Genomic DNA, 144,179 nt, shown 5'->3' with positions numbered 1-144,179 from the left:
ACATGAAACCCTCTGGAGAACAACTTCATCAATTAGATTACAGTGCTTATGTACAGTTCCTTTTGGTCTTAGTTTTACATAATTCACTCTTTTTTCCAGAATTACTTAGGTCAGGACAGTATTCCCATACTGCTTTCAGTGAGGTTGTTTCTGATATTTGCAATCAATTTAGATTATTCTGTCACATTCCACATTCCATTCATTGTATGGCTACACCGCAGTTTATTATCTGTTCATTACTTTAAAAGACATTGCGGCTACTTTCAGTTGCTATAAATATGTGTGCATAGGCTATTGTGTGGACAAAAGTTTTCATCTGATTTTGGTAAATATCTAGGAATGTGATTTCTAAAACATGTGGTAAGACTATGTTTAGCATTATAAGAAACTGCCAAACTGTCTTTCACAGTGGTAGTGCCATTTAGCATTCTCATGAGCAACAAATGGGAGTTCCTGTTGCTCCACATACTAGACAGAAATTGGCAGCCAGACACGGTGGCTCATGCCTGTAATCCCAACACTTTGGGAGGCCGAGGCACATGGATCACCTGAGGTCAGGAGTTCAAGACCAGCCTGGCCAACATAGTGAAACCCCGTCTCTACTAAAAATGCAAAAAATTAGCTGGGCATGGTGGTGGACACCTGTAATCCCAGCTACTCAGGAGGCTAAGGCAGGAGAATCACTTGAACCTGGGAGACGGAGGTTGCAATGAGCCAAGATCGCACCATTGCACTCCAGCCTGGGCAACAAGAGCAAGACTCCATCTGAAAAAAAAAAAAAAAAAAAAGAATTAGCATTGTCAGGTTTTTATTTTTTGATGTTTTCTTCTAGTCTGGTGTGGTTCTTAGCCATTTGTCATTGCTGTTTTTATTGCAACATTTCACTGCATTGCATTTCAATTTTGTAATAAGGGGTCATGTGACTTCTAGGTATTAGAGTAAATTGCCTCTAAGAATTGTCAATTATTTAGTTAAGAAAATACACAAATAAACTCCCATAGAATACAAATAAGGTTTTTTTTTTTCACTTCTGTTAATTCTGGTATCAAATACATGAAATCGAAATAGGAAGTTTATCAAAAAAGGCCTTAGAGATTAAAAAGCACTAAACATAGAAATGTTTCTGAAATTACTAGCAAATATAATAAGAGGAAAAAATATTTTAAAGACCCTGCAATCTTTTTTTTTTCAAATTACACAAATATTTTTATTTATTTATTTATTTATTTATTTTCTGAGATAGAGTCTCACTCTTGTCACCCAGGCTGGAGTGCAGTGGTGCAATCTTGGCTCACTGCAACCTTGTTCTCCCGGGTTCAAGCAATTCTCCTGCCTTAGCCTCCCAGGTAGCTAGGATTACAGGTGCCCACTACCATGGCTGGCTAATTTTTGTATTTTTAGTAGAGATGGGGTTTCAACACGTTCCCCAGGCTGGTCTCAAATTCCTGACCTCAGGTGATCTGCCCGCCTTGGCCTCCCAAAGTGCTGGGATTACAGGCATGAGCCACCATGTCTGGCCAGTATCTTTGTTTTAATAAAGATATAATTTTGATGGAATTTTAGATTGGTAAAAGATAACTTTGCCCACCCATTTTGAACTGTCATTATAAAACTGTCCCACAGCTGACAAACACAACACAGGCTTTAACTGCACTGGTCCACTTACGTGCGGATTTTCTTCTGCCTCTGCTATTCTTGAAACAGCAAGACCAACCCTTCCTCCTTTTCCTCCTCCTCAGCCTACTCAACCCAAAGATGATTTATGATGATTTACTTCCATTTAATGAATAGTAAATATATTTTCTCTTTCTTATGATTTCCTTAATAACATTTTCATTTTTCTAGCATATTTTATTGCAAGAATGCAATATAAAATTTATATAAAATACAAAGTATGTGTTAACAAACTGTTTATTTTATTGGTAAGACTGGTCAACAGTAAGCTATTAGTAGTTAAGTTTTGAAGGAGTCAAAATTTATATGTGGATTTTTCTTTTTTTTTTTTTCCTTTAAAAGAGTGAATTTTATGTTATTTTTATGTTACGTCAGTTATATCTCAATGAAGTTTTTTTATTATTATTATACTTTAAGTTCTGGGGTACATGTGCATAACGTGCAGGTTTGTTACATATGTATATTTGTGCCATGTTGGTGTGCTGCACCCATCAACTCGTCAGCACCCATCAACTCGTCATTTACATCAGGTATAACTCCCAATGCAATCCCTCCCCCCTCCCCCCTCCCCATGATAGGCCCCGGTGTGTGATGTTCTCCTTCCTGAGTCCAAGTGATCTCATTGTTCAGTTCCCACCTATGAGTGAGAACATGCGGTGTTTGGTTTTCTGTTCTTGCGATAGTTTGCTGAGAATGATGGTTTCCAGCTGCATCCATGTCCTGACAAAGGACACAAGCTCATCCTTTTTTATGGCTGCATAGTATTCCATGGTGTATATGTGCCACATTTTCTTAATCCAGTCTGTCACTGATGGACATTTGGGTTGATTCCAAGTCTTTGCTATTGTGAATAGTGCCGCAATAAGATTTTTCAATGTGTAGGGTGTTGGTGGCTCTAACCCGCATGTTGTTTAAAGATCAACTATATATCATATTAAATGGTGTCATTTTAAATGAGCTGAAGTGTTTGTTAATTGTTATCTGGGTGACTCTGATAAACCCCAATTCATTAATTATCTTTATAATAATTCGGTTATGTGTCTATTGAAGAAAGAACTGAAATTTTTTTTTTTTTTTTTTTTTTTGAGACAGAGTCTTGCTCTGTGGCCTAGGCTGGAGTGCAGTGGTACGATCTTGGCTCACTACAACCTCCACCTGCTAGGTTCAAGTGATTCTCCTGCCTCAGTCTCCCAAGTAGCTGAGACTACAGGCATATGCCACCACGCCCAGCTAGTTTTTTGTATTTTTAGTAGAAACAGGGTTTCACCATGTTAGCCAGGATGGTCTCGATCTCCTGACCTCATGATCCGCCCACTTCTGCCTCCCAAAGTGATGGGATTACAGGCGTGAGCCACCACACCCGGCCTGTGAATTTTCTTTTTAAGAAATGTTTCCTTCTATCTTTGCAGCCATGTTATAATATATTAGTATGTGAACAAGCATCTACAGCTGCCAACTTCATACCATTCCTTCACAAGATCCCTTTTAGTTTACCATAGGCAGTAACCTCAGAAACAATTAGGGAAGTATGTTTCTTTGAGCTGGATAATTAAATGCCAAGAAAACTCACCATTCAACATCAACATACAAATATATAATTCACTCAACATCTTGTTGTTTGAAGGAGCCAGTGTTCATACATAAGATGGAGTGAATTCCTAACAACATTTGGCATGAGCTGTGGACTTGGTCTCACCATAATAGCATTACATTCATGGTCAGAATGACAGCTAAATGGATTGACAGAGTTTGTCTGTAATGGGCCAGATTCATGACTAGAGCATAATGAATCAGAATGTTATAACCTCTGGTCACATACACACTGGCCTGTTGCTCCTTACAGGCTATATCAGGGGATATGGAGTAAATTTCTGTTGTCAGATCTAATGGTGAAAGATTCTGGGTTCTAACTTACTGGGAAAGCAAAGTAGAATTTCCATTCCAATAATCTGGATCAAAACATTTCCTGATTGCTGTGGTCAGGAATTTATTCTATCACTTAATTAAGCCCAAAGCATTGCAAATCATGTCAGTAAGCAAAAGAGAGACTGCCTCCTCAACCTTGAAGCCAGTTCTTGAGACAAGTATCTTATAAAGTTAGTCAACTTCTAGGATATACATTAAAGGAGGTTTTCTCTAGGGCTTTTTTTTTTTTTTAATTGGTTAAACAAGGATTAAAGCAAATGGCAAACAAAGACACAGTTAAGAGTTACAAGAGAAATTAAAATGCAAGCTCAAATTCACACAAAGGAATGAGAAGCAGAATTCTCACCACAGAAGTTCCCCAACACAATGAAATAAAAATCTGAAATCTGGGAAAAGGATTAACAATGTAATTCATATTATTTGAACTTTTTCTTCAGCTTTGAAAGTTAATTGTAAGTTTTCTGAGTTAAGGGCTCTTGAATAGTGAAAAGAACTAATATTCATTGACTTGTTTTTCCACTTTTTAGTATATTCATTTCATTTACATCAATATATGCAAGCTTTAGCAAAGCCCAAAGTGACTGAAAATAGAGCTACAATTAAATGGCCTTTGTTGATGGCTATGCATCACACTTCTGTGTATCCAAAATCAACATTTGTTCAAGGTATTAAATTATCCTTGTCATCCACTATGTTTTACAAAGTTCCACAGGGAGAATCATAACTAAGCTAATGTTTGCAAGGATTTGTAGGTGTCTACTGTTAATATGCATGGAGTAAATAGTTTTACTGCCCTGCACTCTTCATTTTCTCCTTGGAGTTTTGAAGACATGATGATATGCCTCAAGAGAGTAGCTGTTTCCTGATGACATGTATTTATTAAGGAAATGCACATAAACTTCACGGGGAGGTAGGCAGCACATTTTTAAGGATTTGAACGGATTTGAACACATTCCATAATGATTGCTTTCTGAAGCAGACAGCAATGTGTACTCTGTATTTTAAAACACTGAAACTAACATTTGAATATGTTAAGGTCAATTTGCAACAGTTTCACTAGGAAGAGATCATTCAAGAGGCATGACAAAAAAATGGCTACACAGTTGAAAAGTGAACATGAGGGTTTTAGCATCCTGCAAGTTGCTCTGTAACACACATTCTGGAAAAATACTGTAGCTAAGTAGAGAGAGAGAGGAGGGGAGAGAGAGTGAGTTAAAACCACTTAGTAATTAGATTTCAGGTTATGATAGGAAGACGGCTATATATGTGTGAAAACTGCAAATATGTTTTCAGTTTTCAAATATGATTTGAAAATATGATTTCAGCTTTGATCAGTAAATCCAGGGCATTTTAAAGCTATTTAGAGCAATTAATAGTTGATGGCATTGGGGGACAATTTTACAACTAATGACATAAAATATACAAAGTATTTATTAAGCCTTTCTATCTACTAGAATTTACTTGTTAACTCAATTTTGTAGTAATTAAAACATCATAAGCATCTCAAAATTGTTTCAAAGTTTTCAAAGCTGTGCATTCCACTCCAAAGCCCATAATACCATTGTAGGTGTTCTGTCCAGAAGGGAAAATTAATATGGAGGAATAAAACATAGGGAGGAGATACTTTTGCATATCATTTTAATTTAACTATGTTCATATAATGCTTGTATATGTGCCAACAAATAGTAAGTTTGAGATCTATAGAACCCTTCAGTCTTATGGAACCCTTCAGTCTTATGATGGAACATATCATCCCATTTTTTAAGGAAAAAGAGCTACTTTCTGGCTAATTACTTACATTAGCCCATCAGAAGATGAAAGTATCTATACAGTTTTTATTCAATTATTTTATCTGCCATTGGGCAATGTTTTTCAAGAAATATTTCAAAATTTTACTTGGAAAATATCACTTGTTTTAGGAAAAAACAAAGTATGAATAAATATTTAAATATGAAAATTGTAATTTTCATTGTATGTCTAAAAAGCAGAAACAACTGATAAGGCCCCAGTTATAGCCTTTGTGTAAGACCTTTTCCCTTTCTTCACTATGACTTGGGAAAGTAGAGACAAATCTGTCTAGTTCAGTAGTGTTCCTAAGAAATGGAGTGATGGCTGTTCTTTTACGTTGCCCTGTAAATCAGAGGTTTCACTTACGTACTGGCCATAGAACTGGTGTGTACATAACAACCATTAACTAGGCCACATTCACTCAAAGAAAACATGTTTTTAATTTGGTATTTTGCAGTATATATGGTCCCAAAGAATACATACAATAATTGACTTTCCACATCAGTGATTCTAGATTCATGAAAACACACATGCATAGAGACATAAAGAAAAGAAATAACAGTAAAGCTCCATCTTTAAGCCAAGTGAAACATGTTGGCTTCTTGCAGTCTAAACTTTTCTGACATTGCTTTAAAAGAATCCAGATTCCAATATAATTGTATGTGCAAAAGTTAGAAAGCATACACTAACAATTCACTGCAGCACTAAAGATGCATTCTCTTTTATAAAAGGTCACTATATATTTGTTTTCTGAAGGACAACTTTTTCATCTCACAAGGAAAAGGAGGTAATGTGCTGTATCCCAAGCACTTACCACAGTGACTGGAAAACAGGGAATGGATAAGCTTTTGTTGAATGAATAAATACATGACTAAGATGTCTATGTGATGTCAATGCATTTTTACCTCCCGTTAGCAATTTTAGCATGGGCTTTGTGGCGTTATTTAATAGGCCACATTTAAAGTCATAATATATTGAGTTTTTGAATTGTTATTGATGCTACTTAATGTTCAAAATGGCAAAGGAAAGTACATGTGAAATAGAGTTTCTCAATCTGAAAATCACAGTTCCATTATTTTTTTTTCTTTTAACTCATCTGTATTTGTTACAACTTTAAGCAGAATGTGACTCAAGCACTACATTTTCATCCACAAGACTGGGTCTGAGTTATTTTTGAACAGCTTTATGATATGCTTAGGTAGGCTTATAACTTTGCTCTTCCAAACAATACCTTTCTTTGGAAAACAAGCCCTGTGGAGAGTTCCTTCCATCAAGTTGCTTCAGTTTAACCTATCTCTAGAGGACTAGTACATGCAGAATTGGCAACTACAGGGGATAAAAAGTTCAAAAAGTAGATCCTACAAGATGTAACAAATACTTTTCTAAACATCAAGGTATAGCTCAGGAACACTTCGATAACAAGATTTGGTCTACTTAGGAATCCGGCTTGATAGCCAAACACTTTAGACCACAAAGTTAACATCATGTTACATACATCTTACAACGCACGTTACCCCAATCTGTTAAAATAAACCAATGTGAAACTAAAAGAGCATTACTAGCTCTGCTTTAGTGCCTAAGGCATCACAGCATCACTTAGAAGTAGACAGAAATCTTATCTTCCCCTTAAAATAGTTGTTGTCATGCCATACAGACTTTTTAATATTAACAAAAATAAAGGAAAACATCCTTGAAAATATATTATCAGAGGAATTATAGGGTGTTGAACAGGTAAGTAATCCCTCAGCCGGAGGTTAATCTACTTCTTCCATGTGTGTTGTGTCGTCATCTCATTCGAGGGGCGGCATTTCTTCAGTTACAGCTGCACTGGTGTCATCAGCAGTAGGTCATCTTCACCAATACCCAGACCAAGTTTGATCATCCCATAGATCCTGTTAGCATGTGTCTGATGATCTTCCAGACCGAAGCCAGAAGACAGGAGCATAGTTTCATAAAGCAAGATGACCAGATCCTTCACAGACTTGTCATTCTTAATCAGACTCTGCCTTTTGCCTTAAGGTCTCAATAATGGAATGGTCAGGGTTTATCTCCAGGTGTTTCTCTGCTGCCATGTAACCCATTGTTGAGTTGTCTCTTAGGGCTTGAGTTTTCATGATTCTCTCCATGTTTGCTGTCCAGCCATATGTGCTTGTGACAATACAGCATGGAGACAACACCAATCAGTTTGACACAACCACCTTTTCAACTTTTTTCTCCAATATGTCTTTCATGATTTTTCAGAGGTTCTCAAACTTTGTTTTTTTTCCTCTTCCTGTTTCTTTTTCTTTTCTTCATCTTTGGCATCCTGGTGCTGCTGTATTGTGGACCCTGTGCAGTCTCTTAGCCAAGATGCCTGAGGAAACCCAGACCCAAGACCAACCGATGGAGGAGGAGGTAGTTGAGATGTTCGCCTTTCAGGCAGAAATTGCCCAGTTGATGTCACTGATCATCAATACTTTCTACTCAAACAAAGAGATCTTTCTGAGATAGTTCATTTCAAATTCATCAGATGCATTGGACAAACTCTGGTATGAAAGCTTGACGGATCCCAGTAAATTAGACTCTGGGAAAGAGCTGCATATTAACCCTGTACCAAACAAACAAGATCGAACTCTCACTATTGTGGATACTGGAATTGGAATGACCAAGGCTGACTTGATCAATAACCTTGGTACTGTCACCAAGTCTGGGACCAAAGCGTTCATGGAAACTTTGCAGGCTGGTGCAGATATCTCTATGATTGTCCAGTTCTGTGTTGGTTTTTATTTTGCTTATTTGGTTGCTGAGAAAGTAACTGTGATCACCAAACATAATGATGATGAACAGTATGCCTGGGAGTCCTCAGCAGTGTGAATGATCATTCACAGTGAGGACAGACAAGGGTGAACCTATGGGTTGTGGAACAAAGGTTATCCTACACCAGAAGGAAGACCAAACTGAGTACTTGGAGGAATGAAGAATAAAGGAGATTGTGAAGAAACATTCTCAGTTTAGTGGATATCCCATTACTCTTTTTGTGGAGAAGGAATGTGATAAAGAAGTCAGCGATGATGAGGCTGAAGAAAAGGAACACAAAGAAGAAGAAATAGAAAAAGAAGAGAAAGAGTCTGAAGACAAACCTGAAATTGAAGATGGTTCTGATGAGGAAGAAGAAGAAAAGAAGGATGGTGACAAGAAGAAGAAGAGGAAGATTAAGGAAAAGTACATGGATCAAGAACTCAACAAAACAAAGACCATCTGGACCAGAAATCCCAATGATATTACTAATGAGGAGTACGGAGAATTCTACAAGAGCTTGACCAATGACTGGGAAGATCACTTGACAGTGAAGCGTCTTTCAGTTGAAGGACAGTTGGAATTCAGAGTCCTTCTATTTGTCCCACAACGTGCTCCTTTTGGCCTGTTTGAAAACAGAAAGAAAAAGAACAACATCAAATTGTATGTTTTCATCATGGATAACTGTGAGGAGCTAATCCCTGAATATCTGAACTTCATTAGAAGGGTGGTAGACTTGGAGGATCTCCCTCCAAATATTTCCCATGAGATGTTGCAACAAAGCAAAATTTTGAAAGTTATCAGGAAGAATTTGGTCAAAAAAATGCTTATAACTCTTTGCTGAACTGGCAGAAGATAAAGAGAACTACAAGAAGTTCTATGAGCAGTTCTCTAAAAACATAAAGCTTGGAATACATGAAGACTCTCAAAATCAGAAGAAGCTTTCAGAGCTGTTAAGTTACTACACATCTGCCTCTGGTGATGAGATGGGTTCTCTCAAGGACTGCTGCACCAGAATGAAGGAAAACCAGAAACATATCTATTATATCACAGGTGAGACCAAGGACCAGGTAGCTAACTCAGCCTTTGTGGAAAGTCTTCCGAAACATAGCTTAGAAGTGATCTATGTGATCGAGTCCATTGGTGAATACTGTGTCCAACAGCTGAAGGAATTTGAGGGGAAGACTTTAGTGTCAGTCACCAAAGAGGGCTTGGAAGTTCCATTATTTTAAACATTTTTCTTTTTTATGAAGCTAATATTCTAGAGGAAGAAGAGAGGTAAATGCTATATAGTAAATAAATAGGTAAATGTTAAATATAGCTTTGAATAGTCTTCAATGAACAGAAAGGGGGAAATTTTAGTATGGAATAAGAGGGATCTGGCTAAAGGGAGAGCTGCTGAGACCCCTGGAAGAGTCAGCCGTGGCACTGCCTGGGGTGGCTGCTTTGGGTGGAGAGGGCTTCAGGGAGAACAGTCAGTAGGAAGGACCTGCTGGGGTGGCTGTGGTGTGGATACCAAGGGGTCAAGTGCTGCTGTCAAGTCAGAGATGCGGCAGATCTAGTCGAGCTGGTGAACAACGGTAAGGAGTTTCATTGCACATAATTCAAAGAGCAGAGAGATGAACTTAGTTCCTTTGGAGACAGCACTCTTTATGAGCCTGGTGAATAAAGAGGCTGCTATAGAAGAGGTATATTATTCCTGGTATTAGGATTAAAGATAATTTTTATTTTTTCCATTGTATTGAGTTCTGTATTTTATAAATATTCTTATAATAATATGTTACATTTTAGTAAAAAGAAAATTCCTAAAAAATGAGTCCCCATAAATAAAAAATAGAACAGAATAGCTAATGATGTAGGAGGAAAACTAGATGAAAATGATAGCCAGGAAAACAGAGAATTTTAGTATGAAAAAAGTCAGTCGACTGTCAAATACCACCGAGAAGTCAAATAAAATAAACATACAACATTGTCCATCAGCCTTGAAAATGTGTTGAGAGTGGCCTGCACCTATTGTATTAGTCTGCTTAGGGCTGCCGTAAGAAAATACTGCAGACTAGGTGCCTTAAACAACAGAAATGTATTTCCTTACAGCTCTGGAAGTTGGAAGTCTGAGGTCGGGGTAGGGTTGGTTTCTTCTGAAGCCTCTCCCCTTGGCTTGCAGACAGCTGTCTTCTTGCTGGGGACTCACAGGACATTTTCTCTGTGCTGGTGTATTCGTAATATCTGTGTTTCTGCATCTCCTCTTCTTACAAGGACATTAGTCAGATTGAACTAGGGTCCACCCTAATAGCCTCATTTTAACTTAATGTTCTCCTTCCAGACCCTATCTCCATAAACAGTCACACTTTGAGATACTGGGGGTTAGGGAGTTCAGCATATGAATTTTATGGGAGCACAATTCAGTCCATAACAGCACATAATTGATTCCAGTTATTCACAGATTCTGTACTGATGAATTTGCCTACTTGCGAAACTTTATTTGTAACCCCAAAACTAATACCCACTGTGCTTTAGGAACCATTTGCAGATGTGTACACCAGGAAAAATGGGACCTGTCCATGCTTGTGCTACCATCTGAGTCAAACAAGACGATGCTCTGCTTTCATATTCGAGCTCGCAGACTCTAAACAAGTGCCCTTTTGAAAGTCTGTGCAGAGCCATGCTATCGCATTTTTGTGCTTCCTGTAGGTAATTTTACTGTTTGAAATGGTAGTGCTGAGGTGTTACCCCATGTTTCTAAGCACAAGAAGGTTGTGATGGGCTTTATGGAGAACATTCATGTACTATATAAGCTTCATTCAAACATGAGTTATACTGCTATGGGCCATGAGTTCAAAGTTAATGAATAAACAATGTATACTGGTGTATGTATTTTTTTTGGAGACAGGGTCTCACTCTGTCACCCAGGCTAGAATGCAGCGGTATGATCGCAGCTCACTGCAGCCTTGAAACTCCTGGGCTCAAGTAATCCTCCTGCCTCAGCCTCCTAAGTAGCTGGGACTATAGGTGCACACCACCTCACACCATGCTAATTTTTTCATGTTAATTTTTTGTAGAGACAGGGTCTGACTATGTTGCCCAGGTGTAAATTATGCATCTTTAACAGAAACACACAAAACCCCAAGATTACATATTGATCAGTTGGTATAATGTGAGCAGAGCCTTGCAGGAAACTAACTCACCCTCTATCTTCCTAGGAGCAGTGATTCAGTATTCACTAATTCCTCATCTGTGGTGACTTTATAGTGCCAAGATTGTGTCACTGTACTCCAGCCTGGATGGCAATAGCAAAATTCTGTCCAGAAAAAAATAAAATAAAAAATTAGGTGGGCATGGTGGTGCAAGCCTGTAATCCCAGCTACTCGAGAGGCTGAGGCAGGAGAATCATTTGAACTTGAGAGGTGGAGGTTGCAATGGGCCAAGATTGCACCACTGCACTCCAGCCTGGGCAACAAGAGAGAAACACAGTCTCAAAAAAAAAAAAAAAAGAGAACCTTTTATAAGGGTACAATCCTTGCCTTCAAACCCTGTACACTTCACTGCTCTTAGAGGGTTTTTGCATGAGCGGCTAACTGAATGTAAGCCTTTCTTCAAAGCACTAAAAATGAAGGTGAGAACATTAAACTGATATATTTCACACATAAGCTAAAAAGTTAGCACTAAACAACTTTCCTATCTCTGTTTCTTTTTGTTTACCCTTATCAGTTTATCAGATGCCTACTAGCTGGCTGCTTTTATTTAAATGTGTCTCTGTTTATGTCAGGTTTTCCTCAATTAAATTATAAGTTTCTTCAGGATAAGATCCATGTGTCGGGTTTTATCTCCATTCCTCATGGAGCCTAGCACAACAACTCATCCTTGGAAAATGTGGACCCCATGAAAAGCAGATGTTGAATTCCCTGAAGTTGAAAAGGCCCCCATCAAGCCCACAAGCCTGCACTCCCCAACTATTTATAGTAAAAAGATGGTGAGCATCGAATGGGCTTTCTCATCATGCAGAAGTGTCTGTGAGGTCAGTGAATTTAGAGGTTACAAGTGGGCCAGGATGAAGAAGGCAGAAAGGGACAGAGCAAAGGAAGGTGATGCCAGGATGATGCCAAGTGAATAAGGATTTGATACATCCATGAACCCCTGACTCAGGAGGAGGGAGGAGAGTGTGGCCTGAAATTGAAAGCCTGTACAAAGCTGGAGGGACAATGTGGTGGAAAGACCAAGGGATTAAGAGAATGGAGGAGATAGAGGAATGGAGGAGGTTAGCCAGTAAATTCACAAATGACCCAGACACAGCAGAATGGACCTACTCATTCTTTTAGAATTAGACACAATCCAGTTAGAAATATACTTACAGGCTATACTAATAATGAGGAAAGTTCATACCACAGAATCCTAGAATCCTATGGATAAGAGGGACTTTAGACATAGAGCCCACCATAGTTCACAGATGAAAAGATAGAGTATACAGAAGTTGCTTCAATTCCATTTCATCAAAATACATTTAATGCTTAATAAATTACAAAAATAATATTATACATGGAAGGGACAAAATATTAAAAGATCTTTCCTCAGAGCTTATCATCTCATGAGTATTATAAGTGTACCAATCAAGGCAAATACAATAGGTGCTTCAGTTGTGGTGCAAACAAATTGTTAGGCCTCACAGAATAGAAAAACATAACTTTGGACTCAAGGGGCCCAGAAAATCCACAGAAGAGAGATCTGAGCTAGGTTTAAATGCAAGAGTATTTTATACAGGATGAGTTGGAAGGGATACTCTCTCTCCCTCTTAGCAGATTTCACAGAATAATCTGATTTTTGCCACTCAAGAATTTTCTCAGGTCTTGCTGCTTAACCACAGATATTTATCTATTAGGGTACCAGTAGAATTGGCTTTCATAAGTTTATTCTGACAGAGCAACTAGGAGAAAATGTCTATATTGAAGGCACAGCAAGGATGGGGTAGATTGGCACATCCAGCAGAGACTGACTCACAGGTAGTGAAGGGCATCAGGACAAAGAGTGACGTCAGCATAGACGCTTAGATGAGTGAAGAAGCAGATATATAGGGGGGAAGTGATGAGTTTAATTTGCCCATACGGGATGTATGTACTGAGATATATATCAGGCTGGGTGCAGTGGCTCATGCCTGTAATCCTAGCACTTTGGGAGGCTGAGGCGGGCTGATCACCTGACGTCAGGAGTTCAAGACTAGCCTGGCCAACATGGTGAAACCCCTTGTCTACTAAAAATACAAAAAATTAGCTAGGCATGGTGGTGGGTGCCTGTAATCCCAGCTACTCCGGAGGCTGAGGCAGGAGAATCATTTGAACCTGGGAGGTGGAGGTTGCAGTGAGCCGAGATTGCACCATTGCACTCCAGCCTAGGCAACAGGAGCTAAACTCCAACACTCTCTCTCTCTGTCTCTCTCTCTCTCTCTCTGTCTCTCTCTCTCACACACACACACAAAGATATATCTCCTCATTAATGACTACTATATACTTATTATTTTAATTCTTCTTTTGTTTCTCAATGATCCAAACACCTTTTAGTCAACATTTGATTTGCACTTACTAAGCTCTGCAGGAATATCTTGATTTCAGAATATCTTCAACCTGAACACTTTTCTTCATGTGTTGCACCAACAAATTGGCCAAAAATCTTAAAAAACCTAAAATGTTTAAATCTCTATCATGTCTCTAAGAAAAAAAAAAATGTTGTTTTTCTGTTACTTTTCTTCATTATCCTAAAGAGAAAAAGGACACATGATTATAGTAGAATCATAACTTCAAGCTTAACGAAATTCTAAACACACTGACTGAACTTAGAGGATTTTTGGTTTTCCCTAAATGGAAAACACTTCTGAATAATAACACTCCTGTTTCAATTGGGAATGTGAGAGATAGTCTTCTACATGGCTTTTAATCCTTCTTGGAATCTGCAACAACAAAAAAAATTAATCAACTAAATTCCTCACTTTTATAGTATTTTATTTATAGAATACTATAAAAAAGCAGCATTCTATTACAAGCTGTCTTCTAGTTCACTTTAGTGTCTAAGTAAACAAAAGTCTTGTCAAAAGATCATTTTAATTCAGTGCTATTGCAGTGCAGAATTAACTTCCAGCAGACGTAGTTAACATAGGATTCAAAGGAGATAAAACATTTCCACTTAGAAGGCTTTGTATTTTCCAACAGAAGCAGCGTGGGACTAGAAGTCAACTGTAACCTGATAAATTTGCCAAATATAAACACACAGAATATGAGGGGGTGATGTATTACTGAAAATACAACTTAATGTGTTAAAAATGTGGATTGGTATCAAACCTGAAAATAGAACTTTGAGTCTTTTTATTTACTTCCTCTCAATTTAAAATATTTTATTAATGATTTAAAAATCATAGAAAATGAATCTTTTTGTAGTATTAACTACTTCTAAGTATATTTCATTTCTTGAAACTTATCTCATTTGATAATTGAAGCACTTATAGTCCAGATTCTTTTGCTTGTTATTTTTCCTTTTTTCTTTCTTTTCCTGGATTTTTTTTTTCTCAAGCTTCCAATTTATAAATTATAAGTAGTTTCTAAAGATTTAGACCCCAAGTATCTGCTCCTACCTTATTCCTTTTCATATTCTTAGTATTAAATACAGAAGAGCAGTTTTTAACTTCATGACTCATTTCCATTTTTTGACACAGAAACCTATACTGTGAGTCTTTTTTTTTTTTTTGAGACAAGAGTCTTGCTCTGTCGCCCAGGCTGGATTGCAGTGGCGCAATCTTGGCTCACTGTAACCTCCCCCCACCGGGTTCAAGCAATTTTCCTGCCTCAGCCTCCCAAGTAGCTGGGACTACAGGCGCCCACCACCATGCCCAGCTAATTTTTGTATTTTTAGTAGAGATGAGGTTTCACCATATTGGTCAGGTTGGTCTCGAACTTTTGACCTCAGGTAATCTGCCTGCCTCAGCCTCCTGAAGTGCTGGGATTACAGGCGTGAGCCACCACGCCCACCACTTCTCAACTTCTCACATTTTATATCACCAGAAGGAAAAAGATTTCACCACTGTTCTTTCCTAATTACTTCCATTGCCCAGCCCTTTGCATGGACTTTCAACATGGATATTTTACTACTCTAAACTACCTTGAATATTTCTGCTAAATTGTCTTCTTAAAATGCTGATTTCATGATAGCACAACTAAATTGAAAACTTTTAAAAGACTCTTCAGTAGCTAGCCTATAGAACTGATAGCTGTCAAAAGCCACAGCTTGATCTGTGTCCCTTAAGGTTGTATCATACAGTCTTGTCAAAGGCCAGCACCCCACCTCCTAGCCAAAAAGCGGTCCCCTGATCTTTCCATCCACATAGACTCTACCAGTTTTTCAGAAAGTCCTGTTTTTCTGTGGTATCTTTTCCAACATCACCAATCCCTCTGTGCATTTGTAGTAGAGTTGGCTGACTTGCTACTTATGCCTAGGGACACTGGTTGTACTTAGTTTATATGTGCCTCTCTTGACTTTTCAATTTAAGTATACATATTGCACATGCAGGAATTGTGAAGAAATATTTTGTGTACCCCATAATGAAACCAGGGTCATGCACACAGTGGGTATTTAACAAATATTTACTCAATACAATTAATTGAGATCAACACATATTTACAAAGTTTCTATTATAGTCTACTTACATGAACATAAAGAAAAATAATTCCAAGTCCTTGCTCTTAGGGTTTTATAATCCATTGCAAAACAACTTCATGGAGAAAAATATAAAAGTAAAAAATCTGGTCATGGTTCTATGGAGTTTTGGTTATCTGAAATCCACTTGGAGTATGCAAATTTCTCTCTGTAATGATTAGAAAATTATATAATAAGTTAAATTGATTATCTGTTGTATATAGATCATTGGCCTTCTTATGTCCCCTTAGCGCTCGCAATTTCAATTCATTCCAATGGTGAGCACCTGTGACCCTCTGCCTGAAGGATTTTTTTTTTTTTTTTTGAGAATGAGTCTTACTCTGTTGCCCAGGCTGGAGTGCAGTGGTGTGATCTTGGCTCACTGCAACCTCCACCTCTTGGGTTCAAGTGATTTTCATGCCTCAGCTTCCCGAGTAGCTGGGACTGCAGGCACATGCCACCACACCTGGCTAGATTTTGTATTTTTCATAAAGACAGAGTTTCACCATGTTGGCCAGGCTGGTCTCGAACTCCTGGCCTCGGTTGATCTACCCACCTCGGCCTCCCAAAGTGCTGGGATTACAGGTGTGAGCCACTGCTCCCAGCCTGTCTGAAGGGTTTCTTAGGCCCCAGAATATTAGGGCAGTAGTGTGCACTCCAGAAAGGTCAGGAAGTTAACTTTCCCGGAAGCCAACCTCTACCAGTGAGCATCAGGAGTCAGTGTTTAAATATCCCCCAGTTTTGGCTTCCTGGGAGGAACGACTGCTCTTAAAGATCCCAGCAGGATGGAACCCCAGTTGTCCTCAGTATCACCTCCTTCCAAATCCTTCCTTCTTCTCTCGCCTACTTTCTCACTCTGCTTCCAGTTGAGGAGGTCACTTCCCATAGAACCTACGAACATCCAAAAGCTCATCTTAGGTTGTGCTTCTAGGGAAACCCCACCAGAGACATTGTGTACATCACAGAGTGGTGCCAATTTGATAGAACAGGCAGTCAGAGACGGTATTTCATATGAGTGCCTTCATGTTTTCTGAACCAGGCCCTTATCCAAAAACTACAGTATATTTTTTTTTGTTCTGAGGGTAAATTGAAATGTACAAAAACTTGGTCTCTGGGGTGAGAATAGCATTTGCTGAAATCCTGGTTCTACCTTGTACTTTAGGTAACTTTGCTAAACTCCTTTAAGATCAAGTATCCTAATAGGTAGAAGAGGAATAATGATGATCTCTACCATATAGGATTGCAATGAGGATTAAATAAAAATATGCATATGAAGGCTAGGTGTGGTGGCTCAAGACTGTAATCCCAGTACTTTGGGAGGCCAAGGCAGTTGGATCACCTGAGGTTGGGAGTTCAAGACCAGCCTGACCAACATGGAGAAACCCCATCTCTACTAAAAATACAAAAATTAGCCAGGCCTGGTGGCACATGCCTGTAATCCCAGCTACTAAGGAGGCTGAGGCTGGAGAATTGCTTGAACCCAGTAGGCGGAGGTTTCGGTGAGCCAAGATCATGCCATTGCACTCCAGCCTGAGCAACAAGAGTGAAACTCTGTCCCCCCTCCAAAAAAATGCATATGAATAATTCAGCATGGTGCTGGGCACAGGAACAATAAAAGTTAATTGCTAGATTTATCAAAGAATTTAAAGCATCCTGAAGCACCTTTCATCTTGAAAGCATAGAATGCTTCAGAATGCACTGATTTTTATACTAAGAAGTTCAACTTTAGATTGATGCTTAGAACATAAATTGTTGGAAGCCCATATATAGTCAGGGCTTCAAAAACTTGTCTGTGACCAATTATTTGAAGGTGATGGTTGAATCTGATGGTAGCAGAGTCCTGGGGGCTGAATGTGGGTTTCACATATATAATCCTGAGAAATTTCTGAAAGTCCTACAATGAATCATTGTTAAGAGTCCCAATTTAGTAAAATAATTCCGTGAGTGTATAGCACAGAATAAATATTTAGACAATCACTCATTGGCACTTTGAGATTCAAATACTTTATATTAAAATTGAGGTTACAAAATGTTTAAGGAAATATTAGAGATTGTTTACTTCAGGTAAATATTTTCCACAGAGACATAAATTGGCTGGAGATTTGTCATGGAAAAACAGATTCCATTTCTTTTTCTCTTAGTGATATGAACTTTTATTCCTTTTTCTGTTATTACCTCTGGGTGGGTACAGGGCTCATGATTTATGTGAGAAGCTATTGGAATATCACAGAAGAAATTGTTGGAAAATATTTTAGTCCGAAAATTGTAACAACAATCCTAAACAAAAAAGACTTTAGTATAATTGAGAGATTTTTCTTTTGCTTTCATTAGATAGTTTAATGAAATACTTCATTGGTTTCATGGAAATCAAGGTCTCCCACATCTTCTATGTAATCTTTCTTCCAACATTGACTATTTCATCGTTTTCCTTAAATTTTTAGTTCATGCTATCAAAATACTTCCTTTCTTCTCTAAGTTCATTTTGTAATTCAGATTGTGCTGCAAATGCTATCGCTTTCAAAAGCATCTCTAGGCCGGGCACGGTGGCTCACACCTGTAATCCCACGACTTTGGGAGGCAGAGGTGGGCAGATCACCTGAGGTCAGGAGTTCAAGACCAGTCTGGCCAACATGGTGAAACTCAGTCTCTACTGAAAATACAAAAATTAACTGGGCATGATAGTACAAACCTGTAATCCCAGCTACTCAGGAGGCTGAGGCAGGAGAATTGCTTGAACCTGTGAGACAGAGGTTGTGGTGAGCCAAAATCACGCCCCTGAACTCCAGCCTAGGTGACTGAGTGAGAATGTTTTAAAAAAAAAAAAAAGAAAAAGAAAAATGCATCTCTATATTAATAAATATTTTTAATGTTTACTTTTCTCCCAGTATATAGTGAAAATAAAATAAGTGTTGGAATAGAGAATTAAATAGGCACAGAAACAAAGATATGGTTAAACTATTTCTTACATAGTCAAATATTTGGGGGGTCAAGACATTTTAAGATATTCCCTAACTATAAATAAATAAAACATATATGTTACAAATACATGCTGGGGACAAAGAAGTACAGACCCAAGGAGGAAAACATGGCACCGGCAACTTCACTGGGCGCCGTCCTCTGTCACTGGTATAATTTTTCTGGTTTCTCTATGTGTCTGCCTATTTCCATTGCTTTCCATGACCTGTTTCTTACAGCTGAGGCTCTCTCATCTATTGACTTTGCAGTCAAAAGATTTGGGTACCAACAATAAGAAAAGTTAAGTGTTTTAGGTGATGGATATCCCAATTACCCTGATTTGATCATTGCATATTGTATGCATGTATATGTCACAGACCCCTGAGATATTTACAACTATCATGTATCAATTAACAAATTTTTAAAAATTAAATGGAAAAAAGACAGATTCATACCAAGGCTCCGGCACTTAATTATTTTTGTGACCTTCACGTGCTAATTAAACTCATAGAGCCCCAGCACATAACTCTGTTAAAAATGAAGCTAGCAATCTACTCACAACGTTCTGGTGAGAAGTAAATATGACATAACAGAGCCCAACATGACACCTGGGAGAAACTCAATAAATATTAGACTCATTTTCCCCCTTACCACTGTACAGCATGATGTGGCAATACAACCTTTTATTATATTCTCCCTGAAGATAGCTGTTTTGTAATTTTATGTTTCCCTAATAGTAACTAAGAGACATTTGAGACTAAATACATCCACTTCCTGTTCCTGATCCTATGGCCCATCTTCATCCTATCACCCTTGTTTTTGGAAAGGAACAAGTCCAACAGTAGGTTTTTCAGGATTACACAAACGTATAGTAAAATCATATGAATATGTGGGAAAATAGACTTTGGGCTTGGAGTCAAAAATTCAAGAACAAGATCATGCATTTTCTTAGTCTTCTTGTCTTTAAATGGAAATAATGCTTTTCCTATCTTCCTCCAAAAGTATTTTAGTATCAAATGAAATCCTTTGATAGGAACATATTTTAATGTATCTCAAACAATGTATACACATAAGTTTATGCAATTTACGTTCAAAGCAAACCACCCAAGTTAGCCAATGACGCTTTCAGACTAGGGCAATCGTGAAAATGTGCAGAATACAGGGGCTCCCACTCCACTAGATCACACAAATTTCTGACCCGAAGGCCCTAACATGGAACAAAGTAAGCAAGAAGCAAAAAGCCAGGGAATTATTTCAAACAAACGGACGAGTGTTAATGGAACTGAGAGTGGAGATTCAACTTCAGCAGTGAAAATATGAAAAAAAAAAGATGAATTTTGTGGCCACTGGAATCTCCTTTAGGTGCTCCTTAGCAGGCAGGGACCAACAATATCTCAAAGACATGTAAGCTGAAAGCAATACATATTAAAATCCAAAGTGATTTGTTTGCACTGACTCATTAAATCCATCATCAGCTAGCTGACTACTCAAAAACTCCACTCACAACTTCTCATCTTTGTCATGGAAAGCATGCTAGCTATTAGTAGGTGTGGCTGCAGCAGGCACTCAGTAGTACAGACAGTGCTGGTAGTGTTGACATCTTGATAGGATGGAAGTTTTCTGTTGATTCTCAGCCATGTCTTTATTTTTATAGCAGCCATCTGGATGCCAACAGCGCTAAAACACTGCAAATCCTTTTCTTTTCATCCTTGGCATTAAGGAGAGAAAATACAATATATGCACACCACACAGATCCTTTCCTTTGAGTAGCTCTGCTATGCAGGCATGGTAAGAAATACCTACAGAGAGGTACCAGAAGTGAAAAATCATCCTCTATGAGAATTTTTATTCCAAGCTAGACTGCCAGACAGCCAGGTCTAATGTGCTTGGACAGTGCCAGAACTGGCAAGTCAGAGAGAATGGAGCTTTGCTGAGGCATAGAGTGTGAGGGGGGAATAATTTTTCATCTGTGGAGGGTCAGAAGGCAGCCTAAGTGCACAGCAGTACTGCCAGTTATATAGTTCAAAATGTTCTTTAATGCTTCCACTCTTTTTCTGTTATCAAGGAAAATAGGATATGGGGGAGGGGGTAGCAGCTGGCAATTAGAGAGAGGAAGGAGAGGCTGGATATTTGCTTTGAAAGTGATGACTTTTTAGATGAAGAAAATGTCATCTTTTTGGTACATATTCAATTTCTTTTACCCAGCCTTAATAAATTAATAAAGATATGCCATCTTTTCTAAGTTTCTTCTGCAATCAGGAATAAAATATTATAAATTCATTATTATCCCAATAAAATTTAAAAATTGGAAGTAACATACAAACCTGAATGATAGAAAAACTATTTGATATGTGTATGTGTATGTGTGCTTTTGAGACAGAATCTTGCTCTGTTGCCCACGCTGGAGTGCAGTGGCACGATCTCAGCTCACTGCAAGCTCCGCCTCCCAGATTCATGCTATTCTCCTGACTCAGCCTCCCCAGAAGCTGGGACTACAGGCTCCCACCACCATGCTCTGCTCATTTTTTTATATCTGGGTTTCACTGTGTAGCCAGGATGGTCTCAATCTTCTGACCTCGTGATCTGCCCACCTCGACCTCCCAAAGTGCTGGGATTACAGGCGTAAGCCACTGCGCCTGGCCGCTATTTTATGTATTTTAACACAAGAGAATGCCTTTACAAAGCAATGTATTTTCCTATATTGAGTTCTTTCAAAATTAAATTTATGGACCAGTCATACATTCCAAAAGTGAAAGGTCACCGTGATGTCTAAGTGTATCATATGACTTCAGGAATTCAGACACAGCAATTCTTCCTCCTGATGCATTAATTGTACAATTGGAAAGGGTAAGTATTAAATATCAAAAATCAGTATATTTATCTGAATTTTTGAATATATTTTGAATTATTTGCTGGCAATTATAGTTTCAAGTAGAAAAGCATAGAAATGTTTGTTAAAGATTTTGGAACACAAAACCAAGACAACTTTTTATATTTACCAAAAGGGACAGCAGTTTGGTATATGTCAGCTTCCTGGCGCCAATTGGTCTAAGTGGAAAACACACACACACATGCACACACACACACACACACACTGCCTGGAAAGAAAGCAGTGGTCCTGGTCCTGCTGTGAGCTGAACTTTCTGCAAATCAACTCAGTTTCCTTTCCTGGCAATTTACTATCTTCATACCTAGTCTACCTACCTCAAACAATAGATCTGAAAAGAAGTTAGAAACGTATATAGAAGTGGACTGAAAAATAAAAAAAGTTCTACTAGAGAACATCTACAGAAGGTTCTATTACGATTATCTGGTTTAATGACTCATAGGAATCATGCTCACTGTGGCTTCATGGCAGAGCTGTAACATTTTTCCTGGTCCTGAGTCCACTTTGACTTGGATGCTCTGCAGTCTGGGTTTTTCTGGCTGAGATGTTCTGACTCTAGGTGAAGTGAGATGTGAATTTGGATATTTTTTTGTGGTTTTCCACGAAAAGAATTGACCTTTTCAAAACATCAGCCCAATTCTTTAAAAAGTGGATGCTGGTTTTTCTATTATGGGATTCAATCACTTTCCCAGGCAATGAAATAATTGTAGCAGGCATTTTATCAGGAGATGGAGCCAGCTTTCTTGATTTTCTTAAACAAGTGACAAATGGTTTTCTAAAAGGTCAGATCACTTTGTGAGACAGTCGAAGAAATAAGAACAAACCTAGGCCACTTCGGGTTGATGAGAGGCCTGATAATTTTTGAAGCACAGATAAAAAGAAAAATAAACCACTTCAACAAAATGGAGCAACATGGACAGCGAGCAATATCTCTGTATCACATAGGCTAACAAGCTGAGGTGATGGAATATTCTAGAAGCCTCGCCAGGAGTTGTATGGTAGACTGAAGGAGATTTAGACATAATTATGATATCATCCAGACCATCTTCTTCCCTTGTTCAGGTTCATGGTATTCTTCTTGGAGTCCATTCCCCACTTAAAAAATCACTATTGGAAAGATATGAGATGAGTGACAAGGAAAGATATGAGATGAGTGACTGTAAGTATGCAGGACAGCCTATACAGCAGGCAGGAGAGTGGGGGCTCTGACATAAGAACTAAATGCATCTTTCGTGTGTGGAAGGAGTGCTGTGTATGACTGGGGACCCCCACCCCCCGACCCACACCAGGGACCTGAGACAATAGAGCACAGAAGAATAGTAGCATTCTCCTGTTTAGGGCCTGCTTTGTTCGTTAGAAGGAGAAAGAATAATTGATTCTAACAAGTATCTCAGGCTTTCAAAACATGCTCTTTTAGAATTTGTTTAATCAGTTTCATAGGTTTTTGAAAATCATACAGAGCAAATAAAATAATTCTGCCTACCATTCTCTCAGCTTTCCACGTGGGTTTTTGCTATGAGTTGTTACCCTACAACAAAATCTTTAGGATTTTGCTAAACAGACACATTATTCCACTACCAATGTAATTAATAATAGTTTGAAACACATTCTTATGATACCATTATTGTTATTAATTCCCTAATAGACTGATCACTTTAGAGTAGGTGATTTTTTTTATTGTTATCTATATTGTTCTTTTTGTGCCCAACACCTAGCAATGTACCTGCTATGGCAATAGAAACTAAATCAATGTTTATTGATAAATGAATAAACCCTTAACTATGTGTAAGACAATATAACAGGTGCCCTTATAGAGGAGGTGCTCTTATATCTTTATATTCAGTATCTTTATCTAGGAAATGAGAATGTTTGGACCTATTATAGCTACTACACAGAGTTGATCTAAAAATCAAACTCTAAATCTAAAGGGAAGTTCGTTGAAAAATTAAAAGAGTTCTAAAATAAAATATGTCACTCTCCAGCAACTTTGTGACAATATTATGAACTGTAGTGATGTCCCCCAAAACCTCACTGCCTGTGTCGATGTTGATTCCCATGGATGCTGGTCCTTTCCTAGATGGCACTATGTTAAGAAGTGCTATTCTCAGTTCAGTTCTCATCTCTATCTACAGCAGTGTATTCTAAAGAGCAAGCCTACAACCAAGCTACTTGCTCATGTAATCATCTGGGAGTGGAAGATGGTCTACAAAGATAAATTTACAAATCAAATAGTGGTTATGAAACGTGCTGCCACAGGAAGACTCTTAGGAAATGCAAAAATAAGATAGGTTAAGGAACATCAAAACAAGTAAGGGCATTGTATGAAAACATAAGAAAAAGGAGTAACATGCTATGAGTTTTGAATAGAAAGAAAGGTAAGTAAATAACTGTTTGGCAAGAGTAGAAGAAAACTGAATGACATTTTATTTTTCACAAAAGTAATTTACTTAATCATTTAACAACAGCCTAATGCATACCAAATACTGGTCCTGGCTCAAAGGAAACAGTGGCAAGCGTGATAGTCTTAATTTTATTGAAGACGAAAATCTATTGAGGTAGTCAAGAAACTAAAATTAAACAAAAGCATTTTCCCCCACAGGTTACACTCAAAATCCTGTTAACCTTTATCTCCTGTGCTGGCTGAGGACGGGAAGAAAGAAAAAAGGGAACAGTCTGGAATGAATGAGAAACACAAAGAATGACTAGGCCAAAAAGGGAGAGATTGGCAAAACATAAGGATAAATGGCAGAGAAAGTCAAGAGTTGTAACTCATGAGTAAATCCATGTAGGGGGACTAGAGAGGAGAACTTCTCCAGCTCTCATTCTCAGACCTCCTGAAAGCAGCCATTAGTGTTATTTTAGTCTTGTTTTTGATACCAAACCCTGACCCATGCCCAAGTTCATGACCTTCAAGGAGCAGTAGTTCACTAGTATCCACTGGAGATGAGAATGGCTTGCAGAGCTGTAATTAGAATAAAATGTGTAGAGATTTTTACATGGGTCATCCCCAAAGTGACTTTTTCTCCAGACACAACCAGGTAAGTGTTTTTCTGATGCCTACTTTTTCATTATAATGATGCCTCAGGGACTCTAGGAAGGGAAGAAAAATTTAATCTGACTGTGAGTAAGAGTGCTGCTAAAAGAGCTTAACGTTCTTTAGCACTTTTTTCCCCCTCAAAAAGGAAACAATGGACTTAAGTGGTTTTTTAAAAAATGTGCTGACATCTATCAGGTTTTCAGATAAACTGATAGGAAGGCTACATCTCCTAGGCCTTGCCCACTGGGCTTAGAGAGGAAATTCTCCCCAATCTGGGTTCCCTCCTCTAAGCTGGATTCAGTTCAAGGTGGTAACCTCCCCCAGGTCTCCTCCAAGTGGGTGCACACAGATGAGAGGTGCTGGACTCACCATGTTCCCCTACTCCAGGAACTCCCTTGAAGGCCTGATCTCATGGGTCCAGCCGAGCTGAACACTACACAGTTATTTCTGGCCAAGAATCATTGGCTCTAACCCAGAAAGAAAATATTTCCTGATTCTTTTTTATTTTCAAACTAATGTCAAAAGAACTTAGAATCCAACAAAGGTTTTCCAGTATCTTTCACTTGTTCAATGTACAGGACAACAGCTTGAAGGAAAGGAGGGTTCCTGTTCTCACTTCAACAATTGGTGTGTCACACCTCAGAAAAGGGGGCTAAGCAGAGCTGTCTCAGGCACTGTGAAATTATATGAATAATCAAAACATTTTCTTTGAGTGGCCATGCAATGACATTTTTGTGGAAAGTCAGACTAGTGGGGAAATCTACTCAAGAATCTAGACTCTTTCAGCTACCACTTGCTTAAAAGAGGAAGGAACGCTGAGCACAGTGGCTCACACCTGTAATCCCAGCACTTTGGGAGGCCAAGGTGGGTAGATCACCTGAGATCAGGAGTTCGAGACCAGCCTGGCATATGGTGAAACTCCATCTCTACCAAAAATACAAAAATTAGCCAGGCATGGTGGTGTGCACCTGTAACCCTAGCTATTCAGGAGGCTGAAGCAGGGGAATTGTTTGAACCCAGTAGGCAGAGGTTGCAGTGAGCTGAGATCATGCCACCAAACTCCAGCCTGGGCGACAGAGCAAGACTCTGACTCAAAAAACAAAACAAAACAAAACTGCCAAGACCAGCTTGGTTGGGGAGACTCTAACCCAGTGGCGCTAGAGGAATTAAAGACACACACACAGAAATGTAGAGGTGTGAAGTGGGAAATCAGGGGTCTCACAGCCTTCAGAGTGGAGAGCCCTGAACAGAGATTTACCCGCATATTTATTAACAGCAAACCAGTCATTAGCATTGTTTCCATAGATATTAAATTAACTAAAAGTATCCTTTATGGGAAACGAAGGAATGGGCCAAATTTAAAGGCATAGTTTGGGCTAGTTAACTGCAGCAGGAGCATGTCCTTAAGGCACAGATTGCTCATGCTATTGTTTGTGGCTTAACAATGCCTTTAAGCAGTTTTCTGCCCTGGGCAGGCCAGGTGTTCCTTGCCCTCATTCCCGTAAACCCACAATCTTCCAGCATGGGCATTAGGGCCATTGTGAACATGTTATAGTGCTGCAGAGATTTTGCTCATGACCAGTTTTGGGGCCAGTTTATGACCAGAGTTTGGGGTCCTGCTCCCAACACAAAACAAAAAACAAACACACAAAAAACTGAATGAATAGCCACATATATGGGCTGTTTCCATTCAGCAATAACAACATGGTATTAAATGACTTGTTCCTGATTCTCTGATTAGATTAGATCTTATTAGAAGGGATTTATGTTAATCACCTCTTCACCAGCAATACTTAGAACTGTTCCTGGTGCCATCAACATTCAATAAATATTTGCTAAAACTAAATAAAATCTTGATGGTCATTCCCAAAGAAAAACTATTCTAAAAGTAAATAGCTTTTAGCATACATAGTATGATGTTAAAAAACTTCAAGGGGCCAGGCATGGTGACTCACACCTGTAATCCTAGCACTTTGGGAGGCTGAGGTGGACAGATTGCCTAAGCTTAGGAGTTGGAGACCAGCCTGGGCAACACAGTGAAACCCCACCTCTACTAAAATACAAAAAATTAGCCAGCGTAGTTGCGTGCACCTGTAGTCCCAGCTACTTGGGAGGCTGACGCAGTAAAATTGCTTGAACCTGGGAGGCAGAGGTTGTAATGGGCCAGTGAGCCGAGATAGCACCACTGCCCTCCAGTCTGTGTGACAGAGTGAGATTCTGTTTCCAAAAAAAAAAAAAGAGAAAAATTCAAGGATGACATCTTTTACTGTTAACAAATATACATTTTTATTATTTTAAAGTAATGTAGTTTTACACCTATATTTCATGATGTTTCTTTTTTGTAGTGATGAGATTTGATTTTAATAAGGAAAAGAAGTTTACCATGTGTTCTGCCCGGCCCATGTGATTCAGATTAAATGTTACAATAAACAGTGTTAGTAATCAATGTTCCAGAAGCATTATAACACATTTATCATCCTAATTTAATGGAAGGTGAACAGATATTTGAGCACATGTACTATATAAAGAATTATACCAGGAATTGGTGGGGCGCAGTGGCTCACACCTGTAATCCCAGCACTTTTGGAGGCCAAGGTGAGTGGACCACTAGTTCAGGAGATGGAGACCACCCTGGCTAATATGGTGAAACCATGTCTCTACTAAAATACAAAGAAATTAGCCAAGCGTGGTAGCAGGTGCCTGTAGTCCCAGCTACTCAGGAGGCTAAGCAGGAGAATGGCATGAACCTGAGAGGTGGAGCTTGCAGTGAGTTGAGATGGCACCACTGCACTCCAGCCTGGGCAACAGAGCGAGACTCCATCTCAAAAAAAAAAAAAGAAAGAATTGCATTAGGAATTTGTGCATTTTCTTATTTGTTACACAATGTTTAAAACTATATATTCTGGTTTTCACTTCCCAGTTTTAGGAATTCCTAGCTGTGTGAACTTGGTCAAATTACTCTATGCTCTATAAAATTGCAAATAATAGTAACTATTTCTATTTCAAGGTATTGATTGAAAGAAATGAGTTAATTTATATAAAATCTTAAAATAACACCTGGAATACAGTAATACCTGAATAAATATTAGCTATTTTAAGTCATATTATTGTGTTACATAACATATATTCAAGTTTACTAATATTTTTTAATAAAAGACATTATAAAATAGATTAAATATTTCATATCATATTATTTTTCCAGCACTTTTCAGAGTGATTGCACATGTTTATCATTCTGTTTCAACAAGATACATGTGAAAAAAGCAGGACAAGGTGAGTATCATATTCTGATGATAAAACAGTCTTAGAGAAAATAAGTAACTTGAAAAAAATTACATGATGCTGGGGGCGTGCCCAAGATGGCCAAATAGGAACAGCTCCAGCCTCCAGCTCCCAGCATGAGTGACACAGAAGACAGGTGATTTCTGCATTTTCAACTGAGGTACTGGGTTCATCTCACTGGGGAATGCCAGACAATCAGTGCTGGTCAGCTGGTGAGCCCGACCAGTGAGAGCTGAAGCAGGGTAAGGCATCACCTCACCTGGGAAGCACAAGGGGGAAGGGAATTCCTTTTCCTAGCCAAGGGAAACTGAGACACACAACACCTGGAAAATCAGGTAACTCCCACCCCAATACTGCACTTTACCAAGGGTCTTAGCAAATGGCACACCAGGAGATTATATCCCACACCTGGCCCAGAGGGTCCCACACCCATGGAGCCTACCTCATTGCTAGCACAGCAGTCTGAGATCTAACTGCAAGGCGGCAGCAAGGCTGGGGGAGGGGTGCCCGCCATTGCTGAGGCTTAAGTAGGTAAACAAAAACACCAGGAAGCTCTAATTGGGTGGAACCCACCGCAGCTCAAAGAGGCCGGCCTGCCTCTGTAGACTCCTTCTCTGGGGACAGGACATAGCTAAACAAAAAGCAGCAGAAACCTTGGCAGAGGTAAATGTCCCTGTCGAATAGCTTTGAAGAGAGCAGTGGGTCTCCCAGCACGGAGGTTGAGATCTGAGAACAGAAAGATTGCCTGCTCAAGTGGGTCTCTGACCCCTGAGCAGCCTAACTGGGAGACATCCACTAGGTGCAGACTGACACCTCACACCTCACATGGTGGGGTACACCCCTGAGACAAAGCTTCCAGAACAAGAATCAGACAGCAGCACTCGCTGTTCAGCAATATTCTATCTTCTGCAGCCTCCGCTGCTGATACCCAGGCAAACAGGGTCTGAAGTGGACCTCAAGCAAACTCCAACAAACCTGCAGCTGAGGGTCCTGACTGTTAGAAGGAAAACTAACAAACAGAAAGGACACCCACACCAAAACCCCATCAGTACATCACCACCATCAAAAACCAAAGGCAGAGGAAACCACAAAGATGGGGAAAAATAGTGCAGAAAAGCTGGAAATTCAAAAAATCAGAATGCACCTCCCCCTCCAAAGGAACGCAGCTCATCGCCAGCAACGGAACAAGGATGGATGGAGAATGACTTTGACAAGTTGAGAGAAGAAGGTTTCAGTCAGTCAAACTTCTCAGAGCTAAAGGAGGAAATACGTGACCAGCACAAAGAAATTAAAAACCTTGAAAAAAGAATGGATGAATGGATAAGTAGAATAATCAATGCAGAGAAGACCTTAAAAGAACTGTTAGAGATGAAAAACATAACACGAGAAATACATGACAAACGCACAAGCTTCAATAACCAACTCAATCAACTGGAAGAAAGAGTATCAGTGATTGAAGATCAAATGAATGAAATGAAGGGAGAATTGTGGAGAAAAAAGAGTAAAAAGAAATGAACAAAGCCTCCAAGAAGTATGCGATTATGTGAAAAGACCAAATCTACATCTGATTGGTGTGCCTGAAAGTGATGGGGAGAATGGAACCAAGTTGGAAAACACTCTGCAGGATATCATCCAAGAGAACTTCCCCAACCTAGTAAGGCAGGCCAACATCCAAATTCAGGAAATACAGAGAATGCCACAAAGATACTCCTTGAGAAGAGCAACACCAAGACACATAATTGTCAGATTCACCAAAGTTGAAATGAAGGAAAAAAATGTTAAGGGCAGCCAGAGAGAAAGGTCGGGTTACCCACAAAGGGAAGCCCATCAGACTAGCAGCAGATCTCTCGGCAGAAACTCTACAAGCCAGAAGAGAGTGGGGTCCAATATTCAACATTCTTAAAGAAAAGAATTTTCAACCCAGAATTTCATATCCAGCCAAACTAAGCTTCATCAGTGAAGGAGAAATAAAATCCTTTACAGACAAGCAAATTCTTGGAGATTTTGTCACTACCAGGTCTGCCCTACAAGAGATCCTGAAAGAAGCACTAAACGTGGAAAGGAACAACCCATACCAGCCATTGCAAAAATATGCCCAATTGTAAAGTCCATTGATGCTAGGAAGAAACTGCATCAACTAGTGAGCAAAATAACCAGCTAATATCATAATGACAGGATCAAGTTCACACACAACAATATTAACCTTAAATGTAAATGGACTAAATGGTCCAATTAAAAGACACAGACTGGCAAATTGGATAAAGAGTCAAGACCCATAAGTTTGCTGTATTTGGGAGACCCATCTCACATGCAGAGACACACATAGGCTCAAAATAAAGGGATGGAGGAAGATCTACCAAGCAAATGGAAAACAAAAAAAAAAGCAGGGGTTGCAATCCTAATCTCTGATAAAGCAGACTTTAAAGCATCAAAGATCAAAAGAGACAAAGAAAGCCTTTACATAATGGTAAAGGAATCAATTCATCAAGAAGAGCTAACTAGGCCGGGCGCAGTGGCTCAAGCCTGTAATCCCAGCACTTTGGGAGGCCGAGACGGGTGGATCACGAAGTCAGGAGATCGAGACCATCCTGGCTAACACGGTGAAACCCCGTCTCTACTAAAAAATACAAAAAAAAAAAAAAAAACCTAGCCGGGCGAGGTGGCGGGTGCCTGTAGTCCCAGCTACTCGGGAGGCTGAGGCAGGAGAATGGCGTGAACCCGGGAGGCGGAGCTTGCAGTGAGCCGAGATCTGGCCATTGCACTCCAGCCTGGGTGACACAGCAAGACTCCGTCTCAAAAAAAAAAAAAAAAAAAAAAAAAAAAGAAAAGCTAACTATCCGAAATATATATGCACCCAATACAGGAGCACCCAGAGTCATAAAGCAAGTCCTTAGAGACTTACAAAGAGACTTAGACTCCCATACAATAATAATGGGAGACTTCAACACCCCACTGTCAACATTAGACAGATCAACGAGACAGAATGTTAACAAGGATATCCAGGAAATGAACTCAACTCTCCACCAAGCAGACCTACTAGATATCTACAGAACTCTCCACCCCAAATCAACAGAATATACATTCTTCTCAGTACCACATTGCACTTATTCAAAAATTGACCACATAGTTGGAAGTAAAGCACTCCTCAGCAAATGTAAAAGAACAGAAATTATAACAAACTGTCTCTCAGACCACAGTGCGATCAAACTAGAACTGAGGACTAAGAAACTCAATCAAAACCGCTCAACTACATGGAAACTGAACAACCTGCTCCTGAATGACTACTGGGTACATAACGAAATGAAGGCAGAACAAAGATGTTCTCTGAAACCAATGAGAACAAAGATACAATATACCAGAATCTCTGGGACACATTTAAAGCAGTGTGTAGAGGGAAATTTATAGCACTAAATGCCCACAAGAGAAAGCTGGAAAGATCTAAAATTGACACCCTAACATCACAATTAAAAGAACTAGAGAAGCAAGAGCAAACACATTCAAAAGCTAGCAGAAGGCAACAAATAACTAAGATCAGACCTCCCTAACTCATTTTACGAGGCCAACATCATCCTGATACCAAAGCCTGACAGAGACACACACACAAAAAAGAGAATTTTATACTGATATCCCTGATGAACATCGATGCAAAAATTCTCAATAAAATACTGGCAAACTGAATCCAGCAGCACATCAAAAAGCTTATCCACCATGATCAAGTGGACTTCATCCCTAGGATGCAAGGCTGGTTCAACATATGCAAATCAATAAATGCAATCCAGCATGTAAACAGAACCAAAGACAAAAACCACATGATTATCTCAATAGATGCAGAAAAGGCCTTTGACAAAATTCCACAGCCCTTCATGCTAAAAACTCTCAATAAATTCGGTATTAATGGAATGTATCTCAAAATAATAAGAGCTATTTATGACAAACCCACAGCCAATATCATACTGAATGGGCGAAAACTGGAAGTATTCCCTTTGAAAACTGGCACAAGACAGGGATGCCCTCTCTCATCAATCTTATTCAACATAGTGTTGGAAATTCTGGCCAGGGCAATCAAGCAAGAGAAAGAAATAGAGTATTCAGTTAGGAAAAGAAGAAGTCAAATTGACCTTGTTTGCAGATGACATGACTGTATATTTAGAAAACCCCATTGTCTTAGCCCAAAATCTCCTTAAGCTGATAAGTAACTTCAGCAAAATCTCAGGATACAAAATCATTGTGCAAAAATTACAAGCATTCTTATACACCAGTAACAGACAAACAGAGAACCAAATCATGAATGAACTCCCATTCACAATAGCTTCAAAGAGAATAAAATACCTAGGAATCCAACTTGCAAGGGATGTAAAGGAGCTCTTCAAGGAGAACTACAAACCACTGCTCAGTGAAATAAAAGAGGACACAAACAAATGGAAGAACATACCATGCTCATGGATAGGAAGAATCAATATAGTGAAAATGGCCATACTGCCCAAGGTAATTTATAGATTCAATGCCATCCCCATTAAACTAACAATGGCTTTCTTCACAGAATTGGAAAATACTGCTTTAAAGTTCATATGGAACCAAAAAAGACCCTGCATTGCCAAGACAATCCTAAGCTAAAGGAACAAAGCTGGAGGTATCACGCTACCTGACTTCAAACTATACTACAAGGCTACAGTAACCAAAACAGCATGGTACTGGTACCAAAACAGAGATATAGACCAATGGGCAAGAACAGAACCCTCAGAAATAATACCACACATCTACAGCCATCTGATCTTTGACAAACCTGACAAAAACAAGAAATGGGGAAAGGATTCCCTGTTTAATAAATGGTGCTGGGAAAATTGCCTAGCCATAAGTAGAAAGCTGAAACTGGATCCTTTCCTTATTCTTTATACGAAAATTAATTCAAGATGGATTAGAGACTTAAATGTTAGACCTAAAACCATAAAAACCCTAGAAGAAAACCTAGGTAATACCATTCAGGACATAGGCATGGACAAGGACTTCATGTCTAAAACACCAAGAGCAATGGCAACAAAAGCCAACATTGACAAATGGGATCTAATTAAAGAGCTTCTGCATGTCCTTTGTAGGGACATGGGTGCAGCTGGAAACCATCATTCTCAGCAAACTTTCGCAAGAACAGAAAACCAAATACCGCATGTTCTCACTCATAGGTGGGAACTGAACAATGAGATCACCTGGACACAGGAAGGGGAGCATTACACGCCGGGTCCTATTGTGGGGATGGGGAAGTGGGAAGGTATAGCATTAGGAGATATATCTAATGTAAATGACGAGTTAATGGGTGCAGCACACCAACTTGCACATGTATGCATATGTAACAAACCTGCACATTGTGCACATGTACCCTAGAACTTAAAGTATAATAATAAAAAAAAAAAATTACGTGATTCTGGCACAGACCTGGCCTCTGAGTTTTCTTGCTCCCAGGGGGTGTATATTTCACATCCTGCTTGGCTACTTCCTCCAGGTAATACAGTAGAAAGAGAATGGGCCTGCCCTGCAATGGTGACTGCATCGCTCCTCATCATGGGACTCTAGTTAAGTCACAGCAGTTATGTCAACCGCTCCATTTTCATTTCTACTATGGGGATAATCCTAAGTTAAAGAGCGCCACAACCTCGTTCCTAGACTTTGAACCTGACTCTATCACTAAGAGCCTCACACAGCAAATGGAAACCTCCACATGAGAGACAACTATCTTCCCCTGGTTCTCCCCTCTGCCATTTCTTACATCTTTCCTAAAAGTGACATTGCTCCCAAAAAATCTCTAGGTCTGTGTCCTGGTGGTTGATACAGTTCTAGAAGAGAGGTTCAAAACTGTATTATAGGTGTGCAGCAGAATTGTACTAAACTTTGTAGACACTCTATGCCTATTATGATATAAGAGGATATCCGTTTTCAAGACAGCCATTTTTCACAATTGACACATATTGAATTTTATACTAATGGAGATATATTTCTTTTCTTTAGACTGGAAAGAGAAAGTAAATGGCTGCAAATTTCAACACAGGTAATTCTAATGAGGATACTTATTTAAACAGATGAATAATGAATTAAAATTATAAGAATGAAGGAAAATAAAGTCCTATAGGTACAGATGAGTGCAGTCTGCGGATCAAGAGAGGCACACTTTTTCGAGCTTCTGTGACTTCAAAAACATGTGCTTTATTCAATTCTGATTTACTAACAAGCGTTGCAAATAGGTCTTCATCTTCTGGTTCAAAAGTTAATGGTAAAACGCACACTTACTTTTGCAGCAACCTAAAAGATATGTTCCCAATATCTATAAGTATATATTTTGATCATAAAACAAAAGACAGATTTCAAAATGTACTGTGTAAAGTAAATCTGTGAAGATGCCAATGAAGACATGAAATTTCCATCCTAAAAACAGCTATTCGGCTGGGCACAGTGGCTCATGCCTGTAATCCCAGCCCTTTGGGAGCCCAAGGTGGGTGGATTGCTTGAGGTCAGGAATTCAAGATTAGCCTGACCAACATGGTGAAATCCCATCTCTATAAAAAAAATAAAATAAAATGAAATAAAATTAGCCGGATGTGGTGGCAGGCACCTGTAATCCCAGCTAAGAGGGTAAGGCAGGAGAATCACTTGAACCCAGGAGGCAGACTTTGGAATGAGCAAGATTGTGCCATTGCACTCCAGCCTGGGTGACAGAGCAAGACTCCATCTCAAAAACAAACAAACAAAACACCACCACCACCAACAAAAAATTATTCATATAAACTTCACACCCTTATGACATCTAATAAACCTAAGTGGTGAGTGAGCCTAGAGTGATATCAAATAAAATGCTTCAGAAACACACATTTACCACGTGTGAATGTATGTAATTATTTAAAAATATACTGGTGGATGCATTTGAATGGCCCCAAGTAGGACTGCACCTAGAAGCCCAGGGACACTCTAGGCTGTCTGCCGGGCACAAATCTTTAGCGCCCAGCCTGGGCTCAGGCACCAGGTACCATGAAGCACCAGTACTTAAGAGATTATGGAATATGAGACCCACAATGTTAAAAAAAAAAAAAAAATGGAACTTTTGTGATAATATTGAGGATCATTTTATTGACCTTTCTAGGAAAAAAAAAAAAAGAGAGAATATGACTAATAAGAACATGAAGGAGGTTAAGAAATCTCCAAAACAGTTGTCTGCTTACATAAATAGAACAGTTGGAGAAGCTGTGAAAAGCCCAGATAAACTCTGTAAAGTGATCTATGAGAGAAAGAAAGTTTATCACCCCTTTCCAAATTCATGTTACAGAAAAGCAAGAGTCCCATAGAAGTGGGGGCTGTGACATTGCAAATGAAGAAAATGAAATGGCTTGTGCAGGCCTCCTGCCTGAAAAACGATGTCATAATGGTTGAACATATTTGATTAACTCCATTTTTCTAAGTTTTCTCTGGACCTTGAAAAATGGCCCAAGTTTTGTTCAGAAGAAATTTGAGACGGAATGTAGCCTTAATTTTCTGTAGAAATAGACATATAAAGGAACGTGTAGCTTATTTGTTAAGGATGGAAGATCTTGGCATTGTGGTAGATTGCCTTCCTGTGCCTACCAATAGTTTACAGAAGAAAAACAATGTATCTCACTTTGCTGCTGTGTAGACTTGTTGCCTCTAGTAAAGTTAATACTTACAAGCAAATTTGAAGAATATTGTATTAGTCAGGGCTCTCTAGAGGGACAGAACTAATGGAATAAATACATATATAAAGCGGAGTTTATTATTACCTCACACGATCACAAGGTCCCACAATAGGCCATCTGCAGGCTGAGGAGCAAGGGGAGCCAGTCCAAGTTCCAACACTGAAGAACTTGGAGTTCAATGTTCGAGGGCAGGAAGCATCCAGCATGGGAGAAAAATGTAGACTGGGAGGCTAAGCCAGCCTTTGTTTTCACATTTTTCTGTCTGCTTATATTCTAGCCGTGCTGGCAGCTGATTCAATTGTGCCCACCCAGATTAAGGGTGAATCTGCCTTTCCCAGCCCACTGACTCAAATGTTAATCTCCTTTGGCAACACACACACCCTCTCCTCACAGACACACACACCCAGGATGAATACTTTGTGTCATTCAATCCAATCAATTTGACACTCAGTATTAATGATCACAAGTCCACCCCTTGTCAACTTGAACACATACACATCTCCTGAGATCATACATAATCTTCAAATAAAGACAACAATAAGGTCATAATTACACCTAACATAACACAACTATCCTTCATACAACCAAAACGTACCAATCCCCAACCCTAATACTATTACATAAAGTTAACAATAATTAAATGCTGATGTGAAGTCAGTAAATCTTATGTCACATGATAAAGGAGAAAGGAAACAAAATGAAGATATTTTCTTAGTACAAGTGTATACATTCACAAACACGTTTTTAACAAAAGAAGGAGGAAATACTCATGATAAGTATTGTCCTTATTTCTGCAGCTAGTCACGTGATCACAGCTGGTATTGATGACTACCTTCTTCTATTACCCATTCTGTATTCCCTTTGCCCTCAGCAAGCATCTCAGCAGATCGTGGATTTTTTCCTTGTGGAGTGACACAAACCTTCATTCCTGAAGGGTCTGGGTCATTTGTATTCCTGTCTGGATTGGGCTGTTGTAGTTTCCCATTGACCTTAATCACAGGGTATACTATGAGATGCCCTAATGGATCTCCTGTATCCCATGCATACTCTTCCTGACCTCCGTTGTGGAGTAGTAAACTGATTTCATCTGGATAGTCCAGATCAATCACCCCAGCCAACACTCTAACTCCTTTTTTTTTTTTTGAGACAGAGTCACAGAGTCTCGCTCTGTTGCCCAGCCTGGAGTGTAGTGGCATGATCTCGGCTCACCACAACCTCTGCCTCCCAGGTTCACGCCATTCTCTGGCCTCAGCCTCCTGAGTAGCTGGGACTACAGGCGCCTGCCAGCACACCTGGCTAATTTTTTGTATTTTTAGTAGAGACAGGGTTTCACTGTGTTAGCCAGGATGGTCTCAATCTCCTGACCTTGTGATCCACCCACCTTGGCATCCCAAAGTGCTGAGATCACAGGCATGAATCATCATGCCAGGCCTGTAACTCCCTTCTTAGCCTGTTGACTTAAAGGTAGGAGGAGCTCAAAGTGTTCAGGTGGCAATCTTAACTTCCAGCTTAATGGGATCGTTGTTGTGTCTCCTGGTAGCAGCGTAACCTAGAAGCACCTTCCTCCCTCTGGAACTAAGACCTCTAGGCTAGCAGAACGTAATGTTGCAGGAACAGGAAACAAAAATTTTGCTAGTGGATCACTAGGAGTGATGGTGATTGGTGCCGCTTCCTCTTCCACCCCTTGATTTCTGAACCCATGAATCCTAGCTATGGGAGAAACAGTACCATATATTGGACACTGATTCAGAGCATACACAGCCTTCTGGAGAAGTTTGCCCAGCCCTGCAAAGTACTGTCACCTAGTTGGAGATGTAATTGTGACTTAAAAAGGCCATTCCACCATTCTATTAATCTAGCTGTTTCAGGATGATGGGGAGCATGGTTAGATCAGTGAGTTCCATTAGCATGAGCCCACTGCCACACTTCTCTATCCATAAAGTGAGTGCTTTGGTCAGAGGCAATGCTGTGTGGAATACTGTGATGATGGATAAGGCATTCTATGAGTCCACAGATGATAGTCTTGACAGAAGCATTGCATGCAGGATAGGCAAATCCATATCGGGAGTAAGTGTCTATTCCAATGATGATAAACCTCTGCCCATTCCATGATGGAAGAGGTCCAGTATAATCAACCTGCCACCAGGTAGCTGGCCGATCACCCGAGGAAAGGCTCAGTGTTGGTCTCTGCTGCTGGCAAATTGGTCACTCAGCAGTGGCCATAGCCAGGTCAGCCCTGGTAAATGGAAGTCTATGTTGCTGAGCCTATGCATCCCCTCCTTCCCTGCCATCATGGCCACATTGTTCATGGGCCCATTGGGTGATGACAGGGGTGGATGAGGAAAGAGGCTGAGTGGTGTCCACAGAACCAGTCATCCTATCCAATTGATTAAAATCCTCCTCTGCTGAAGTCATGCGCTGGCGAGTACTCACATGTGATACAGATATCTTTACAGTTTTTGACCACTCAGAGAGGTTCATCCACATATCTCTTCCCCAAATTTCTTTGTCATCAATTTTCCAATCATACTTCTTCCAAGTCCCTGACCATCCATCCAAATCATTGGCTACAACCCATGAATCAGTATATAATCGCACATCTGGCCATTTTTCCTTCCATGCAAAGTGCACAACCAGGTGCACTCTTCAAAGTTCTGCCCACTGGGGAGATTTCCCTTCACTGCTGTCCTTCAGGGATGTATGTCCTATAAAGTGGCTGTAGTCCTGTAGCTGTATACTTTTGGGTGGTGCCTGCATGTTGTGCAGAACCATTCTTGAACCAGGCCCTGATCTTCTCTTCCTCTATCAACTGATCATAGTGAACTTTGTATGAGGCCATCAGGCTGGGAGAGAGAAGGCAGGGTGACAGGAGTGGAGACCATGGCCATTTGAGCCCCTTCATGAAACTTACTTCTGCCTTCAGGACCTGCTCAAGCCCAATCACATATATACCACTTCCATTTGATGATGAAACGCTGCTGTGCATGATCCATTTTGTAGCTAGATGGGTCAGAAAGCACCCAGTTCAGGTTGCATGGTGACTTAATGACCCACAGTGAAATGTTGAGTTTTCCCTAAAGCCCAGTAACAGGCCAAGAGCTGTCTCTCAAAAGGAGAGAAGTTATCTGCAGAAGATAGCAGGGCCTTGCTCCAAATCGTAGAGGCCTCTATGGTGATTCACCTATGGGGGCCTGCCAAAGGCTCCAAACAGCATCCCTATCTGCCACTCACCTCAAGCACCATTGGATCTGCTGGGTCATACGGCCCAAGTGGCAGAACTGTTTGCACAGCAGCCTGGACCTGTTGCAGAGCCTTCTGTTGTGGACCCCACACAAAACTAGCAGCCTTTCGGGTCACTCAATAAATGGACTTGAGTAACACACCCAAGTGAGGAATGTATTGCATCCAAAATTCAAATAGGCCCACTAGACATTGTGCCTCTTTCTTCATTGTAGGATGGGTCAAATGCAGCAACTTAGCTTTCACCTTAGAAGGAATATCTCTACAGGCCCCACACCACTGAACCCCTAGAAATTTTACTGAGGTGGAAGTTCCCTGAATTTTAGTCAGATTTATTTCCCATACTCTGGCATGCAAATGTCTCACCAATAAGTCCAGTGTGTTTGCTACTTCTTGCTCACTGGATGAATCAGCATAATGTCATCAATGTAATGGGCCAGTGTGAAATCTTGTGGAAGCAAAAGGTGACCAAAGTCTCTCTGAATAAGATTATGACACAAAGCGGGAGAGTTGATATACTCCTGAGGTAGGAGAGTAAAGGTATATTGCTGGCCTTACCAGCTGTAGGCAAATTGCTTCTGGTGGACCTTATGGACAAGAATGGAGAAAAAGGTATTTGCCAAGTCAGTGGCTGCATACCAGGTACCAGGAGATGTGTTAATTATCTCAAGCAATGAAACCACATCTGGTACAGCAGCTGAAATTGACATCACCACTTGGTTAAGCTTATGATAATCCACTGTTATTCTTCAAAGTCCATCTGTCTTCTGCATGGGCCAAATGGGAGAGCTGAATGGAGATATGGCGAGAATCCCTACCCCTGCATTTTTCAAGTCCCTGATGGTGGCACTAATCTCTGCAATCCCTCCAGGGATTTGACACTGTTTTTGATTTACTATTTTTCTAGGTAGAGTGAGCTCTAATGGCTTCCATTTGGCCTTTCTTACCATAATAACCCTCACCCTATGCCGGGTCTGTCCCACAGACCCTGGTCGAGCAATGGATGAAAGTAATCAGACACAAGTATGCAGTGTAAGAGCAGCTAGGGGACTGCCCAGCACTCAGGGCCAAAGAAAGAGCAGTCTTGGCTGGACCCGCTGGCTCATGCCTGTAATCCCAGCATTTTGGGGAGGCCGAGGCAGGTGGATCACTAGGTCAGGAGACCGAGACCATCCTGGCTAATATGGTGAAACCCCGTCTCTACTGAAAATACAAAAAAATTAGCCAGGCGTGGCGGTGGGCGCCTGTAGTCCCAGCTACTTGGGAGGCTGAGGCAGGAGAATGGTGTGAACCCGGGAGGTGGAGCTTGCAGTGAGCCAAGATCATGTCACTCCACTCCAGCCTGGGGGTCAGAGCGAGACTCTGTCCCAAAGCCTGGAGCCAACACAATCTGTGAGTAATTAACATTATTGTTCCCCCATTCAGGGAGCAGTCTCTCAGTGGATGATCAAAGGTTAGTTCCTGGTTAACGTAGGTAAATAAGCCTGTTTATGATGAATTCCCCTATACTTCCTTGTACCTATTCCTCACCCTCTGCCTCAGGGTAAGAGAATAGCTGCTTTTAACTTATTCTCCCCCGAAGCTATGCAGAGCCTTCCAACCTTTCAGAAGGCCTGCTCCCTTCCCTATAACTTCTCCCACCACTCTGATGATCTACAGCCCTAACAATCAGGGAGCCATTGTGGGTGTTCTGCCAGCTGCTAAGTTTGTCTGCTAAATTTGTATTCTGGCACTGGGGAAATGACCACAGGATGAGTCTGGGGACCCACTGGACCCACTGTAAGTTGGACCTGTGCTAAAACTCCATTAATTACCTGACCTCCACAAGCCCCTATGTTAACTGGAGGACCACACTGACATTTTTGGGTCCACTGGAATTAATGTCAGCTCAGAGTCAATGTCCAGTAGACCCCACAGACATTTTGGTGAAAGGTCAGAGGTCTCCTTGGGGAAGGATGGGAGAAAGATTCACTGCATAAATTGTTGGTAGTGTAGTGGGTGCTTCCTCAAGGGGACCTGGCCTCCCCTTCATTCAAGGAGTTCTGGGTCTGTAAACAGGCTGAAGTCTAGAAATTGATTGAGGGGCTATGATTCTCTGTTTTTGTAATTCAAATTAGTATTTTGTCCATTCAACCTAGAAGTTTTCTGCTTGTATAAATTAAGTAGGAATGCAGTAGGCTTCCTGTCCATTTCACTACTAGGAACACTGTGATTAATTAGCTAATGCCAAAGCTCTACACGAGTCAGACTATTCTGATTGTTGCTTTGCCTCTGCTGTCCTTTATGGTAGCTATGCCCACCTTACCTTTGACTGTTGAGTGCTGCCACTTGGCCCCTGACACCTCGGGATCCAATTACTCCCACTGTACTTAATTTATGTAGTTGAGTGACTGTGGTTCCCACTGTTAGATCTGACATACAGAGAAAAGCAATTACTGGACTCTTTGAAGAGGCAGATGCTGCCCTCACAAATCTATTTTGCAGGGCAATGGTCATGGATATATCTTCTGGACCCTCCCATCTGAGATAAGTAGGTCTAAAGTTACTAATCTACCCCACCATCCCAATCTCCCTAAGACTTTGGGATCCCTTCCTCTACATTAAACTAAGGGAGATAAGGCATATCCAACTTGCTCATAGTGGGCCATCTTTTAATCCATATTTTAGCTAACCAAAAATAAACTATTAGAATATTTTTTAACTCCCTGAGCTGCAATATTAAATGCAGAGTCCTTACTTAGTGGGCCCAAATCAATACATTCAGGCTGATCCAACTCTATGTTCCTTCCACCATTATTCCACACCCTTAATATGCATTCCCATGCTTGTTCTTTAGATTTCTGTTTATATAAATTAGAAAACTCAAGCAGTTCTTTTTGAGTGTAGAGCACCTCCTCATGGGTCACACTCTCAACCTTACCTCTACAGATCCACCAGGACTTTAGTCTAGTTATAGGTCTAGACACAAACATGGGTGTTGAGAGTGGCTCCTGAGAAGAATCTATTATCTTGCCTGGCAAATGCCTCAGGGGAGGCCATCACCGTTGCCTCAGGCAGCACAGGGTTTATCTCCTAAGACAAGTGGAAAGGCCGATAGCGGCATGGGTCAGGTAGGTGATGTTGCCACTACTGGGGATGGGGAAGCTGTTTCTTCTGGCAAGAAGGTTTCATCAGAGTTTACAAACTCAGTCTCCCCAGCTTCATCAGGGTCCTCCCACACGTTCTCATTCTAAGTTGCAGGGTCCCACTGTATTCCAATCAATGCCCTCACTTTAACAGTAGACACCTGGTGAGGATGGGCATGCACCTTTCATTGCAGGTTAGCCACTTGCATGATAAGAGCTTGTGTCTGTTTTTGCACAATTTCAACTCTTTCTCTACAGGAGATAAGACTCTCACTCAGGGCAATCTTACCAGATTTGAGCCTTAGTATCTGCTTCTGAAGTCAGGAGATAGAATCCCTGAGTTCATCATTTTATTTCATCACTTTGTCCACTGAACTTAGGAGCAACCAAGCAGATTCATTATGTTCCTTGGTTCTCCACACGTGGCCAAAACTCTCCCAAAGTGCTGGGATTACAGGTGTGAGCCACCATACCCAGCCTGTAGGTGCTTATTTATTACAGTTACATTGACAGATTGCTTATCTACTGAGGAGCATTTTGTTTTTCAAAACATCACCAAACTATATGATTTACAAAAAAAACAAAAAAAGTCTCATCTGAGAACTATGAACTGTGAAAGAAATCAAAACCATTTTTTTTCTTTTAAAAAGCCACGTAATGAAACCCCAACAATGTACTTCACATCAAAGTGGGAAAATATCCAAAAGGAACAGCTTCGACTTCCATGAGGTGAAAGGGCACCATGAAGATTGTTTGCCCTTGCTGCATTTGGGAGTTACATGGTTATTTAGTAACATTGTTTAAGAACTACTGGATTTAATGCAATCCTGCATAAAAACATAATTTATTCTATGTGAAAAAATAAGACAGGGCTTATTACTAGAACCACCAAAACCAAACATCATGAACTTTTTTTTTCTTTCTTTTTTTTTTTGGAGACAGAGTCTCGCTCTGTAATCCAGGCTGGAGTGCAGTGGCACAATCTCGGCTCACTGCAACTTCCACCTCCCGGGTTCAAGCAATTCTTCTACCTCAGCCTCTCAAGCAGCTGTGAATACAGGTGTGTGCCACCCCATCTGACTAATTTTTGTATTTTTACTAGAGACAGATGTCACCATATTGGCCAGGCAGGTCTTGAACTCCTCACCTCGTGATTCACCTGCCTTGGCCTCCCAAAGTGCTGGGATTAGATACATGAGCCACCGTGCCCAGCCAACATTTTTAGGATTGTGTTTAATTTTTTTTAAATTATGTATTTAACTATTTTTTAAAATAAAACACAGTCTTAAAATGTTTGGCTGAGCACAGTGGCTTGCGCCTGTAATCCCGGAGGCCAAGGCAAGCGGATCACAAAGTCAGGAGATCAAGACCATCCTGGCTAACACAGTGAAACCCTCTCTCTACTAAAACTACAAAAAAAAATTAGCCGGGCATGATGGCGGGTGCCTGTAGTCCCAGCCACTCAGGAGGCTGAGGCGGGAGAATGGTGTGACCCTGGGAGGCTGAGCTTGCAGTGAGTTGAGATCGCCCCACTGCACTCCAGCCTGAGTGACAGAGTGAGATTCCATCTCAAAAAATAGTAAGAAAATTTAAAAAAGTGTGCAGCTATTTTCTTATGTTGAAAAGACTGAAAGTCTAAAGCAACAGAAATCAGTATTAAAATTTTTTTGTTCACACTGAAAAAATAAAAATATAAATTTATATATAAGCATTTAAAAATGTAATACAAAAAATTAATGAGATTTTATTAAATAAATACATTCCATCAAAAAGTACCATACATGTAAGCACCTATTTATAGAATCATAGTGTTTTTCACTGCAACCTAAGGATGGTGCTTAGTTTGAAGATATAATATTTATATGTATTGATGTGAGATACCATATATTCACATTTAAAGAATGCATTTGAAAATAAGCTGTAACTAAGTAAGTGCTTGCTTATGCAGCCATGTTTATTTTGTATTGTTTCACCTGTTCATTTTACTGAGGAGGTGAAATCAAATTTTATGGAGAAGTTTTAATCAAATTGGCCATTCAATCATCCAGACTTTTCACTTAGGCAAAAAATAACCAAGAGGACTTTTCAAATATTCAACAATATTTAGTATCCACAGCATGAATTTCAACATCCTTTACATTTTGTTTCTCAGAAAATATAGTCTTTATTGTCCCAGAGTTCCTCTTCTTATAAAACATGTAAGCAATATATTTTTAAAGAATTAGCCATCAATCATATATTATAGAATAAAAATAAGAAATTAACCTTTCCTGAACAAAAATAAAATTGATTATAAAACATAGAAAGATGATGATACTGAATTCATTTATTTGTCATATGGGTGGATATGTATATATTTTGTTATATCTGTAAATATCTTATTAAATATCCTATTTTTTGTTTCTACATTCAAGCCTTCCTTATTGTTTTTAATAGAGCATTAGCTCCTCTGAACTTCAGTAAAACATGTGACAAAGTTAGAACCTGCAGAGAAATATGACACAGGTGTGAAGAAAATTCCTTTGTATTAATTCATGAATTAATATGAGTCTCTGATGTTGCGGGCACCTCTAGATTTTTTCCTCCTTATTTCTTTTGATTGGTATCATTTGACATTACTGTACTTCAGTATGTTAGTCTTTTATGTGACATCGGAATTTATCATAGCTTTGGACATGTTGGATACTGATACTTTCTTCTTTTATGGAAATAGATGATCAAACACAGAATTCTTATAAATTATTTCTAAAAGCAGAAAGGAATAGTAAAATAAATATTGAAGGACAAGTGGACTCAAAGATTGAATTCATTTGTTATTTCTAAAAACAAAGCATTAAATATTCATGTCGCATTTGTTCTGACAGTTCAAGTTCTTGAGTGGAATACAGAGATCATTTATTTCAGTGCTGACTTAATGCAGGATTAGTTTATTTTAGTAATATGTTATTGTTAGAATTAAACCCAGGATTCAGGCTTTCCAAGTTTGATTTGACCTTTTACTTTTCATTTCTATGTGTGGCCCTTTGGTCTCAGGCTTTGGTAGATTAAAGTTGACCACAGATTCTTTCCCATCACTGTTCCCATCAAGAGGCAGGGGCTATTTCTGATGTTCGCCTGTTACAGCTTTGACCAATTGTGTGTGGAAGAAGTGCCACCATGACTGTTCCAGGTCTGGGCTGTAAGAAGACTGACCCTTTCTACCTTTGAGTTTCAGGGCCCTGAGAATCTTGTAAATGTTGGCCCCTTTTGTCCCTCTTGCAAGGCCCTGGGACTACCTAAAGGGACTCAGCAAAATCCAGGCTTCCAGATGCCTCTGTTAAGGCATCAGCATGCACCTGAAGCTCTCATTACCCCTCCACACCAGTCCAGCTACTAGCTGACTACCACTTAGTGAACTGAGGTGATACCACCCAGAATGGAAGAATCACCCAGGGGAGATCTGCCTGAATTCCTGACACACATTGAGATGAAATGAAATGGTGGTCATTTGTAACCTCTTGTTTTGAGGTAGTTAGGCAGAACAAAATGGCCAAGGGAATGGTCAGTGTCACCAAGGTGGCCAACAATATTAACGGTATTAATTAGTTTTTGAACAACAATAAAGCTAAAATTTAAATTCTGAGTTTCTAGTTCTATATACAGTTGGTCCTCTGTATCTGCAGGTTGTACCTCTGTGGATTCAACCAACTGTGGATCAAAAATATTTTTTAAAATTGTGTCTGACAGATTTTTTTATTATTATTTTCTAAATAATACAATGGAACAACTGTGCATTTACATGGCATTAACATTGCATTAGGCATTATAAGTAACCTAGAAGTGATTTAAAGTAACAGGAGAATGTGCATAGGTTATATGTAAATACAATGCTATTTGATATCAGGGACTTGAGCAACTGCAAATGTTGGTATCTTAGGAGGGTCCTGGAACCAGTCCCTCATGGATACCAACGGACAACTGTATATACCTTCAAAATGTTCTAATGACCCTGAAACCAACCCAATGAAAATTTAAGCACATTGATTAAAAACATAACTTATTCTAAATCAGTGACTTCTGTACTAACCATTTATGTTATTGGCTTAATTTTCAACCTTCACCCGTAGTGTAGGTCAGAGCAATGTATATTTAATAACCTGTGCACTTATGAACTAAGGTATTTTAAACAGCATTTTGAGTAAAGGAACCTAAATTAAGAAGATAATATGTTACTTTTGAATGTGGTGGTTCACATCATAAGACAAGATGTAGTGGCAGCAGGTGAAGAGTGTGTTTCATAGCCCTGGCCTCCTAGGTCACTCAGTTGCCTTTTATTACTTCATCTCTTTTTTTTTTTTTTTTTGAGACGGAGTCTTGCTCTGTCATCCAGGCTAGAGTGCCTTGGCGCTTTCTCAGCTCACTGCAAGCTCCATCTCTGGGGTTCATGCCATTCTCCCACCTCAGGCTCCTGAGTAACTGGGACTACAGGTGCCCACCACCACACTCGGCTAATTTTGTTTTCGTATTTTTAGTAGAGACGGGGTTTCACTATGTTAGCCAGGATGGTCTCAATCTCCTGACTTTGTGATCTGCCCGCCTCGGCCTCCCAAAGTGCTGGGATTACAGGCATGAGCCACTGTGCTCGGCCTACTTCCTCATCTCTTTATTGTCTTGGAGCCTTCTGCCTGGACCCCTCATTCTTCTCCATGGCAAACCCTTCTCATGCACCTTCATGACTTGCTTAAGGTTACTCACTCAGTGTCATTTCCCTCTTGACCGTTCAATAACAAGATGCTTAATTACTTCCTTCTTTATAACTCCACAGACCCAGGGGCAAGGAAAATGAATCTCTAGATGTGCATCTTCATGTAGAGTCAGCCCACTGTAGGCCTGGTGACCAGTGACTGTGCTTCATACAGTTCAATGCAGAGGTTGCAGAGGTGCAGCCTTCTTCAAAATCTTGTGGTTTTATTGTCACAACACAGGACCTTTTAGGGGACAGGGAAAGAGGAGGTTTCTCACTGACTCAGCCTATGTGTCAGGGGGCAGGAAGGGCTGGTTCCTATGTGTGCAGGAGGGAAAGGGTAACCAGGCATAAGGAGGCAATGGCCCAAACACCATTCTTAACCTATAAGTCATAAGACAAAGGCAGGAAGCAGAGAAGAAGTGAGCAATTCAGTTTCTTTATAGACACTACTCCTCTATTCATCTGTATAAAGCATTATTATCTGAGATAAAGCTATTTTGATAGATAAAATCATGTTCACAATGCAGAAAGCAGTGAGCATCTGAGACTCATAGAATTCTAGACACTGAGAAATTGTATTATTCAAACTCTTAATATGGTGTACCTGAGGCAATACAGACCTGGATAACATCCTCTGTGTAACCAAGGACACGTCCAGTGAGTGCCTGAGACAGGAGGACATCTCTTTGTCTAAGCTCTCCTGGCAACGTTCTTTCAACCACATCATAGATGAAAAAGAAACTGTAGAGGGAAGAGAAATTTGAAATTGAAGATATTTTCCCATCTTCCAATGGTTTCTAGTTTCTTCCTACTTTCTTTCTGACCCGAAATTTTTTCATTGAAAAGCACATCACGTTTAGGCCTTTGAATTTGGAAACACACACATATACCCCAGGCACGAACTTTGGATTTACAAATGTTGGGACACATTAACTACGTATTTAAAGGGATTTTGTTGTTGTTGATTTGCTAAGAATAATGTGGGATTTGTTCTGGCTTGCCAAGTATTTCATATAAATAGTTTGCTTAATGAAAAGAGGCCTGAGAAAAGGAGATTATGATTAAAATTCTTCAAATTGTAGCCCAGAGGGACAAATACTATTATGGGCTAGGTGATTTGAAGAAATAATTTGTTTTAAAAATCCACTCTGCTAATTAAGTTTCCAATGCATGCACAAAGACTTGGCTTAATTAATAATTCCATGTACATATATGCAATAGAATGAACAGTTTCCTTAGCACCTGAACTATGAGTCATTTTTGCCCAAAGCAAGTGAGGATGGTGAGCTACTGCACAGGATCATGGAGACTTGATTGGGGGTGGGGCGTGAAGAGTCTGGCATTATATTAAAAGGACATTTTATCTACTGAAGTAGCTATCTGTCAGCGAATGCTATTTAAGCACATTCTTTTAAATAGGAAAAACAATTCCTGAGTTTTGTGTTGCTCAATTTATTGAATTAAGATTATTAAAAGTGGATATTAAATATAATATTTATCTCAAAGTCACTCCTGTGTACTATGCCAGATACTTAGGCAGCATTTAAATTCTTTGAGTCCACTAGAATTACATTTGCCCTCTTATTATTTCAACAAAAGAAGCTATTTTCATTTGTGAATATATAATTCAGTTATAAATATTTAAGGCATATGTTTATCATCTTCCATTTTCTTTTTTTCTTTCTTTCTTATTTTTTTTTTTGAGACGGAGTCTCCCTCTGTCGCTCAGGCTGGAGTGCAGTGGCGCGATCTCGACTCACTGCAAGCTCCGCCTCCCAGGCTCAGGCCATTCTCCCACCTCAGGCTCCCAGGTAGCTGGGACTACAGATGCCCGCCACCGACGCCCGGCTAATTTTTTGTATTTTTCGTAGAGACAGGGTTTCACCGTGTTACCAGGATGGTCTCAATCTCCTGACCTAGTGATTCGCCCACCTCGGCCTCCCAAAGTGCTGGGATTACAGGCCTGAGCCACCGCGCCTGGCCCCAGTGTGCACTTTCATCTTCTCAAAAGCCATGTGTATAAAGTGACTTCAACAGTTCCAGGTTGTCCTTCTTCCAAAGACACATTTAAACAACATATTGCTGCTAATTTTAGGATTTTGCAGTGGGCACATAACTATGAACAAGCATGATGTTTTGCAAATCATTAGGTATCAAGGTACAGTGGATTTTGCAGCACAGAGAGAGCTTCAAGTAATAAACTTCACAATCCTAATATTTCCAGAATTTGATGTCATTTACTAAACGAAGCATATAAAAACATTTCTATAAACATAGCAAAATGAAGCCCCAATAATGAGGGCGTAGAGCAGGAAGAGCACGTTGAAATATGACTTTTGCATTTGTATGTATGACTGAAATAAGAGGTGGCAAGATGCTTATTCTCAACTTTACCAACTACACACATTGTTCTGTGAGGCAGTCTTGCTAGTCAGGATTTCCTTAAGGAATCTGAGGAGATCAACCGCAATTTTAATGAAAGAGGGCGCTAAACCAAGCACTGTCAACATATTATCATTATGAAAGGATCCAATAAGATTGCTGATATTAAAAATTGACTCTCTATATTTTCATATTTTAAATGTGGTGTTAAACTAAATACTAAATAGGATAAAACCAATAGCCAAGGAGATTATGACAAAAGACTTTCTCAATCCACATGAACTTCTCGTTTTGATTACATCTTTTACTCAGTACTATGTTTAAGGAATTTGGCTGTAACAAAATAAGTGTCTGTTTTGAAATCTGATGATGAATTTCTCCTGTGGATGCATTGGTTTGTAGAGGTCAAAACTGAATGATCACACTATGGCAAAGATTTCTCTAACACTCTACTCAATGGTTTACAACAGCAGCCCCCAATCTTTTTGGCATCAGGGACTGATTTTATGGAAGACAATTTCTCCATCCAGGAGTTGGAGGGTGTGATTTCAGGATGATTCAAGAACATTACATTTATTGTGCACTTTATTTCTATTATTATTACATTGTAATAATATATAATTAAATAATTATACAACTCATCGTATTTTAGAATTAGTGGGAGTCCTGAGCTTGTTTTCCAGTAACTAGATGGTCCCATCTGAGGGTGATGGGAGACAGTGACAGATCATCAGGCATTAGATTCTAAGGAGCATGCAACCTAGATCCTAGATCCCTCACACACACAGTTCACAATAAGATTGGTGCTTTTATGATAATTCAACGCCACTGCTGATCTGACAGGAGGTGGAGCTTAGACAGTAATATGAGTGATGGGAAGTGGCTGTAAATAACAGATGAAGCGTTGCTCCATGGCCTGCTGCTCACCTCCTGCTGTGCCACCTGGTTCCTAACAAACCACAGACTGGTACCGGTCCCTGGCCTTTACAACAAATAATATTCTTAACAGCAGACATATGGATGTTCACTGTATTCCAGGAACTTTTTATAGTGTTTTACTTGAACTCACTTAATTCTCATCACAAGTCCATATAGAAGGCATGATTATTATTCCCATTTTACAGATGAGGGAATTGATGCACAAAGAGATTAAAGAGGCTGCCCGTGGCCACATAGGCAGAAAGTAGCAGAACAACTATATGTACCAGGTAGCTGGGTCCCAGAACTCGATATATTCTAGTGTCTCCCTGGAGATCTCTACAAATTAGTCAACCAATAGGTGACAAGTTTCTAATACTGACTGTAATAATCACTTAGGCAAGACACCCAGTTATCATAATTATCTGTCCTCTTATAATATTTCTTTTCCATTTCTCATGCTTCTTTTCTGCCATGCTGAAGACCCCAATCAATTTTTCGTATGGCTGTCTCTGTGCCAAGAACATCCTTTCTCAATAATCTCCTGGGAAGTTTTCATGGTGCATAATTTACTACATAATTAAAAGAAAATGGTGTGCTTTGACACCTACTTGTAAAGTGCCTCAATTTGGAAATGAAAACACAGCTTTTTAGGCTCAAATATAAAGACTTTATTTTCTAAACTGAATAGGTTCACAGTTTATTTTTACATTAAGGAATATTATAGATTATAAAAATATAATAAATGTAGCTCTATATTTACATATATTTATATTTTTATTTTCCTATTTTAAAACATTTTCCTTTATATTTAGATATAAAAACATGATCATGAATTAACTTATTAACACTTCTATTCATATTGTTGCATGTCAATACAGCAACAATTGTTTTTCTGTGTAGCAATGGTGTACATTTGCTGAAACAAAAATTAAGACTCCCATCTTGACTAATGGCAAAAAGAAAAAAGGAAGAAATTCATAAGCTAAAGATGAATTTAACCAGTTTAACCCATTCATCAGTTCTTAGTGTGTTCTATGTTAACACATTTTGAGAAGTGGCAAGCTTCTCTCTGAAATCTATATAGTTACGTGTGTGTGTGTATATATATACACACACATATATATGTTTATTATTCCCAATGGTAGTGGAGGCTGGGATGTTGTAGTGAATGCAAGCATCAGAAAGTATATTTCATTAAAAATACCTTTCTTGAAAGGCCACTATTTATTGGGATTAACAAACTCTTTTTTGAAGATTGCAGAATCCCATAGGATTAACTTGCCTTTAATCACTGATATGGTCTGGCTCTCATCTTGAATTATAATCTGAATTGTAATCCCCATTAATTGGGGAAATGACCTCATGGGAGGTGATAGGATCATGGGGGCAATTTCCCCATGCTGTTCTTGTGATAGAGAGTGAATACTCACAAGATCTGATGGTTTTATAAGAGACTTTCCCCCCTTCACTCTGCACTTCTCTCTCCTGCTGGCTTGTGAAGAAGGACATGTTTGCTTCCCCTTCTACCATGGTTGTAAGTTTCCTGGGGCCTCCCCAGCCCTATGGAACTGTGAGCCAATTAAACCTCTTTTCTTTATAAATTACCCAGTCTCAGGTATGTCTTTATAGCAGTGTGAAAATAAACGAATACAATCACATCTCAGTATTTTATGAGGCTGACAAATTCATTGAATCCAAATTTGGATTCACTGGGAAAAGTAGAAGAAAGGAGAGGGGGAGAAGAAGGACAAAATGCAAAGACTAGGGGATAAGCACTAACAAAAGCCTGACAGAACCTGATCTCTCCCTTTTAATCTTAGGAATTCTAGAAAAGAATTTTACAATGGACTTAAATCCATGCTCCTTTCTGATATGCATAACAATCTCAAATACACAGGATTTTGTGAAATTTTCCCCTGCATGCAAAGGGAGGGAAGGGGAGAGAAGGCATACTCCTCTGCAGTCTAATTCTCACTAGCCCTTTAGACTTTGCATAACTTTGCATTTTAGACACTGTTTTATAAAAATAATAATTTGAAGAGAATTTATAAATGTGTAAACTGGAGGTGACAGTTTTTCTAATTAAAATAAACTAAAAAATAGTAAAGAGAAATATAAACTGGCAGGATCAGGTGATGACGACAGGCACTGGGAAACATCTGGAAAATGTATGGGGGTAATCACAGGCCCACTCTTTCTGGGGACTGAGCTTGACTCCTGCTACTCACATTTACAGCCTTGAAGCAATACAAGTTCAACATCTGCTTATGCATTCCAAAATGGTGCATGCAGCTAAGAACAGTGATTGTGACATTGATTACTTTAGAAACTGCACGGTACATTCCTGCAAATACTTTTTTTTTTTTTTTGAGATGGAGTTTCACTCTTGTTGACTAGGCTGGAGTGCAATAGCATGATCTCAACTCACTGCAGTCTCTGCCTCCTGGGTTCAAGCGATTCTCCTCCTCAGCCTACTGAGTAGCTGGGATTACAGGCATGTGCTATCATGCCCAGTTAATTTGTGTGTGTGTCTGTGTTTTTACTACAGACAGGGTTTCTGCACGTTGGTCAGGCTGGTCTCGAACTCCCAAACTCAGGTGATCTGCCCCCTTGGCCTCCCTAAGTGCTGGGATTATAGGTGTGAAGCACCGTGCCCGGACCATTCCTGCAAATACTTACATATTCTCCATGCCCAAATGGAACTACTGTTGGAGGAAGTCCTACATGGCAACCTCCAACTCCATTTGAAAATTTCCATTAATTGTTAGGCCCCAAGTACCAATCTGATTACATGTAGAACCCCATCTACTGAAAGATGAAATAAAACGAATATCACTGTCAAAAACTGTCCTTATCTTAATGCTTTAGTGGTTATTAAAAAAAACTCTAGATAGATAACAACTGAATTTAGTCTTTAGGAGTTTAGTAAGATACATACACTGTTCAACTTAGTGATCTATCTGCTATTTTTATAAAGCATTCAGTGACTAAATGTGATTGGTTTAAGTAAAAAAAAAAAAAAAAAAACACTTAGGGCAGAGAGATAAAGCCATTACAGTGAAACTGCCTATTGTTCCTTCTAGCTGTTAAAGTGTGATCAGTAACTGACTCATAGGTAAAATGTTTGAGAGATTTCATTTTGCTCATCTGGCCTTGCCTGATATCAGAGGTGCTCACTGATTGTTTTTAGATCGGGCAAGAGTTAGCTAGCCAAACCTCTCTACTGAATACTCATGCTGGAAATTTTAATTCTGTATTCCTATGACTTGGAAAGGAAACAACTGCTCTAGGAGTTGTTATTGTAGAAAACAAATTCAGTCTAAAATGACTGAATACTCATTTTTATTCTTGACTAAGTCTTGGAAGGTAGTGATTCCTTAGGATTTTTTTCCTTCAAACATTTAATTTTAGTTTGAATTTGGCCCCAATTCTGAATAACAAATATGTAGCTTTAAACTGAGTTACTTAATTTCAAGTAACAATCATCTTCATGCTATTTTATTTTCTCATACAACCTGCTGAAATTCTATATCTTTACTTAATGGGTTAGTATAATTTAACTAATTTAACTAATCCGTGTTAACAAATTAATCCCAACATCTCATTGACTTAATAAACAATATATCTTATCCATTCACCCCTAAACATGTTGCAGGTCCGAGGATTCTCCAGGGAAGCTCTCTGCTGAGTACTGACTCAAGAATTGAGTCTGTTTCCATCTTCAGGCTTCACATTATCAGCATAATCACTCAGGCAGAAGATGAAAGAGAGAAAGAAAACTCATGCTTCAACTTTGAAAGAGAGCTCATCCCTCTGTCTAATTGGCCAGAATTAATCACATGGTCCCAAAATAACTGGAAGGGAGGATGGGAAAGAAAGCCTTTCTATCTGACCAGGACAATGAAATGAGATTTAAACAATCAACAAAAATCCTCAACAAAAACCTAGTTTGTCAAACACAGCAACATGAGAAAAGATAGTACAGTATTCCAAGCAGCGCTTATTCAGGGAATGAAAGACTAGTTCAAAATTCAAAAATTAATATAATGCATCTTATCAACATAATGAAGGAGGAAAAACATGTGAGCCTCCACATAGATACAGAAAAAATATTTGAAAAAGTTTAGCATCTATCCATGATAAAAACTATTAAAAACCTGGAAATAGAAGAATACTTCTTCAAGAACAAAATCTACAAAAGAAATTATCGCTAACAACATACTTAATGGTGGAAGACTGAATTCTTTCTCCCTAAGATTAAGAAGACAAAGCTGTCCACTCTTCCTGCTCCCATTAACCACATATTGAAGGTCTTAGCCAGTGCAATAAAAAACTGATGAAATGAATATAGAATAAATAAAATTAAAACTTAATTTTCAGATGACATAATTATGTAGAACATTTTTAAAAATCTATAAACAAGCTAAGAGAACTATCATATAAACTTACCAGGTCATATGAAAAAGGGTCAATATGCAAATCCAAATCTGGTAGCAATGAAAAATTGAAAATAAAAATCTTTAAATTACAAAAAAATGCTAGGAGGTATAAATCTAACAAAATATGTTCAAATTATATGTGCTGAAAACCATAAAAACCCCAATGAAAGAAATCAATACAGATTAAAAATCTAAAAAGGAGAGATATACCATGCTCACAGTTGGAAGAATTCAAACTCAAATTTGCTGAGATATCAATTGTCTCTAAATTGATTTACAGATTCAACACAGTTCCAATTAAAATCTCAGCAGGATTTGTTGTAGAAATCAACAAACTATGTGTAAAATTTATGTAGAAAGGCAAATAGTCAAAAAAAAAAAATTATAACAAAGTTAGAGGATTTGTTCCACCAAATGGCAAGACTTATTACAAAAGTACATCAATCAAGACAGCATGGTATTAGGGTAAGAGTGGACATATAAATAAATGGAATATAATAGAGCAGGGATGAGCAAATCAAAGCTCCTGGGGCCAATTTCAGCCTAGCAACACAGCTGCACTTATTCAATTATGCATTGTCTATGGCTGCTTTTGTGCTAAAGATAATTAAGTAATTACAACAAATATTATATGGTCCACAAAGCCTAAAATATTTATTTTCTGGTCTTTCACACACACACAAAAAGCTGCTGCCCTGGAATAGAATGTACAGAAAAACACTCACACATCTATGGTCAATTGACTTTTGACAAGGGTGAAAGACTATTAAATGGAGAAAGTACAATCTTTTCAACAAACAGTGCTAGAACAATTGAAAATTCATATGCAAAACAAGCAAATACTTTAACTGATGGATTGCATTTTGTGTGTGTGTGTGTGTGTGTGTGTGTTTTTAAATTTATTTATTATTATTATACTTTAAGTTCTAGGGTACATGTGCATAAGGTGCAGGTTTGTTACATATGTATACATGTGACATGTTGGTGTGCTGCACCCATCAACTCGTCATTTACATCAGGTATAACTCCCAATGCAATCCCTCCCCCCGCCCCCCTCCCCATGATAGGCCCCGGTGTGTGATGTTCCCCTTCCTGAGTCCAAGTGATCTTATTGTTCAGTTCCCACCTATGAGTGAGAACATGCGGTGTTTGGTTTTCTGTTCTTGTGATAGTTTGCTAAGAATGATGGCTTCCAGCTGCATCCATGTCCCTACAAAGGACACAAACTCATCCTTTTTGATGGCTGCATAGTATTCCATGGTGTATATGTGCCACATTTTCTTAATCCAATCTGTCACTGATGGACATTTGGGTTGATTCCAAGTCTTTGCTGTTGTGAATAGTGCTGCAATAAACATACTTGTGCATGTGTCTTTATAGCAGCATAATTTATAATCCTTTGGGTATATACCCAGTAATGGCATGGCTGGGTCATATGGTACATCTAGTTCTAGATCCTTGAGGAATCGCCATACTGTTTTCCATAATGGTTGAACTAGTTTACAATCCCACCAACAGTGTAAAAGTGTTCCTATTTCTCCACATCCTTTCCAGCACCTGTTGTTTCCTGACTTTTTAATGATCGCCACTCTAACTGGTATGAGATGGAATCTCATTGTGGTTTTGATTTGCATTTCTCTGATGGCCAGTGATGATGAGCATTTTTTCATGTGTCTGTTGGCTGTATGAATGTCTTCTTTTGAGAAATGTCTGTTCATATCCTTTGCCCACTTTTGGATGGGGCTGTTTGTTTTTTTCTTGTAAATTTGTTTGAGTTCTTTGTAGGTTCTGGATATTAGCCCTTTGTCAGATGAGTAGATTGCAAAAATTTTCTCCCATTCTGTAGGTTGCCTGTTCACTCTGATGGTAGTTTCTTTTGCTGTGCAGAAGCTCTTTAGTTTAATTAGATCCCATTTGTCAATTTTGGCTTTTGCTGCCGTTGCTTTTGGTGTTTTAGACATGAAGTCTTTGCCCATGCCTATGTCCTGAATGGTACTACCTAGGTTTTCCTCTAGGATTTTTATGGTATTAGGTCTAACATTTAAGTCTCTAATCCATCTTGAATTAATTTTCGTATAAGGAGTAAGGAAAGGATCCAGTTTCAGCTTTCTACTTATGGCTAGCCAATTTCCCAGCACCATTTATTAAATAGGGAATCCTTTCCCCATTTCTTGTTTTTGTCAGGTTTGTCAAAGATCAGATGGCTGTAGATGTGTGGTATTATTTCTGAGGACTCTGTTCTGTTCCATTGGTCTATATCTCTGTTTTGGTACCAGTACCATGCTGTTTTGGTTACTGTAGCCTTGTAGTATAGTTTGAAGTCAGGTAGCGTGATGCCTCCAGCTTTGTTCTTTTGACTTAGGATTGTCTTGGAGATGCAGGCTCTTTTTTGGTTCCATATGAACTTTAAAGCAGTTTTTTCCAATTCTGTGAAGAAACTCATTGGTAGCTTGATGGGGATGGCATTGAATCTATAAATTACCTTGGGCAGTATGGCCATTTTCACTATATTGATTCTTCCTATCCATGAGCATGGTATGTTCTTCCATTTGTTTGTGTCCTCTTTTATTTCACTGAGCAGTGATTTGTAGTTCTCGTTGAAGAGGTCCTTTACATCCCTTGTAAGTTGGATTCCTAGGTATTTTATTCTCTTTGAAGCAATTGTGAATGGAAGTTCATTCATGATTTGGCTCTCTGTTTGTCTGTTACTGGTGTATAAGAATGCTTGTGATTTTTGCACATTAATTTTGTATCCTGAGACTTTGCTGAAGTTGCTTATCAGCTTAAGGAGATTTTGGGCTGAGACAATGGGGTTTTCTAAATATACAATCATGACATCTGCAAACAGGGACAATTTGACTTCTTCTTCTCCTAACTGAATACCCTTGATTTCTTTCTCTTGCCTAATTGCCCTAGCCAGAACTTCCAACACTATGTTGAATAGGAGTGGTGAGAGAGGGCATCCCTGTCTTGTGCCAGTTTGCAAAGAGAATTTTTCCAGTTTGTGCCCATTCAGGATGATATTGGCTGTGGGTTTGTCATAAATAGCTCTTATTATTTTGAGGTACGTTCCATCAATACCGAATTTATTGAGCGTTTTTAGCATGAAGGGCTGTTGAATTTTGTCAAAAGCCTTTTCTGCATCTATTGAGATAATCATGTGGTTCTTGTCTTTGGTTCTGTTTATATGCTGGATTATGTTTATTGATTTGCGAATGTTGAACCAGCCTTGCATCCCAGGGATGAAGCCCACTTGATCATGGTGGATAAGCTTTTTGATGTGTTGCTGAATCCGGTTTGCCAGTATTTTATTGAGGATTTTTGCATGGATGTTCATCAGGGATATTGGTCTAAAATTCTCTTTTTTTGTTGTGTCTCTGCCAGGCTTTGGTATCAGGATGATGTTGGCCTCATAAAATGAGTTAGGGAGGATTCCCTCTTTTCCTATTGATTGGAATAGTTTCAGAAGGAATGGTACCAACTCCTCCTTGTACCTCTGGTAGAATTCAGCTGTGAATCCATCTGGTCCTGGACTTTTTTTGGTTGGTAGGGTATTAATTATTGCCTCAATTTCAGAGCCTGCTATTGGTCTATTCAGGGATTCAACTTCTTCCTGGTTTAGTCTTGGAAGAGTGTAAGTGTCCAGGAAATTATCCATTTCTTCTAGATTTTCCAGTTTATTTGCGTAGAGGTGTTTATAGTATTCTCTGATGGTACTTTGTATTTCTGTGGGGTTGGTGGTGATATCCCCTTTATCATTTTTAATTGCGTCGATTTGATTCTTCTCTCTTTTCTTCTTTATTAGTCTTGCTAGTGGTCTGTCAATTTTGTTGATCTTTTCAAAAAACCAACTCCTGGATTCATTGATTTTTTGCAGAGTTTTTTGTGTCTCTATCTCCTTCAGTTCTGCTCTGATCTTAGTTATTTCCTGCCTTCTGCTAGCTTTCGAATGTGTTTGCTCTTGCTTCTCTAGTTCTTTTAATTGCGATGTTAGAGTGTCAATTTTAGATCTTTCCTGCTTTCTCTTGTGGGCATTTAGTGCTATAAATTTCCCTCTGCACACTGCTTTAAATGTGTCCCAGAGATTCTGGTATGTTGTATCTTTGTTCTCATCGGTTTCAAAGAACATCTTTATTTCTGCCTTCATTTCGTTATGTACCCAGTAGTCATTCAGGAGCAGGTTGTTCAGTTTCCATGTAGTTGAGTGGTTTTGATTGAGTTTCTTAGTCCTGAGTTCTAGTTTGATTGCACTGTGGTCTGAGAGACAGTTTGTTATAATTTCTGTTCTTGTACATTTGCTGAGGAGTGCTTTACTTCCAATTACATGGTCGATTTTGGAGTAAGTACGATGTGGTGCTGAGAAGACTGTATATTCTGTTGATTTGGGGTGGAGAGTTCTATAGATGTCTATTAGGTCTGCTTGCTGCAGAGATGAGTTCAATTCCTGGATATCCTTGTTAACTTTCTGTCTCGTTGATCTGTCTAACGTTGACAGTGGAGTGTTGAAGTCTCCCATTATTATTGTATGGGAGTCTAAGTCTCTTTGTAAGTCTCTAAGGATTTGCTTGATGAATCTGGGTGCTCCTGTATTGGGTGCATATATATTTAGGATAGTTAGCTCTTCCTGTTGAATTGATCCCTTTACCATTATGTAATGGCCTTCTTTGTCTCTTTTGATCTTTGATGGTTTAAAGTCTGTTTTATCAGAGACTAGTATTGCAACCCCTGCTTTTTTTTTGTTCTCCATTTGCTTGGTAAATCTTCCTCCATCCCTTTATTTTGAGCCTATGTATGTCTCTGCGTGTGAGATGGGTCTCCTGAATACAGCAGACTGATGGGTCTTGACTCTTTATCCAGTTTGCCAGTCTGTGTCTTTTAATTGGAGCATTTAGTCCATTTACATTTAAGGTTAATATTGTTATGTGTGAACTTGATCCTGCCATTATGATATTAACTGGTTATTTTGCTCGTTAGTTGATGCAGTTTCTTCCTAGCCTCGATGGTCTTTACATTTTGGCATGTTTTTGCAATGGCTGGTACCGGTTGTTCCTTTCCATGTTTAGTGCTTCCTTCAGGGTCTCTTGTAAGGCAGGCCTAGTGGTGACAAAATCTCTAAGCATTTGCTTATCTGTAAAGGATTTTATTTCTCCTTCACTTATGAAACTTAGTTTGGCTGGATATGAAATTCTGGGTTTAAAATTCTTTTCTTTAAGAATGTTGAATATTGGCCCCCCACTCTCTTCTGGCTTGTAGAGTTTCTGCCGAGAGATCTGCTGTTAGTCTGATGGGCTTCCCTTTGTGGGTAACCCGACCTTTCTCTCTGGCTGCCCTTAAGATTTTTTCCTTCATTTCAACTTTGGTGAATCTGGCAATTATGTGTCTTGGAGTTGCTCTTCTCGAGGAGTATCTTTGTGGCATTCTCTGTATTTCCTGGATTTGAATGTTGGCCTGCCCTACTAGGTTGGGGAAGTTCTCCTGGATGATATCCTGAAGAGTGTTTTACAACTTAGTTCCATTTTCCCCCTCACTTTCAGGCACCCCAATCAGACGTAGATTTGGTCTTTTTACATAATCCCATACTTCTTGCAGGCTTTGTTCATTTCTTTTTCTTCTTTTTTCTTTTGGTTTCTCTTCTCGCTTCATTTCATTCATTTGATCCTCAATCGCAGATACTCTTTCTTCCAGTTGATCAAGTCGGTTACTGAAGCTTGTGCATTTGTCACGTATTTCTCGTGTCATGGTTTTCATCTCTTTCATTTCGTTTATGACCTTCTCTGCATTAATTACTCTAGCCATCAATTCTTCCACTTTTTTTTCAAGATTTTTAGTTTCTTTGCGCTGGGTACGTAATTCCTCCTTTAGCTCTGAGAAGTTTGATGGACTGAAGCCTTCTTCTCTCATCTCGTCAAAGTCTCTCATTCTCCGTCCAGCTTTGATCCGTTGCTGGCGATGAGCTGCGTTCCTTTGCCGGGGGAGATGTGCTCTTATTTTTGGAATTTCCAGCTTTTCTGCCCTGCTTTTTCCCCATCTTTGTGGTTTTATCTGCCTCTGGTCTTTGATGATGGTGATGTACTGATGGGGTTTTGGTGTAGGTGTCCTTCCTGTTTGATAGTTTTCCTTCTAGCAGTCAGGACCCTCAGCTGTAGGTCTGTTGGAGATTGCTTGAGGTCCGCTCCAGACCCTGTTTGCCTGGGTATCAGCAGCAGAGGCTGCAGAAGATAGAATATTTCTGAACAGCGAGTGTACCTGTCTGATTCTTGCTTTGGAAGCTTCCTCTCAGGGGTGTACTCCACCCTGTGAGGTGTGGGGTGTCAGACTGCCCCTAGTGGGGGATGTCTCCCAGTTAGGCTACTCAGGGGTCAGGGACCCACTTGAGCAGGGAGTCTGTCCCTTCTCAGATCTCAACCTCCGTGTTGGGAGATTCACTGCTCTCTTCAAAGCTGTCAGACAGAGTCTTTTGCGTCTGCAGAGGTTTCGGCTGCGTTTGTTATTGCCCTGTCCCCAGAGGTGGAGTCTACAGAGACAGGCAGGTTTCCTTGAGCTGCTGTGAGCTCCACCCACTTCGAGCTTCCCAGGAGCTTTGTTTACCTACTTAAGCCTCAGCAATGGCGGGCGCCCCTCCCCCAGCCTCGCTGCTGCCTTGCCAGTAGATCACAGACTGCTGTGCTAGCAATGAGGGAGGCTCCGTGGGTGTTGGACCCTCCCGGCCAGGTGTGGGATATGATCTCCTGGTGTGCCTGTTTGCTTAAAGCGCAGTATTGGGGTGGGAGTTACCCGGTTTTCCAGATGTTGTGTGTCTCAGTTCCCCTGGCTAGGAAAAGGGATTCCCTTCCCCCTTGCGCTTCCCAGGTGAGGCGATGCCTCGCCCTGCTTCAGCTCTCGCTGGTCGGGCTGCAGCAGCTGACCAGCACCGATCGTCCGGCACTCCCCAGTGAGATGAACCCAGTACCTCAGTTGAAAATGCAGAAATCACCGGTCTTCTGTGTCGCTCGCGCTGGGAGTTGGAGACTGGAGCTGTTCCTATTCTGCCATCTTGCTCCGCCCGGATTGCATTTTTAAAATAAAAAAAAATTCAAAGTGAATCATAGATTTAAATGGAAAATCTAAAATTATAAAACAATTAAAAAGGATAAATTGAAAAAAAGGTAGTGCCAAATACCAGTTAGGATTTGGAGACATTGGAAACATACATTTCTGGTAAAAATGCAAAATGGTACAGCAACTTCAGAAAATAATTGGGAAGTTCTCAGAAAGCTAAACATATAATTATTCTTTGACCCAGAAACCTTACTCCTAGGTAGTATTCCAACTAAAATAAACACTTATGTTAACACAAATACCAGTATGCAAATGTTTAAAGTGGCTTTATTCAGAATCAACAAAAACTGGAAACCACTCAGTCACACCTCAGCTGCTGAGTGGATAAGCTGTCATACATCCACACAATGGAATTCAGCAATGGAATGAATAAACTACTGAAACAAGCCACAACATGGATGAATCTTGAAGTGATTAATGTAAGTGAAGTATGTCAGATTCAAAAGACCACATATTATATAATTCAGTTTTGAAATATGCAAAACCATAAGTATAGAGATAAGATTAGTGGTTGCCAGGGGAAAGTTGACTTTCAAGCAGCATGGGGGATTTTTTTGTTGATAAACTATTATTTATCTTCATTTTTTGATGATCACATGACTGTATGCATTTGTCCAAACTCAAAGAACTAAGTCCTAAAGAGGAAGAATTTTTATCTGTAGATTTTAACTTAATGAAAAACTAAAAATTTACTATCAAGTAATATGGGACATAAATTACTTATAGCAGCAGTCCCCAAACTTTTTGGCACCAGGGACTGGTTTCATGGAAGACAATTTTTCCATTCAGGGGTGGGGGATGGTTTCAGGATGATTCCAGCATATTACATTTATTGTGTACTTTATTTCTATTATCATTACATTGTAATATATAATTAAATAATTACACAACTCACCATAATGTGGAATTAGTGGAAGCCCTAAGCTTGTTTTCCTGCAACTAGATGGTCCAATCTGAGGGTGATAAGAGATGCTAACAGAACATCAGGCATTAGATTCTCATAAGGGGTATGTAACCTAGATCCCTCACATATGCAGTTCACAATAGGGTTCACATTCCTATGAGAATCTAATGCGGCCACTGATGTGACAGGAGGCAGAGCTCAGGTGGTAATATAAGCAATGGGGAGTGGCTGTAAACACAGATGAAGCTTTGCTCGCTTGCCCCTGACTCACCTCCTTCTGTACAGCCCTGTTCCTAACAGGCCCTTACAAGTCCAGGGTTGGGGACCCCTGCCTTAGAGTATTACTGGATAATGGCTTGATCTTGGAGAAAGAAAACTTGGGTGAGATACCAGTTCTATTAATTCTGAGTAATATCAACTTGGGCAAATTACTTACCTTACTGTGCCTTAATTTTGTTGCTTCTCAATCAATGGGAATAGTAATTATACCTATATCATAGGGTGGGAGAAACAAAGCAGGTAATGCATGAAAACTACTTGAGGCAGCATCTAGCAAGTAGTACATATCATACTAACGTGTAGAAATAGCAGCATGCCAGCATATGTTCAGTACAGATTCTTACTCACTGTGATTGTCTCTTGCCTTATTTCGACTGATTCATGTTTAGTTTAAATACCTAACATTTGTCAAGAACCAGAGGGAGTCAAGTACACAGCTCTTGCAGAGTTTATGATCTCACTGAAAAGATGAGTTAGACATGTGAAAATATTTAATTAACCAAGACCTCATCTGGTTGCAACGTATGCTGCCATGATATTACACAGAGGCACTGCATGCAGTCTTAGGGTACAGAAATGCAGGGGACCAAGGTCTGTGGAGGCATCTGTTCTCAAGGTTATCACAACCTAGTTGTAGAGATAAATATGAACACAGATCTCAAATCACTAACATATTTAAAAATGAAAGTGCAATAAGTTACGTAAAATTTATCCCATTTCAGCAGGTGTCAGATACAAAAGAAGTTCCTCTTCAAAGGTTTAGCTTGTTCAGCATCCTTGCTCTTTGTTTCCTGCTTCAAAGGCCAAACTATCCTTATCCTTTATGCCTCCCTGTCTCGGTTTCAGTAAACAACCTTCCCACCAGTCCTTATCTACAGAGCCCACATCTGCTACTCATTCTGTAAATTACCCCTCCTGACACAATGGCCCTTCCCACTGAAACTGGCCTTTCTGCCAGTGTAACCACACTCCTGCCCCCTTCAAGTTAGCCACTCAGGTTCAGCTTAGATTGTGAAGTCCAACTTCAGTCAATGCAGACTGGACACAGTAGCAGGGACAAGCTGCCTTAGGAATAAAAACCTTTCCCCATCTTTGTTCAGTGTGCTCTCATGGTGACCAGACTCACGAGCAGCATCCTTCTGCAGAAGCAAATTTGACTTGCTGAGAAAACTCTTCGCCAGAGTGCTGATTCCTCTTTGGGGAACCAAGCATTTATTTCTAACAGCAGGTGTAGCTAAAAGAAAAATTAAGTACAATGTAAGCCCAAATTGTTTATTTAGAAGGATTTTGAGGGGATGGACAGAGATAAGCAAAAAAGGCATTTCTTTAAAAGAGAGTATATATATTTAAGTGTCAAAAGGTAATTGTGGTCAAAGACAACTTAATATGTTGGAGAAATTCTTCTAGACCAGTTGAATCTTGAATTAAGAGAAATAGACATTTATGGATAATTTAGAAGTTAATGAGGACAAAATTGTAAACAATATGTAGTAGAAGGGAGTTTATTAATCCAAAAGAACACTAGGAAATACAGTATTGCTATGTCTATGCTATCATTTGGGTGAAAGCTATTTTACCCACATTCTTTTTTTTTTTTTCTTCATTGTTTAGAAAACAAAAGGGTTTGAAAGAAATTTGAGAAGACACTCTGTCCTCCCTCCTTCCTCTAAGAGTGTGGAGGCATCTGTTTTAAAACAGTGCCAGGGTCCTTGTGTTGATTAGCACCAAGTCTTATTCAGTAGGTTCTCATATACTTTCCTGCAAGCAATTCATTATTTCTTCCCATTCATGCAGCTTCCTCTGGCTCACCAAGCAGAGGTCAGACATGAGTGGCTTTCACACTGTCTGATATTTGGGTCACCTCCCACACTGTCTCAGAGCAGCATCGTCCAGTGGGCAGAACACCGATTGGAATCTGGATCATTCCAAACAGTGTCCTTAGTCCACAGTTCGGAGAATTCTAACACCAAACACACTGGCTCTGTGTGTTGGGGTGTGGGAACACACTGCTATGGCAGATTCTATGTAAATATTTGACAACAAATCATGCATGGACGTATATGTGAGAAGAGCAGTCAATTGTCTACTGAGAGGAAAAACAGTATTTGGCTTATACAGCAGCTAAAGAAACGTGTCTGTGATTACAAAAACATTTGTTCTCTCAGAGGAACAGGTTGTTTTTATTGTTCTTATGATTATTTTAGTTTTTGATTTCACTCTCCACCCCCACTTAGCACCCACAATGAAAGTATAGAAAATTGGGTAAACAATTTCACCTCACTTGGCCTCTTGAATGTAACTGAAGAATAGGTTGGACTGTGGTTGTGTTTCTTCCTAGCTACAGATTGTCCAAGTCCAAAGACTTGAGGGCCAGGAGTTCACCCAGAGAGCAGCTGAAAGAGCCCAGCTCATAGTAGCTGCTCAGCACATGTTCACTTCTTTTTCCCAAGGTGGCCCCTCAAATTCCAGTCCAGCCTTACAAATGGATGATCCTGCAAAGGAATAATTAGAGGGAGGAGGAAAACATTGACAAGAAACATAACTAACTCCAAAAAACAAAGAGTTAAAATATGAAAGGGTCACTACACCCACCCCCCAATACCAAGTTGGTTTAGAAAGAGAAGCAAAGAAAAAATACAGAAGTTCATTGTACTAAAGCTAGGAAAATAAATGTGAACTAGAAAATCAGCCTCTGGGGTCCCCGATGACTAGAGCAAACATGACTGTTCACATCTCCTTTTGCACCCCTGTTATCTGAACCCTGGAACAGTCACTGTGCCTTTGACCAAAACGGTCCCCCATGCTGGGAAGCCTAAAGCCCAGAATTCATGATTGCACAAAAGTATCAGATGTTGTAACCTTGGCTTATTGTTTATGCACATAATTAGATATACCTATTTCTGTTTTGAACACTGCTGATGTGTTTTCAGTTAAATGGCCCAACAAGCACATTATAAGTAAAGAGAAATAAAAACTCGAATTTTCCACAGATTCTAGCAATATACTATTATGCATTAACTTCCTCTGAGGTGCACTTTATGCAAATGAAAACACCACAGCCCTAACTGCTGCTGGGTTTACCAAAACATAAGTTAAAATCTCAGAACAAAGTTATTTACTTAGCACAGAGCCAAATGACCAGTCTGAAGTTTTTAGGGAGATAACCTTTAACCTAACTCCTGGGGGAAAAACAAAACAATGCAATAAGATTTAAGTCTTTTATGAAAACAAAAGTAACTCTTGCTGTAAAAGATCCATCCCAGCTTGCAGTGAGCTGAGATTGCACCCCTGCACTCCAGCCTGGGTGACAGGATGAGCCTCTGACTCAAAAAAAAAAAAAAAAAAAAAAAAAAAAAAAAAAAAAAAAAAAAAAATTCCACCCCTCCGCCTCTTTTAAGGAACAACCAAAACCCCCAAAACACAAAACCTCAAGTTATCTCTGAAAACACAATTAAAAGCACGAAATTCCAACTCAACTACAAAAGAAAAAAAATAAATTATTGATTCTGCCATGCTGTTAATCTATCCTAAATGCTGACTGCTATCAACTGACAGTGTTATAAACGGAGAATAAGTCAGAAAACAAAGCAAACAATGAAAATTGCCCATGAAATAGGGGTTTTAAATTCTCAAAGGGCTCATATTTTCCACAAATAATTAAAGGGGGAGATTGTGGGAAGATGAATTGTATTGAAAAGAAAGTACACCTCTAAATAAGAAAATATTTTTTTAAATTGAGTTGGTTGCTCATCTCTAAACCTACAGATTGTCACTATGTGTGTCTGTGGCATGTGTACTTTTATGGCTTTTGGGTTCAAGAAAACAATGACTTTGCACCAATAAAAAATACATAACATTTATATATATATATAACTATATGTGCTATATATACCATATGTAATAAATATAATCTAACACATTGGTGGAGAAAAAACATGATTTTATTTCTATAGGGATGAGAGAAATCTGAAAAAGAGAAAATCTATTTGTGTGAATGCATTAAATTATAGAGCAAACTTAAATGGTAAAATAATATGACATTGAATCATTTAAAAAAGTTATTAGAAGAGTGTCAATGCAGGAATGCACTATTAATAAATTTGTTTATTTGGATCTCAGCTATGTTCGTTTATTATCAAATGCTACTGCTTTTCTGAAAAAAAAAAAATTGAATATTTTTTCTTGCTCTGTTGCCAAGGCTGAGATGCCATGGAACAATCCTGGCTCACTGCAACCTCCGCCTCCTGGTTCAAGCAATTTTCCTGTCTCAGCCTCCTGAGTAGCTGGGATTACAGGTGCGCACCACCACGCTCAGCTAATGTTTGTATTTTTAGTAGAGATCGTGTTTAGTCATGTTGGTCAGGCTGGTCTTGAACTCCTGACCTCAGGTGATCCACCCACCTTGGCTTCCCAAAGTCCTGAGATTACAGGTGTGAACCACCCTGTCCAGCTGGAAATTTTTTAAATAATTTTTTATAGTCAGCATAAAAGTGTGTATGTGTTTGTGCGTGTACATATATAGGAATAACAAACCTATTTTAAAGTCAAGTTCTTATCAGAGTCTCTCATGGAAAGAAACCATCACTCTGTCAGCCAAGAGAGAGGCCAGAGAAGAGAGGAGCTGCCGGGGAGAGGACTGGCCATAACCCAAGGCTCCTGCACCATCATTAGGATGAGGAATTCTGGGCTTTCATAGTGAATATGGGAGCTGTATGAAGAAGAAGAGCAGGGCATTGGTTTTGTTTGGCTTTGACATGTGCCATGTGGCCTCCCACAACCATCCCTTCTAACATGGAGGGGAAACAGGAACAGGCTGTGGATGTGGGCACACAGCCAGGAGAAAGGCAGTGCCGCCTCTGCCCACCCAGGTGGGACACTTGCCAGGTGATATTTTTCATTGCCTGAGGATGTGAACACAAATGACAAACTCCTTTCAATGCGCCGTGGTTCTGATCCAAAATTGCTATGCTTTTTCAGTTGTTAGGGGAGTAAACATGCACTGCTTTGCACACAATGGTTTTACTCCTTTGATTTCTTCGTTTCTCCTTTTAAAAAAGTGCTAATAATCCCAGTATTTTCTCACCAGTATTCTATTACCCTGTTGCAGCCAAATTTTATGGTTGCAGAAAGCATTAGAAAACTAGGCCAAGAAACACTCTGAATTTGATTTAATATGAAATTGTACATTGCATTTCCAACTATTTCCATCATAGTAATTGACTTATTTCTGCTTTTATGCTGCATATAAAAGGTTTCCATTTTTTCAAAAAAGCAGGAGTATTTGATAATAAATTGATAATAAGTGAACATAGCTCAGATCCAAAACACAAAATCATTAGTAGCGCATTTCTGCATTAGCACCCTTTTAATAACATTTTTAAAACATTCAATGTTATATTATTTTACCCTTTAAATTTGCTCTAGTATTTAATGCATTCACACAAATGGATTGACTCTATTTTAGATTTTTCTCATCCTCTAAAAATAAAACTATGTTTTATCTCCACCAATATATTATATTTAGTATAGTGATATATAATATATAAAATTATATAACATGAATTATATAAATATCACAAACAAAAATTGCTGTTAAATATTTTTACTTAGATGACTATTTCAAAATAAGCCATTGCCAGATATCCTTTGTTTTCTCTTCACTCAGTTATTATTAAAATGAAATCTATTGATCGGCCACTCTCTCTATACGTATATTTAAACCACCTTGTTTACAAAATCTTTTTGGAAACTGTGCTCACCACATGACAAAACACTTATTCAGATTTTAGATGGTAACAGATCATAATGAAATCTATAGACCGCTAGCAAGACAAATAAAGAAGAAAAGAGAGAAGAATCAAATAGATGCAATAAAAAATGATAAAGGGGATATCACCACCCATGCCACAGAAATACAAACTACCAGCAGAGAATACTATAAACACCTCTATGCAAATAAACTAGAAAACCTGGAAGAAATGGATAAACTTCTGGACACCTACACTCTCCCAAGACTAAACCAGGAAGAAGTTGAATCCCTGAATAGACAAATAGCAGGTTCTGAAATTGAGGCAATAATTAATAGCCTATCAACCAAAAAAAGTCCAGGACCAGATGGATTCACGGTCAAATTCTACCAGAGGTGCAAGGAGGAACTGGTACCATTCCTTCTGAAACTATTCCAATCAACAGAAAAGAAGGAATCCTCCCTAACTCATTTTATGAGGCCAACATCATCCTGATACCAAAGCCTGGCAGAGACACAACAAAAAAAGAGAATTTTAGACCAATATCTCTGATGAACATCGATGCAAAAATTCTCAATAAAATACTGGCAAACCGAATCCAGCAGGACATCAAAAAGCTTATCCACCATGATCAAGTGGACTTCATCCTTGAGATGCAAGGCTGGTTCAACATACACAAATCAATAAATGTAACCCAGCATATAAACAGAACCAAAGACAAAAACCACATGATTATCTCAATAGATGCAGGAAAGGCCTTTGACAAAATTCCACAGCCCTTCATGCTAACAACTCTCAATAAATTTGGTAGTGATGGAACGTATCTCAAAATAATAAGAGCTATTTATGACAAACCCACAGCCAATATCATACTGAATGGGCTAAAACTGGAAGCATTCCCTTTGAAAACAGGTACAAGACAGGGATGCCCTCTCTCACCACTCCTATTCAATATAGTGGTGGGAGTTCTGGCTAGGGCAATCAGGCAAGAGAAAGAAATAAAGGGTATTCAATTAGGAAAAGAAGTCAAATTGTCCTTGTTTACAGATGACATGATTGTCTATTTAGAAAACCCCATCATCTCAGCCCAAAATCTCCTTAAGCTGATAAGCAACTTCAGCAAAGTCTCAGGATACAAAATCAATGTGCAAAAATCACAAGCATTCTTATACACAAAAACCAGACAAACAGAGAGCCAAATCATGACTGAACTCCCATTCACAATTGTTTCAAAGAGAATAAAATACCTAGGAATCCACCTTACAAGGGATATAAAGGACCTCTTCAAGGAGAACTACAAACCACTGCTCAGTGAAATAAAAGAGGACACAAACAAATGGAAGAGCATACCATGCTCATGGATAGGAAGAATCAATATAGTGAAAATGGCCATACTGCCCAAGGTAATTTATAGATTCAATGCCATCCCCATCAAGCTACCAATGAGTTTCTTCACAGAATTGGAAAAAACTGCTTTAAAGTTCATATGGAACCAAAAAAGACCCCGCATTGCCAAGACAATTCTAAGCCAAAAGTACAAAACTGGAGAAATCACGCTACCTGACTTCAAACTATACCACAAGGCTACAGTAACCAGAACAGCATGGTACTGGTACCAAAACAGAGATACAGACCAATGGAACAGAACAGAGTCCTCAGAAATAATACCACACATCTATAACCATCTGATCTTTGACAAACCTGACAAAAGCAAGAAATGGGGAAAGGATTCCCTACTTAATAAATGGTGCTGGGAAAATTGGCTAGCCATAAGTAGAAAGCTGAAACTGGATCCTTTCCTTATTCTTTATACGAAAATTAATTCAAGATGGATTAGAGACTTAAATGTTAGACCTAAAACCATAAAAACACTAGAAGAAAACCTAGGTAATACCATTCAGGACATAGGCATGGACAAGGACTTCATGTCTAAAACACCAAAACCAATGGCAACAAAAGCAAACATTGACAAATGGGATCTAATTAAACTAAAGAGCTTCTGCACAGCAAAAGAAACTACCATCAGAGTGAACAGGCAACCTACAGAATGGGAGAAAAATTTTGCAATCTACTCATCTGACAAAGGGCTAATATCCAGAACCTATAAAGAACTCAAACAAATGTACAAGAAAAAAAGAAACAACCCCAAAAAGTGGGCAAAGGATATGAACAGACACTTCTCAAAAGAAGACATTCGTACAGCCAACAGGCACAGGAAAAAATGCTCGTCATCACTGGCCATCAGAGAAATGCAAATCAATACCACAATGAGATACCATCTCACACCAGTTAGAATGGCAATCATTAAAAAGTCAGGAAACAACAGGTGCTGCAGAGGATGTGGAGAAATAGGAACACTTTTACACTGTTGGTGGGACTGTAAACTAGTTCAATCATTGTGGAAGACAGTGTGGTGATTCCTCAAGGATGTAGAACTAGAAATACCATTTGACCCAGCCATCACATCACTAGGGATATACCCAAAGGATTATCAATCTATGCTGCTGTAGACACATGCACACGTATGTTTATTGTGGCACTATTCACAATAGCAAAGACTTGGAATCAACCCAAATGTCCATCAGTGACAGACTGGATTAAGAAAATGTGGCACATATACACCATGGAATACTATGCAGCCATAAAGAAGGATGAGTTCGTGTCCTTTGTAGGGACATGGATGCAGCTGGAAACCATCATTCTCAGCAAACTATTGCAAGAACAGAAAACCAAACATCGAATGTTCTCACTCATAGGTGGGAACTGAACAATGAGATCACTTGGACACAGGAAGAGGAACATCACACACTGGGGCCTATTGTGGGGAGGGGGTAGGGGGGAGGGTTAGCATTAGGAGATATATCTAATGTAAATGACAAGTTAATGGGTGCAGTACACCAACATGGCACATGTATACATATGTAACAAACCTGCATGTTGTGCACATGTACCCTAGAACTTAAGGTATAATAAAAAATGAAAATAAAAAAAATAAAGAACTGAGAAAATTTAAAAAAATAAAAAAGAAAGAAAACCTAGAATAGCATTTCACAAACTGTTCCTGTGTCCTATGATCAAACAAGTATAAAAACAGTGCATACACTTTCCCTTATTGGAGAAGTGAAAATGTATATTTGAAACCTTAAGGTTCTAGAATGTTCTGCAGTTAAAAAAAAAACTGTCCAACTTTGTCTAACCCAGTATTTTCCAACTTTTTACTTCTCACCAAACAGGTTATTATCATGCCATTGAGGACATATGTTCTGAAATAATCTGTAAGGCAATGTAAAACTAGAACGTGCTCCTTCTTAAACCTAACTTGCATGTTTTTGTAACACTAATCTTTTTAAAATAGGTTTAATTTGTTACTGCTGTTGAACAAACCAAAATTCTTTAGACTGCTCTTCAAGGCCAACACATCATTTTCTTTCTAAATGTATCCCTCCATTTCCTAGAAAGACCATTTTACAGTGTATCCCAAATGCATAATGATGTTTTGCTCTCCATATTATTAATTATATATTTTTTCTCACTTCTGAATGGCATTCACTCAGCAGTACATTGTCAAGCCTCAACTCTCATCACAACTTATTTTTTAAAGCTGCCTTCCACCACTCTAGTAGCTTCAGGCTGCACAATATAGAATCCATACTACAATTCTTAATACTTAAATTTATTTTCTTAGGACTTTGTCTTTCCTTCCCCTCCTCCCTCCTTTCCTTCCTTTCTTATTTCTTCTTTTCTTTCTTTCCTTCCTCTTTTTTTGAATTTGTGTTTATCCTACCTGTCCAAATTGATTTTATCCTTCTTGAAAAAAAATCATATTTCTTATTTAAGAAAGATCAGTGTCATAAAAACATGCAAGTTAGGTTTAAAAAAACATTTTCTAGATTTTCATTGCCTTATGTATGTATATTATCTAGAGTAGCAACATTTTGAATTATATAAAATATATTTTCTTTCTTCATGGAATTTACAATCATGTAAGTATATGAATTGCACAAAAATGTCATTTGTATGAGGCTGCTCTTACATTGCTATAAAAAATGCCTGAGCTGGGCAATTTTTAAAAACAGAGGTTTGATTGCCTTATGATTCCGCAAGCTGTACAGGAAGCATGGTGGCATCTGCTTCTAGGGAGGCCTAAGGAAGCTTCAAATTATGGCAGAAACTGAAGAGGGTGCAGGCATCTCACATGGCAAGAGCAGGAGCAAGAGTAAGTGGGGGAAGTACCACACCCTTAACCAGATTTTGCAAGAACTCACTATTGTGAGGACATCACTAAGGGGATGGTGCTAAACTGTTCATGAGAAATCTGCCTCCATGATCTAATTACCTTCCACCAGGCCCCACCTGCAACACTGAGGATTACCATTCAACATGAGATTTGGTGAGAACACTGATCCAAACCATATTATTCTGCCCTGGCTCCTCTCAAATCTCATTTCCTTCTTACATTGCAAAATATAATCATGACTTCCCAATAATCCCTCAAAATCTTAACTCTTTCCTGCATTAACTCAAAAGTCCAAAAAGTCTCATCTGAGACAAATCAAGTTCCTTTTACCTATGAACCTGTAAAATAAAAAACGAGTTATTTACAAGATAAATGGGGTTAAAGGCATTAGGTAAATCATTCCCATTCCAAAAGGGAGAAATCAGTCAAAAGAAAGGACTACAGGCCCCACACAAGTCCAAAATCCATCAGGGCAGCCATTAAATCTTAAATCTCCAAAATAATTTCTTTTGACTCCATGTCCCACATCCAGGACACGCTGGTATGAGGAGTGGGCTCCCTAGGCCTTGGACAGCTCTGCCCTTGTGGCTTTGCAGGTTTCAGTCACAACAGCTGCTCTCATGGGCTGATGTTGAGTGCCTGAGGCTTTTCCAGGTGCATGGTACAAGCTGTTGGTGGATCTACCATCCTGGGTTCTGGAGGTTGGTGGTCCTTTTCTTACAGCTCCACTAAGCCATGCTCCAGTGGGGACTCTGTGTGGAGGCTTCAATCCCACATTTCCCCTCCACACTCCCTTAGTAGAGGAGGTTCTCTGTAAGGGCTTTGTCCCTGCAGCAGGATTCTCCCTGAACACCCAGGCTTTTCCATATATCCTCTGAAATCTAGACAGAGACTCCCATGAGTAAACTTTTGCATTCTGTGCACTCTCAGGCTTAGCATCACATGGAAAGCACCATGGCTTATGATTTGCACCATCTGAAGCAGTGGCACAAGATACACCTGGGCCCCTTTGAACTACATCTGGAGCTTCAGTGGCCAGGATGTAGGAAGCAGTATCCTGAGGCTATGTGGGGCAGCCAGGCCCTGGGCCTGGCTCCCACAATCATTCTTCCCTCCTAGATCTCCAGGCCTGTGACAGGAGGGGTTGCCATGAAGATATCCAAAATGCCTTTATGGCCTTTTTTCCATTGTCTTTGTTATTAGCACTTGGACTCCTCTTAGTAATGCAAATACCTCTAACAAGTAGTTGCTCCATGAAGAGCCTGTTTGAATTCCTCTCCCAAAAAGGCTTTTTATTTCTCTGCCACATGGCTAGGCTGTAAAGGTTTTAAACCTTTACACTCTAGTTCCTTTTTAAATATAAGTTCTAACTTATTTCTTTGCTCTTGTATCTGAGCATAGGTTGTTAGAAGCAGCCATGCCACATTTTGAACACTTTGATGCTTAGAAATTTCTTCCAGCAGATACTCTAAATAATCACTCTTGAGTTCAAACTTCCATAGGTCCTTAGGGAATGAACACAATGCAGCTGAGCTCTTTGCTAAGACATAATATGTGACCTTTCCCCTAGTTCCCAGTTCCTCATTTTGATCTGAGACCTCCTCAGCCTAGACTTCACTGTCCATATCATTATCAGCATTTTGGTCACAACCATTTAATCAGTATTTAAAGTCTCTAAGAAGTTCTGAACTTTCCCTCATCTTCTTGTCTTCTTCTGAGCCCTCGAAGCTCTTCTAACCTCTTCCTGTTATCCAGTTCCAAAACTGCTTCCATATTTTCAGGTATATTTATAGCAAGGCCCCAATTCTCAGTACCAATTTTCTGTGTTAGGCCATTCTTGCACTGCTATAAAGAAATACCTGAGACTGGGTAATTTAAAAGAAAAGAGGTTTCCCTGGCACACAATTTTGCAGGTTGTACAGGAAGCATGACAGAATCTGCTTGTGGGGAACCTGCAGGAAGATTCCAATCATGGCAGAAGGCAAAGGAGGAGCAATCATCTTACACGGTGAGAGCAGGAGTAAGAGTGAGAGGGGAGGTGCCCTACACTTTCAACACCAGATCTCTCGAGCACTCACTATTGCAAAGACAGCACCAAAGACAGTACTATTGCAAAGACAGCACTCACTATTGCAAAAACCGTTTGTGAGAAATTCACCCTTATGATCCAATCACTTTCCACCAGGCCCCACCTCCAACATTGAGGATTACGATTTAATATGGTGGGAACACAGATCTAAACCATATCACCATTTCTTCAATAAAAAAGAAATAATAATTGAGAAGCCTTTATTATTGGAATGTATGGATACGTAATATAATAATAACATGAAATTCCAGGTAAATAGTGGATACTTAGTAAATAGCTGTTGAATGAATGAATGAAAAAAAAAATCTGTTTGATTCTACTTTATCTCCTTTTTTTCAGAGTCTTACTCTGTCACCCAGGCTGGAGTGCAGTGGCACGGTCTCAGCTCACTGCCAGCTCCATCTCCCGGGTTCACTCCATTCTCCTGCCTCAGCCTCCCAAGTAGCTAGGACTATAGGCGCCCACCACCATGCCTGGCTAATTTTTTGTATTTTTAGTAGAGATGGGGTTTCACTGTGTTAACCAGGATGGTCTCGATCTCTTGACCTCATGATCCACCTGCCTTGACCTCCCAAAATGCTGGGATTATAGGCATGAACCACCTCGCCCAGTCTATCTCCTTTTTATTTTTCATACTTTACCCCCATTTTAGTTTATAAGTTATTTTTTATGGAAAGAGAGGAAATGAAGAACCTGTGTTTACAAGATATACAAAACTATTGAAATCTAAATACTCATGGAATTATAAGTATCTAATGAAATCCTTTCACTCATGCAGGTGTGTGTTTGCATTCTTTTATAATTTAAGTTTGTTTATTTGATTTTGTTTTTAACAAAAATCCAAGCTGTCTTTATATTGATAAGACTGGTAACTTTGCTGGACCTTTTCATAATATTTTCAAAGCCATACTAATATGAAAACTATACATGTGTGTGCATGCCTGTATTCTTTATAAGTCTTGGTATTTATTTATATTCTTCAGTTAAAATGTTAGCTTAATTTCTTTTCATGGGGTATATTTTTGTGTGCTTGGTTCTCAGTGAGACATTTAGTTATAATTGCAGACTCCATAGTAACTTTGTGAAATATTTATTTAAAAAAAGATTTTTAAAAAATCATTCATTCAAGTGATTATTGACATACAATTTTTTATCTATCACTCAATAGCCTTACAATTTTCAGCTTCAAAAAAACTGGCCCAAGATTGAGGACTATGGTAAAACCAGGTGAGCCCATCAGATATATCTATCAGATATGTGGTGACCTATTATAAAAGAATGCTTGTCATTTCCTGCCTAGCATATCAATTTACTGCAATGTTATTTTCATAGAAAATGCTATTTAACAGGTCTAACAGAGAAGTTTTCTCTATTTTCTGAGTTAACTTGCTGGCCTCTGTCACCAAATTATCTAAAATAATGTATTTTTAATTGTCAAAAGCATGAGTGTATGCATGTGTATTTGTATGTGTAGAGAGAGAGAAAGAAAACTGCATTGTTTAGTGCATTTATGTGAAATACGTGTCTGAAAGAATGGACGAGACACCACCACCATCAGTACCACTCCACAACTATAAAAAGAGAAGCACTAATCAAAAGATATTTTATTAAAACATGCCTTTGGTTTTTCTTGGAAGAGTAGATTTCATCAGGTTTCAGAGCAGGAATATATTCAGTCTTTCATAGCACAATATTGAGGGTCCAATTATTCCACCAACTCATGGATAAATATTCTATTAATATAAAAATATTCCATTGTTATTATGGGTCAAGGGGAAGGGGGCATAAAATCTAAAGACAGAGGTAAAGTTCCCATTAAAGGTAGAGATGGAATCTTAAAATATTAATATTCCCACTAGTTGCTGGAGATTCCTTTCTGATTTTCCTCTGTATTTCTCTTAATGTTTCCATTCACACCAAGACAAAAATGAGGATGTGATTTGGAATAAAAAGTGATCTTGTATGAATCCAGACTCGCACAATGGCTGGGACCACATTGGCTCCCTGAGGAACAAAGGTAGGTGAGCCTGTAGCTCCTCCTTACTACTGTCCTTAGGAACATGGCATTAATAGGACTGCAGGGTCCTGGTATATTTGTGAGTGAGTACATGGGCGCATCTTTACAGAAATCTCCCACGTTATCTCTCAGACACAGATAAACTTGTAAGCCACCTACCAGGCATTGAAAACTGTTCCAGCCCCAAAATATCACCCCTATCAGCCTACCAGTCAGTCAGAAATTCTCTAGAGTTGAGTCACCCCTTATCTAGGCCACATGCCTGTTAAATACCAATAGTTTTAATTAGGGTAGAAGTAACGTATTAACCCATTAGTAAATCTTAGCTGTTTTGTAGCCAACAGGACATTCAAGGAAAGGGACAGATGGCAGAATGCATGATTCCAGATTGATGCAGACCATGGGTATTGAGTAAAATGTGAAAATGATGGCAGGGCACAGTGGACAATGCAATTGAATGTGAATGAACATCTTGCCATTTTGAAGGATTCCAAGATAAGGATTTATCCTTGAGAGGCAAGACTTGCAATAACTACAGTGCCACATCTACTGTGATAAGAGCTATAAGTCAGACATTAAAACATGAGTAAAATCTAATGTATTTCTTTATAAAGGTATCATCAACTAAGCTGAGAAAATCACAATAAAAGTACACAAATAATAAAAGCATAGCAATCGATATAAAGAGTCAGTAAATATTTGTCTAAATGAAAAAGCATCCCTGTAGAAGTACTAGTAATGGAACACAGAATTTCAAAGAAAGATGAAAATGTATACCTAGCTGTACTTGTCACTAAAGACTTTAGAAAAATTAGGCAGTTGTTTTTTGTTTTTGAGACGGAGTCTCGCTTTGTCACCCAGGCTGGAGTGCAGTGGCGCAATCTCAGCTCACTGCAAGCTCTGCCTCCTGGGTTCATGCCATTCTCCTGCCTCAGCCTCCCGAGCAGCTGTGACTACAGGTCACAGCTAATTTTTTGTATTTTTAGTAGAGATGGGGTTTCACCATATTAGCCACAATGGTCTTGCTCTCCTGACATGGGGATCTGCCCACGTTGGCCTCCCAAAGTGTTGGGATTACAGGCGTGAGCCACTGTGCCCAGCCAAAATTAGGCAGTTTTAAAGGTTGGGTAACAAAATCTCCTTAAGCTGATAAGCAACTTTAGCAAAGTCTCAGCATACAAAATCAATATGCAAAAATCACAAGCATTCTTATACACCAATAACAGACAAACAGAGAGCCAAATCATGAGTGAACTCCCATTCACAAAGAGAATAAAATACCTAGGAATCCAACTTACAAGGGATGTGAAGGACCTCTTCAAGGATAACTACAAACCACTGCTCAATAAAATAAAAGAGGACACAAACAAATGGAAGAACATTCCATGCCCATGGATAGGAAGAATCAATATTGTGAAAATGGCCATACTGCCCAAGGTAATTTATAGATTCAATGCCATTCCCATCAAGCTACCAATGACCTTCTTCACAGTATTGGAAAAAACTACTTTAAAGTTCATATAGAACAAAAAAAGAGCCCACATTGCCAAGTTAATCCTAAGCAAAAAGAAAAAAGCTGGAGGCATCACGACTTCAAACTATACTACAAGGCTGCAGTAACCAAAACAGCTTGGTACTGGTACCAAAACAGAGATATAGACCAATGGAACAGAACAGAGCCCTCAGAAGTAATACCACACATCTAAAACTATCTGATCTTTGACAAACCTGATGAAAACAAGAAACGGGGAAAGGATTCCCTATTTAATAAATGGTGCTGAGAAAACTGGCTAGCCATATGTGGAAAGCTGAAACTTGATCCCTTCCTTACACCTTATACAAATATTAATTCAAGATGGAATAAAGATTTAAATGTTAGACCTAAAACCATAAAAAACCTAGAAGAAAACCTAGGCAATACCATTCAAGACATAGGTATGGGCAAGGACTTCATGTCTAAAACACCAAAAGCAATGGCAACAAAAGCCAAAATTGGTAAATGGGATCTAATTAAACTAAAGAGTTTCTGCACAGCAAAAGAAACTGCCATCAGAGTGAACAGGCAACCTACAGAATGGGAAAAAATTTTGCAATCTACTTATCTGACAAAGGATTAATATCCAGAATCTACAAAGAACTCAAACAAATTTACAAGAAAAATAAAACCACCCCATCAAAAAGTGGGTGAAGGATATGAACAGATGCTTCTCAAAAGAAGACGTTTATGCAGCCAACAGACACATGAAAAAATGCTCACCATCACTGGCCATCAGAGAAATGCAAATCAAAACCACAATGAGATACCATCTCACATCAGTTAGAATGGCAATCATTAAAAAGTCAGGAAACAACAGGTGCTGGAGAGGATGTGGAGAAATAGGAACACTTTTACACTGTTGGTGGGACTGTAAACTAGTTCAACCATTGTGGAATACAGTGTAGCATCTCCTCAAGGATCTAGAACTAGAAATACTATTTGACCCACCATCCCATTACTGGGTATATACCCAAAGGATTATCAATCATGCTGCTATAAAGACATGTGCACACGTATGTTTATTGCAGCACTATTCACAATAACAAAGACTTGGAACCAACCCAAATGTCCATCAATGATAGAATGGATTAAGAAAATGTAGCACATATACACCACAGAATGCTATGCAGCCATAAAAAAGGATGAGTTCATGTCCTTTGTAGGGACAAGGATGAAGCTGGAAACCATCATTCTCAGCAAACAATTGCAAGGACAAAAAACCAAACACTGCATGTTCTTGCTCATAGGTGGGAATTGAACAATGAGAACACTTGGACACAGGAAGGGGAACATCACACACCGAGGCCTGTCATGGAATGGGGGGAGGGGGATGGGACAGGATTAGGAGATATACCTAATGTAAATGATGAGTTAATAGGTGCAGCACACCAACATGGCACATGTATACATATGTAACAAACCTGCACATTGTGCACATGTACCCTAGAACTTAAAGTGTAATAAAAAAATAAAATAAAAAGATAAAATAAAGGCTGGGTAAAGATGTTAGCAGGTTGATATAAAAGGAAGGAAGAAATGGAGAGCATGTCTGGTACACAAAGCAGCATTAACTATGGCAAAGGGTTGGGAAAGTTGAACAAATATTTAGGAACCTGATTATAGTTCACTTCAGTTACAGCACAAGAATCACATAGGAGAAACAGTGGAGATAAAGGAAAAATGAATAGCCCTGTTTTAAGGGAGAACACTGAAAACAATTAAATGTTGGACTAAGATGCATGTATTTAATGACAGAAATGCACTGAAGATTTTATTGGAATTTTAAAAACAGAAAATGACATCATTATTACCTAAATTTAAAAATATCAATCCTATGAAATGGAAGTCACACGCAAGATTAATGACAGGAAGAGACACCAGGGTCCATCAGATGTCCAGGATGGATATTCAGGACATGTAGCAGAGAATCTTTAGAAAAGTGACTAGTTTGTGAGGGCATAAAGGATGAAAAAGGGTCAGAACAATTTTTGAGTTTCAATTCTACAAAGTTGTCATGTAGGGTAGTTTGCAGAACGGGTAAAAAGGGCAAAAGAGAAGACAATATAGTGTTTGTTCTCATTTGGTTCACAATGGACACATAAAGGAAAATGTTCTCCAGATATCCAGTGAAAGATTTTGGCAGGCAGTGGAAAATGTAGCTTTTGTATTCAGGAGGTCATCAGGTATAAAGGACAATTTCTGTGTGGGATTTACAGCGAAGTCAACAAGGCTTGACTAAGAAGCAGAATGGAGGATCTGGTAAGCTGGGGAACATGAGGAGTTAGCATGATCTCCAAGTTTACATGACATTTCTAGGAACAGGAGAAGAGATGAGAGACTTGAGGAATTATTCAAGTATGAGAAATAGCAAAATGCTCAAGTAGATAAGGGAGAAAATCACAGAGAAGAAATGTCTGAAGAACTCTATTAAGTGGAATCATTTAAAAATGACTAGGGTAATTCCTTGCTGACAAGCTCATTTTCTAGAAATGATGTCATATGATGCAACAACCTTTACTTCTAGCTTCTCATCTATAAATAACCTTGAGAATCTTAAAAAGTGAAAATAAAGTTTATCTTCCAGCTTAAAGGAAAACATCTGTGTTCATGTGAGGCAGACTCTTGCTTTGACCGTTAGTACATGGAATATATGTGTTCTAAACACACGTGCCATAAACAGGTGTGGCTTCATCAGGGTTCTCTTTCTTTCTTTTTTTAACAGTGTAAAGAGGGCTGGGGGGTGGAGCAAGATGGCCAAATAGGAACAGCTCCAGTCTCCAACTCCCAGCGCGAGCGACACAGAAGACTGGTGATTTCTGCATTTTCAACTGAGGTACTGGGTTCATCTCACTGGGGAGCGCCGGACAATCGGTGCTGGTCAGCTGCTGCAGCCCGACCAGCAAGAGCTGAAGCAGGGTGAGGCATCGCCTCACCTGGGAAGCACAAGGGGGAAGGGAATCCCTTTTCCTAGCCAGGGGAACTGAGACACACAACACCTGGAAAATCGGGTAACTCCCACGCCAATACTGCGCTTTAAGCAAACAGGCACACCAGGAGATCTTATCCCACACCTGGCCGGGAGGGTCCCACGCCCACGGAGCCTCCCTCATTGCTAACACAGCAGTCTGCAATATCGCAGCAAGGCAGCAACGAGGCTGGGGGAGGGGCGCCCGCCATTGCTGAGGCTTAAGTAGGTAAATAAAGCTGCTGGGAAGCTCGAACTGGGTGGAGCTTACAGCAGCTGAAGGAAACCTGCTTCTCTCTGTAGACTCCACCTCTGGGGACAGGGCACAGTAAAAATAACAAAAACAGCAGAAACCTCTGCAGACGCAAAAGACTCTGTCTGACAGCTTTGAAGAGAGCAGTGGATCTCCCAACACGGAGGTTGAGATCTGAGAAGGGACAGACTCCCTGCTCAAATGGGTCGCTGACCCCTGAGTAGCCTAACTGGGAGACATCCCCCACTAGGGGCAGTCTGACACCCCACACCTCACAGGGTGGAGTACACCCCTGAGAGGAAGCTTCCAAAGCAAGAATCAGACAGGTACACTCGCTGTTCAGAAATATTCTATCTTCTGCAGCCTCTGCTTCTGATACCCAGGCAAACAGCGTCTGGAGCGGACCTCAAGCAATCTCCAACAGACCTACAGCTGAGGGTCCTGACTGCTAGAAGGAAAACTATCAAACAGGAAGGACACCTACACCAAAACCCCATCAGTACATCACCATCATCAAAGACCAGAGGCAGATAAAACCACAAAGATGGGGAAAAAGCAGGGCAGAAAAGCTGGAAAATCCAAAAATAAGAGCGCATCTCCCCCGGCAAAGGAGCGCAGCTCATCACCAGCAACGGATCAAAGATGGACGGAGAATGACTTTGATGAGATGAGAGAAGAAGGCTTCAGTCCATCAAACTTCTCAGAGCTAAAGGAGGAATTACGTACCCAGCGCAAAGAAACTAAAAATCTTGAAAAAAAAGTGGAAGAATTGATGGCTAGAGTAATTAATGCAGAGAAGGTCATAAACGAAATGAAAGAGATGAAAACCATGACACGAGAAATACGTGACAAATGCACAAGCTTCAGTAACCGACTCGATCAACTGGAAGAAAGAGTATCAGCGATTGAGGATCAAATGAATGAAATGAAGCGAGAAGAGAAACCAAAAGAAAAAAGAAAAAGAAATGAAAAAAGCCTGCAAGAAGTATGGGATTATGTAAAAAGACCAAATCTACGTCTGATTGGGGTGCCTGAAAGTGAGGGCGAAGATGGAACCAAGTTGGAAAACACTCTTCAGGATATCATCCAGTAGAACTTCCCCAACCTAGTAGGGCAGGCCAACATTCAAATCCAGGAAATACAGAGAACGCCACAAAGATACTCCTCGAGAAGAGCAACTCCAAGACACATAATTGTCAGATTCACCAAAGTTGAAATGAAGGAAAAAAATCTTAAGGGCAGCCAGAGAGAAAGGTCGGGTTACCCACAAAGGGAAGCCCATCAGACTAACAGCAGATCTCTCGGCAGAAACTCTACAAGCCAGAAGAGAGTGGGGGCCAATATTCAACATTCTTAAAGAAAAGAATTTTCAACCCAGAATTTCATATCCAGCCAAACTAAGCTTCATCAGTGAAGGAGAAATAAAATCCTTTACAGATAAGCAAATGCTTAGAGATTTTGTCACCACTAGGCCTGCCTTACAAGAGACCCTGAAGGAAGCACTAAACATGGAAAGGAACAACCGGTACCAGTCATTGCAAAAACATGCCAAAATGTAAAGACCATCGAGGCTAGGAAGAAACTGCATCAACTAACGAGCAAAATAACCAGTTAATATCATAATGGCAGGATCAAGTTCTATCATAACAATATTAACCTTAAATGTAAATGGACTAAATGCTCCAATTGAAAGACATAGACTGGCAAACTGGATAAAGAGTCAAGACCCATCAGTCTGCTGTATTCAGGAGACCCATCTCACACGCAGAGACATACATAGGCTCAAAATAAAGGGATGGAGGAAGATTTACCAAGCAAATGGAGAACAAAAAAAAGCAGGGGTTGCAATACTAGTCTCTGATAAAACAGACTTTAAACCATCAAAGATCAAAAGAGACAAAGAAGGCCATTACATAATGGTAAAGGGATCAATTCAACAGGAAGAGCTAACTATCCTAAATATATATGCACCCAATTCAGGAGCACCCAGATTCATCAAGCAAGTCCTTAGAGACTTACAAAGAGACTTAGACTCCCATACAATAATAATGGGAGACTTCAACACTCCACTGTCAACGTTAGACAGATCAACGAGACAGAAAGTTAACAAGGATATCCAGGAATTGAACTCATCTCTGCAGCAAGCAGACCTAATAGACATCTATAGAACTCTCCACCCCAAATCAACAGAATATACAGTCTTCTCAGCACCACATCGTACTTACTCCAAAATCGACCACGTAATTGGAAGTAAAGCACTCCTCAGCAAATGTACAAGAACAGAAATTATAACAAACTGTCTCTCAGACCACAGTGCAATCAAACTAGAACTCAGGACTAAGAAACTCAATCAAAACCGCTCAACTACACGGAAACTGAACAACCTGCTCCTGAATGACTACTGGGTACATAACGAAATGAAGGCAGTAATAAAGATGTTCTTTGAAAACAATGAGAACAAAGATACAACATACCAGAATCTCTGGGACACATTTAAAGCAGTGTGTAGAGGGAAATTTATAGCACTAAATGCCCACAAGAGAAAGCAGGAAAGATCTAAAATTGACACTCTAACATCGCAATTAAAAGAACTAGAGAAGCAAGAGCAAACACATTCGAAAGCTAACAGAAGGCAAGAAATAACTAAGATCAGAGCAGAACTGAAGGAGATAGAGACACAAAAAACCCTCCAAAAAATCAATGAATCCAGGAGTTGGTTTTTTGAAAAGATCAACAAAATTGACAGACCACTAGCAAGACTAATAAAGAAGAAAAGAGAGAAGAATCAAATCGATGCAATTATAAATGATAAAGGGGATATCACCACCAACCCCACAGAAATACAAAGTACCATCAGAGAATACTATAAACACCTCTACGCAAATAAACTGGAAAATCTAGAAGAAATGGATAATTTCCTGGACACTTACACTCTTCCAAGACTAAACCAGGAAGAAGTTGAATCCCTGAATAGACCAATAGCAGGCTCTGAAATTGAGGCAATAATTAATACCCTACCAACCAAAAAAAGTCCAGGACCAGATGGATTCACAGCTGAATTCTACCAGAGGTACAAGGAGGAGTTGGTACCATTCCTTCTGAAACTATTCCAATCAATAGGAAAAGAGGGAATCCTCCCTAACTCATTTTATGAGGCCAACATCATCCTGATACCAAAGCCTGGCAGAGACACAACAAAAAAAGAGAATTTTAGACCAATATCCCTGATGAACATCCATGCAAAAATCCTCAATAAAATACTGGCAAACCGGATTCAGCAACACATCAAAAAGCTTATCCACCATGATCAAGTGGGCTTCCTCCCTGGGATGCAAGGCTGGTTCAACATTCGCAAATCAATAAACATAATCCAGCATATAAACAGAACCAAAGACAAGAACCACATGATTATCTCAATAGATGCAGAAAAGGCTTTTGACAAAATTCAACAGCCCTTCATGCTAAAAACGCTCAATAAATTCGGTATTGATGGAACGTACCTCAAAATAATAAGAGCTATTTATGACAAACCCACAGCCAATATCATACTGAATGGGCAAAAACTGGAAAAATTCCCTTTGAAAACTGGCACAAGAGAGGGATGCCCTCTCTCACCACTCCTATTCAACATAGTGTTGGAAGTTCTGGCTAGGGCAATTAGGCAAGAGAAAGAAATCAAGGGTATTCAGTTAGGAAAAGACGAAGTCAAATTGTCCCTGTTTGCAGATGACATGATTGTATATTTAGAAAACCCCATTGTCTCAGCCCAAAATCTCCTTAAGCTGATAAGCAACTTCAGCAGTCTCAGGATACAAAATTAATGTGCAAAAATCACAAGCATTCTTATACACCAGTAACAGACAAACAGAGAGCCAAATCAGGAATGAACTTCCATTCACAATTGCTTCAAAGAGAATAAAATACCTAGGAATCCAACTTACAAGGGATGTAAAGGACCTCTTCAACGAGAACTACAAACCACTGCTCAGTGAAATAAAAGAGGACACAAACAAATGGAAGAACATACCATGCTCATGGATAGGAAGAATCAATATAGTGAAAATGGCCATACTGCCCAAGGTAATTTATAGATTCAATGCCATCCCCATCAAGCTACCAATGAGTTTCTTCACAGAATTGGAAAAAACTGCTTTAAAGTTCATATGGAACCAAAAAAGAGCCCGCATCTCCAAGACAATCCTAAGTCAAAAGAACAAAGCTGGAGGCATCACGCTACCTGACTTCAAACTATACTACAAGGCTACAGTAACCAAAACAGCATGGTATTGGTACCAAAACAGAGATATAGACCAATGGAACAGAACAGAGTCCTCAGAAATAATACCACACATCTACAGCCATCTGATCTTTGACAAACCTGACAAAAACAAGAAATGGGGAAAGGATTCCCTATTTAATAAATGGTGCTGGGAAAATTGGCTAGCCATAAGTAGAAAGCTGAAACTGGATCCTTTCTTTACTCCTTATACGAAAATTAATTCAAGATGGATTAGAGACTTAAATGTTAGACCTAATACCATAAAAATCCTAGAGGAAAACCTAGGTAGTACCATTCAGGACATAGGCATGGGCAAAGACTTCATGTCTAAAACACCAAAAGCAACGGCAGCAAAAGCCAAAATTGACAAATGGGATCTAATTAAACTAAAGAGCTTCTGCACAGCAAAAGAAACTACCATCAGAGTGCACAGGCAACCTACAGAATGGGAGAAAATTTTTGCAATCTACTCATCTGACAAAGGGCTAATATCCAGAACCTACAAAGAACTCAAACAAATTTACAAGAAAAAAACAAACAGCCCCATCCAAAAGTGGGCAAAGGATATGAACAGACATTTCTCAAAAGCAAACTATCACAAGAACAGAAAACCAAACACCGCATGTTCTCACTCATAGATGGGAACTGAACAATGAGATCACTTGGACTCAGGAAGGGGAACATCACATACAGGGGCCTATCATGGGGAGGGGGGAAGAGGGAGGGATTGCATTGGGAGTTATACCTGATGTAAATGACGAGTTGATGGGTGCAGCACAGCAACATGGCACAAGTATACATATGTAACAAACCTGCACGTTATGCACATGTACCATAGAACTTAAAGTATAATAATAATAAATTAAAAAAAAAAAAAGAAGACATTCATACAGCCAACAGACACATGAAAAAATGCTCATCATCACTGGCCATGAGAGAAATGCAAATCAAAACCACAATGAGATACCATCTCACACCAGTTAGAATGGCGATCATTAAAAAGTCAGGAAACAACAGGTGCTGGAGAGGATGTGGAGAAATAGGAACACTTTTACACTGTTGGTGGGATTGTAAACTAGTTCAACCATTATGGAAAACAGTATGGCGATTCCTCAAGGATCTAGAACTAGATATACCATATGACCCAGCCATCCCATTACTGGGTATATACCCAAAAGATTATAAATTATGCTGCTATAAAGACACATGCACACGTATGTTTATTGCAGCACTATTCTCAATAGCAAAGACTTGGAATCAACCCAAATGTCCATCAGTGACAGACTTGATTAAGAAAATGTGGCACATATACACCATGGAATACTATGTAGCCATAAAAAAGGATGAGTTTGTGTCCTTTGTAGGGACATGGATGCAGCTGGAAACCATCATTCTCAGCAAACTATCACAAGAACAGAAAACCAAACACCGCATGTTCTCACTCATAGGTGGGAACTGAACAATGAGATCACTTGGACTCAGGAAGGGGAACATCACACACCGGGGCCTATCATGGGGAGGGGGGAGGGGGGAGGGATTGCATTGGGAGTTATACCTGATGTAAATGACGAGTTGATGGGTGCTGACGAGTTGAGGGTGCAGCACACCAACATGGCACAAGTATACATATGTAACAAACCTGCACGTTATGCACATGTACCCTAGAACTTAAAGTATAATAATAATAAATTAATTAAAAAAAAACAGTGTAAAGAGGTGTGTTTTTGTACATTGCATATATGTAACATTAGGCAAAATTATTTAAAGTCAATAAACTTTTATTTGAGGAATTCCATATTATGATTTCTTTCACTGCCCATCTAGGTCACTTTAGATCCCCTAAAGAACTGGTGTCAAAATTTATCTTCAAAATATTTATCTTCATATTAGCCCTTTTTAATGAAACTGATGCTTATTTTAATAAGCATAATAATTATTCATTTATTAGATCCTGTCACCCCATAATTATTTTATTTTGGTTTCTGTCATCTCCTTTTCACATGGATATACTGATGAAGCCTTCACAATTCACCTATGGAAAAAACAAGAATCTTTGGGGTCTAATTTCTTCAACCAATGTACTTTAGGGTCATTTATAGTACAGGTTGATCTGCCTGGTTCTCAATTTGAAACCCTAAGCAATCACACTCAAGAATAGTACAGACGTGTGGAATATGCCTTTAACTCCAGACATCATGTTCCCAAGATGAAAGCTTTTAAAACAAAATGCCATCTTATCTATCAAGTCAACATTAATTTTGGAATACAAAATTAATACAGCTGATGATTTCCCTCATATCCCATACTTTTTAACTATCTATTCTATAGTCTTAGAATCAACCTTTATAAATTAAGAATCAGGTTCTGTCTTTGTTGCCCAGGCTGGAGTACAGTGGTGCCATCAAAACTCAGTGCAGCCTCCAACTCCCGGACTCAATCCTCCTGCCTCAGCCTCCCCTTCCTGAGTAGCTGTGACTACAGGCACATGTCCCTATACCCAGCTAATTTTTAAATTTTTGGGGAGATAAGATGTTACTTTCTTGCCCAAGCCGATCTTGAACTCCTTACTTCAAGCAATTATCCCATCTCAGTCTCCTAAGGTATGGGGATTGCCAGCATGAGCCAATGAGCCTGACCTGGAACCAACCTCTATGGTTATCAATACTCTCATCAGTTAACTGTCTCAGGTATCATAATATTCCTTCTTACATGTATCAAAACTCATACTGAACAATGAGTTCCAGTTCGCAAAAGAGGATTTATTTTTCACATCCATCTGTAAGTCTTTGTCCACAAGTTAAACAAAAACAAACATAAGTGCAGTCACTGCGGTTTTCTTGACCACTAAACTCCAAACATCATCTTTGCCTGTGTGACCAAGAAAACAAATTCTAGCTGGACTTTTTAGTAGCTATAGAGAATGACAACCAGCAAAGCGACTCAAAATATAAAAAGGAATGCTTGAATTGCCTCCTAATAATTACTCCTATTACCAAATGGTGGTCAGTGATTGTTTTCTCCTGTTTCTCAGTTTTTCACACGCTTTCTGATTATAATAAATTTGTGTGCAGCAGGGGAAGAATGTAGTATGAAGAACTTAGTTATTTCCATGATTGTTGCAGAAAATAAAGGAACTAATGAGTTGAAGAAAACTAGTCTGTGTAACAGATTTTGTGGCCTTTGAAATTATTTCAAAAACTCATAAAGTGTTTTTGTTTCATTCATTTCATTTATTTATTCTAAAGACTTACTCATTAAATATTTAATCAAATTAAATAACTAATATAATAAATAGCATTTAGGCTGTGTAGAATACTCTGGAGAAAAAAAACAAAGATAAAGAATTCATGGACTCTGCCCTCAGGGTGCTTCTGGTCTCACAAGAAATATAAGGCATAAACAAGAATAACTACAATGTTAAGTAAAATATTGTCAAGATCAACTTTCATTTCTCTTATAGAGTAACTGGTGTCATCAGTATGACCTTTCCATCATAAACAACTGTAAAAATGAAACACAGGCACTATAAGGGTGTGATACTTGAAAGAATGAAAAGACAGAAAGTGAGCTTCCTGATGGTTCCAGCCTTTTGCCTGGAGGCACTTTCTAGAAATGATGCGGACATGTGCTATGCAAGCAGAGAAGAGCGATGTCACTGAGATGGGTCATCAGAAATCAGAGTTCAAGGCTGCCAGTCAGGCTACAAGTATAGGAAAGGGAAAACTATGGGAAGAAGTGGTGCTGAGAAGCAGCCATGGAAATGTACATAGCTTTCTGTTCTTGGAGGAATACTAAGCAGCACACAGAGACCTCACTGAAAAACCAGGCATTTATCTGAGACATCAGAATGCAGTAGAAGTACATCTACTCTATATCTATAAGACTGGCTTTATATGTACCTTTACAAAGCTTTTACAGACCATTGGAAAATGAAGCAAAACTGTTAGTAAACTGTCTTACCAAAACCAAACCATCACTTGTAAAAAAAATCTTGGCTTTTGATAAAGTGATATTTCACAATAGCCACCATAATGTTCATTTTTATTACTAGATATAAAAAAGTGACTAATAACTAATGAATTTTTTGAAAGTCATTAATTATAGACCTAGAGATGACAAAGGTGTTGGAATTAGCAGACAAATATAAAAATAATAAGCATAATTAGTAAATTGGATATTGAGGAAACAATATCAGAAAATCTGAGGAAATCACAGGAAGAAATAACAAAAATGAAGCACACAGAATAAAATGCTGAGATATTAAATAATAACAGTCTTAAAGACAGTGGGGCAATATCCAATGTTCTCACATGCATGTAATTGGACTCCTAGGAAGAAAGGAGAAAGAAATTGGGATAGAAAACACATTTGAAGAAATAGGCCCAAATTTTCCGTTTGCTGAAAATATCAACTCTTAGATCCCAAGCATTCAATAAATTACAAGCAGATTGAACATATACACAACAGTAAAAAATTTGTAGAACTATCATAGATATGTCTCTGAAAAAAACAATGATAAAAAGCAAACCTTTTTTTTTTTTTTTTTTTTTTTTTTGAGACAGAGCCTCACTCTGCCACCCAGGCTGACTCCTGGCCTCGAGTGATCTGTCCACCTCGGCCTCCCAAAGTGCTGGGATTATGGATGTGAACTACTGCTCCCAGTCTGAGAAAGCTTTAAAAAGCAACAAAACACTAAGTATAATACACCACAAATAGAAGGAAAACATAAATAAAAAGTATTATATTTCTTTCCCATCATTGTACTTTTACAAAAAAGACAATGCAAGTCAGGAGACACAGAAATTCTATTTTAAAAATATTGAAAGAAAAGATAATGTGTCAATCTAGAATTCTATAACCAGTGAATATTTTTTTAAATGATGTTGAAATAAAGACATTTAAAAATGAACAAAAGTTAGAAGAATTCAGTACCACAAACTTGTACTGAAAGAAATGTCACATAAGATTCTTCAGACTAAAGGAGAAAAATGTCAGATGGAAATTTGTATTACACTTCGAAATGAAAGCCATGGAAGTAGGAAATACACTGGTAAAAATAAAGATATTTTCTTTTTTAAAAACATTTTTAAAAAATTGAACCTAAAATAATGGTAATGTAAGGTATACACAAAATGAAAAAATATATACAACAACAGCACAATAAAGGATGAGGGAGCAGTGAAAGTATGTTGTTACAGATCTCTCACCTAATATGTGAAATGGTACGTAATATTGCTCTTTTGACAGAGACTGTGATATGGTCTCCATTTGCATTCTGCAAACCATAGACCCACCCCTAAAACTAAAAGTGTATTGTTAATGAGACAGTAATCAAGATAAAACAGAATACACACATACACCCATACACGCACATGCACACACACACACACACACACACACCTTATTAATCCAACAGAGGGAAGGAAAAGAAGCAAAGGGAAACAAAGAATAGATAGGCCAAATAGTGGGAGAAATGACAGGATGTAAACCCAATTACATCAATAATTACTTTAAATGAAAATGGATGAAACACTCCAAATTAAAAGTACAAATTGTACATCTAGAAAATACACAAGATTCACTATATGCTTTTAACAGGAGATTTATTTTAAATATAATAACACAACTAGACTAAAAGTACAATGATGGGAAAAGATATACCATGCAAACGTTAATCATAAAACAGCTGGAGTGGATAGAAAGTGGATGCTTCAAAGCATGAAGTGTTAACTGAGATAAAGAAGGACATTTCATAAAGATAGAAGATTCAATTATTCAAGGAGACATATATGCCCAACTTATAAAAGAAACTCAAGATACATAAAACAAAAACTGAGATAATTAAAGGAGAAATAGATGAATCTGCAATTATAATTGGAGATATTAACTATTCTGTTTCAATTATTAATAGAAACAGTAAATCAAAAGTAAAAAAATTAGTAAAGATATAGAAGATCTGAGAAACACTTTCAGTACACTTGACCCAATTTACATTTATACAACAGTTCATCAATCAGCAGCAGAATGAGCGTGCTCTTCAGGTACACATGAATATTTTCAAAGATGCCCCATATAACGAGACATAAGATAAGTCTCATTAATTTAAGACTACTAACATGACACAGAGTGTATTTTCCAAACACAACAGAAGTAAAGTAAAATTAAAAGCATAAAGATATTTGAAGAGTCCACCAAATATATGAAAATCAAAAATCACATTTTTTAGCAACCCAGAGAGCAAAGAAGAGATCACAGGGGAAATTAGAAATTCATTTAAACCAAATGAAAATGAAAACACAGCCTATCAAAATGTGTGAGATTCATTCTCACCTTCTCCAAGATTGTCACATTTAGAGCAATAATTCAATCCAGCACTCTGCTAGGAAAACATCATCTAAAGATAAAGCCAAGGGCATTATTGCAAAATATTTTGCCAAGACTTCAAAAAGAGTCAAGGAGATAACTCAAAGAGAAAAGAAAGTTCCCGTAAGGTTCTGATGCATATATCTCAAATATATTCTTTATTACACATTAGGACATCTATTAATCTTAAGTTCATTGTCCTACAGCTGTTTTATAGGAAGCCCTATCTAAAAAATGACTAGTATTGAGACATATGGGTAGGGCTTTTATATAAAGAAATCAAATACAAAGAGATTCACAGGAATCCCACAAGATTTTTAAGAGAGCAGTACTGGCAAAGCTGCCACCAGTTTTGAGGGGAAAAAAGACAGGATAAAATTTTTAAAATGGCCAGGCACGGTGACTCATGCCTGTCATCCAAGCCCTTTGGGAGGCTGAGGCAGGTGGATCACAAGGTCACAAGTTTAAAAACAGCCTGATCAACATGGTTAAACCTCATCTCCACTAAAACTACAAAAATTAGCTGGGCATGATGGCACAAACCTGTAGTCCCAGCTACTTGGGAGGCTGAGGCAGGAGAATTGTTTGAACCTGGGAGGTGGAGGTTGCAGTGAGCTGAGATCACACCACTGCACTCCAGCCTGGGTGACAGAGGGAGACTCTGTCAAAAAAACATAATAATAATAATAATAATAATATGTGTATGGGATCCTAAAGAAACAACCTAGCTATAAACACCAGCTGGATGACACACAGGGAGGAAGCAAGAATCCAGAGGGTGGATTTAAGAGCAATAGTGACTTTTTCTAACTAAGCTCCAGCCAAGGAATTGGCAGCATGTGCCTGCATGCATTTCAGAATTGCTATAGTCCAATGAGTTTGAAGTGTCTCTTGTTTCCCTCCTCTTCAAATAGGACATCTACAGTGGTTATGCTCTGTTGATCTTACCCTTGCACATTGGGTGCCTGGGAAGCAGGTGATATCTTTAGCTCACAGATCTTCCGATTGGAGAAACTGTATTTGTGAAAACTCACCTTCAAGGCCTTATCTGCACCTGGACATTATTTTAGATAATGAGATTCCCAAATATGGGCTTGATAAATCGGTCATAATCAAGATTGAAACATGCACTTATCAAAATCACTACTTAAAACAGGTATAGCCAGCCTTCAAATGGGAAGAAAGCATTTACAATAAATACATATGACAAACAATTTTTACCTGGAATATATAAAGAACTCCCATAATTCAATAATACAAGGGCAAACAACAAAATTAAAAATTAGATGAAAGTTTTAACAGACACTTTACTAAAGAATATGAATCATCAATTTGTGCATGAAAAGAGCTCAACAGCTTTTGTCACCAGGGAAATGAAAATTATAACTGTGCTAACTTACCTTCCCACCAGACAGCCAAAGTTAAAAAGACTGACATCAACTACTGAAGAGGTAGACAACTGGAACTCTCATACAATACTCATTGGAGTATAAAAGGTTTTAACAACTTTGACAAGTAATCTGGCAGGTTCATCCATGAGAATACTGTTGGCATTATTTATCCATGAGAAATGAAAATGTACGTTCATAAAAAGATTGTTCATAGGAGCTTTCTTATAATAGCCAAAAAACTGACAATAATAAATCTTCATCCATGAATGAACAAATTGGGTTGTACTCATCCAATGGAATACAACTAAGCATTAAAAATAATAAATGATTAGCCAGGTGTGGTGGCGAGCACTTGTAGCACCAGCTACTCGGGAGGCTGAGACAGGAGAATGGTGTGAATCTGGGGGAGGTTGCAGTGAGCCAAGATCGTGCCACTGCACTCTAGCCTGGGGAACAGAGAGAGACTCCATCTCAAAAAAATAAATAGATAAAATAAATGATTGATTACTGATGAAATATTATTGGTTCTCAAATATAGTTTAAGTGAAAGAAACTACACTACTAAAGAAGACACTATAATACTGAATGATTCCTTTTATATGAAGTTGTAGAAATAGCAAAAATAATCTGCAGTAAAAGACATCCGAACAGTAGTTGCATTTGGCAAGAAGCGGCAGTGGGGACTGACTATCCAAGGACCGTAGGGAATTTTCTGAGATAATGCACATACTCTGTATCTCTATTTCAGGTGTAACCATTTCTCAGCACACATTAAACTACATTATTGAGAATTGTTCATTTTACTATATATAAAGCTTCTCTCAAGTAAAAACACTAAAAAGAAAAAAAAAGTGGTCAAGAATTTAACACACAAAGTTTTAGGATAGTTATGAGGGGGGGAAATTATGTTCATTTTGTGAAGCAGGTATTGTGGATGTCTTAGAGAAGGTGAGATTTCTTCTGTTCCTTGAAAATTATAAGGGATTCTGGACCACAGACATTGTAGGAAGGAAATTCTAACAAGATGTAAGCAAAGGATAATTAAAGAAGTATGTGAGATATTCCATGAGTAGCAATTAATTTCTTTTAGCTAATGAATAAAAGGAATGATGAAGCCAGATTGTTGAGGAATTTGAAGCAAAGGGAAGAATATTGGATTTTATTGTATAGGCAATTGAGGCACACAAATGATTTTGCACAGGTGAGTGATATGATCAGAATTATGGTTTTGAAGGTATAATACAAATGAAAACATGAATGAATAAGAGGAAGAGAAGAAATTGTGAGGCTCTTGAAATATTCCACCTAGATAAAATGAATACAGTTGCCATAGGAAAAGAAAGGAGGGATCAAAGCAAGAAACAAAACATTCTGGGTGTTAATCAGAAAAACTCAGCACATGTTGGACCAAAATAGCAAAGAAAGAGTAGAGCTAAATAATAATGTATGTTTTCAAGTTATAATTGCTCAGTAGAGTATTGACAACATAAATAAAATTTCTTGGGTCTATTTCTGAATTCGCCTTCAGTAACAAATTCTTTAAATAATATTTTTTTAATATAGTAATGGTTTAATTTTTGTAATGCTTGAAACAGACTAAAAGAGTGACTGAAGCTATAATGAAGACCACTTGTATATTTAGGCAGAGGTTCTCCTGGTTTCCTTATAAGAAAGAAACTTTCTAAATTTCCACAGTCCAGTTCCACCCCAGTCAAATATGCCTCCTATGTTACTTTCATTCCTTTTCATTAATACTCTGCTTCCATTAGAAATAGAAATATCTCCTAGAAAGTGTTGCATACACATCCATTACTATTTTATTCTGAATCATTGTCTTGAAAAATAACTTGGTGGTCATCTGTAAGGCCACAGAGTCATGAGATGGAGATCAGGTAAGTTTCAAAGAAACAGGAAAAAAAAAAAAAAAAAAAAAGATTTGCCTTATAGACCCCTGAAATGAGGAGTCTGGGAAGCCAGGATGACGTGGTGTCATGAGGACACAGGTTCTCTGAACCAAATGCAACAAAGGGAAGGGAAAGGAAAAAAGCAGAGGGATGCAAGGATGTGGAAGAATAATTTCTACCCATTTCATAACTGTAAAACCTAATAGTGTCACAAAGCAAACAGTAAAATCTCCAGTAGCTGTAGCATAGGCAAGCACATTCAGTGTCAGTCATGATGAAAGAGGATGAGGAATTGTCTTTGCTCAGGCTGAAGTAACAAAATACCTTAGACTGGGTAACTTATAAACATTAGAATGGTTTGGAGGCTGGGAAGTCCAAGATCAAGACACCAGCAGATTTTGTGTCTGGTGAGGACCCTTCCCTCATAGATGGTGCCTTCCATGTGTCCTCACATGGTGGAAGAGGCAAGGCAGCTCTCTGGGGCCTCCTTCACAAGGGCATTAATCCCATTCACAAGGATGCTGTCCTCATGACCTAATCAACCCCCAAAGGCCCCACCTTCTAATATCATCACCTTAGTGATTAGGTTTTAACATACAAATTTGGGGAAACACAAAGATTCAGACAAGGAATTGGCTTTGTGCCAGCACCATCACTTCCATTCAGGCAAACTGTGAAAGAGAGGACTCAAGATGTGTAGTAATCACTGATATCTTCAGGTTTCTTCCTCTCCCATCAATCACTATCAAAACCCAAATTTGACACTAAGGTACAGAAAAATGATTAACCCCTGAAAATGTTACTTGCTTTCTGTATAAAGTACAGTAGTGTAGCTCAATGGCTTTCACCTTTTTGGCCCAAAGTAAAAGATGCATTTTATAATATGTCCTTATAAGCACAGGTATGTAAAACAAAAACAAAACTGATACTGAATTCTACTCAATTCTATTCTATTTCATTTCATCTCCTCTTATTCCATCAATTCCACTGTACTCTACTCCACTCTACTCCATTTCATTTCATTCTAATTTATTCTACTTTATTTCATTAAAAACTTCTGGTCTCAACCTATGCATTGATGTCATGGCTCACTGAAAGATTGAGAATGACAACTTGAAAAGCACAGACATGTTGTGTCCTAGTTCAGGCTGTGTGTGCAGGTTGTGAGTGCTTCTATGTGTGTCGATAGTTAACATGTAAAAAGTACCCCTTACTGTGTACCCCAGATATATACATTTTGCTATCCTCAGTCCTATCATATGTAATACCTTTTTTATAACTAATAGGTTGAATCACTCCTTTACTCTCCTGGAAAAAGTCAATTGCTAATATAACACACAGTACTCACACAGTTTTAAGCAATTATGATACTAATATAAAATCAAAGATGAATAAAGATAAATACTTTATGATAAAAATATTATTTCATGCCCAGGCATAACTACACGAAGAGATGTTCCAATTTTTTTTTCTGTTTTTTTTTTTCCTTTTTATGGAGAACAGGGTCTTGCTATGTTGCCCAAGCAGATCTGGAACTCCTGGGATCCAGTGATTCTCCCACCTCTGCATCCCTAGTGCTGGGATTACAGGTGTGAGCTACTGCACCCACCCACACTAGAAGATGTTATAAAGTTGCCCCATTCACACCTATGCATACAGTCACCATGAAATTGACCACTCCAAATTTAGATGACTGTAGGGGCTCACATACTGCAGTTGTGATGTCAACAGTGACCTGATTTTCCAAAATGTTGAACAACTCTCAGTAAAGTTCTGATCAAAACAAATCTGTATTCAAGTCTATCTTCACTCAAGTAAGCTTCGCATCATTAGTAAATTTATTACATATTAAAACCTTGCAAATGTTATTTGTATTTATATATAAAACAGGTTTAGGTTTTAGGCTTAGAAAATTAGGTAATTGCTTACATGAATATCCAGAAAGACAGTAAAGTTGTGTAGGGCTATGTCATTCATTGAAGATTTAACATCCTTGGCCTCTATTCTCAAAATGCATCCTCTCCCACTCTATGTGAAAATCAAAACTGTCCTATAATTTTCTAACTGCATCACTTATTTTGAAAACACAATTCTATAGTACGGCAACCCTGCTTTTGACCAATTGTTTGGCTTTGGGCAAGCTATTCAAACTAAGTCCCAAATGTCCTCATCAATAAAATTGAGATAATATAAAGAACTATTCAGCAGTATTTTATTGAAGATTAAGTCTGAAATAATAGCACAGTGCCTAGAAATACAGTGAGGAGTGCAATAGTTGTGTGTAATCTTAATAATTGTTATTTTAGAAAGTCTCTACATTACTGCTGTGTTAAAAATGGTAATAATAATTGAACTTTAAAACGGACTTATTCTATGGCACATTATTTTGTTCTTCTAGTAAAGAAATAATCAAATCATGTACAAAGATTTTTACACAAATGTAATTACCACAGCATTATTTAAAACAAGAGAAAATGTAGAATACTCCAAAATGTTCAACAATACAGATTGTTCAAATATATGATGAAAATATAAGATGACTGAACACTAAAACCCATAATAATAATCTGGGAAAAAATGTTAAAGATAACACATAGATAAGGACAAATTACAAAATGGCATATATAGAATTCAAGATTTATTAAATATATATATAGTATATGCATACACAAGTATTCATAAAGGTCTTGAAAAAGGCCAACCTGTTAATAATGTTTTTCCATGAATGATTATATGAGAGGCCATATTTTAAATGATTGTCATCATTTGTCTGTGAGAAGTGTGAATTAAATTTTCAACAGGAAATGATGTTTGTATGGGCATACATCTATGTATCTCTGCTTTTGTTGTTTTTTACAGAAAGCAAACAGAAAACAATCTTGTCTGTTTTAGTAGCACTGTTACCAAAACACCAGGGGTTTGGTCTAGGCCCTGCCACTCACTGCACAGAAAGCCAATGACTGAGACACCAAGTGTTGCCAAGGAAGAAGGCTTTAATCAGGTGCCATAGCCAAGGAGATGGAAGCTCAGTCCCACATCCATCTCCCTGACTGACTAGAATCAGGGGTTTATACTGCAAGCAAGAAATGTAACAATGTGTAAGAAAACAGGAACTTGAGAGGGGCAAGGAAGCCATTATGGTGAATGAAGAGTCGAGCATCCAGTGTGATGATCTAGTTTCAGTTCTTTAATACTTTTTGGGAGAGACCTGAAGGTGGTTTCCTGAGGCAGGATTCAGATAAAACAAATACCATTTTCAAGCTTTTTAAGATCAGAAGGGTCAATTTCTATGTTTATCAAAAAGAACATTCTATGGGGCAACTGGGTCAGTTTCAGTATTACCATCCTGGTAAACGAAAATGATTACTCTTATAGCAACATTTCTAGTCACTCAACAGATGAAAGATCTTGGCCAATTTGGCAATGAGTGAGGTGGGTGAGAAAATGCATGGGTTGTTTACTGTCATGCTTTTATGTAATCATCCAGACTATTGATCCAAAAAGCCATGGCCTATGGAGAGTGCAGACATGTTCCTTATTCCCTAAGCAAATCCCTAGCCCTTCTGGAGCTGCTGCAGTGAGCACTGGTCAGATTCCTTCTGGTGTTCAACTGCTGATCTTCACCACATGTGACATATTACAAAAGTCCATGTCATGAATCCCTCTGGGATACCATGATGAGGAACTGAAAAAGAGAAGAAAAACATTGCAAAGTGCCATAGCAGCAATAATAACCACTGAATTTGCTTGCCTTTTCATTTGTTTAAAGTATGTATACAAACATGCACAATAACATCACTAAATGTTGGTGAGAACCAACATTTAGACTTTACATAATTATTGAGCTTGGTGAAAGCTGAGTGTAAAAACTGATGACACATGAAGAAAGATAATAAACAATTGCTTAAGAGCCATTTTCAACTACATTTCTGGAAGGTTTTAAGTTTTCCTTTATGAGCAGTCATACCAGAAATGTGTTTTTTTTCCTGAGCCAACTCTTATTTTGTTTGGTCTCTAAGTCCCTGAGGTGCACACTTGAAGATAGGGAAGGAACTTTAAATAAACCAAGATTTTATGAATATAAAAAATTGAATCTAGGCTATTTCTAAGTATAATTTTTTACTTTCCAATACATAAAATAATTTGTTTTAAAAATCAATTTAAAGTCATAAACATGGAGCTTTTGAGTCACTTGTGTGATGTAACAAAACATATAATTAGAGCATGGCTTCCAATATTATTCACTCCAGCTAATTTTGCCAATTAAAGCTAAAAGCACGAGAATAGGTCAATAACATGGGTCCTTTTAATTCCTTTTAGAACAAAAGTCCTGTGTACCTCTCCTGTTCTAGAAGAGAATGCTTATTTTGTGATAACTACAAATTTCTCGTTTACCTTTTTAATAAGGAAGATAATTTATTTTTTTAGTTACTCATTTTCTCTTACATAATGCAATTCTGCAGTTTAAATGCTAATTGGCCATTTTGTTTGTTTTTTTTGTGATCGAATATTCTTTTATTTATTTATTTATTTATTATTATTATTATACTTTAAGTTCTCGGGTACATGTGCATAACGTGCAGGTTTGTTACATATGTATACTTGTGCCATGTTGCTGTGCTGCACCCATCAACTCGTCATTTACATCCATTTTGGCTAAGAAATTCCTACTTAAAAGGTTTGCCATTTAATCCCGAAGTGTTTTTTGATTTCTCAAGAATGATTATGGAAATTCAGCCTGGTTCAGTATGGTATAAGCCCATGAGTGCTCCCCTGTTGAATTTCCATGGTTTGAGTATCCTGCAGGGAAAGTCAGGCTGAGATTTTATTGAATTGGGCCTTCCGTATTAAGACTAAAAATAACTTCCAGAGCATTGATAAAAATAATGACCCTTTTGCAGTTGTAAAACTTGAAACTATTCCTTGATTGTTAACTAATGTCAAAAAGTTGTTTCTCCAAATGAAGTAGGGGCATTGGAACCAAGAAATTACTCTGGATGAAGACCTAGAAATGACATTCCACTTTCTCTTTCAGTAATTACAGAATTGTCAACCTTTCATCAAAGCAGGTGAAGCCATCACTCTAGATTTCATTAAGAGAAGGGCACACAGAGATGAAGATGATGACCCTGGCAGTGTGTTGGGATGTAGTCATCTCTGCCTACAGAATTCATCTAGAACTTCTCAGTCCCCAGTGCTAATGGCTTCTACAATAATAACATTATGTAGCTGATGGAAAACAAAAGGTACAAACTCAAATAAGTGTTAGGAAATGCTGATAACTTACAGTATTTGCTATCTATTTTCCAAAGCCCCTAACATTGTAAACACTTTCAGGTAAAACGACTCAGTCCTCTCATCTTCCTTCTTTCAAAAGCCAGGAAGTCTTTTACTCACAGCCCGTTTAATGGGCAATGGGAAATAGCCCTATTAGCTAAGTTTATTTATGCGGACACAAAGAAAAACATGAAAAAATCCAAGTTCTAAAACTGTAATTTATTCATGATAAGTATTAAATCAGCGGGATTCCATTGCCCAAGTAGGCAGGGACTTGCCATTAAACAAGAACTGAAACATAATGAACCTCATAAATGTTCACAGCCTTACAGAACTGTTATTTATACATGAGGTCATTCAACAAACTCTCCTGCTGGTCTTGCCATGATAACCTGGTGTACCTGAGACACTGTAAGAAAAATGGTGAACAAATTCTAGAGTTGAGTTCAAGACAAGTTTTTTGTTCTCAATTATATTTTCCTCTTCTAAGCTTTTCTGAACACCTATGTCAGTTTTTCAAATCCAAGTCCTCTGCTCCTGTTGTTGATGTTTTTGGTAAAGCTAACAATTGTCTAGACCGTGTTATATGAGATGTAGATAAATTTTGACAATTTTTCTCCAACTAAAATAGAAAATGGTTGACCCCATAAACGATGAAGTAGAACATTTATAGAGTAAAATCCTACTTTTCTTATTGCCTAAGTAAATTATGGTCTGATACACTGCACACATCAAATATGTGAATGAGTGCCTTTCTATACTCAAGCAGAGAATGTGACAAAAAATTGGGCTGTAGTGAAGCATCATATTGAAATGATTGATCAAAAAGAAGCCTGATGAGTTAAGAGAAAAAAGGTCTGAATTTTAATCTCACATTCTCTGTTTTCCAGCTATGTAAACTGTATTAACTAACATAACCTCAGTCCTATAAGTTTTATCATAAAGCGAAGGAACATGAAGAAATGAATCTGAAGGTGAAGGAATGGAAGGAGGTGGTGGAAATCCTGGAACATAAAAGCACTGTTAAGTTAGAGTGGAGCTAAAAGAGAGATGGCAGTGGGGTGGCCTGGTGACCTGGTAGTAGCAGCATAAGTATCTGGAAAACCTTGGGGTATGTTAGGCTGTAAATAAACAAAGAAAAATATAGAGTGCCAAATGTTAGCTTCTACCATGTGTGTGTGTATATACATACATACATACATATATAAATGCACACACACACACATATGCATGTGTGTGTGTGTGTGTGCATGTGCATGCACACAAGAGGTGACCTTGGATGGGTTGGAATATTTCCCTGAGGGTTTAGTCCAAAACACTTGCTACTATATAACCACTGGCATCTGCTTCTAGCCCACAAGCTGCTCTGCATGTGGAAATACACGTGCTTTTGAATTGCAGTGATGTTTTCTTGTAGACTTGGCCTTTTGTTTTCAGCAAGGAAGAGGAGGGAGAGAACAAGGACATTGTTTTCTTATTTAATTCTAAGTTCAGATTCTGAAGCTTTTTCCAGAGCTCACCTTTGTCTATAAATACTCCAGCAAGCCAAGCACACACTATCAATTTTGTATAGCCCTTGCTAATGCACTGAACAGAAAGTAAAAGTGAGAAGGAAAAAAGGGAGAAAGGTCAGAAAAAGGACCCAGAGTCATTTTATTACACCAAGAGTGTACCTGATACATGTTATAAAGATGCACATCTCATAGATCAAGTCCTGGGAACAGGGTCTGGAGCTTGATTTAAGTATTCAAGGTGGGGCACTCTCATGAGCTCTCTAAATATAAATGCAGATTTGATTGCTTTGGGTAAAAATACCCAGGAATTCACTGAGGATGGTAGTCTGTTGTTACCTCCTTTTGTTTTCTTTCTATGTTGAAGAGTTTGCTGTTTATAAGTGGGACTTCAATATCCTAAGTCTGTGTTGAGACACTTGGAAAAGCCATCTTTAACCAGGGAGGGATTTTAAGGACTAGTAGAAATGGAGTCCAAAACAAAAGGGCTACTCCCTATGAACAAGACAGCTTTGGCTCCTCTTCTTCGTGTCACGCATTGTTTCCGAAATACTCTTGGCTCCCCTGCTGGGAAACTTGTGCCTGTTCAGTGAATCTCCTTATGTTGATTTGCATGTCTAAGTAGGGACATCACAATCTTTATAACCTCATTGAAAGCCTTTTCTTCATTTACCTAAAGTGTGGATGCACTGTATTTCTTAAATGAAAATATTAATTCAAAGGAATATACCAAATTATAAGAACAGATTATATAAGCAATTTCTTAAAATATATGTCTTAAATATATTTACCTCCCTGGGAAGAGACTGAAAACATGGTTATTCCCAGAACTCACTCTCTTGTTCTTTCCCTCTTCCCTTCACTTTGCTCTAGAAAGCAACTAATTCTGGATCACGTACTCATTTCTATGCGTAACTCGAGGAGAACTTTGAAAGGTATGATCCAAGTTTTATAAAACTTGCATGGACTTTATTTCTGCACTAGAAAAATTATCACCATCTATTTAAGAATCAGTCATTTATTGAAAGTACAGTTTTGCAGAGAAAAAAATAAAATAAAAAACATGTGTTTTACCTGCCTTTGTCCACTAGGATGAATAAAGTCTGTGAAACTATAAAACACACACATAGAACAATCTTTTTGTCCAACACAAACCAGACAAAAACCTGACACAAACACAAAAATTGTAGTTTTAAACAAGAGTGGTTCCTTCCGTAAAAGCAGAAACTGGTTATTTCTATTACAGTTAGAAAATAGGCAAAAGCCAAAAAGACACTCCGGATGCTTGAATCTCCATTCTAGGAAAGATTCTGCCCTCCCCACAGCACAAGCTCCTGTGCCTCTCCACGCACGTGCACATCCTGCATACTGAATGCAGGAGAGGAAAAGACGTATGCGTATCTAGGCATCTAATAAGACGGAACTGCGGGAAAAAGCTAACGAGAGAAAAACATTCAGAAGGGAAGAAAAACAGATTTCTTAGCTACTGGGAGTGAGTGGCAGGGGAAACCAAATAATGCTCACATTTTTTTAGAGGATTTAAAATAAGATTTTATTTATCAATGCAGGAAAGAAATATTTCCTCACTGTTGACTTTAGGTCATGACATGTAGACAAAAGGCTGAAATCCTGCATAGGTACCAGATAATCCTTTCTGGACACCCAAATATATACTCAGACAACATCATAAGTCCTAACACATGCTGTATAAAACACAAGAGTAAGCAAAACTGATGTTATGGCAGTTCAGGAAGGAATCCATGTAATTTCTAAGATGCTTTGCTAGTGTGTCTTCAGTTTGACTTTACTAGAGAATATTGCTGAAAGCCCTGAAAGGGTACACCAAGCCTGTCTTCAGGAATAGAACTTGAAAGTGATGATTTAATGGAACAGGATTAAATTCATCAGGAAAATCAGTTTTTGCACAATTCTATTACATGCTTTAACTTGAAAATAGATTTTGGATAAAATAAAGGGTGCAACTCTTAAGTGTCCAGCTTAATAAATTATCACAAAGATAAATTACCCATTAAGCCATTATCCATGTCTCAGGAAAACAGAACTTTATTTAAATCTCAAGAACTTCCCTGTGTTCTCTTCTAGTGACTATTGCCTTGTTCCAAATATAGCCAACACTTTGACTTATAAGACTATGTTGTTTTTTTAAAAAATTTTCTATTCATAGAATGATATGGTTTGAGTTATTTGTAATTGACTTATTTCACCTATCATTATGTTTGTAAGATTCATTTAATTATTACACATATTAGTTCATTCATTCTTCCTGCTGATGATAATCCATCATCATTATGAAATCCAAATCAATTTCCTAGTTCTAGTATAAATGATCATTTCAGTTATCTGCAGTCTGTCTTTTACAACTATAGTTTCTGTAAACATTTGTACATATCTGTTGATATTCTATTGGCTATACTCTGGAGTAAAATCTCTGGCCATAGGCTATGTGTATATTCGACTTCAATGAACAATGTCAGAGTCTTATGAGTGTTCCAATTTTGCTCTCTAGCCAACAGCTTATGCAAGTTCTACCCACACCAAAACATTTTATCAATTACTCAGTGAAGTGTGTGAAAATCTCCAACTATGACTGCAGATTTGCCTCTCTTTTTATTTCTGAAAGTTCTGAGTTTACATATTTTGTGACCATACTATTAGGAGCATGCAAATGTAGAATTATACATCTTCTTTTAGTAGATTATTTTAGCCTCATTAAAGTCCTTCTTGTCAATACTAATGTTTATTCTTTCTGGTATACTTTGTAGCGTATTAGTATGGCCACACCAGATTTCTTTTAAGTTAGCTTTTGCCTGATATATCTTTTTCCATCATTTTGTTTTCCACAATGGATTTAGGTGAACTCTTTATTATCGTTTTCTATTGACTACCTTTTCTGTGTTCCTTTTGCTCTCTTTCATGACCTTCTTTTAGATTTAGTACTTTTGATTTTTCTTTCCCTTCCCTCCACCTAGACATGTATCTCTGAAGAACTCTTAGTATTTCAAGATTATACTTTCAGGGATCATTTCTATAGTTTGTTACTAGCATTTCTGTGTGCGTTTGGGATGCAAATGTGTTTAAAATTTTATTTCTTTTAGCCCTTTAACAGATGTTTTATGGCTAAAAGAAATATGTGAAGAGATAATTTTTTGAAACTGTTAAAACACATTAAGTCACAGATTTAAGAAGCATAAAGATCTTTGAGCAATATAAACACCAAAAAAAAGCTAATATATATATACACACACATACACGTATGTATGCATGTGTGTGTATACACACGCACACCTATCTAACACACACACCTATCTATCGAGATTTACGTCAATATTTACTTTAATGAATTGGCTCATGTGTTGTGACTCAGTGCAAAAGGTTAGCAAGTCTAAGTCTGAGATTTTCAGGGCAAGTCAGCAGGTTAAAGACATAGGAAAGAGCTGATGCTGCAGCTTGAGTCTGGAGGCAGAATTTCCTCTTCCTCTGGGGACCTACAGCCTTCAGCCAATTGAATGATGCCTACCACATTATGGAAGCTAATCTGCTTTACTCCAAGTCTACTGATTTAACTGTTTACTGTATCTAAAAAATATCTTCACAGCAATATCTAGACTGGTGGTGTTTGGCCAAATATATTGGTACTATAACCTAGCCAAGCAGGCACATAAAATTAACTGTCACATATGATATATGTGATATATATGATATGGTACAATTGCTCATAAATCAGATCAGAGTTATAGTTAAGAGAAGATACCCTGTTTCCACAATAAATTATTAGATTTTTCTAAAGTATTGCAATGGATACTTGCTAATGCTTATGGATTTTTGTTTTTGAATTTAGTTTCAGAGGTACATGTTCAGGTTTGTAATCTAGGTATTGTGTTTCCAAGAAATTCAACCTAACACACACACACAATAAAGGTTCTAATTATACACTTCTATCCATTTATCTCAGCTAATTTGGATATGATACTAAGGAAGGTAAAAGTTGATGATAGACTCTTCATTGGTAAAAGCAGAAGTTAGTACTGAAGTAATGAACTATTAGATTTCTGTCAACACAATACTAAGTCTAGTACACTTTATCAACCTTAATGTTCATAAACTAGTTTATAAACTTTTTTCTCTGATGGAAAATTTGATGTAACATAGAATATGGTTCCATAAGAAATGCACTTGCCCCAAGTGATTTAATTAAGATATATGTGTGTTTTATGGCATAGGAACTGGAGAAATAATATTTACAGCTCAAAATAATTCCATAACAAACACTGAAAAGCACAAAAAATTTGATTTCCCACCATTAATGGGTCAATAATGCCAACTAGCTAAAAGAATCACTTTGCCATTAATTACATTTCTTGGATCTCCATGTTCACAGTTTTAGCATATTCTGTAAGACCTACAAATTCTCTTGTATTACTGATTCTCCTGTATTACTGATTACAGTGGATATCCCTTCAAATATAAATAAAAGTGTGTTTTTCCTACTTTTCAGCTTATTTTCCTTTATTTATTTTGTTAAGGATACTAACCAAGGATTTCTTCCCAATTCTAAATATGTTATTTATGGTTTTCAAAACTGCCTTTTTTTCAGAATGCTAAATTTTAAAAGGTAATTTATACTATTTCTCTCATCTTGCTGCCTTTTGCAACCATTCCCAAGTTAATGACTCCACTGAGTTTGTTAACATACTTGCCATTCTCTAATCCTGCCAGCAAATATGACTGCTGCGAATGCTGCAAATGTGCAGGCATCCAGCCATGCCATTATCTCAGTTTATGAGCACAGCACTGCATGTTTAATACTAGTCAGTTTAATCTCACTAGTGTCCATGTATCACTTAACAACAGATACCTTCTGAGAAATGTGTTGTTAGGAGCTCTTGTTCTTGTGCATATATCCTAGAATGCACTTACACAAACCTAGATGGTATAGCCTTCTACACATCTAGGCCATATGGTATAGCTTATAGTTCCTAGGGTACACACCTGTGTAGCATGTTACTGTACTGAATACTGTAGGCAATTGGAGTTCAATGGTGTTTCTGTATCTAAATGTAGGAAAAGTACAGTAAAAGTACATTATAAAAGCTCTGGTTGGGCCTGGTGACTCATGCCTATAATCCCAGCTCTTTGGCAGGCTGAGGCAAATGGATCACTTGAGGTCAGGAATTCGAGACCAGCCTGGCAAACACGGTGAAATCCTATCACTACTAAAAACACAAAAATTAGGTGGGCATGGTGGCATGTGCCTGTAATCCCAGCTACTCCTTGGGTGACAGAATGAGTTTCTGTCTCAAAAAAAGAAAAAAAAAAAAAACTCCATTATAATCCTATAGACCACCATAGTGCATGCAGTCCATCTCTGACTAAATATCAAATATCATTTGTAGTGCACGACTATTGGCAAAATTCTGCAAATATGCATAAACTAAGTTATTTTTCCAGAGAAATACCAACTTGAAAAAGAGAACAAATAAAGAAATATATATTTGTGATATACATAATATAAATACACACTCAAGTTTACTTTACAAACAGCTAACAACACAATGTCAAGATCAAATCTGCACATACCAATATTAACCTTGAAAAAGAATGGACTAAATCCCCCACTGAAAAGGCACAGATTTACAACTTAAATGAAGAACAAAGACCCAACTGTATGCTGCCTTCAAGAGACCCATCTCACATGCAAGGAAATGCACAGGCTCAGAGAAAAGAAATGGAGAAAGATTTATCGAGTAGGAATAGGAAGAGCTCCAGCCTCCAGCTCCCAATGTGAGTGACACAGAAGATGAGTGATTTCTGCATTTTCAACTGAGGTACCAGGTTCATCTCACTGGGGTGTGTCAGACAGTCAATGCTGGTCCACAGGTGCAGCCCATCCAGCGAGAGCTGAAGCAGGGCAAGGCATCGCCTCACCTGGGAAGAGCAAGGGGGAAGGGAATTCCTTTTCCTAACCAAGAGAAATTGAGACACACAACACCTGTAAATTGGGTAACTCCCAACCTAATACTGTGCTTTACCAAGGGTCTTAGCAAATGCATATCAGGAGATTATATCCCACACCTGGCCCATAGGGTCCCATGCCCACGGAACCTCCCTCATTGCTACCACAGCAGTCTCAGATCTAACTGCAAGGTGGCAGCAAGGCTGGGGGAGGGGCGCTCACCATTGCTGAGGCTTAAGTAGGTAAACAAAGCAGCCAGGAAGCTCGAATTGGGTGGAGCCCACCACAGCTCAAGGAGGCGTGACTGCCTCTGTAGACTCCATCTCTGGGGACAGGGCATAGCTAAACAAAAAGCAGCAGAAACCTCTGCAGATGCAAAAGTCCCTGTCTGACACCTTTGAAGATAGCAGTGGTTCTCCCAGCATGGAGGTTGAGATCTGAGAATGGACAGACTGCCTGCTCAAGTGGGTCCCTGACCCCTGAGTAGCCTAACTGGGAGACATACCCCACTAGTTGCAGACCGACATCTCACACCTCACATGGCGGGGTACACACCTGAGACGAAGCTTCCAGAGCAAGAATCAGACAGCAACACTCGCTGTTCAGCAATATTCTATCTTCTGCAGCCTCCACTGCTGATACCCAGGAAAACAGGGTCTGGAGTGGACCGCAAGCAATCTCCAACAGACCTGCAGCTGAGGGTCCTGACTGTTAGAAGGAAAACTAACAAACAGAAAGGACACCCACACCAAAACCCCATCAGTACGTCACCAGCATCAAAAGACCGAGGGCAGATAAAACCACAAAGATGGGGAAGAAGCAGGGCAGAAAAGCTGGAAATTCAAAAAATTCAAAAACTCAGAGCGCATCTCCCCCCTCCAAAGGAACGCAGCTCATCACCAGCAAAGGAAAAAAGCTGGACAGAGAATGACTTTGACAAGTTGAGAGAAGAAGGCTTCACTCAATCAAACTTCTCAGAGCTAAAGGAGAAACTATGTAACCAGCACAAAGAAACTAAAAACATTGACAAAAAGAATGGATGAATGGATAACTAGAATAATCAATGCAGAGAAGACCTTAAAAGAACTGATAGAGATGAAAACCATGATACAAGAACTATGTGAAAAATACACAAGCTTCAGTAACCAACTCGATCAACTAGAAGAAAGAGTATCAGTGATTGAAGATCAAATGAATGAAATGAAGTGAGAAGTTCAGAGAAAAAAAGAGTAAAAAGAAATGAACAAAGTTTCCAAGAAATATGGGATTATGTGAAAAGACCAAATCTTTGTCTGATTGGTGTGCCTGAAAGTGACGGGGAAAATGGAACCAAGCTGGAAAACACACTGCAGGATATCATCCAGAACTTCCCCAACGTAGCACAGCAGGCCAACATTCAAATTCAGGAGATGCAGAGAACGCCACAAAGATACTCCTTGAGAATAGCAACTCCAAGACACATAACTGTCAGATTCACCAAAGTTGAAATGAGGGCAGCCAGAGAGAAAGGTCGGGTTACCCACAAAGGGAAGCCCATCAGACTAACAGCAGATCTCTCGGTGGAAATTCTACAAGCCAGAAGAGAGTGGGGTCCAATATTCAACATTCTTAAAGAAAAGAATTTTCAACCCAGAATTTCATATCCAGCCAAACTAAGCTTCATCAGTGAAGGAGAAATAAAATCCTTTACAGACAAGCAAATGCTTAGAGATTTTGTCACCACCAGGGCTGCTCTACAAGAGATTCTGAAGGAAGCACTAAACGTGGAAAGGAACAACCGGTACCAGTCATTGCAAAAACATGCCAAAATGTAAAGACCATCGATGCTAGGAAGAAATTGCATCAACTAATGAGCAAACTAATCAGTTAATATCATAATGACAGGATCAGGTTCACACACAGCAATATTAACCTTAAATGTAAATGGACGAAATGGTCCAATTAAAAGACACAGGCTGGCAAACTGGATAAAGAGTCAAGACACATCAGTTTGCTGTATTCACGAGACCCATCTCACATGCAGAGACACACATAGGCTCAAAATAAAGGGATGGAGGATGATCTACCAAGCAAATGGAAAACCAAAAAAAAGCAGGGATTGCAATCCCAGTCTCTGATAAAACAGACTTTAAACCATCAAAGATCAAAAGAGACAAAGAAGGCCATTACATAATGGTAAAGGGATCAATTCATCAGGAAGAGCTAACTATCCTAAATATAAATGCACCCAATACAGGAGCACTCAGATTCATACAGCAAGTCCTTAGAGACTTACAAAGAGACTTAGACTCCCATACAATAACAATGGGAGACTTTAACACCCCACTGTCAACATTAAACAGATCAACGAGACAGAAAGTTAACAAGGACATCCAGGAATTTAACTCAACTCTGCACTAAGAGGACCTAATAGGCATCTACAGAACTCTCCATCCCAAAGCAACAGAGTACACATTCTTCTCAGTACCACAATGCACTTATTCCAAAATTGACCACATAGATGGAAGTAAAGCACTCCTCAGCAAATGTTAAAAATCAGAAATTATAACAATCTATCTCTCAGACCACAGTGCAATCAAACTAGAACTCAGGACTAAGAAACTCAACCAAAACCACTCAACTACATGGAAACTGAACAACCTGCTTCTGAATGACTACTGGGTGCATAAAGAAATGAAGGCAGAAATAAAAATGTTCTTTGAAACCAATGAGAACAAAGATACAACACACCAGAATCTCTGGGACACATTTAAAGCAGAGTGTAGAGGGAAATTTATAGCACTAAATGCCCACAAGAGAAAGCAGGGAAGATCTAAAATTGACACTGTAACATCACAATTAAAAGAACTAGAGAAGCAAGAGCAAACACATTCAAAAGCTAGCAGAAGGCAAGAAATAACTAAGATCAGAGCAGAACTCAAGGAGATGGGGACACAAAAAATCCTCCGAAAAATCAATGAATCCAGGAGATGGTTTTTTGAAAAGATCAACAAAATGGACAGACCGCTAGCAAGACTAATAAAGAAGAAAAGAGAGAAGAATCAAATAGATGCAATAAAGGACTTCTTCAAGGAGAACTACAAACCACTGCTCAGTGAAATAAAAGAGGACACAAACAAATGGAAGAACATACCATGCTCATGGATAGGAAGAATCAACATTGTGAAAATGGCCATACTACCCAAGGTAATTTATACATTCAAAGCCATCCCCATTAAACTAACAATGACTTTCTTCACAGAATTGGAAAAAACTACTTTAAAGTTCATATGGAACCAAAAAAGACCCCACATTGCCAAGACAATCCTAAGCCAAAAGAACAAAGCTGGAGGCATCACGCTACTTGACTTCAAACTATACTACAAGGCTACAGTAACCAAAACAGCATGGCACTGGTACCAAAACAGAGATATAGACCAATGGAACAGAACAGAGCCCTCAGAAATAATACCACACATCTACAGCCATCTGATCTTTGACAAACCTAAGAGAAACAAGAAATGGGGAAAGGATTCCCTATTTAATAAATGGTGCTGGGAAAATTGGCTAGCCATAAGTAGAAAGCTGAAACTGGATCCTTTCCTTACTCCTTATATGAAAATTAATTCAAGATGGATTAGAGACTTAAATGTCAGAACTAAAACCATAAAAACCCTAGAAGAAAACCTAGGTAATACCATTCAGGACACAGGCATGAGCAAGGACTTCATGTCTAAAACACCAAAAGCAAGGACAACAAAAGCCAAAACTGACAAATGGATATAATTAAACTAGAGTTTCTGCACAGCAAAAGAAACTACCATCAGAGTGAACAGGCAACCTACAGAATGGGAGAAAATGTTTGCAATCTACTCATCTGACAAAGGGCTAATATCCAGAACCTACAAAGAACTCAATCAAATTTACAAGGAAAAAAACAAACAACGCCATCAAAAAGTGGGCAAAGGACATGAACAGACATTTCTCAAAAGAAGACATGCATACAGCCAACAGACACATGAAAAAATGCTCATCATCACTCGCCATCAGAGAAATGCAAAACAAAACTACAATGAGATACCATTTCACACCAGTTACAATGGCAATCATTAAAAACTCAGGAAACAGCAGGTGCTGGAGAGGATGTGGAGAAATAGGAACACTTTTACACTGTTGGTGGGACTGTAAACTAGTTCAATCACTGTGGAAAACAGTGTGGCGATTCCTCAAGGATCTAGAACTAAAATACCATTTGACCTAGCCATCCCACTACTGGGTATATACCCAAAGAATAGTAAATCATGCTGCTATAAAGACACATGCACACGTATGTTTATTGCAGCACTATTCACAGTAGCAAAGACTTGGAATCAACCCAAATGTCCATCAGTGACAAACTGGATTAACAAAATGTGGCACATGTACACCATGGAATACTATGCAGCCATAAAAAAGGATGAGTTCATGCCCTTTGTAGGGACATGGATGCAGCTGGAACCATAATTCTCAGCAAATTATCACAAGAACAGAAAACCAAACACCACAGGTTCTCACTCATAGGTGGAAATTGAACAATGAGATCACTTGGACACAGGAAGGGGAACATCACACATTGGGGCCTATTGTGGGGAGAGGGCAGGGGGGAGGGTTAGCATTAGGAGATATACCTAATGTAAATGATGAATTAATGGATGCAGCACACCAACATGACACATGTATACATATGTAATAAATCTGCACATTGTGCACATGTACCCTAGAACTTAAAGTATAATGAAAAAAAAAAAAAGATTTATCAAGCAAATACAAAACAAAAAAGAGCAGGAGTGGAGTTACTATTCTTATTTCAGACAAAAGAGACTTTAAATTAACAATGATCAAAAAAGATAAAGAAGGGCATTTCATAATAATAAGAGGTTCAATTCACTGAGAAGACTTAACTATCCTAAATATATGTATACCCAAAACTGGAGCACCCAGATTCATAACACAAGTTCCTAGAGACTTATGAAGAGACTTAGATAACCACACAATAATACTGTGAGACTTTAAAACCCCACTGAAAGTACTGGACAATTTACCAAGGCAGAATACTCACAAAGGTATTTAGCACTTAAACTTGACACTTAACCAAATGGACCTAACAGTCATCTACAGAACACTCCAGCCAGTAAAAACAGGATACACTATCTGCACATCACACATACTCTACAACTGACCACCACATGCTTGGCCATAAGGCAATTCCCAGCATATTCTAAAGAATCAAAATCATACCAACCATACTATCAGAACAGAGTGCAATAAAAACAGAAATCAATACCAAGAAGATCTCTCAAAAACATACAATTTAATAAAAACTAAATAAGCTGCTCCTGGATGACTTTTGGGTAAAGAATAAAATTAAGGATAAAATCAAGAAATTAAGTGAAACTAATAGAGACAAATATACAACATACCTAAATCACTGGGAAACTGCTAAAACAAGTGTTAAAGGGAATGTTTACAGCGCTAAACACCCACATTAAAAAGTTAGAAAGATATCAAATTAACAACCTGATATTGCATTTATTTATTTGTTTATTTATTTATTTATTTATTTATTTAATTTTTGTGACAGTGTATCACTCTGTTGCCCAGGCTGGAGTGCAATGATGCAATCTCAGTTCACTGTAACCTCTGTCTCCCAAGTTCAAGCAATTCTCCTGTCTCAGCCACCTGAGTAGCTGGGACTACAAGTGTGTGCCACCATGTCCACCTAATTTTTGTATTTTTAGGTGAGATGAGGTTTCACCATATTGGTCAGGCTGGTCTTGAACTCCTGACCTCAGGTAATCCACCCGCCTTGGCCTCCCAAAGTGCTGGAATTACAGGCATGAGCCATTGCACCTGGCAATATATAGAGGAACCAGACATGTAACCGCAAATCAACTCCAAAGATAGAAGACAAGAAATACCAAAGCTGAACTGAATGAAATGGAGATTTTAAAAAACTATACAAAATTCCAATTAAACTGATTTTTGAAAGAACAAATAAGATTGAGAGACTGCTAATTAAAGAAAAAAAAATGATCTTCCTAAACACAATAAAAATGACTAAGGAAATATTATCACTGATGCCACAGAAATAACATGAAACCATTACAGACTTATTATGAACACCTCTATGCACACAAACTAGAAAACATAGAAGAAATGGATAAATTCCTGGAAACATACAACCTCCTAGGATTAAATCAGGAAGAAATTAAAACTCTGAACAGACCAACACTGAGTTCTGAAATTGAATCAATAATTTAAAAAAAGCTTCCCAGTAAAAACTCTCAACCAGATGGATTTACAACTAAATTCTACCGACATATAAAAAAGAGTTGGTACCAGCTGTACGGAAACTATTCCCAAAAAATGAGGAGGAGGGACTTCATCTTAACTCATTCTATGAAGTCAGCATCATCCTGACACCAAAATCTACCAGAGATAGAACAAAAAAGAAAATATCAGGCCAATATCCCTGATGAACATAGATGCAAAAATCCTCAAAAAAATTAGCAAACTGAATCCAGCAGTCCATCAGAAAAGTTAATTCACCATGATCCAGGTAGGCTTTATTCCTGGGATGCATGGTTATTTCAACATATAAAATTAAATGTTATTCATCACATGAACAGAGCTAAGAAACAAACAACCACATGATCTCTCAGGAGATTTATTAAGATTAATGCAGTAAAGGCTTTCAATAAAATTCAACATCCCTTTATGTTAAACACCCTCAAAAACTATGCATAAAAACTACATACCTCAAGATAATAAAAGCCATCTATAAAAATCCCATAGTCAACATCATAATGAAAGGGCAAAAACTTGAAACATTCCTTTTGAGAACCAGGACAAAACAAGAATACCTACTCTTACGACTTCTATTAAATATAATACTGGAAGTCCTAACCGAAGCAATCAGGCAGGGGAAAGAAATAAAAGGCATCCAAACACGAAAACAGGAAGTCAAACAACTTCACTTCACAAATGATATCATTCTACACTTAGAAAAACCCACAGTCTCTGCCCAAAGGCTCCTAGATCTGAAAAAGAACTTTAGCAAAGTTTCAGCATACAAAATAAATGTATGAAAATCAGTAACATTTCTATACACCAGTAACATCCAATCAAAAATACAATTATATTTGCAATAGCCACAAAAAGAATAAAATACCTGGAAACACAGCTAACCAGGGAGGTGAAAGATCTCTACACTGAGAATTACAAACCATTGTTTAAAAAAATTAGAGATGACAAAACCAGAAAAACATTCCATGCTCATGGATCGAAGAATCAATACTGCTAAAATGGCCATACTACCAAAAGAAATTTACTTTTGAATTCAATGTTATTCCTATCAAACTACCAACAACATTTTTAACAGAATTTTTTTAAATGAAAAATCTTATTTGAAACCAACAAACAAAAAGAACATGAATATTCAAAACTATTCTATGCAAAGGAACAAAGCTGGAGTCATCATACTACCCAATTTCAAACTATACTACAAGGCTACAATACCTAAAAGAGCATGGGTACTGGTACAAAAATAGACATATAGACCAATGGAACAGGCTAGAGAACCCAGAAATAAAGCCACACAACTAAAACCATCTGATCTTTCACAAAGCCAACTATAAGAAAAGGACTCACTATTCAATAAACAGTGCTGGGATAACTGGCTAGTCATATGCAGAAGATTGAAGTTGGACCACTTCATTATATTACACACAAAAATTAACTCAAGATGGATTAAAGACTTAAATGTAGTATCTAAAAGTGTAAAAACCCTAGAAGAAAACCTAGGAAATACCATGCTGTACATTGGCCCTGGCAAAGAATTCATGACAAAGACTCTAAAAGCAATTGAAACACCACCACGACAAAACTGACAAGTGAGACCTAATTAAGCTAAAGAGCTTCTGCACCACAAGAGAAACTACAGTCAATACACAACCTACAGAATGAGAGAAAAAACTTGCAAACTATGTATCCAGCAAAGGTTTTAATATCTACAATCTATGAAAGAAGTAATTCAACAAGTAAAAAACAAACGACCTTATTTAAAAATGAAAAAAGAACATTAACATACACTTCCCAAAAGAAGATACACATGCATCCAACAAGCATATAAACATGTTCAATATCAGTAACTATTAAAAAATGCAAATTGAAACCATGAGATACCATCTCCCATCAGTCATAATAGCCATATTAAAAAGGCAAAGAATAATAGATGCTGGTGGGTAGTGAACAGAAAAAGCTTATACACTGCCAGTGGGAATGTGAATTTTTCCAGCCACGGTGGAAAGCAACCTGAAAATTTTTCAAAGAATTTAAAACCAAACTTTCATTTGACCCAGCAATCCCATTATGTGGTATACACCCCCAAAATAGAAATTATTCAACTGTAAAGACACATGCATACTTATGTTCATGCATACTTATGTTCATACATATATATATTCATATATATGTGTATATATATATACACACATGATGATGTACACATAAATATATATAATGAAATAGTATTCAGTCACAAAAAAGATAAAACTCTGTCCTTTGCAGCAAACCTGGAGGACATTAAGTGAAAAATGCCAGCCATAAAGAAATAAATACTGCACATTCTCACTAATATATAGAATCTAACAAAGTTGGTATCATTGAAGTAGAGAGTAGAATGGTGGTTACTAGAAATTAGGGTGTGTAAGAGAGTGCAAAATTAGTAGAAAATGGTCAGTGGACAATAAGTTACAGATAACTAGGAGGAATATATTCCAGTGCAAAGTAGGGTGACTATGGTGAACAATTTTGTATTAAATATTTCAAATGACTAGCAAAGAAAATTTTGAATGTTCTCACCACAAAAAAAATAAATGAACGAGCTGTTAGACATTATAAATCCCATAATTTATTACCCATATAAACATGTATCTAAAGCCAACATTGTACTCCATCTATATGTAAAATTATTGTGTCAATGACAAACAAAATTAAAGGCCAGGCACGATGGCTCACACCTGTAATCCCAGCAATTTAGGAGGCTGAGGCGGGCAGATCACCTGAGGCCTGGTGTTCTAGACCAGCCTGGCCAACATCGTGAAACCCCATCTCTACTAAAAATTCAAAATTAGCCGGGCATGGTGGTAGGCACCTGTAATCCCAGCTACTCGGGAGGCTGAAGCATGAGAATTGCTTCTCATAGGCGGAGGTTGCAGTGAGCCATAATCATGCCACTGCAGCCAGCCTGGCTGGTAATAGTGAAACTGTCTCAAAAAAATTTAAGAGGAAAAATGAGGTCATAAACTAACCATCTGCCCCCAAATTGTATGGAAAGATATACGAATAAAGATAATGACAACTCACCAAAAGAGAAACCCATAAGAAAAAACTACAGTAGCAATTAGTACTATGGTAGAAAACCTACACTGTAATTGAGGAATTACTGAAGCCTGAGAATGGACAAGTTTGAGAGTGAAAATCTCCATGGAGGCCAGTCTTAGTTCCTCCTCACTTTTGAGAGTTTTATTTTCAGAAGCCTTACTAGATTCTCACAGTAGAGGTAGAAATTTCTCAAGTTTCTGGCATAGGGAAGGGAAATGTACCTTTCTAAAAGCCACCCAGAGCATTCTGTTCTTTTTACCAAGCTCTGCCATCATTAAACTATTTTAGCAAAGCCTAACCTACTGGGGTATTGTCAGAGTTTATATGACCTGAGGTAAGGGAAATACCCATCACCAAACTGCTGTAGTATTCAGTTGGGAAGAAGAGAAATATTCAGTTTCAGACCACTTGAGCCCTTCATGTGAGCGAAGGGACATACGCAATTCCCATTGTCTCTAGCCTTCCTGTTAAACCTAAGGGGGTGGGAAATATGAAGCATTTTTAAAGATAACAACACAGAAGCACAGACTCATTAAAAGACCCAAAACTCATAGTGGTTCAAATGGGCATATCCTTCTGTTCTCAATAAATGCACCTGAACAAAGTGATGGGAGAAGAGGTAATAAGCAACCTACATTTTCCTCCGTGTCTCATGCTGTGTGGCATAGATAGATGTGTCCTCTGGAGGACAGAGGAATTCGCCCATGTTTCTCTAAAAGATTTTTCTGACTCCCAAAGCAATTTTGACCTAGTTTAGTTCTGAAAACTAGAATCCACTGAGTAACATATATGAAGAACACTACAAATCACCTGTAGGGAGCCCACAGGGACACATTAGGAAATGTGACATTGTGTTGTACTAATTTTGAAGGCTGGATTATTGGGAGTTGTATTTTGTTGATAAGTCCTGAGAATATACAATCTTCTAGGCAGAAGCTGTATAGAAAAATGAGCTTTGACATTAAAATGTTTGGAACCCAGATGGTACAACAAAAGTTTCAAAATTGTACACTCTATGCAGCATGACTGTGGATGTGTTGATGTTTTATATGTATATTATTTTAAGTGGAAATGAGTGAGGAGGCTGCATTATCCAGAATGTATATGAGATTATCAGAGTTAACCATGAAATGGGTAAAATTAAAATGATGTTGGTGATCATTTGGAACACTAAACAACAAACACTGATAGTGTGAGATCTATTGTTTTTTTCCAGATACATGAAATACGTTTCTTCCTTATTAAGATGAACATGTTTTCCACTTCTGTTATGCTTTAAAATGCCTTTTTTCCCCCCAAGCTTCCATTGGACTTTCACTCAACACCTTTTTCCTTTTCTTCAATATTCCTTCAGGATCACAAATCTAAGCACCATGACCTGATCAGCTGTCACTCAGCCTTCATTCATGCAGTGATGTTTCTCACTGTGGTGGATGGTTGGCCTCCAGACAGGCCTGAATCACTGCACTTAGGGAGTAAGTTCAAACATAAGTCCTTGTTCTACATAAACAGAGTGAGGATGGGCCTATGTATCTGTAACACCTGTCTCCTGAGTGTACACCAAGCCAGCACCATCAGCCCCAGCAACTGCTTGTTGGCAAGACTTAAACAGAAATTCACAAATAACTTCATCACTGTCATCTCTCTCTTTTTTTTTTTTTTTTTTTGTCAGTTAATTTGTCTTTCAGTAGTAACATAATATTCTTCATTGTGGCTTCTTCTAATGTGACCCAGACCAGTCTACTTAAGATCAGCAAATACTGTTCACTTTCTCCAATGAAGTCCTTTTCTCACTCTGACATTATCCGGGGATATCTTCATTATAGGAATTACACTGCATTCAATCACACACATGGTGATCCTTTTGTCCAGGCATCAGAGGCAATCCTAGCACCAGCATTTCTCCAAGAGTCTTCCCAGAGAAAAGGGTCATTCAGACCATCCTGCTGTTAGTGAGTTACTTCGTGTGCTGGGTGGACCTCATCATACCATGCTCTTCAACCCTGCCCTGGACACATAACCCAGTCATCCTGAGTGTGCAGAACCTTGTGGGCAATGTCTATGCCACTGTTGTTCCACTGATACAAATCAGCTGATAAAAGGAGTTGACATTCTCCAAAATATGCAAAGAGCTATTAAGTTTCAACAAGTTAGCAATGGAAAACATTTCTAAAAAATAGTCTTCTCCTATAAATTGTTCAAGCAGCCCTGGAGTTCTTTTTATCTTATTTAATAAAATGCATGGAATCACACTTATATTAATATTTATATGCTTTCAAAACTGATGCATCCAAGGACCATGTAATTTCTTTAGTTCAATGTCCACCATGGGTTGACATTTTCGTATCAAGTCTCTTACACTTTTATTTTCACTTTATCTTGATAGAAGAAAACGTTTCTCTCGAAGTATACTCTTAATCTTCTATTGGTGATCAAATCTCTCAAAGTTTTTACTTCTGAAAAAATTTATTTTACTCTTATTTATGAAAGGTACTTTAGCTAAATATCCAATTTTAGCTTTTATACTAAGTTGGTTCATTAGAACTTCCCTGACTGGAAATAATGAACTTCCCTGACTGGAAACAATATATCCATTTGGATTTCATATTTAATCTATAATTTATTTTAAAGGGTTTAAAATGAAATTTAAATGTAATTAGACAATACAGGGTTACACAATATTTTCCCACATTTACTGGGTTATAATTGACAAATAAAAACTGTATATATTTAAGTTATACAATGTGACATTTACATATATGTAAATATATAGTAAAATTATTACAATTAAGCTAAATAACATATTCATCACTTCCCATAGTTAAACACTGTTGGTGTGGTGAGAATATTTGAGATCTTCTTTATTAGTAAAATTTACTTATACAATACATTAACTATAGCCTCCATGCTGTACATTAGGTCTCCAGTACTTACTCATCTTATAAAACAGATTTGTACCATTTGAACAATATCTGATTCCCCCAAGACACAACCCTCGGTCACTACCATTCTACTGTTTGTAACTATAATCCAAACCCTTTTTTAGACTCCACATATAATTGCGATAATGCAGTGTTCATCTCTCTGTATCTGGCTTATTTCACTTAGCCTAATGACGATCAAGATGATCCATGTAGCTGCAAATGGCAAGGCTTTTTTCAAGGCCTGAACTGTGTGACACACACACATGCACACGCACAGACACACACACTCGCACATACATATATAGATGTATGTGTAAAATTTCCTTTTTGTTGTTGTTGTTAGATACAACAGGCTGAAGTGCAGTGGCATGATAATAACTCACTGTAACCTCTGAATCCTGGGTTCAAATTATTCTTCCACATCAGCCTCCAAAGTAACAAAGGCAGCAGGGATACACCACTATGCCTGGCTAATTTGTAGGAACATGGTCTTACTATGTTACCCAGGCTGATCTTGAACTCCTGGCCTCAAGTAATCGTACTGCTCAGGCAATACAAAGCACTGAGATTACAGGCTTGAGCCACCATGCTCAGCTATATAATATTTTATTAACTTTTGTGTTAATGGATATTTAGGTTGTTAATAATGTTAATATTGTTAATAATGCTTAAATAAACATAGGAGTGAAAATATATCTTCAAGACAGTGATTTTATGTTCTTTGGATATTTACTTAGATGGGAGATTGATGAATCATGAGATAGTTTTCTTTTTTATTATTTGATGAACCTCCATGCTGTTTTCCATAATGGCTTTACCATTTACATTCCCAGTGATAGTGTACAAAGGTCCCTTTTCTCTACATTCTTGACAACATTCGCTTTCTTTTGAATTTTTCATAAATATCATCTTAATATGTGCTTGAACGCGATCTCAATGTGGTTTTGATTTGCATTTTTCCCATAATTACTAATGGCTTCTTTAAAAAACAACCTAGTTTTTTGGCTACTTTTTAAAAACTGTCATTTTTTATTGCTACTTTTCTTTTGAGGGGGTTAAGTTTTTTGAGTTTCTTGCCGATTTTGAATACTAGTACTTTATCTGATATTTGGTGTACAAGTATTTTTCTCCAGTTCTGTAGACAGCCTTTTAATGTCACTGACTGTCTTTTGCTATGCAGTAGAAACTTTTTAGTTTGATGTAGTCCCACTTTTTTTTTCCTGTGCTTTTGGTGCCAAATATGAAAAAATTATTGCCAGGACTAATGCCAAAGAATTTTCCTGATTGTTGTCTTCTAGAAGATTTTTGGTTTCAGGTCCAATGTCTACATCTTTAATATATTCTAAATTAATTGTACTGTGCTGTAAAGGTTGGGTGCAATTTGTTTTCCAATGTGGATATCACATTTTCCCATTACCATTTATTGAAGAGTTTATTCTTTCTCCATTGTGTATCTGTATGCCTTTGTTGAAAATTCATTGACTGTATACAGATGGATACATCTGATATATAATCTGAGCACTCTATTCTGTTCCAGTGGTCTACGTGTTTGTGTTTATGCCAGTATTTTGCAGTTTTGATGACTATAGCTTTGCTACATAACTTGAAATTAGGCAGTGTAATGCTTCTAGCTCTGTCCCTCTTGCTCAAAATTGCTTTATTTGAGGTCTTTTATATTTCCACAGAAACTGTAGGTTTTTAGAATTTTTGTTGAAAATGCTATTGGAATTTGATAGCAATTGCTTTAAATAATACACCAATTTGAGTAGTATGTTTAAATATTAATTCTTCTAATCCATGAACACAAGTATTTTTGTCTTTTCTTAATTGCCTCAATTAATATTTTACAGTTTTGTTGTACAAATCTTTTACCTTCTTTATTATATATATTCCTAAGTATTAGGTTGGTGCAAGTGTAATTGTGGTTTTTGCCATTACCAACCTAATGCTTTATTCTTTTTGATGTTATGGTAAATGTAACTGTCTTCTTGATTTTTCCCAGATATTTGTTGTCAAGGTATAAAAATGCAATTGATTTTTTGTACATTGATACAGTTGTATCCTACAAACTTATTAAAAGTTATTAAATTGTGTAGATACTATTAGGGTTGTGAAGATAAAGGACACATAGGCCCATTTCAAGTCAGCACATAAACATAGAAGGACGATTAACAGTGTAAGCTTGTAGCTTATGGTAAATGTTGATTGGAACAGACAATAAATTATGGAGTACTTCAGAGGACACTAAGCTTGGATGGGATCTTAGAAGTTTTACAGGTCAATGCCACTCCATCTATTGGCTGATTGTCATTAGGTTAATAAATGAACAACAACAAAGTTAACATGTATCAATAAAAGTTAAACCATTTTGTTGAATATCCATCATGTCTGTGCCATTGTAGTGTACTAGGTGCCTTACAACACTTATGAGTCCTCTCCTTACAAAATGCTTTTCACAAAATATGAATTTCCAAAGTCAATGGCGTGAATAGTTGTGGTCCAGACATATAATGTTTGTTTTTAAAATCTTTATACAGCCTTGCATCCTTTTTCCTTTCCCTCCTCTTACCATTTTAAAATGTGCTATGATTTTTATCTAAGACTAACCTGTGTAATGTTGCTATAAGCCAGTATTCAACTACTGTGTTTGATGAATCATAAAATGGTGTGAAATTTCAATTAGTGTTCTTTTTAAATAAAATGCTATTTATGAATGCATCCAGCAAAATGCTTCTAATTTGTGTATTCACAAAATATTAGTTTTCTGTGCATCTAACAAATAATGTGAAAATCCAAAATGAATATAAAATATTAGCTAATATGTATGTCAAAATATTATACAAGTATAAAAACTATGATATATTATTACTTTCATATATGTAAAAAATTAGTAATTTTGTCAACATAAATATAATCTTTATATCTAAACTTGTATTAATTCATTTAAGAGTTAATACAGTATCCTAAAGTCATCAAATATTTAAAAACAAAATGTATTCTGACTTAGAATATATGTAAAATTAACTATTTTCAGCTGAGCGCAGTGACTCATGCCTGTAATTCCAGCACTTTGGGAAGCCGAGGCAGTCCAATTGCTTGAGGTCAGGAGTTTGACACCAGCCTGGCCAAAACTCCGTCTCTACTAAAAATACAAAAGTTAGCCAGGCTTGGGGGAGCATGCCTGTAATCCCGACTACTCTGGAGGCTGAGGCAGGAGAATCACTGAACCCCAGAGGCAGAGGCTGCATTGAGCCAAGATCATACCACTGCACCCCAGCCTGGGTGACAGTGAGAATCCATGTCAAAATAATAATAATAGTAACTACTTTCTGTGAGTCCCAAATAAAACAGCATTACAGAACACTGAATAATTTTGAGTTTGGTTTTCTTGGTTTTATTTTGTTTTAAATTTAGTTTTGTTCACCTTGACCAGTGGGCCTGTGGTTCTTAGGTGCACCAGTTTTCATTTTTAGGCTCAAGATTTTAAAACTTTAATGTGGTAATTTCTCTGATTTTTGGATAGTTATTTCTCAGGTTACAAGTTAAAATAAAATTTCCATTTTACTAAAGTCCTTGGTTTATTAATGATTTCATGAGTTAATATATAATTTAATGAGTAATAAGGGATGCTATAAAATTTCAGAAAACAACACTAAATAACTTATTCATAGAACCAAACACCACCTGTTTCCCAAACACCTATTAAAATAAAAAAAATCAATAATTTTTAAAAATAACTAAAAATAAAATGAAAATGAAAAAAATATATATCCAGGTTTAAAAAAACTGTATTTCAGTTAAACAACAAATACTTTTTGGAGACTGTCAACTCTACTACAAAATTATTTACTGTTTATTATAATTAATAAGACAGATACAAAATAATTTTAAAAAATGAAGAATAGTAAGTAAAAATAAAATAGATTTTAACAAATACTGGTATATTGGTGAAGGCTGGACTCAGTGGCTGTTTTCCAAAGTGGTTACACCAGTTGGGTGTGGTGGCACACACCTATAATCCCAGCACTTCCAGAGGCCAAAGCAGGCAGATCACTTTAGCTCAGAAGTTTGACCTGGGTTACATGGCAAAACCCTATCTCTACCAAAAAATGTAAAAATCAGCCACATATGATGGCATACACCTATAAGTCCCAGCTACTTGGGAGGCTGAGGTGAGAGGATCATTGTGCCAGGGAGGTCACAGCTGCACTGACCATGTTCATGCCACTGCACTCCAGCCTGCGTGACAAAGATTTTGTCTAAAAAAAAAAAAAAAGTTGGTGACAATGAGGAAGAATTGGAACCCACATACATTACTGGTGGGAACATAAAATGGTGTCATCAAAATGGTGTCATCAATTTGGGTGTTTCTTTTCTTGTCATTTGATTTTTTAAAAAAACCAAGATATTGTCTACCTATGTTGCCCAGGCTGGTCCTGAAGTCCTGGGCTAAAGCAATCCTCCAAAGTCAGCCTCCCAGATAACTGAGATTAAAGGTGTGAGCCACCAAGCCTGACTGGTGTAACCACTTTGAAAAACAACATGGCAGTTTCTCAAAGGCTAAGTGTATAGTTATCACATAATGCAACAATTTCACTCCTGGGTATAAATCCAAGAGAAATAAAAATATATGTTCACACAAAAACTTGCATATGAGTGTCCATAGTAGCATTACTCATGATGGCCGATACGCAGAAACAATACAAATGTCCATCAGCTAATGAATGGCTAAACATAAACTATTATTCAGCTAAAAAAGGTAAGAAATACTGATACACACTATAACATGAAAGAAATCTGAAAACATTGTGCTAAGAGAAAAAAAAGCAAACTATAAAAGATCATACATTGTACAATTCTATTTCTGTAAAAGGTCCAGATTAGGCAAAATACTAATGACAGAAAATAAACCAGTGATTGCCTATGAAGACACAGGATTGTTGGGGAAGTAGGAGGTAGCTGCTAAGAGGTGAGGGCTTCTGATTCGTAAGTGGGTAACTCATAAGTGGGTAATCACTTTTAAAAGTGACTGTGGTGATAGACGCACAGCTCTGTGAATATTCTAAAAACTACTGAATCACACTTTTTTTCTTTCTTTTTTTATTTAGAGACATGGTCTCTTTCTGTCACTGACACTAGTGCAGTGGCACCATCTGGTCTCACTGCAACCTATGCCTTCTAGGCTTAAGTGATCTCCCAGCCTCATGTCCCCAACTAGCTGGGACCACAGGTATGAGCCAACACACCCAGCTAACTTTTGTATTTTTTTAGAGATGCTGTTTTGCCATGTTGCCCAGGCTAGTCTTGAACTCCTGAACTCAAGCAATCCACCTACCTCAGCATCCCAAAGTCTTAGCATTATAGGAATTAGCCACTGCACCCTGCCTGAATTGCATACTTTGATAAATGAAATATATGATGTTAATCATATTTCAATAAAATTATTATTTTAAAAAAGGCCATGCGTAGTGGTTCACACCTATAATCCCAGCACTTTGGGAGGCTGAGGTGGGCAGACTGCGTGAGGTCAGGAGTTGGAGACTAGTCTGGCCAATATGGTGAAGCCCCATCTCTACTAAAAATACAAAAAACTTAGCCAGGCATGGTGATGTGCACCTGTAATCTCAGTTACTTGGGAGGCTGAGGCAGGGGAATTGCTTGAACCAGGGAGGTAGAGGTTGTAGTGAGCCGAGATGGCACCACTGCACTCCAGTCTGGGCAACAGAGACTCCATCAAAAAAAAAAGAAGGAAAAGAAAAGAAAAGAAAAGAGAAAACAAAAGGAAAGAAAATGGGGGTTGAACAAAGGCCTGCGTATAATTCCAGCACTTTGGGAAGCTGAGGCAGAAAGATCACTTCAGGCCAGGAATTTGACACCATCCTGGGCAACATAGCAAGATTCCATCTCAATAATAAAAAATAAAGAAGTTAGCTGGGCATAATGGCAAACATCTGTAGTCCCAGCTACGTGGGAGGCTGATATGGGAGGGCTGTTTGAGCCTAGGGATTTCAGGCTGCAGTGAGGCATGATCAAGCCACTGCACTGCAGCCTGGGTGACAGAGCAATAGCTTGTCTCTAGGAAGAAAAACAAAAGAAATGTAAGTTTTCATCACCTTCTGAGAGTAATCGACTTTTAGGAGGAATAGAGAAGAACAAAAGACCACTGAATGGTTGAGGGTGGGTTGCTGATTAGGCTCAGTTGCTAGCTGAGTAGTATCTGAAAAATTCATTAGTAAAATTACAGCTCTAGGGATCAGTCATGCAGTCGAATGATGAATGCTAAATTCATTACAAATGCCCATGGTCTTTCTTTACATTAATTCCAGTGAAAAATTCCTAAGTGCCTAAATAGCAAGGGGGTTGAAATGACAGCAGCTCTTTACTAAAAACCAAAATAGGAAATGGCATCTTCAAGAACCATGAGAGCGTTCCATGCTGAAGCAGCTCTAATTTTGCATTTGCTGAAGTATTGATTTGATTTAACCAATATGATACTAACCTTAGGTACAGTGTGCAAACAACTCCACTTCATCTCCTCATTAACAGAAACTGAGTAGTCTAACATCAATTCTGATTTTTAAAAAGTTAATTAGAAAAAGAATTAATTAATTATGGAACCAATAAGATGTTTGAATAGTTACAAGCTATTTAAAGGAGAATTCAAAAAAACCACACAATATGAGGATGTAAAGTATGATGAAATAAATTTCATTAATATATTTAAAAATAAACTGATTAGGCAGCAACAACTGGGCACAGGTCTCCTCATCTCCAGCAACACAAACCCAGTCACGCAGCTATGAGGTTGAGGAGCTTGCACAGTCAAAAAGGGATTGGTCTGATTTAAGATTTTTAGTTGTATTTGTATTTTGAGACAGGGTTTTACTCTGTCACTCTGGTTGGAATGCAGTGGTGCACTCATAGCTAACTGCAGCCTTGACCTCCTAGTCTCAGGGGATCCTCCTGCCTCAGCCTCACCATAGCTAGGACCGCAAGTGAGCACCACAACTCCCAGCTATTTTTCTGTGTGGAGAAAGAAGCTTTGCTATGTTGCCCAAACTGGCCTCAAACTCCCACCTTCAAGAGATCTGCCCACTTCAACAACTGGCGTAACTGGTTCTACAGACACATACCACCATGCCTGGATAATTATATTATTTTTTATTTGAGTAGAAAGGAGATCTGACTATGTTGCCAAGGGTAGTCTCAAACTCCTGAACTTAAACAGTCCTCCCATCTCTGCCTCCCAAAGTGCTGGCACTACAGGCATAAGCCACTGCACTGGCCTGACTTGAGGTTTCTTTAATCTAGCATCCCATACTTCATATAATTGGGAAAGGCTGTACTTTTTTTTTTTTAATTACTTAGTATTTCAATAAGAATCAACCATCTCTCACCATTGCCACGACCCTGGTCAGAAACACTTATCTCCCACCTGGATGTTGCCACGACTTGGTCTCCCTGCTTCTACCCAAATCTTCCCACAATCTTTCTCAACACAGCAGCCAAGGGATGTTTTTATATCAGGAAACAGTTCATGTTGCTTCTCTGCTCAAAATCCTCCCACGGTTCCCATCTCAGTCAGAGTAAAAGCCAAAACCCCAGCAATAGCCTCTCAGGGCTTACACTATCTGTACTGATCTCAGCCCAACAAGTCCCTGGCCTCCTCCCCTACTTCTCTCCCTCACTCTGCCCCACGGGCCTCTTTCCTAAGTTTCAGACACACCACGGAGTTCCCTACTGGCATCTTTATTCTGTTGTTTCTGCCTACAATGCTCTTACCTCAGCACCTTGGCCAGCTACTTTCCCTCCTTCAAGTCTTTCCTCAATTTTCACTTAGGCCAACCCTGAACACTTATTTAATATTGCCATCTGTCCTCATTCATGCCATACTCACTCATTTCTTTTTTTTTTTCTTTTACAAAATCTTGCTGTGTCACTCAGGCTAGGGTGCCATGGCACAATCACAATGCACTGAGACCTCAAACTCATAGGTCAAAAAATCATCCTGCCTCAGCCTTTCTAGTAGCTAAGACTACAGGTGCATACTACCACACGGCTATTTTTTTTTCTTAGATGGGGCATCACTATGCTTCCCAGGCTTGTCTTGAACTCTTAGGCCAAAGCAATCCTCCTGCCTCAGCCTCCTAAATACCTGGAATTATAGGTGTGGGCCACCACCCCTGGGTTCATGTTCATTTCTTCCTGCTGATGTTACAAACTGCCCTACATTGAGTGCCTTAATACACCACAAATCTACCACCTAACAGTTCTGGGAGCCAGAAGTCCAAAATAGGTCAATTAAGGCTAAAGTCAAGGTGTCAGCAGGACTGCATTCCTTCTGGAGGCTCCAGAGAGGATGTGTTCCCTTGCCTTTCCCAGCTTCTAAAAGCCACTGCCATTCCTTAGCTCATGGCCCCTAACTGCATCTTCAAAACCAGAAACGAAGCATATTCAAATCTCCCTCTCTGACCTCTGCTTCCGTCATCAGATCTCCTCCAATTCTGACTCTCTTACCTCCCTCTTTCTCCTACAAAATCACTTGTGACTGCTGGACACAGTGGCCATGGCTTACACCCATAATCCCAACAGTTTAGGAGGTCAAAGCGAGGAAACGTCTGAGGCCAGGAGTTTGAGACCAGCCTGGGAAACATAGTTAGATCCTCAACTAAACAACAAAAACAAAACGAAATAAGAAAAGAAAAAAATAGCTGGGTATGGTGGTATGCATCTGTAGTTTAGGCTGCTTGAGAGACTGAGGTGAAACAATCGCATTAGCCCAGGAGTTCGAGACCAGCCTTGGCAACATAACAAGATCCCATCTCTATAAAAAAATACAAAAATTAGCTGGGCTAAAAAATACAAAAATTAAATGGATGGTGCATACCTGTAGTCCCAGATACTTCGAAGGCTGAGGTGGGAGAATTGCTTGAGCCCAGGTGGTTGAGGCTGCAGTTAGCTATGACTGCGTCATTGCACTTCAGTTTGGAAGAGAGAGAGAGACTGTGTTCAAAAGGAAAAAAAGAAAAAAAGAAATACACATTTGGTTTCTGCCCCTGGTCCTGGCACAGAGCTTCTAAAGTTCTCATAAAGTTGTCAGTGATAAAATTTACAGAAGCATCATTTGTTTCAATATTTGGTCTTAGTCCCAGGTTTCTAACACAAGAACCTCTAAGACCTTTGGGATCTCCACCATAGTAATAATACAATTAATAATGCTACTGAGATGACTAGGTGACTGAAAGCTCCTAGACAGCTTCAGGAGGAGGGCTGGTTGCCAGAACAAACCATGTGAATAGAGGCTTGGAGCTGTCAGCCTCACCCACTGAGCACCAGGAAGTGCTGAAGATTGACTTAATCACCAATGGTCAACTGATTTCATCAATCATGCCTGCATAATGAGGCCTTCATAAACACCCTAAACAACAGGGTTTGGAGAGTGTCTGGGTTGCTGAACACAAGGGGGATACTGGGAGGGTAACATGCCCAAGAGAAGGCATGGAAGCTCTGTGCCCTTCCCCACATACCTTGCCCTGTGCATCTCTTTTATTTCCTTTTTTTTTTTTTTTTTTTGAGACAAGGTCTGTCTCTGTCTCCCAGGCTACAGTGCAGTGGCACAATCGTGGATCACTGCAACCTAAGACTCCCTAGCTCAAGCCATCCTTTCACCTCAGCCTCCTGAGTAGCTAGAACTCTAGGCACATGTCACTGCACCAGACTAATTTTTAGAAAAATTTTTTGTAGAGATGAGATTTCACCATGTTGCCCAGCCTGGTCTTAAACTCCTGAGCTTAAGCAATGCTCCCACTTCAGTCTCCCAAAAGTGCTGACATTATATGCATGAGCCACTGTGCCCTACATGTACATCTCTTTCACTGGCTGTTTCTGAAATATATCCTTTACAATGAACCAGTAATAGAAGGCAAATTGGTGAGATCCAGTGGTTCATGCCCATAATCCCAGCACTTTGGGAGGTTGAGATGGGAGGATCATGTGAGCTCAGAAATTTGAGACCAGCCTGGGCAACATAACAAGACCCCATCTCTACAAAAAAATAAAAGAATATAGCCAGATATGGTGATGCAGGCCTGATGTCTCATTGGAAGGCTGAGGCAGGAGGATTACTTGAGCCTAGGAGTTCGAGGCTACAGTGGGCTTTGATCACACCACTGAATTGCAGCCTGGCAACACAGTGAGACTCTGTATCTCAGAAAAAAAAGAAAATAACCTGTTTTTCTGAGTTCTGCAAGCTGTTCTAGCAAATGATTCAACCCAAGAAGGGGGTCATGAGACCCTGGTTTCTAACTGGTTGGTCAAAAGTACATCTAACAACCTAGGACTTGCAATTGGCATGTGAAGTGAAGGTAGTCTTGTGGGACTGAGCCCCTATCCTGAGGAGTCGGCACAAACTCCAGGTAGTGTCAGAACGGAATTGGGGGATACCCAGTTGGTATCCAGATTGTCCAAAAACTGGTGTAGAATCTCCACACGCACATTTGGTTGGAAGCGTCTGACCATAACTACTATTCAAGAAAAAGAAGTATTCATTAGAACTAAAAACCATAAAACTGTATGTTCTACAAAACACAAATCAACTTTATCTACAGCCCAGTCCTACTCAACTATAGAATGTTAGAACAAAAAGTCTCCACATGGACTCGAGAACTGACATGAGGAATGTCACAGCCATCCTGCTCTCCAAGGACTCTTCATCTTCAGCGGACAGGGTGGACACTGCAACTTGGGCCATGATCCCTGTGCAAGAAAAGTAGCAAGAATGTGAGTGGTAGAAATCCAGTGTCCTAAACCCACACCCAGAGCTGTGAGAGTTTCTCACTGGCTGGCTAATTTACGGTTTTCTTGCATCAGAGGAAAAATAAGGCTCAGAAACCAGACATTCGATTTGCCCAAAACTCTCATCAGACGGAGAATCCATCCACTAACTTTCTATCCAGTATTATTTCCATAAAGTTATAACAGTATCACTCTCAAAATAAATCCATATGGAACCCAGATTCAGTGCATTTCTCCCAAGTAAAAGAGGAGGCAAGGCTCTTTACAACCCAGTGATGGACTACCACAACTCAGCACAGGAAAGAGATACACTGCTCCCTTTCTCCCCTGCACAACCTGATACAGAAAAGAGTGGGTGCAATGAAATAAGGCAGGGTAAAGAGAAGTTCTTCTTATTGAGAAAATAGACTGAGAAAATAGTCTTTATAATAAGGCATTTTTTTTTAGAAAACATTTTCTAATATTTTGGTATCAGCAAAAACCCTCAGATGAATTTCAAACACTATAAAAATACAATACATAAACAGAAAATATTAACTGTCAGCAACAATACAGAAAAATTGGAACATTTATGTATTATTTTTTGGAATGTAAAATGGTACAGACCACTGTGGAAAATGGTTTGGCAATTTCTTAAAATATTAAGCATAGAATTATATGATCAAACAACACCCTTTAAGCGTATATACCCAAAAGAACTAAGAGCAGGGACTCAAACAGGTATTTGTACACTGCTTAATAGCAGCATTATTCACAGTGATCAAAAGGCAGGACCAACCCTATGCCCATGAGTAGGTGAATGAACAAAGAAAATGTAATATATACATACACAGAATAATATTCAGTCATAAAAAGAAAAAAATCTGGCCAGGTTCAGTAGCTTACACTTGTAATCCCAGCACTTTCAGAGGCCAAGGTGGGCAGGTCATTTGAGCACAGAATTTTGAAACCGGGCTGGGCAACATGGCAAGACCACGTTTCTATAAATAAAAAAATAATTTTTTAAAGGAAATGCTGATAGTGTTATAAATGAGCCTTGACAGCATTATGCTAGGTGAAATAAACCAGACACAAAAGGGCAAATATTGTACAAGTCCACTTACGTACAGTATCTAGGGTAAACAAATTCACGAACAGAAAATAGAATAGTAGTTGCCAGGGACCAGGAGGAGGGTTAAATGGGAAGCTATTGCTTATGGGGTACAGAACTTCAGTTTAGAATGACGACAAAGCTCTGGAGATGGAGAGTGGTGATACCTGACAACAGTGCGGATGTGCTTAACAACAGCACTTAAAAATGGTTAAAAGTGTTATTTTATATTACGTATATTTTACAAAATATTAAAATAAAACACCAAAACAATACACCACATAAAGACATACTAAGATGGCAAAATCTGAAGCAAATTTTTAAAGCCCAGATGATTTTTCTGTAAACAGCATATGAATTAGATGCCTATTAAAAATTAGCCCCTTTAATTTAGTTGAATTAATTCTACATTTAGAGAGGCATTAAATAATTAAATGAACTTAATTGGAAGCATAATTGAAAAATTCAACACTAGATGCAGGAAGAGGTACTGTAAAAATATATCTATGTACATAAACTAATTTACTGATAACACTCGAGTATCCCTTAACTAAAGCCCCAGTATTACAGAGAAGATAGACAAACACTTGAGCTGTCAGCAGGAAACTGTTGTACGTAAAAATGTCAGTAAATCTATGTTAAAAAGAACGTTCTATTTTCCTATTATTAAAGGTTGTGTCACCTAGCTTTACCGTCTGTTATCATGTGCATTGGCTACTAGGCCAGATTTAGACATCAACAAGTAATGAAGCATACCTACTTAAGAAGTTACAGTTTATAATAAAAACCATGATCAGAAAAATAATACTGTGCATCATGAAGACCTTCACTTATCACTTAGTTTTCATCTTCATAAGCTTTATTGATCAATATGGTAAAGAGGCATATTACCTTTTATAACACAAACAACTTGTTGTTTAGGAAAGCATACCAAAATAATCATCTTTTATTTCCAAGTGAGGTATTTTAAGAATAATATAATCTATAAAATAGAATAAACATAAAACAGGCCAGGCATGGTAGCTCAGACCTGTAATCCCAGCACTTTGGGAGGCCGAGGCGAGTAGATCACGAGGTCAGGAGATCGAGACCATCCTGGCCAACATGGTGAAATCCTGTCTCTACTAAAAATGCAAAAATTAGCTGGGTGTGGTGGCATGTGCCTGTAATCCCAGCTACTCAGGAGGCTGAGGCAGAGGATCACTTGAACCAGAGTCAGAGGTTGTAGTGAGCTGAGATTGTCCCACTGTACTCCAGTCTGGTGACAGATCGAGACTCCATCTCAAAAAAAAAAAAACCATAAAACATAAAATCTCTTTTTCTTCTTACCTTCTGCTGCTCCTTCAATTTCTGCTGGTACTGTTCCATCATTGCCTTCTAAAGAATGATGGCTTGCTGAAAAGAAAATAAACATGTAATAAATCAATAAAAATTCATATTGAAAGATAAAAGAGAATCTAGGTAACAATGCAAACACTTTTAAGACATAATATAATATACATAAAAAATGATTCTTTTAACTCAATGCAAATAATATTTTCTAATTCAGAAAAAAATAACACTATTTGGAAGCTAAAAATTATTATTTTAAAATACAAATAAAGAGTAGACCCAAGTGGGTTTGTGGATTTAATATTAGTTACTGTAACTGTATGATAAAATTACTGGATATTGGAACCTGAAGAAGCACAATTATGCTTCAAATACGATGCTCATCTGTCACTGACACACACACACACACACACACACACACCCTAGCGTGAATGCTTGCATTCCTCAGACACTTCATTAACTCCCTATAAATAAGTTCAGGGTTTGCTGTGGAATGCTCCCCTGCTTTCCATTTTCACTATGGTGAAATCTATGGAAACTCAATTCCCATAGTTTAATCAAAGTTGTACTTAAAGTAACTCATAAGTAAAAATGTAAGATACTACCTTTAGTGTCAAAAACATTTTAATCCAGGTAATATAATCTGCCTGCTTCTAAAAACTGGGACACAAAGCAAAAGATCACTCAGGCAGTCACATGGTAAACAGGCTCATCCTACTAGAGCAGAAGATTATTCACAAATAGGAAACAAAGAATCTAAGATAACAGAGTTTCAGTTAGGAATAAGACCATAAGCTGCCCCCAGTATACATCCTCTGTCCTTAAAGATCTGAGCTACTTACATAGAAAAGACTGAAAAACACTGCCTTCAAGTATAAGTAAAAATATATTACATTTCGGTAACAATACATTGCTTAGGGGGAAGGGAAGCAGATGCTCATCTATTTTGTCCTATCTATGGATAAATAAATTCAGAAGCTGTACTAAAAGTAAAATAAAAGTTACAAATAAACTTTCTCTTAAATTTTAAAGAGTAATGATTACAGTTTGAAAAACTCATTTGGTGGCTACTATTCTTGAATTAAAAGTGCCATATTGAGGTGAAATCTTTCTGGTTTTCAATACCTAGCTTTATAATGTCACAATTATCTTGGGATTCTTTCTGACTTACTGCATATTGTGAAAAGTCACCTGAACTCAAAACTCTAGGTGAATCTATAAATCTATATCCACGAACCCATCTTTAATTCATTTGCAAAATATACTTTCTCTTCAGATATTTCCTTTCTCTTTTTTTAACCTTAATATTTGAATTTAGGGAGCATTAAGTTCTTTGACTGTAAAGTCAAAGAAAAAAGAGATGTGAGGTCAAAGGAATGACAGATTAAATAAAGAAGAGGCCAGTAACTAGAAAGTAAAATTTCAGTAAAGAATAACAGTTAAAATGGTTGTTCACGTTACTACCCAAACATCAAGGGTCTGGCCCAGGTCCTGCTGCTCACCAGACCGAAACCCAGTCACTGAGGCGACAAGTACTGCCAAGCAAGAAAGCTTTAACTTGGTGCTGCAGCCCAGGAGATGGGAGCTCAGTCTCAAATTTATCTACTTGACTAAAACTAGGGTCAGGAAAGAAATGTAATAATGTATAAGAGGACAGAAATGAAGGAGTGGCAGAAGGCATCTGGTGTTGTGATCTGGTATGTTTCAGTTATTTGGTACTTCCTGAAGGTCTTTTTTTGAGGAGAGAAATCAGATAAAGCAGATACAAGTTTCAAGGTTTAACAGCAGGGTCAACTCTTACGATGATCCAGAAGAAAAAAAAAACCACCAATGGGACAACTGGGCCAGTGTCAATGCGAGCAACGATTCTATAGATCCTTTTTTGTTCAAAATCTAAAATAAACAATTAAATTCATATTACATGCTAAAACTAAGGAAAATACATCTTATATGATCAAAGCCAAAAGAGATAGAATTAAAACCTACTACTAATAGTCCATGAGTGTCAAGTTTGTGAACACTATAAAAAAATTCAAAAAAGGTAATAAATACATAAAACTTACAAATTAACAAGTACTATTTCAGAATTCTTCTAAATACTAAGTACATGACCTTATCAATATTTGTATTACTAACCACACAATAAGAACCTGACTTCTGACTATTCTGAGATAAGGTATAAATGTGTACCTTTACCTTAACTGGGAAAGTGGGTCATGTGCCCACTTCGAGATTCACAAAAGACAAAAGAGAAAACTGATTTGAAAAATTGTTGTTTGTGATGTTCATGTATACGTTAAGAAAAGGCCAATATAATTTCTCCTTTTCAATACAGAAAAGTAATACTATAGTTATAAATAGTAAAACACAGTCTGTTGAATACAAGGAACCATTAAATACAAGCAGTATGTAGGAAAATGGAGGTAAAAAGACTATAGCTTGCAACGACTTCAGGAAAAGTTTTGCATCAATGTCATCAGTTTCAGAAGGGCATGTTTTAGGATACAAAGATAATACTTCAGCAGTAACCCCCACTCCCCGGGCCAGAGGCAGTGACTGATGCTTGTAATCCCAGCACTTTGAGAGGCCAAGACAGGCAGATCACTTGAGGTCTGGAGTTCGAGACAGACCTGGCCAACAGGGTGATACCCCATCTCTACCAAAAAATACAAAAATCAGCTAGGTGTAGTGGCATGCACCTCTGTAGTCTCAGCTACTCGGGAGGCTGAGGCAAAAGAATCCCTTCAACCTGAAAGGCAGAGGTTGCAGTAAGCCAAGATTGCACCACTGTACTCCAGCCTGGGCAACAGAACGAGAATAAAAAAAAAAAAAAAAAAAAAGTCATTTCACATACAGCTAGGCTGCACAGCTCACTCTTATTTATTTATTTATTTATTATTATTATACTTTAAGTTCTAGGGTACATGTGCATAACGTGCATGTTTGTTACATATGTATACTTGTGCCATGTTGCTGTGCTGCACCCATCAACTCGTCAGCACCCATCAACTCGTCATTTACATCAGGTATAACTCCCAATGCAATCCCTCCCCCCTCCTCCGTCCTCATGATAGGCTCCAGTGTGTGATGTTCCCCTTCCCGAGTCCAAGTGATCTCATTGTTCAGTTCCCACCGATGAGTGAGAACATGCAGTGTTTGGTTTTCTGTTCTTGTGATAGTTTGCTAAGAATGATGGTTTCCAGCTGCATCCATGTCCCTACAAAGGACACAAACTCATCCTTTTTTATGGCTGCATAGTATTCCATGGTGTATATGTGCCACATTTTCTTAATCCAGTCTGTCACTGATGGACATTTGGGTTGATTCCAAGTCTTTGCTATTGTATATACCCAAAGGATTATAAATCATGCTGCTATAAAGACACATGCACTCGTATGTTTATTGCGGCACAGCTCACTCTCTTAACCATCATGTAATTCTGCCCACTTTATGCTATGCTTGGTCACTGATGCACTTGTATGGTAGCTCATGACCCCCTTACAGTTTAGAACCTAGGTTTCATTTCCTGCTCTACAGCTATATAATTTAACAATTTTCCTCTGAGTTTCTTGGATTCTAACCCTATATATAACAAATCTTATTAATATTACTGAATCTTAAAGGGGACTGTGATGTCTTTAGTCTCTAGAAATATTAAATAACCCATAAACAAAGGACCATATGAGGGTAAACAGAATCCAAAATTTCTATATACTTTTAAACAATGAGGCAATGTACTGGGAAACACACCTAAGAAACTGCAACCAATTTACTCTGGACAAAAATTTAGACACTGTCTCTTCAAAATAAGCTATCTGGTAGTACTTATGCATATTCTTACATATATCAACAGTATTTTACATGCCATAACCTTAAAAATAATTTTAAAAGTGTCAAAATTACAGGTCTTAATCCATTTCTGTGGGCTTGAAAAATGATACAATATACAATTTGTTTCTTTAAAGTATTCAATAAAATGCATAAACTTCTAGAGCAATCACTAAAAAAAGAGTTCATACTAAAGGTTGTAATACTAGGAAAGAGGGCTCAACACTGCAGGTTCTTAAAGGCAAAAGTTAATAAAGCCTTATTTTTGGTTGTGAATCTTGGGCTTAAAACATTATTTGCATGATCCCCACTTCCTTTTCCTGTTGTAAAGATATGTTGACAAACCAGGTCTGCTCTTGCAGATAATACTCTTGAAAATTGTGGCAGAGAAATATAACATGAAGGGAATATAGTTTACTTAATGACCTCCTAATTGGAACTTATTACCCCCATGCGTCTTATATATCTCCAGACTAATATGTGAGAGAGATGACACAGCTGTTTGATACCAATATTTTATTTGATACTTCATTTTTTAGTCCTTGAATAACTACTTACAATGCATTAACAGGAATAGGAAAGCATAGCTATTCAAGTAACTAAATAATTATGCAAATTTCTAAAACATAGTAATGAACCAATTATTTTAAAAATACAACACACTGACAAGTACTTTATTTTTAACTCAGTTTTCGTTTGTTGTTAATGCCATTGCTTGGTAAAAAGCAAAAAAAAGCAGGAGGAGATAGAGGAGAAACAAGAATAGAAACAAGAAATAGAAGCAGTGGCATAAGCAAATAAAGAGGAAGAAAAAGACGATAATGAGAATGAAACAGACTGGAAGCAAGGAAAAAGAACAGGTGAGTAAATTGGAAGGCCTATTATGATACCTTTTTCCCCTCCTCGATTCATGAAATTACAAAAAGTTTCAGACTTTTTCACAACAATGATGACAACAACAACAACAACAACAACAACAAAAAAAACAAGCAAAAAGATACACAGTCACCCCCTAAATTTTGTTAAGAGGGAGATAATGCTCCACTTATGCCTGGCTCAGGTGCCAGCAGAAAGACGGGATCCTCCAGATTCTGCAGGAGAAAGGGGAGGACTCCTCCTTGCCCTGGCTGCACCTCCACTGCTGCCGCCAAGGCCCATGGTACAGCACCCACAGCTTCCTACGCATGCCAGACAAGGCGGCCCCTCAGCGCTCCTACTCCCACTTCCCAGGACCTGAGACTTGCTGCTGCTGCCACCACTAGGGCCAATGCCAATACCACCACCGCTGCTGTCACCCTCGATGCATCGGCACTCCCTACAAGGCTCCTACCACCTGGCCACAGCCACAGCCCTACCCCCAACCGTGGCCACAGCTGGCTGCCCTCCTACTTACCACTCCAGTGTGCCACCCACTGCAGTGAGGCCATCTGCCATGTCCCAGTCTCCAGGCTTCAGGCTCCAGTGTGTGGCTGGTTGCTCCTCCTTCTGGCACAGAGCAGCTTGGTGGACAAAGCAAGAAAAGCCTAGAACATGATGCAGGAAGTGGTAGCATTAGAGCCTCACCTTGTCATGCTGGCCACTGGGCAGCAGTGGCAGGCTTCAGCTAAGGTACTCACACCCACCCTCCAAAGTACAGCTTCTCCATCTGGCCCAAGCTGGCCAGGAAGTGAGGCCTGGGATGGGGACTGGAGACTCCACAGTGGCCAGCTCCCTACCTCGCAGGAACTGCTGGGCTCACGGGGCCTGCACTCCTTGGAGAACAGCAACAGCAGAAACACAGAACCAGCCACCCCCCCACACCCAAGTGCCAGTTTCCATTCCTGATGCCTCCACCCACAGGGCCCAGTCCCCCCATGATTGCGACTCCATGCCCAGGGATCCTAGGTTGTCTCAACACAGAGCAAGAGGACACAGACTGGGAACCATGGCGAGTGTGGGAGCCCTGCCACACTCATGATTCCCATGGAAACACTGTGCACCTGCCTAGCACCATCACAAGCAGGAGGAGGTCTCCCTTTAGAGTCTGGAGTCCAGCTCCTTCCTTGGAGGCCACCACTATGGGGGCAACCTCTGCCACCTGCCACCACCAGCAGTGCAGCCCCTGATAGCACCCCTAACCCACCACTGGCAGTGAAGACCCTGATAGTGCCCCAAACACCTTTCCACTCACCAGCAGTGTATCCCCCTGACAGCGCCCCCAACCCTTCCCCACCTCAAACACTGCAGCACCAGTAGTGCCCCCAACCCGCCCCCCACCATGGGAAGTGATGCCCAGGATAGCACCCCAGCCCATCCATCACCCCCAGGCAGCACAGCCCTGGATAGCACCACAACCTGCTCCCTGCTGCAGGCAGTGATACCCAGAATAGCACCCCCAACACGCTCCCAACTGCGGCAGTGCGGCTGAAAATATGCACCTACCACAGCCACCTTTCTACCACTCCAGCAGCAATGCAGTCTCTGTCGCATCCACCAGGCTCAGCGAGGTGAGCTGCAGTGCCGCAGGCTCCAGCCTCCAACTTGTGACAGGGAAAACCACCTTCTCCTCCCGTAGCAGAGCATGGAAGAGCTGCAGGGGGTCCTCCACCATCTTATGCTCTGGCTGGCTTCAGTCTGGCTCCTCACCACCAATGTTCTGATTCAATGAGAGAAAACCTCTAGGCCTATTGTGATTGGACTTTATTATCATGTTCTGATTGGTTATCCTAAGACTTGCTCTCATCCAATCAGAACATGTAGTCCAGAAATCTCAGCATATAAAGCATGCTAATGGGAAGTCAGGCCATTCCAGGCTCTTCTGCATCTGTCTGTTCTGCTGGTGCATGCCTGGCTTGGAAGTGGGGAATGGGTTGCACATGGTGGCATATGCCTGTAATCCCAGCACATTGAGTAGTCAAGGTGGGTGAATCACGAGCTCAAGAGTTCAAGACCAGCCTGGCAAAGATGGTGAAACCCCGGTCTCTATTAAAAATACAAAAATTATCTGGGTGTGGTGTGCTTGTAATCCCAGCTACTCGGGAGGCTGAGGCAGGAGAACTGCTTAAACCCGGGAGGCAGAGGTTGCAGTGAGCCAAGATAACACCACTGCACTATAGCCCAGGTGACAAAGCAAGACTCTGCCTCAAAAAAAAAAAAAAAAGGGGGGGGGGTGGAAGAGCGAGCCAACTGCTGCATACTGGAGGCTGTAGCCTGCAGCTTCATGGCTGGGCTCACTGCAGTGAGTGTCAGCAAAGGAGACTGCAGTGTGGCAGGAGCCACAGGAGGGCTGCCAGCAGCGGGAGCTGCCTGGTGCCCTGCTACAGGAAAAGGAGAAGGAGTAGCCCCTGCTACAGACTGGAGGCTGGAGCCTGTGGCACCTCAGCTTGTCTTACTGAGGCTGGTGTCTGTGAGGAGACCACAGCGTGGCTGAAATGGTTGAAAGGTGGTTGGGTAGGAGTATATCTGCAGCTGCACTGCCCGCGGCAGTGAGTTGGGTGTGCTATCAGAAGCTAAACCACTGGTGGCAAGAGGTGGGTTGGGGTGGTTTGGGGGTGCTGCACTAACAGATCTAGATGGATTTCCAGTACTATGTTAAATAATAGTGGTGACAGTGGGCATCTTTATCATGTTCCATCATCTGTCCATCTGGGACAGAACACTACATGGGGACACAGAGATGGGTCACTTCAAGGTACAATGCTCTTAACATATACCTCAAACTGATGCAGACAGAAACTTCTACATGCCATCAGAAAAAGAAGAAAAAGAAACATGTTTGGAAAGTGGAAAGTGCTAAAATCAAAACTAACAATTGATCTGGAATAAAAATGGCTATTTGTTAACAGATGCTGGCAAGGCTGCAGACAATAGGAAACTCCTATTCTCTGTCACTGGGAATGTAAACTAGGTCAGTGACTATGGAAAGCAGTTTGGAGATTTCACAAAAAATGTAAAACAAAGCTACTAATTGACCCAGCAATCTCATTACTAGGCATATACCCAAAAGAAAATGTTCTACCAACAAGACATATGCAAACCTGCACACACAGCACCTCTATCTACAATAAAAGTTGGTATTATTATTATTATTATTATTGAGATGGAGTCTCGCTCTGTCACCCAGGCTGGAGTGCAGTGGCGTGATCTTGGCTCACTGCAAGCTCCGCCTCCCGGGTTCACACCATTCTCCTGCCTCAGCCTCCTGAGTAGCTGGGACTACAGGTGCCTGCCACCATGCCCGGCTAAATTTTTGTTGTTTTTTTTTTTTTTGTATTTTTAGTAGAGACAGGGTTTCAACATGTTAGCCAGGATGGTCTTGATCTCCTGAACTCGTGTTCTGCCTGCCTCAGCCTCCCAAAGTGCTGGGATTACAGGCATGAGCCACCATGCCCAGCTAGACATTATTTTAAAAAGTGTTTATTTGTGAAAATTTTTCACCCATGGTAGAGATGAAGAAGAACATTCTTGTTAAAGTCAAGAGACACACACAGGAAGGCAGCCCCGAGCGCAGGGCTAGGAAAGCCAGAAGCACCAGCAACTTTGGTACACGCCAGCAGGTGCTGGCTGAAACAACAGGTACCCTGGGGAAATGGAAAGGAGTTACTTAGACACAGTTGCTGATTCTTGAATTTCATATTTTTCCCAGGATGTCTGTTATTTTCTTATCCTCCTATGTTTAGACACATGGCCCTCAGAGGTGACTTGTTGGCTGCAGAATGAAAAATTAATCATTGTCCTTTAGTAAAGATAGAGGGAGTTATGCAATTTCATAAACTGTCCATATGTGATGACAGAAATCCAAAAACAACACATGGAGAAAATACATTATATTCATGATTAGAAAAACTCATTATCATCAGGATATATGTTCTTCCCAATGTAGAGACCTAACGCACTTCTAATCAAAACAGAAGAAAATTATATTATGAATACAGAAAAGCTAATTCTAAAGCTTATATGAAGAAAAAGACCTTGAATAGCTAACACAATACTGAAGGAGAACAAAGTTGGAGGAAAGACAGGCAGTACTCAACTTCAAGATTTACTATAAAGCTACGGTAATCAAGGCAGTATCATACTGATCAAAGAATAGACAGATTAATGAAATAAGACAGAGAGTTTAGAAATAAAGACACATCAATATATTTAATTAGTCTTTGATGAAAAAGTAAAGGCAATATAATAAAACAAAGATTGGTTTCTTCAGAAAGTGGTGCTAGAATAACTTGAATATCCACATGTAAAAAAATTAATCAGATCTCACTCCCCCACCAAAATTAACTCAAAATGAAATCACAGACCTAAATGTCAAATACAAAACTATGAAATTTCTGGAAACTCTAGACTCCCTTGGGTATGATGATTTCTAGAAAAAAATGCCAAAGTTACACTACAAAAAGAAATAATATTCTAAGTTGGACTTGACTTAAATGTCACATTTCTGTCCTGTTAAAGCCTTTGAAAGTGAAGACAAGCCACAGACGAAGAAAATATTTGAAAAACCATGTTTGAATAATGAATTTTATCCAAAATATACCAATAGTCTTAAAATTGAATAAGAAACAAACAACCCAATTAAAAAGTGAACTAAAGACTGTAATAGGCATCTCAACAAGTAAAATATACAAATAAAAATTAAGCATATGTAGTGATGCTCCATGTAATATTTCCTTAGGGAAATGCAGTAATGAGCTACCACTGCACATCTATTAGAATGACCAAAAGCAAGAACATGGGCACCCACTTTAACCACATGGTCCTTATCACAAAGGGTGCTGTGGGTTTTAACTCTGCAAGTTTGCTGTGTAAAGAATATGATATATATATGGTATAGTAACTAGAAATCTTTTATTTATTTATTTATTTATTTATTTAGAGTCTCTGTTGCCCAGGCTTGAAGTGCAGCAGCATGAATAACCAAACAATCACCAAAATCTGTAAGACTGAAAATGTCAAAAGCGGTCAAGGATGTGGAGCAACAGGACTTCTCATTCCTTGTTTGTGGCACAATCGCACATAACTGTACCCACAAACCCATGAACTTCTGGGCCCAAGTGATCCTCCAACAATCAATCTCCCAAGTAGCTATGGCCACCGGCATGCACCATGACGCCTGGCTGATTTATTTTGTTTTTCTAGAGATGAAATCTCCCACTGTTGTCAAAACTCGCCTGAAACTCCTGGGATAAGGTGATCCTCCTATCCCCGTCTTCCAAAGTGCTGGAAGAACAGACGTGAGGCACTGCACCCAGGCCGGAAGTCTTTAAATAGAATGAGTTCAATTTAACTGTTTCTCCATCTGCTCTACTCAGCTAAGTCTCATTCTCAGTTCAAAGGAGAGAATCGCAGCACTGCCCCATCCAGGATGGCTGCAGATCACACCACACCACTGCCATTCTCCAGATGTGGGTCAATGAGGAAGGGATCCTCAGGCCTAGCAGCAAGTGCACTCAGCAACCTTGAAGCGTTCCAAAAAGGACCTGTCAT

The 144,179-nt window shown here is 38.7% G+C and overlaps 1 long non-coding RNA gene, 1 other non-coding gene and 5 pseudogenes across 2 annotated transcripts; 4 read left to right on the top strand and 3 right to left on the bottom strand.

Moving 5' to 3' along the window:
- Positions 1–7,720: 7,720 nt before the first annotated feature.
- On the top strand, positions 7,721–9,912 carry LOC715736 (heat shock protein HSP 90-alpha pseudogene; annotated as a pseudogene).
- Positions 9,913–34,579: 24,667 nt separating this feature from the next.
- On the top strand, positions 34,580–35,732 carry LOC114669924 (KATNB1-like protein 1 pseudogene; annotated as a pseudogene).
- Positions 35,733–36,471: 739 nt separating this feature from the next.
- Positions 36,472–131,420, bottom strand: LOC114670114 (uncharacterized; annotated as a pseudogene).
- Positions 88,619–88,746, bottom strand: LOC114670226 (small nucleolar RNA SNORA40). Its single transcript, XR_003719708.2, has one exon. It is a non-coding gene; the product is annotated as a small nucleolar RNA SNORA40 (small nucleolar RNA).
- On the top strand, positions 105,392–105,530 carry LOC114670264 (small nucleolar RNA U3; annotated as a pseudogene).
- MACMULV1R-PS1026 (vomeronasal 1 receptor macMulV1R-ps1026 pseudogene) lies at positions 119,013–119,842 on the top strand (annotated as a pseudogene).
- Positions 131,421–133,883: 2,463 nt separating the features above from the next.
- Positions 133,884–140,351, bottom strand: LOC106996696 (uncharacterized). Its single transcript, XR_003719235.2, has 3 exons — positions 140,136–140,351; positions 139,108–139,237; positions 133,884–133,949 (listed from the first exon to the last, which is right to left on the bottom strand). It is a non-coding gene; the product is annotated as an uncharacterized LOC106996696 (long non-coding RNA).
- Between the last annotated feature and the right edge of the window lie 3,828 nt (positions 140,352–144,179).

Source organism: Macaca mulatta, chromosome 9 (assembly GCF_049350105.2).
Source record: "Macaca mulatta isolate MMU2019108-1 chromosome 9, T2T-MMU8v2.0, whole genome shotgun sequence".
Classification (NCBI taxonomy): Eukaryota; Metazoa; Chordata; class Mammalia; order Primates; family Cercopithecidae; genus Macaca; species Macaca mulatta.
Note: the sequence above shows the minus strand (reverse complement) of the source record. Positions and strands in the feature narration are given on the sequence as shown.